At 32.2% G+C, this 144,179-nt stretch overlaps 3 protein-coding genes and 1 long non-coding RNA gene across 4 annotated transcripts; 3 read left to right on the forward strand and 1 right to left on the reverse strand.

Annotated features, from left to right (window-relative positions):
• Window positions 1–4,715: 4,715 nt before the first annotated feature.
• LOC139502612 (presequence protease, mitochondrial-like) lies at window positions 4,716–45,450 on the reverse strand. Its single transcript, XM_071292146.1, has 27 exons — window positions 45,131–45,450; window positions 42,262–42,358; window positions 41,804–41,910; window positions 40,937–41,088; window positions 40,052–40,166; window positions 39,392–39,488; window positions 38,508–38,668; window positions 37,471–37,597; window positions 36,800–36,888; window positions 36,085–36,213; window positions 35,588–35,701; window positions 34,475–34,571; window positions 33,460–33,594; window positions 32,931–33,069; window positions 31,970–32,086; window positions 29,416–29,545; window positions 28,152–28,272; window positions 26,957–27,033; window positions 24,818–24,983; window positions 24,149–24,255; window positions 21,318–21,426; window positions 20,865–20,977; window positions 19,385–19,438; window positions 16,622–16,690; window positions 13,361–13,475; window positions 12,214–12,347; window positions 4,716–5,055 (listed from the first exon to the last, which is right to left on the reverse strand). The coding sequence occupies exons 1-27, from the start codon at window positions 45,178–45,180 to the stop codon at window positions 4,959–4,961; spliced, it is 3,018 nt and encodes a 1,005-aa protein (XP_071148247.1). The 5' UTR covers window positions 45,181–45,450; the 3' UTR covers window positions 4,716–4,958.
• A 2,693-nt stretch (window positions 45,451–48,143) lies between these two features.
• Window positions 48,144–57,857, forward strand: LOC139504342 (ankyrin repeat and SOCS box protein 8-like). Its single transcript, XM_071294414.1, has 3 exons — window positions 48,144–48,270; window positions 53,115–53,353; window positions 55,161–57,857. The coding sequence occupies exons 2-3, from the start codon at window positions 53,126–53,128 to the stop codon at window positions 55,794–55,796; spliced, it is 864 nt and encodes a 287-aa protein (XP_071150515.1). The 5' UTR covers window positions 48,144–48,270; window positions 53,115–53,125; the 3' UTR covers window positions 55,797–57,857.
• Window positions 57,858–116,492: 58,635 nt separating this feature from the next.
• On the forward strand, window positions 116,493–121,680 carry LOC139502733 (uncharacterized). The gene is made up of 2 exons (XR_011658920.1): window positions 116,493–116,760; window positions 120,485–121,680. It is a non-coding gene; the product is annotated as an uncharacterized lncRNA (long non-coding RNA).
• An 11,209-nt stretch (window positions 121,681–132,889) lies between these two features.
• LOC139504150 (uncharacterized) lies at window positions 132,890–142,100 on the forward strand. Its single transcript, XM_071294210.1, has 4 exons — window positions 132,890–133,280; window positions 138,429–139,205; window positions 139,580–140,221; window positions 140,617–142,100. The coding sequence occupies exons 1-4, from the start codon at window positions 132,950–132,952 to the stop codon at window positions 141,174–141,176; spliced, it is 2,310 nt and encodes a 769-aa protein (XP_071150311.1). The 5' UTR covers window positions 132,890–132,949; the 3' UTR covers window positions 141,177–142,100.
• Window positions 142,101–144,179: the final 2,079 nt, after the last annotated feature.

Raw genomic sequence — 144,179 nt, forward strand, 5'->3', positions numbered from 1 at the left:
TCGTCGTCCGAATACTATTAGTTTTCGCTCTCTAACTTTAGTAAAAGTGAATAGAAATCTATGAAATTTTAACACAAGGTGTATGACCACAAAAGGAAGGTTAGGATTGATTTTTGGAGTTTTGGTCTTAACATTTTAGGAATTAGGGGCCAAAAAGGGCCCAAATAAGCATTTTCTTGGTTTTCGCACTATAACTTTAGTTTAAGTAAATAGAAATCTATGAAATTTTGACACATGGTTTATGACCACAAAAGGAAGGTTGGGATTGATTTTGGGAGTTTCGGAATTAGGGGCCAAAAAGGGGCCCAAATAAGCATTATTCTTGGTTTTCGCACCGTTACTTTAGTATAGGTAAATAGAAATCTATAAAATTTAAACACAAGGTTTATGACAATAAAAGGAAGGTTGGGTTTGATTTTGGGAGTTTTGGTCCTAACAGTTTAGGAATAAGGGGCCCAAAGGGTCCAAAATTGAACTTTGTTTGATTTCATCAAAAATTGAATAATTTGGGTTCTTTGATATGCCGAATTTAACTGTGTATGTAGATTCTTAATTTTTGGTCCCGTTTTCAAATTGGTCTACATTAAGGTCCAAAGAGTCCAAAATTAAACTTAGTTTGATTTTAACAAAAATTGAATCCTTGGGGTTCTTTGATATGCTGAATCTAAAAATGTACTTAGCTTTTTGAATATTGGCCCAGTTTTCAAGTTGGTCCAAAATTAAACTTTGTTTGATTTCATCAAAAATTGAATAATTGGGGTTCTTTACCATTCAGTGATAACAAGCACTTTATTTTACATTTTACTCATTTTTCTCATTTCAGATTTCATAAATAAAAAGAAAATTTCTTCAAACATTTTTTTGAGAGGATTAATATTCAACAGCATAGTGAATTGCTCAAAGGAAAGAAAAATATTTTAAGTCTCATTAGACCACATTCATTCTGTGTCAGAAACCTATGCTGTGTCAACTATATAATCACAATCCAAATTTAGAGCTGAATCCAGCTTGAATGTTGTGTCCATACTTGCCCCAACCGTTCAGGGTTCAACCTCTGCGGTCGTATAAAGCTGCGCCCTGCGGAGCATCTGGTTGAGTTTTGGTCTCCTTTTTTTTGCACTACATGCAAAAATTGCAATAGGTAAACTATACTTGGTGTAAAGAAATATTTTATGATGTGCATGTTAGTCTCACAGGTTTTATTTTTCATTGACCTCATTTTTACGGTTCATTCCTTAGTATTATGATTTTGTGTTTTGGTCTGATTTAAGTCCTCATCTAGGATATTTAATATATAATGGGATGACAGCTTTTGTTGATAACCTATTGCAGACCCTGTAGGAAATTTACCAAATTTTGTGTCTGTGGTTTGTTGGCTAGTACTGTTGCAGACCGAAAGCATTAAGATACTGCTGTCAACTTTGGCAACTGCTTCACATAATTCTGTTACAGGTGAAAAATCTATTTTTGATGGATTGTATAGAGTTGATCGGAGACCACAGGGTTGCCTATACGGAGATTTGGAATTGTATCCACAAACAACAACATCATCAACTGGGCTGCCTTTCAGTTTCTCAGCTCTTGGTATATGCCACGTCTGAGGCAAAGAAGTCTTCAAGATTTCAGATATAATTGATTTCAGATTTGAAACTTTCATCTGTGCCAATGTGTAAAGAAGACCAGTAACATGGCCACATGTACCTGATTTTCCTATTGCACAGGAACAATTGCTGGACTCTAAAGCAGGTCCTTCCACTAAGGATATCTACAAAACGAGAATATTAGACGCAAATCGTCAAATGATAAATGTTCATTTTTTTCTAAACATAAAAAAGAAGATGAGGTATGATTGCCAGTTAGACAACTGTGTGCAAAAAACCAAAATGACACAGACATTAACAACTATAGGCACTGTACGGCCTTCAACAATGAGCAAAACACATACCGCATATTCAGCTATAAAAGACCACGATATGACAATGTAAAACAATTCAAACAAGAAAACAGTTTTCTTTGTTCATCCATTATATGCATAACATACCAAAAATGTGTATGTAATATTAAAGATACAACATGAACATGTATACCGATACATAAAGACTTCATCACCATTTATTTATTGATAATGTTTCTATGTACAATTTGGTCAATCACCCCCAAAATCAATCTTATCCTCCCTTTTTTGGTACAATTTCTTAGAGATTCATAAACTGACACTCATGTTATGTCAGGAAAGCAAATGTCTTAATCAGACGACCATGACAACTCTGACAAAGTCATAAATATTTTATGACTGCAAATATTTTGTGGTCACACAAAAAGGAGAGAAATAAGATGTTTATAAAACAATCGATATGTCTTTCTTTTGACAGTCTGTTTTTTGTAATGTCACATTTGCAACCTTTGATTTTATATGCGACAAGAATACTTTTAAAAATATTCACTTTGAATACTAAATGACACTATCATTTTAACTTTTGAATAGAGCTCATTCAGATGTTAATATTGATCCGTCACAGAACCCTTTTGACAAAGTTCAACAAATGATGAACAACATGAAAATTTTAAACTACTTTTAAACTACTTCTTTTTTTTTCCATTAAATGTTGTTTGTATTTAGTTGACAAACATATATTCATGTTCAACTATTCAATTTCAGAAAAGATGAAATTTCCTAGTGACCTTGACAGGGGCGGATCCAGCCATATTTAAAAGGGGAGGAGGTTCCAACCCAGGATAAAGGGGGAGGGTCCAATTATATGTTCCCATTTAAAACATTGATCGTTCAAAAAAAGAGGGTTCCAACTTCCAACCCCTAGACCCCCTACTAGATCTGCCACTGCATTGACCTTTAATAGATGGTCTCAAAATACTGATTATTTTTTGCAGTTTTTGATAGGTTTTCAAAAAATTTTCTTTCATGTATCTTTTCTCGTCTTTTTCATTTAGACTATTAGGTAGCAATACTCAGTTAATAGGAAAAAAACTTATAATTGACACTAAAAAAATTTAACCACAAAAGTCCACAAAATTTGGCCCAAAGGAGAATTTCAATCAATTAGAGTGATACCTTTCCTGAAACCATAGACATCAATCTATCAATAGGTCCAAAAAAATCATATGTATTCTGCTCATTTTTTCATAATATTGAATTGAAAAGTTTGAAGGTCAAGTCTTTGTTGAAAAAACAATACAATAATTTCTGGCCTATGGGCCGAAGGGATGTGAAAATACAAACTGTTCAACAGAAAAATAGCCTATAAAACATGATAAAAACAATATTGATGTTCATATAAACCCACATGGAAGGCTATATTATTCTTCAACTATCTAAAAATCAATTTTATTGAACAAAAACTTTCATATTTAAAAAATTCACCATTGCCGAAATGCAAACTAAACTTAAAACTGAGTATTGCTACCATTCGGTTCTAAAGAATGCAGCTGGTGAATCCACAAGTTTTCTCTCCTTGCTGTGGTCTTCCACTTAGCAAAATGCAAGTTATGGACAAGAACATGCTTATATGACATTAATCAGGTTTCCCCTGTATCAATTATTTTTATTGCCATCTCTTTCCCCAAAACAAGATATTTTTCACCACTTTATTATTTTTTTAAGTAACATACATATATTTTTCGTTTAAAATTTTCCTTTTTTCTTCACGTGTGTCACTCACATGAATTTAAAAGTACCCTCTGAAATCAATTATCTATATCAAGGTCAAAGGATAAATTTTTAATCAGAGATTTTTCTTGCTTTTGAACATGTTTCGTCATAACAACAGTTTTCCTTTCTGGACTTAACAGAAGGAGAGGAGACATCAAAAGTTTGCTTCAAACAAGTGGGTCGAAAAGTGATTAATAAATCGGATCCTTTAAGTGACATGTGACGGACGCTATTTAACCATATCATTTTGTAAAAAAATACAATCAACACCTTTATTAATAAGTCCTTTGTTGCCTACAGCTATAAAATGCAAACAGCTGATTATTGATTTTCTGTCAAAATCTTTACGAGTTCAAGGTGAATTCCAAGGATTGTCTGATCAGGTTAAGTCTGAGAAACCCTAAAAAAGTAAATAAACAAGATGGATGAAAATAAATTGTTATATATATTTCTTTCGCCAAATTCTTTCGCAAATGACGAATTTTAATCACCACAATCATTATTTTTATGCAAAAAGATAAAATGGCAACCGCCAGCAGAAACCCTGATTTTAAGGTAGCTACCATTTGATTTTTATGGGGGGGCTAGGATGAAAAATTTTGTCCTGCATTTTTTTTTTAGTTGTAATCTCTGTCCTGCCTTTTTATTTTCCACTCTATTCGGTCCTGCCTTCTTTTTTTTTTAGTTTATCCTGACTTTTTTTACCTAAATTGTCATCCTGACTTTTTTTTTTGCAAGTGTCTCATCCTGCCTTTTTTTTTACTCAAAATTCCTGTCCTGCCTATTTTTTTCAAATTTCATCCTAGCCCCCCCATAAAAATCAAATGGTAGCTCCCTAATGTAAACTACTTTGCACTCAAACAAACACTTCTAGCCAACATGTCTGAGCTTTTTCTCCTAAATGTCATGTGCTTAGCAGCCCGTGGTTTGAAATTACAGCACTTGAGGCCAGAATGCAATCAAGAAACCAGAGGAAGTTTGTTTGTTTAGAAAAGATTTCATTTAGACAATGGAACAGTCTCAATAGAAAAAATAGGGAAGATTAAAATATGCATTGAATTAATGTTTATTAAAGATTCATAGAGCATTTTGAACAATCACAGATAGTTACAATAAATCTCAATAAATATCTTTTTCATTGTTATTGTCTGTACTGCATTATAATTGTCATATACTATTGTTAGCCTTGCTGCGCTGCTTTTGAAAGCATTTCAATACATTGTGTTCTAGAAAGCTCTACATTTTCACACAAATTTCAAGTAGACAGAGAGTGATTACAACTCAATGACAATCATCCTTTGATAACTTTCCATGTATCGTCTGTCTTTAATGTAGAGTTTTCTGGTCCGATAAATGACACAGCTGCTGGTCTGTCTCCTGTCAGGTACCTACAAATGTCATAGAATAAAATTTAGCAAGAATGTGTCCTAAGTACATGGATCCCCCACTCGCACTATCATTTTCTATGTTCAGTGGACCGTCTTATGGGGTCAACTCCCTGCTTTCCTGACCTTGAATTATTCATGAATATTCATGAACAATTCATGAATATTCATGAATAATATTCATGAATATTCATGAATATTCAAGGTAACAGTTCATGAATATTCATGAATATTCATGAATGTTAAATGGCACCTTGAATATACATGAATATTGTTTGAACTGAATAAGCTTGAATATACATGAATATTGTATGAGCTGAATAAGCTTGAATATACATGAATATTGTATGAACTGAATAACCACGATTAAACATGAATAATTATCTGTAGAATATTCATGAACATGAAATAGGATGTCTATGAATAATGCATGATTAGAATCACCATGAATGAAAAATATATATCTATCCCAATTTTGAATGCTAAATACATACTCTAGAATAACCTTGAATATTTAATGAATATTGAAAGGTTGAATATTCTAGAATAACCATGAATATTGAAAGGTTGAATATTCTAGAATAACTATGAATATTGAATGGTTGAATATTCTAGATTAACCATGAATATTGAAATAAGTGTCCTTGAGAGGTTTTTTGAAAACCAAAAGCAAATACAGACATTTAAGTTTAAAATATTTTTTAATCATGATAGCTGTGAAATATGAATTTTACAATCACTTTCATTAAAAGCTAGCAAAATTGTCCACTATTTAATCTAGAATTTAATCCAAACCTGTTTAGTTGGATAGCTTTTTGAACATTTTGTAATTATGCAATGATATTTTTTCTCATTTATCTGGGAATTGTTCAAAAATTGTTATTGTCAATAATTCTTATGTAGGCCTATCTAATGCTGGCTTGACGTCGTCCTTTGCATTGGCTTTTCTTCCTTTCATTAACTTTACCCAACCCGCTAGTTTTCTCCAAAAATGAACAGGAAAACATCTATGACACATGACTGAAAGTCACTTTTGTTGCTTATTATTTTCTTGACATCTGCCCCTGCGAAATGATTATGAATAGTTCATGAATGTTCATGGATGATTCATGAATGATTCATGAACATAATTCATGAATTGTTCATAAAAGATTCATGAACAGTTAATGAACTAGACATGAACTACAAATGGACAAGCACGTTCATGAACCAGTGAATAATGAACTATTCATGAACAGAAAGTGTTCATGAACTCTTTGGTTCATTAAAGTTCATGAACAAAAATAGTTCTTGAACTTTTATTATTCATGAATTGTTCATGATTTTATAGTTCATGAACACGCTTGTCCATTTGTAGTTATGTCCTGTTCATGTATAGTTCATGAATTTTTTTATGAATGATTCATGAATTTGTTCATGAATTTGTTCATGAACCATACCAGTCCATGAATCATTCATGAACACATGAACTACTGTGTTTATGAACTGTTCATTAGTAATTTAATTCATGAACATTGTCTGTCCACTTGTAGTTCATGAACTGTTCATCTAAAGTTCATGAAATAATTTAAAAGGATTTTTTTGAATTTTCATTTTTTGTGTTATTATCATAAGTAAACTTCTCTTCCTGTCTGTAATTAAAATTGCTGTATCAGGACTTCCAACTAGAAATGCTAAATAACATCTTGGTGCAGTTGTTCTGCTTGAAATTCTTCACAGTTGAACAGATCTTTTAATCAATAAATGCATCTGAGTTTCCCCCTGCAAAATCAAAAATCACTCCACAAAGAATCAGAAGTCCTTGATATTTGTTTTTATAAATAAGCACTCAAGATTAAACAGTTTATAACAGGTATAATACAATGTAATAATTTAATTTAATAAATGTTGTTTTTATTAAAATATCAATAGAGTAAGATTAATAACATGAATATCACTTCAGCCTTTTCATGACATTTCAAATAATGTACCTACCCCCCTTTTTCCCCTTTTAATTTACCCACACACAATCATAAGAGTGGCTGAAGCATGAATTATTTTTACCTTGAAATACAATATATTGTACAAATCTATCAGTTATTCCTGAATGGAAATCATTAAACTAACACTGTAAAATGTAAAGGCTACTTTCTGGTGTTTTATATTTATTTTAATTAATCAATAATTATTATAAAATGCTTCAACAAATAGTTATTCAGCAAAAAAATATAATCAAAATATATATAATTTACTTATCTGATAACAAATCTGCTTTGTTTTGACAGCTATATTACTTCACTCCTCATCAAACATCTTCATTTGTATTGTAAGCGTCAAAAACATCATTTTGCTGACGTCATTATGACGTTTTTCTATTCCCAGTCACTTGTAATCATTTGTCTACATTGTAATCTTTTGTCAAAGTCATTGAAGCGTTTTACAATAGGTAAACGTAATTCATTAATAATGATAATTATTGACACCAGTCTGCAATGTTTGGGAAAGAATGAATTGTCATTAATCTGTCCTTATTTTCCAAGTTCCTCTATGTGCCGTATGATGGTTAAGAAAGGCACATGTTTGAACTTTGAGAGACAATCAGAAATTACATCTTTAGAAGAAAGAAATTAAGTTTACCAAATTTGTCATGATTGTAAAAACGAAACATGAGAAACATCTCCAGCTCAAAGTATGTTACAAAACTTCAAAGTGAGTCCCAAATTTTGTATGACTCTAAAAATGTAACACTCTTCTGGCATAGTATGAAAAAAAGAAAAAGGTGCTGAGCTAATATCTGTTGTTAAATGATTTTTTTTTAATGATTATTTTATTTTCTTTAATTTACCACAAAAAAGAGAGATATTTTATTTTTTCATATTTTATTTTTTTTCTCCAACTTTTTCTCTTTTTCCCAGCCTTCCTCTCCTTTCTCCTACCCCCTTTCTCCTTTCTCCTACACCCTTTCTCCTTTCTCCTACACCCTTCCTCCCTGTCTCCCTTACCCCTGTCCTCCCCCTCATACATGTATTTACACTTTTGCTATTCAACTGAATTTTGTCTCAAAATGATCTCAAGATCTGTAAATGAATAAACTAGAGGTCATGCTAAAAGCACTTTAATTGTGATGTCATGATACAATGTAATGGATGTCAAATTTTATGAGAACTTGTATGACAGTCAAATTTATGAATTTTTTTATAAACTTTATGTATTCATTTATTCATTAAAGTTCATAAAATGTTCATGAACATGTGTTATGAACAATTTATGAACATTATGAACTGACTTACAGTTCATTAAAGTTCAGAAAATATTCATGAACTGCATTTTATGAACTATTCATGAACTAAATTCATGAACGAAACTTAATGAACTCATTATGAACAGTCATGCATTGTTCATGAACATTCATGAACAGTTCATGGTGGTTCATCAGTTCATGAATTTCATCTCGCAGGGGCAGTGTTTTGTATGAAGATGTTATGAATATCACCTACATGAGCTATCTATTAAAATTATCATATATTTTTTTCATTTAACTGTGGAATACATACATGTACATGTATGTTATTCCGCATCAACAATCAAGTAAAAATATACGTATACAAAAGTCCTAGAACAAATTTCATTATCAATTTTTATGCCGTTTACCACAAATAGTTCTGAGTCATTATCATGCAGCTTTATTCATGCTTATTCATGTTTGTCACACAATGGAAAAAATATTCTAAGTCCAAAATTTATTCCTCATTATTCATTCTTATTCATGAAATGTATGCAAAAAAATTCTAAGTCCAAACATTCATTCTTATTCATGTTTATTCATATTGACAAAAAGGGTTTTATTACCACAAAAAAACAATTTTGAATGAAGGAAACTTGATTATACTATGATATAGTAAGTGACTAGCATTTTAAGAACATTTATTTGTTGTCTCCAAACAGTTATTAAGAATTCATGTATATTCCACTTAATTCATGTTTCATATTCATGAATAATTTTGACACTGGAATAGTAACCATGAATGGAAGTGGAATGTTCATGAATATTCATGAATATTCTACTTTATTCATGAATATTCTACTTTATTCATGAATACATGAATATCATGAAAGCAGGGCTTTAACCTGAATAGGGACAGATTGATGAATGAATGAACAAACAGACAAATAGAAGAATGGATGCACAGACCGAAAAACATAATTTCTCTAATTTTGGTACTATTTTCACATTTCTTGATTGGTGTGAGAAAAATATTTCTCCTCACTAGTGAAATATCTGTTCTCGGCAAATGATTAGTTGAAATTTGATAATGACTTCAAAATGTTTTGTTTTCTTCTGAATTTTTATATTGTGACGTCATGAAAAAAGGCGACCATGCCTGATGACATAGCATATAACGAACACAAGTTTCTGAAAATCTTTGAAAAAAAAAGGATAAAAATCATCAGAGAAACAGAAAATAATAAAATTTAACTGTCTCAAGTGGAGAAATATCGTAACACACTGGTTGAAGTGTAGGAATCTATATGTAATACCCCTAAGTGGAGCATAATAAAATCTGGTAGTACAATATAAGCGTCAAGCTTACTTCCTGTTTGGAATCATATATAGAAAGCAACAAGATGCTCCACAGGGCGCAGCTTTATACGACCGCAGAGGTCGAACCCTGAACAAGTGGGGCAAGAATGGACACAACATTCAAGCTGGATACAGGTTTATGACACGGAATGAATGTGGTCTAATGAACTTAAAACTTTTTTTTTGCTTTTGAGCAATTCAATATGCTGTTGAATATTAATCTCCTAAAAAAAAATATTTTCTTTTTAATTTCTGAAATCTGAAAAATGAGAAAAATAACTTCAGAGAGATCCATACACTTAAACACAAGTTATTGTCTGTTAACTAGAAAAATGCTTCTTTTTTGCCCTTTATTCCTACATGTTTGGGTAAATTAACCCCAAATTCAATCCCAGCCTTCCCTTTGTTATAAGGAACCTTGTGGTACAATTTCAGAGAGATCCATACAGTTACACACAAGTTATTGTCCTGAAACTAGAAAAAACGCTTGTTTTTGGCCCCTTTTTGGCCCTTAATTCCTAGACTGTTTGCTCCATAAACCTTAAAATAAATTCCAACCCTCTACTTATGGTACTAAACATTGTGGTCTAATTTCAGAGCAAGTTAAATATGTATACACAACTTACTGTCCTGAAACTAGATAAATGCTTGTTTTGGGCCCCTTTGGGCCCCTTATTCCTAAACCTTTCAGACCATAACCCCTAAAATCAATCCGAACCTTCCTTTTGTGGTTATAAACATTGTGTTAAAATTTTATTGATTTCTATTGACTTATACTAAAGTTATTATCTGGAAACCATCTGTATTCGGACAATGCTGATGACAACGACAATGTGATACCAATATACGACCAAATTTTTTTTAATTTTTTGCTGTCCTATAAAAAAAATCAATTGGCCTGATCTTCATAATTTTTCCATTAATGTTTCATAATTCCAGAACAACAAATAAAAATATTTGAAAGATTGAAAAAAAGGTTGATTTTTTCATGAAAAACCTTGTGGTAGGTGCAACAAAAAACCTATTTTTTGAAACAATTTTAGGATCTTACTTTTACCAATCCAAGCAAGGGGCTTGCAGGGGGTAAAGTTTGAGTTTAATGTGATATAGAAATGTTCATGACTAATGAGTGTTTCTAATCAAAAGATATGTGTGAGAATTGAAACAAAATGTTTGTTGTCTCTGTTAAATATATTCTCAACTTGCATAGATTATGTTAGACTCTACCATAGTCCAAAGTTGACAACAAAATACCAACAAGAGTGCACACGCTGAGATGTCTCACCTTCTTTACTAATCATTGATATTTATTGTCATAAATATCAAGCTTTACTACAAGTATCACATAAACTTAACATGATCCAAGAAAATGAGGTCAAGGTCATATAAACAACAAGAAATACATGTACACCTTACAAACATTTAATACACTAAATATAGTTGTGTATTTAATTGCTTATACTTTCAAAGAAACAAACGAAACCAAGAAAACTAAACATTGACCAACAAACCATGAAAATGAGGTCAAGGTCAGATGAAATATGCCAGACAGACATGTACAGCTTACAATTCTTCCTTACAACAAATATAGTTGTCTTAAAGAAAAAAATACAAAAATACAAAAAGTTAACCCATGAAAATGAGGTCAAGGTAAAAAAAAACCTGACATGTACATCATAAAATATTTCCATACACCAAATATGGTTGACCTATTGCATATATATCATTAGAAAAAAAGACCAAAACTCAAAAATTTATCTTTGACCACTGATCCATAGAAATAAGGTCAAGGTCAGATGACACCTGCACACCTTACAATCATTCCAAACACCAAATATAGTAGACCTATTGCATACAGTATAAGAAAACCAGACTAAACACAAAAACTTAACTATAACCACTGAACCATAAAAATGAGGTCAAGGTCAGATGACACCTGCCAGTTTTACATGTACACCTTACAGTCCTTCCATAATACACCTATACAACAAATGGAAGTTTTTAACGACCTTGAATGGCGGTATAGTACACCTATAATATACTAGACCTATTGTTTATAGCATCTAAGATATGGACTTGACCACCAAAACCTAACCTTGTTCACTGATCCATGAAATGAGGTAGAGATCAGGTAAAAACTGTATGATGGGCATGAGGACCTTGCAAGGTACGCACATACCAAATATAGTTATCCTATTACTCATAATAAGAGAGAAATTAACATTACAAAAAACCTTTACTTTTTTTTTTCAAGTAGTCACTGAACAATGAAAATGAGGTCAAGGACACTGGACATGTGACAGACGAAAACTTCGTAACATGAAGCATCTATATACAAAGTATGAAACATCCAAGTCTTCCACCTTCTAAAATATAAAGCTTTTAAGAAGTTAGCTAAAACTGCAGCTGTAGTAGCCTGCTGCCACCGTTAGCATTTATAGGCCACAGCACATCCTTCAACAATGAGAAAAACACATACCATATAGTAAGCCATAAAAGGCCCTGACAAAAAAAATGTTGAAATTGTTTGAGATGCTTGTGTTTATAAGTCTGTCCAACTATGTTTCACATCAAAATATTCAATTCACATCCTAACTTACTTTTTGGTTACATTTATAACATCCTGTTTTGATACTTGGAATAATCTGTCTCTCATAGTCTGTCTCATCTCATCAGTAATTCCTGACAAAAACAATGTCATACCAGCTGACCCTGGAGTAATAGGCTTGTCAGTCTGCAATAAAAAAAGGTTTAATTTACACAATATGATTGATTACTTCTTAATGCTATAAAGTCAGTTTTATTTGAAATTGGAGTGATATTAATCTAAAGAATGAACATGTATAAAAACTTTTGCTTTATGACTACCTTGAATTCATCGAACTTTGGAGAGATTAGCAATAGCTTCACTTTCATACTAAGAAATCTAGTATATAAACATGACTAACTTTTATAATTGTGAGGTTAGAGCTAAAACTTTCTATCAATGTGCTGTTAAGGTGGTACCTAACACTACAGGGAGATAACTCTGTAAAGTCAGCTAAACGTTTTGATTACGTTGTGTTGTACAGGGAATATCAAGCTTCTCAATGATCAAAATTGGTGTTTATCAAACTGCTATATAACCAGTGTAATTTTTCTGACAAAACGGTTGGTTCAAAATTTTTGAAATTTTTATATTTTTGTTAAAGGGTCAAAGTAAATACATTGTCAAAATTTTATGAAAATTAAACGAGACAAATTAATTTTAGTGAAAGTGTTAGGTACCACCTTAAATAAAAGTTTAACAGCATGAATGCATACTTAGAGAGTATGTACTAGAATGGAGGAGACTAAAGGCCATTGTCCCGTAAACATTAAGTTCAGGGCAGAATTATTTCTATTATTCCAACCCCCATCCCTACCCACACAAGCCAATTAGAACCAAAGACTGAATACTTGGCTTAAAAGTCTGTACAGAAGCTTTAAGCAACAAATGGGTTGATTAAAAACTGTGGGTTTCTTTTGTATGTGAAAATATTTTAAAGATAAAAAAATTTGCGATGTTTTAATTTTTTTACAAAAAATGCAACAGGATTATAATCGCGATAGTTTAAACTCACATTTTAAAGTTTTATATATGAATTAAACAGGATTTTGTTCAATATATATATATATCGTAAAATTAAAATTGCATTTTTGTCAAAAATGACAAAAAAACAATAATAAATGCACACAATAATTTCTGAATTTAAAGTATATAAATACCTGTTGGAAAACTGATAATTTTGCTTCATCAACATCCTCTGGTACAAACTTGTCATCCACGACCCACTTAACTGCCTCATCAAAAACTTGTAATGTTTTACTGGAGTTGGGATCTCTATAAAATATATGATAAGCTGTGAAATGTCTATCAATGCCTTTTCTATTAATTTGCATTTATCATTTTTGTACATACAATCTTTTTGTCTCTATAAAATGTTTTGTCTTTTTTTAATGATCAAACCAATTTTGGCCTTTGAAACTAGACCGGAAACAAATATTCTGTAAGTTTTGCCTTGCAATACATAGTCCCCTATCGGTTAAAAATTCATTATACTGGAACAAAATGCTAACTAGATCTATAACTTGTCATGGTACAAAATTTGTACCAATTATCAAGTCAATATATATCTTCACGCATGACGAAAAAAAATATTGAAAATTGATAATTTTAGTAAATTTTCTAAGTCCATGGACAATAACTCTATTGTGTTTTATGAATTTATTTTAATCTTAATCATCAATTTCTTCGTCTGTTGGAACTTTTAAGTTTTTTTCTCAGTACCGTTTTGTTTTTATAAAGGGTTATAACACCATTACTAACCGTGTATGAAATAAGCCTCACCCCCTTCTTACCTAATATGGAATATAAAGGGACGTAACTCCACTACTAACCGTGAATGAGATAAGCCCCGCCTCCCTATTAACCTAATATCAAATATACACGGTTTGCACGCGGACGCTTTTAACCAATCATATTCCTGGAAATGTATAGGAGGTAAGATAAAACTATATATCAATCATCAAATCAATATCTTCAAGCATCACAAAATAAAAATGTGTGGAAAACTGATAATTTGAGTGAAGTAAAAGGACAATAATCCTCAGAATGGAAAAAAAAACAATTTTTGAAATGTAAATTGTCATGATAAAACAATTAATGCATCAAATATCAAATCAATATCTTCAAGCATGACGAAACCAGGTGCTCCGCAGGGCGCAGCTTTATACGACCGCAGAGGTCGAACCCTGAACAATTGGGGCAAGTATGGACAAAACATTCAAGCGTGATACAGCTCTGAATTTGGATTGTGATCAAATTTTTGACATTACATGGGTTTTTTTTACACAAAACAAATGTCAAAATTTTACAAATCAATTAAAGATTTCTTCTTCAAACTTTTTAAATCTAAAATTAAATAGTTGACACAGCATAGGTGAATGAATAGCAGAATGAATGTGGTCTAATGAACTTAAAAGTGTTTTTTTTTTTGCCTTTGAGCAATTCACTATGCTGTTGAATATTAATCCTCTCAAAAAAATGTTAGAAGAAATTTTCTTTTTATTTATGAAATCTGAAATGAGAAAAATTTAAACCCCCCCCCCCTTTTTTTCACATCCCCGTTTCCCTTTTTCCAAATCTGATATCAATTCAAATTTCTAATGGAGTTTGCAACAATAACTACTCTTTTAAATACATCATAAAATATTAAAATGTAAAATAAAGTCTGTGTTATCACTGAATGGTAAAGATTGGTTGGTAGTAAAAGTGAATATACATTGTTTATTGTATAAAACAATAAAAAAAACTTCATCAGCAACATTTTATATTGGCAAATTTCCAATGAAGTTATTTACATAAAGTTATTGGCAAATAAAAATAGAAAATGCCATCATAGTCATGTCTGGCAAATGTCCAACATACATTATCTAAAAACATTTTAGATAAGATAAGGGAAAAAAGCTTCATCAGCAACATTTTATATTGGCAAATTTCCAATGAAGTTATTTACATAAAGTTATTGGCAAATAAAAATAGAAAATGACATCATAATCATGTCTTGCAAATTTCCAACATATATTATCAACTATTATTCTATACAAAGAAAGATAACTCCAATTGAAAATTAATTGCTATTGCACAATATTGTGCAATTAGATATTTCTTGCTATTGTGCAATACTGTGCAATTGAAAATTTCTTGCTATTGCACAATACTTGATATGGAATCCTGATTTGGACCAACTTGAAAACTGGGCCCATAATCAAAAATCAAAGTACATATTTAGATAAAGCATATCAAATAAGCCCAAGAATTTAATTTTTGTTAAAATCAAACTTAGTTTAATTTTGGACCCTTTGGACCTTAATGTAGACCAATTTGAAAACTGGACCAAAAATTAAGAATCTACATACACAGTTAGATTTGGCATATCAAAGAACCCATTTATTCAATTTTTGATGAAATCAAACAAAGTTTAATTTTGGACCCCCATTTGGACCAACTTGAAAACTAGGCCAATAATTAAAAATCTAAGTACATTTTTAAATTCAGCATATCAAAGAACCCCAATGATTCAATTTTTGTTAAAATCAAACTAAGTTTAATTTTGGACCCTTTGGACCTTAATGTAGACCAATTTGAAAACGGGACCAAAAATTAAGAATCTACATACATAGTTAGATTCGGCATATCAAAGAACCCCAATTATTCAATTTTTAATGAAATCACACAAAGTTCAATGTTGGACCCTTTGGGCCCCTTATTCCTAAACTGTTAGGACCAAAACTCCCAAAATCAAACCCAACCTTCCTTTTATGGTCATAAACCTTGTGTTTAAATTTCATAGATTTCTATTTACTTATACTAAAGTTATGGTGCAAAACCAAAAATAATGCTTATTTGGGCCCTTTTTTGGCCCTTAATTCCTAAACTGTTGGAACCAAAACTCCAAAAATCAATCCCAACCTTCCTTTTGTGGTGATAAACCTTGTGTCAAAATTTCATAGATTTCTATTCACTTAAACTAAAGTTATAGTGCGAAAACCAAGAAAATGCTTATTTGGGCCCTTTTTGGCCCCTAATTCCTAAAATATTGGGACCAAAACTCCCCAAATCAATCCCAACCTTCCTTTTATGGTCATAAACCTTGTGTTAAAATTTCATTGCTTTCTATTCACTTTTACTAAAGTTAGACTGCGAAAACTAAAAGTATTCGGACGACGACGACGACGACGACGTGATAGCAATATACGACCAAAAAATTAAAATTTTTGCGGTCGTATAAAAAGAGTGAAAACCTTCCTACCTTTCCCCCCCCCCCCATCAATATAATGGAATAGTCCTTACCTGTATGAATAGAAACTAAACACACCCGAACCACAAATAGCACCACTACCATACGGTCCCCCTTTCTCTCTGGAATAGTCCCTTCCAATATATAGCTACCTTCCCCCCAATCAATTTAATGGAATAGTCCTTACCTGTATGAATAGAAACTAAACACTCCCGAACCACAAACAGCACCACTACCATAGGCTCCTCCTTTCTCTCTGGAATAGATAGATATTCCAATAATGTATTGTAAATTCAGAAATTTTTTAAGAATCTGTTATTATGATTGTTGAGCAACTTACATGAATGCAAGATTGATTGTTGAGATTTCTGGGAATTCTACATACCTCGTGGGTATCAATTTTCGTGGATTGATGGAAACTTGCATATTCGTGGATATGTAAATTCGTTGTTTTGACAAATTTTAAATTCATTCCTTTAGAAAATCAGTATTTTGTTGAACAGTTAAATTCGTGGTTCCCCTGTACCCATGAAATCCACAAAAATTGGTATCCAACGAATATTAATGAATCCACAGTACCAATTATTCTATCAAAAGTTTAAATGTAAGTTTATAATTTTTTTGGAAACCTATCATGTCACAATTTTTTTAATAATAAAGCATCCACAAATTTACAGTAACCTTTTAGTTTATGATTCTTGAAAACAATGTTAACATGATTGGGTATTCTGTATTCCAAAAAGCATTTCAGACTATACCAAGATTATCAAGTACTCAATCAGAGACCAAAGTCGACTACACTTGATTACACTTAAATGGTCTTGACCAATGCTGGAACAGTCTTGACTAAGTCTCAACCTTTCTTGACCAGTCTAGACCTTTAAATTTAGTCAAGACTGATCTGAATGAGTCCATATAATTCAATTATATATATTGATTTTACAAAATTCAAGGTAATTTGGTAGTTTGAGTCATTGCTGTCTAATTTAAGGATTTAATTAATAGGTAAATAAAAAGCTAGAATTTTTAGTTTTTTGATAAATTCAGTACAGTCATCTTTAATTATTTCTTTAACTTTAAAAAAAAAAAAAATTCTGGATTTGCATAACACTGTACAGCTATCTCAATTATACATTGAGCTTAGGGCTATTCCAGAAAAAAATGTATGGGGGGGTTGGAAGGCACATTATCTATAATACTAAAATTACGAGGTCCAATTTGTCAGCCGTCATCACGTAAAAACGACGAATCACAGAATTCAACTTTATATATAACTAATATAGTACAAAGGTGTAGATTAAAAATTACACCACTCCAGGCCCTTTTGTTTTCCACGTAATTAATATTGCCAATAATTAAGAAGTTCCGGGTCGAGTCCGCTACCGATACCAATAGTATATTCACCTGTTACCTATTACCTTATCTGTACGTTCCGCATCTGACAGGCGCACCACCAAACGTTGTATTCAGGATTAATATGCTATATACACGGGTCATAACCACAGGGTTGACACTACTAAATTGTCAAATTGTTACCTATTGTAGTATTTTAATCAGTAAGACTTTCTAAGATAACAATACGAATACTAAAAATCTGGACTAAAAATAAGGTGTATAGGTACAGTTTTCAATTTGTTAGTGGGCATGACGTAAAACAGCGAAGCAAAGAATTCAACTTTATTTATAACTTATATAGGACAATGCTGTTGATTAAAAAATACTCCATTCCAGGACCTTTTGTTTTCCAAATAATTAATATTACCAATAATTTATAAGTTCCAGTTCGACGGGTTCAAACAGAAAGACTTGAAAGCAGAGAAAAACTGTGTATCTTATAATCGGCATGACTTTATCAGATGACAATACTAATACTAAAATAAGGCTTGCGCATAGTTATATACTTTAATTCAGTCACGGACCCGTGATATCACGGGTGTGTTCTAGTATTAATAATACATGTGTGATGGGTATCAGAGCAACTTTTCACACTATAATGCACTATAATTCTCAAATACAATTGTCTGGGTAGCGGGTGCTGACAAAAACTGCCTTCCAACACCCCCATACATTTTTTTCTGGAATAGCCCTTAGAGAATGCCAGGTTGTTTGATAGTTTGATTTATTGCTGTCAAATTTCAGGACTTAATTAAAAGGTAAAACAAGGCTAGAATTTTCAATTTCAGACTCTTTTCAGACAGCCATCTTTAATAATTTTTAAAAAGTAAAGTTGAAACCAAATGCATTTACATTAAGTACAGTTAAGTACTGTCAATATAAAGTCGAGTAATATCAAGTAAAATTCATGCTCATATGAATTGAAAATATGTCCCTTTCAGACTCAAAGCAGTTTGTTGTGTAAGGTCCAGAATTTCAATCTAATTAGCAAAATAAAAGAGGAATGCAGATAACTAATGTAATTTTTTATTGAAATGAATAAATTTATTACAGTATAACATTTTAACTTATAAATATTGATATTTTTACAAGCATAGATTACTTTTGCTTGCTTCTTACTGTTTTCACATTGCATTTAAAGGGAGTTAACTCTGAAAAAGTGCATTTTCTGAAGAAATCTACATGAAATATTGCAATGATGACCCTATCTTTTCAATTGATATTATTAAATCATTCCCTAAGAGCTATCTTTTAGTATTTAATTTTCCTGTATAAACCATACAAAATGTGTTATTTTGTTACAACCTGTAGCTTGAGAAAATGCTTGGTGACCTGTCATTTTTATTATATTTTGAACATACATAATATATACTATATGTTGGCGAAGTATGAACAAATTCTATCATTTTTAATTTAAACTCCCACACCACATTAACTCTTAATAATTAAGTCAAATTTTATCTATTATTTTTGTCCCTTTATACTGTACTTTTCCCCCGATTATTTACTATTCTGAAAACGCCATCCAGTGCTTATATATAACTTTAAATTTAACCTGATTTCTCTGTGTAAATATTTAGCCGACATCATTCTTGACAAAACTCTCAATCTACAATAACAAACAACACATGTATATATATATAAACAAGTCTAAATTGAAAACAATGTGCAAAACAGATGATTGCCAAATAAATTGATAACAAGATGTAAAATTGAGAATGGAAATGGGGAATGTGTCAAAGCGACAACAACCCGACCATAGAGCAGACAACAGCCGAAGGCCACCAATGGGTCTTCAATGTAGCAAGAAACTCCTGCACCCCGGGATGCGTCCTTCAGCTGGCCCCTTAATAACATGTATCTTAATTATTAATATAATAACAAACAGAAAACAATAAACTTGCGGAGAAGATGGTATACCGCAAACATGAGGTGCAAAATTATTCTTTTCTGAATTGGAAAAATATATTTTTTTATGGATATTCATGATATTGATGTATTATGCAACCAATCCTTACGCAAAATGTGTAAAGTGTTGAAAACTTAAATTTATAGTGATTAGTTTAGACTTGTATACATACACCTCAAAAAAATTAATAGCTGAAAAAAATGTTAACTCTTCATTATATGATATTATATACTGTAAATTCAGAGATTATTGCAAGGTTTATATAAATGCGAATAATGCGACTGGACCAGTATCCAAATAAGAAGAACTGGCATTCTGATAGCTAAATGCATTTTTTTTCGAAATCGCAAAAATTAAACTCACATTTTTGTCCATTCTTGAAAAATCTAAATTAAAAATGCATGCAATTATTTCTGAATTTACATTATATAAAACATAGAAAAGATCATTAGAAAAATTTGAAGAAATTTTTTTTTAAAGGAGTAAGTTCTGTCAAGGCCATATTTGGCCCCAATTATAAAGTTCATAGTTACAAGACAATAAATGTTTTAAGTTGCCTCAAAGAGATGTGAGAAAGTTAAACAGAACTATTTTTGTCAAAGTTTAATTCTAACACGTTGATTTTTACGTCCCAAAACGGTCAAGTGAAGGAATTTTGGTGAAATTTGACAAAATCAGCTGGATTTCAACCAAATTAAAAACCAGGAAACATAGAGTGCAGGCATCGACAAACTTAATATTCAAATAAGACATGTGAAATGTCTTCACAAACATTTATTTTAAGAGATCTTTGTTGTCGACGTATGCGCTCTATGTTTCCTGTCCAATAATCTATGGAAATTTACGCATTTTCCTTGATTATTTCGTGAAAAATCAATATGAGTACCATTTGTGATGTCAAAATGAAACGCAGAAACGCAACATTTTTAACAAAATGGCATATTTTCTATCTAGTCACTGTATTAGCTATAATTTATTGTGATATAGGTCAATAAAACCAAATTTGAAATTTTACATTAAAAAAGGGGGGCCATTTTAGGACCTTACCGAGCATACTCCTTTCAAACTGTCACCTATATTTAAATCCATGTTCTAGTTTTTTTTCAAATTGTATGTATAAACTTACTTTGGAAAATCTTCATGTGTGTAGGGAACTGTTTCTACTGCCTTACTCATGTAATTTACAGAGAATGGAAGTTCAAACTGAGTCTTGACTAATTCTGGTTCAAAATAACCATGCTGAAGAAAAAAACATTACAAATAATCAAAACTTCAAGGTAGTATATAATGTCTATGTTTACATGATTGGAAAAATTGCTACAGAATAGATTTGGCAAGCTTCGTAAATGAAATGAGTTACATCCCTTTACCTCACGATAAACCATCAAGATCGTTTAAGACTCAAATTCATTGGTCGAAAAAGACACACCTACGAGGTCACTCACATATGACCTCAAAGCCAGTTTCACTAGATCTCCCACGGGACATATCAGAAAACGTCAGCGATGAGAGATCGGTTTTTAATTAGATTGTGTAAATGGTCATATATGTTTTCTATTTAAAATCTCCTGGAAGTTACCTGTGTATATTTTTCTGTAGATTTTAAATCTCCTGGTAATCCTTCAATGAATTTTTCCACTTTATTTTGATTAGTAGACATTTGTTCTGATGTACTGTTGATAGCAAACCTATAAAAAAAACAATATATCAATTTACAATAAGTTCTGATAGATAATGAATTTTTCCACTTCATTTTGATTAGTAGACATTTGTTCTGATGTACTGTTGATAGCAAACCTATAAATAAAACAATATATCATTTTACAATAAGTTCTGATAGATGACGAATTTCAGAATAACTGGCTAGAGCAGATATGTAAACAACTTGTATTGATTAACATACAAGGTGGTGTACTGATAAATACCTGTTTTTTTCTTATTTGTTAAAAATTTGCTAACTGTGGATTAAAACATATTCACAATTTAATTTAAAGGCACTTTAAGGCTTGTTTTATTTGCCACAATCTATACCTTTTTCCAAACTATCAAGGACTATAACTCATGAACAGAGAAGTAATTGAAATTAACCTCCATTTGTCAAATACATGTACAATGTATCGTTCTATAATTACCTATAAGTAGTTGATAGAGTTTATATTTTGAAGATAAAATATGACAAGAAACCTCAAATAATTAGCTTTGATAAAATGGGTCACTGGACTTGTTTTCTTGCTACATAATAAAACAGGTAAATCCAGTGCAGAGGGGGGATAGGACCTTTATTGGGACTCCAGGATCGGGTGTTTTTAAGCTCTGGATTTCGGGATTGATCCTTTCGAGATCCGGGAATCCTTTTTTTCCGATTTCGGGACGTCAGGATTTACTTTATTTAAATTCTGGACCTCTGGATTTCGTTTTTTTAAGTCCAGGATTTCGGGATCAGGACCCCTCCTATCCCCCCTCAGTGCACACCACATTCTATTATAAAAGTTACATAGCTGAGTTATTTCCCCTTATCAAGTAAAGTTTTTAATAATGAATCAAACAAAAATATTTGTTGGTTTTTTTTCAAATACAGCAGTAAATATGACAAAACACATTAACTACCTACGATGTGGATAAGTAGAATTTATATTTATACTATTCAATATCTCCTACTGAATCAGTTATCCAACAATATAAATAAATACCTGAGTTTTCATATTACAACAAGAATGTGTCCTCAGTACACGAATGCCCCACTCGCACTATCATTTTCTATGTTCAGTGGACCGTGAAATTGGGGTAAAATCTCTAATTTGGCAGTAGAATTAGAAAGATCATATCATAGGGAACATGTGTACCAAGTTTGAAGTCGATTGGACTTCAACTTCATCAAAAACTACCTCGACCAAAAACTTTAACCTGAAGCGGGACAGACGGACGGACGGACGGACGAACGAACGGAAGGACGGACGGACGACAGATGAACGGACGCACAGACCAGAAAACATAATGCCCCTCTACTATCGTAGGTGGGGCATAAAAATAGTAGTACATTTTTTTCTTTCTTTGGAACAAAACATGAAATTCTTAATAAATCCAAAAAAATTCTTAATTCATGAAAACCAGAGATCCAAAGTTTTGACGAATCAATCCTTAGCTTAAAATGCATACAGTAAATTCAGAATTTTTTGGCAAGGTTTTTATTATTGCAAAAATTGTTACAGGACATATATGGCAAAAAAAATGATAGCAATGTTTGTTTACAATATTTCCTTTCTGATATAGCATTTTGTACGTTATTTAAAAATTCTAATAATAAATGCACACACAAATATCTTAATTTACAGTAGCTTTTCAATTTTATTTTTAAAAAAATTTGTAAGGGTTCCGCGGAACCCAGTGTCTCGCCTACTCTTTCTGTTAATCGCAGGCTCAACAAAAATGAGGAAATAAATCAATGAAATATTCCTGTTGATACTATCTTTTGATTGTAAGAAGCTTCTGTCCAAGTTTTGTAAAAATCCAGGATAGTTTATAAATCTAATAAATGTTTAAAAACTTTAACTGCAGACTGAATGTAAAGTTAACTAGAAGAAAACAAAATTTCCTTCTAGATTCTAGCTTTTGATCATAAACAAGCTTCTGTCTGTCCAAGTTAATAACAAATCCAAAATAGTATAAGAAAGTTATTAAAATTTTAAAAAGTTTAACCACAGAGTGAATGTGTTGTTTCCTGGCAGCATATCTAAGTCCATTTAAAAGTAATATATGAAAATATAGATTTAGTCATTTACAAAATTTCCTTCCTGATACTAGCTTTTGATCATAAACAAGCTTCTGTCCAAGTTTGGTACAAATCCAAAATAGTATAAGAATGTTATTAAAATTTTAAAACGTTAAACCACAGAGTGAATGTGTTGTTTCCTGGCAGAAAATCTAAGTCCATTTAAAAGTTAAATTCGGAAAAATGGATTTATTTTTTTTACAAAATTTACTTCTGGATACTATCTTATGATCATAAACAAGCTTCTGTCCAAGTTTGGTACCAACCGAGGATAGTTTAAGAAAGTTATTAAAATAATAAAAACCTTAACAACAGAGTGAATGTAATATTTTCTGGTAGAAAAACTAAGTCCATTTATAAGTAAAATACGGAAAAAATGGAATTTTATTTTTACAAAATTTACTTCTGGATACTATCTTATGATCATAAACAAGCTTTTGTCCAAGTTTGGTACCAACCAAGGATATTTTAAGAAAGTTATTAAAATTTCAAAAACTTTAATCACAGAGTGAATATTTGTGGACGACACCCACGACGACGGAATGTAGGATCGCTTAGTCTCGCTTTTTCGACTAAAGTCTAAGGCTCGACAAAAACATAACATTTGTTAAATATTCTTGATATTAAATGCTAGTAAATACCTAATATTATTTTTGTTCAGTAAAAATTGACCAATTTTCTGAAGTTTTTCCACAATAGTAATAACAGCACTTTCATCAGTTTCTGCTAAGGTCTTCATAGTGGAAACCTACATTGAATATAAAACATAAATCAAAGGCCATACAGTGACTCTGTGTCATTTTGTCTCTTTTCTCATTCGCAATAATGCCACATCTTCTTATTCTCAGATGTAACATTATCATTCTTGCAGAAATGTTTTGTTGATAACTTTTCGTTTAAATATTAAATTCAGAAATTATTGCAAACATTTATAATGGCTGTTTTTTGAAGAATGGACACAAATTTGAGGTTTATTATTGCAATTTCAGGAAATCTTCATAAAGATATATGTATCAGATATCGGAACATGAGTTTTTTTTATCAAGAACACTTTGATCTGTATACCCTTCCAGAGCACCCAAGATCCCCCTAGTTTTTGGTGGGGTTCGTGTTGCTTATTCTTTAGTTTTATATGTTGTGTCATGTGTTCTATTGTTTGTCTGTTTTTCTTCTTTCATTTTTAGCCAAGGCCTTGTCAGTTTATTTTTGATTATGAGTTTGACTGTCCCTCTGGAATTTTTCGTCCCTCTTTGATTATCCTCTTTGATTGTTTTATTTTTGAAAAGCAATTGTAAGTATAAAATAAATACCTGAGCCATTCCTCCAAGTACTTCCTTTAGCTGGGCAGCTGCATTCATACGGGAACTGCAGTGTGTCATAGCATATGAATGGCCTTGCCCTGATATTGAAGAGGAAAGGTTAGCTGCTTCCATCATAACTAAGGTCATAAGACGACCTTCATCTTTTAAGTTTGATCTAATTTGGAAAAGAACATAAAACAAATACTCTGATTAATGTATATACTCCTTTAATTTTATGTATGCAAATTTATAACCAAGTTTTAAAGCTGCTAAAATCAAATATGTACTTTAAATTCACAATAAGATCATTGGAATGTTTACATGAACTACAGAAGTGGTTATAATTTATAATTGATATTCATACTGCCAACTGTCACTATTTGCGGGGGATTTCCCCCATGGAAGCTCCCAAATTGAAATTTTGTAAGAGCAATTTTGTCAACAATTTTAAACAAAACAATTAATTTTACAATGACATCAGGCTAATAAAAGTATGAAGAAGCCAAAAAACAACATTAAAATATATTTGATGGCCCCCTTGACGTTTTTCTAGGACTATGGCAGCCATCTTGCACGCAAAACCCCTATGGGCATTTTGAAAAGTTGGCAGGTATGAATTATATTGTTGTGTGCCTAGTCATCTCATTAATTATGCATCAGGTTTACTTTGTTTAATATAAGCCTGCATATCATTAAAAAAAAGCTTCTTAAACAATGACAAATATACACACTTGTTTTTACATATGTATGACATAACAATGAAGATAATATAAACACATGTTTGTGAACTGAATTGGGGCCATGGTGAAGGATACATCGGAAGAATCATGATTATTAAATTGTAAGGAGGTGATTTCTAATTTCTTCTCAAGTGGGAGATCAATTTCATAATCATATTCTGGACAATAACGATTTAAATATGTTGCGATTTTCATATAAATCTGCATTAATTTAGAAATGTAAACATTTTGCAAATGGTCTGGTAGACATTGTATATATTGCAGTTGGACAAACTCTGATTTTAATTACCAAAAGCTTACTATTTCCTTAATGTTAGAATGTGATTAAAACGTTCAACCAATTTTTACAGAGTTATCTCCCTGTAGTATTATGTACCACCTCAAACACATATCTATACTATTAAACGAGAAGACCTCATTTTGTGTGTCGCTTCTCTTCTTTCCACAATAAATTAATCAACACGCCTCTGTGTCCTATAGGGATAGTGCATAGCCGCATTTGTCATCCATTCATATGATTATTCAGATTGAGTTATTTTAGGAGAAAAACGAGAAAAAAGGCATCTGGATATTGTCCCGTCATTGGACGAAATTTTAAGTCAGATTAGACTTCCGGTTTGCTTTTTCTGTATACTTTGAACATACATATACTACGAATAAAGTGTATTTTCAGAATTTTATCTGTTATCATTTTCAAGTTACTATCCATGGCGGTCACAGAGTTTATTAAATAGAGAGGGTCTGTATAATATATCAATGATCACCATGGATTGATTGGTTAACTTAGAATTGACGCTTTAATTATATAGTAATGAATGTTCATAATATACAGATAAGCACTAAAATTATTCATGTGAACTTTTGATACCTTTTCTGAAATTCTCCAGTCATTAAATCTTTTACAAAATTTATTGATTACAAAAAAAAAAAGAAGATGTGGTATGATTGCCATGTTGAGACAAGAGACCAAAATGACACAGAAATTAACAACTATAGGTCACCGTACGGTCTTCAACAAAGAGCAAAGCCCATACCGCATACTCAGCTTCTAAAGGGGCCGAAATGACAATGTAAAACAATGCAAACGAGAAAACAAGCGGCCTTATTTATGTACAAAAAATGAACGAAAAACAAATATGTAACACATAAACAAACGACAACCCCTGAATTACAGGCTCCTTACTTAAATGTTCATAACATACTAAATGTATGTTCATATTGAAATTGATAGAAAACCAAAAATTGGGAACTTTGGAAATAAAGGTGGAGGGTAAACAAAAATTTCCTGTCCCCAATAACCTATGACTTATGATACTTTTGCTGAAATTCTTCCAACAACACTTAACATACTTTAAACTACGCTCTGAATGCCCGCGATTTCGCGGGTGTGTTCTAGTATAATTATTACCTGCAAAATATATTGTTCCATAGATCTAACATTTTATCAACATTTCTGTCCAAACAGTAAGATGAAAATTCTACACCCTGAAAAAGAAATATATGCATAAAACATTATTATTATTTATCTCCACAGAGGGACAACTTGCGTTCATTAGTTACATATCAAACATGCATATATACAAAATTATCGGACCACAGATAAATTATCACGTTGTGATTGGTTAAACGCCGTCACGTGGTGACCCCCTATGAGACTGTAGGGGGTTAGTAAGTTTCATGACGCATTACTGGTGACATCATCTATTGCTGTTGTTGTGTTTCATTGTTTATTTTTCAACAAAATGCAGCAGAAAAAGTCCAGCGTCCGATAAATTCGTTATACGGTTAACTACTGACCCCCTACGGATCCATAGAGGGTGAATAAAATTCATAGGGGATTGGGCCTCTGGCCTCACCCCCTATGGATTTTACTAACCCTCTATGGATCCGTAGGGGGTCAGTAGCGAACCATATAACTTATAATATCATATACTCATGGCACATTATTTTGAGAAGATAGGAATGGAAGTTTAATTATTGAATGTGGGTCATGGGTCTATTATCAGTATGAGTCTTTTACCATTATGCATGTTATGCAAAATTATCTAAAAAAATGATAATTAGTTGTAGTGATATTTTGAAAGTCCCTTCCTACGCTCCCACATACATTTTAATGGAATAGCCCTAAGCATAAATATTATATTTAATTTACAGTAATATTTTTTTAGTAGCTTTATATCTAAACTACCCATGCAACCTTGGCTTTTACAAATAAGGGGAAAAGTATAAAGGTTAAGGCTATTCCAAGATAAAAGTGTATGTAGAGGCTGAAAGGCACTGAAAATTAATGTCTAGATGAAAAGTGTTGAAATTTTTATTGACTAAACTTCTTAAATAAGAATAAATTAATGGTTCTAGACCATTGCTTCAAAATCAAACCCTTGCCAATATAAATCATATTGAAAAGCAGTCATCTCCCCTGAGTATACATCCTTTTTAATAAGTAAGCTAGCCATACTCCAGAATAACCACACTTTATGCATAACAGTGGAGGCAGTTTTTCTGACCACTTCATGAGTTATTTCCCAATAAAAAATATTGTAAAACTCTCTGACATACATCACATACAACATGCAAGTTCTGATAAGGGACATGCTTATTACCTGTTCATAACTGTAATTATCACTATGATGTTGATTGACATGGGTACCAGCTCCTAGACCACTTGTGGTTAGCTCTATCTGCTGAGATAGTTCTTTGTAATCCATGGAACCAGCTCCCATTCTGTTAAAAAAGATGTTATTTAATCAAATTAATTCAAAGATAATTACAAATGTCAAAACATCACGTATGAAATAAATACTTACAGAACGATTACAGAGATATTTCTTCCATTGAAAAAAATCAATTAACACATGGAGTGGGGTGCTCATTTTCGCCATAACTTTCCATGTTTTCTGCAGTTTATGTTCAGGTCTTTATGTTTTTGAAGTATACTGATATTTTTATAACATGAAGATAACATAAAAAAAAATATTCTTAGCTTTAAAATGTGTTTCTTTGAAAAAAAATCATCTGAAAAGTTAGATTAAAGGCTATTTGTAATTTCCTGATATTTTGTCAAAGGGGAACATATATTTGCTGTTTTACACATCTATTTAAAACCAAATAACTGCAGCTAAAAACAATATTTATTTAATCAATTTCATTTTAGATGAATAGCAGACATTTCAAAGGTGTCAAGAACTAAAATTTAGGGCAATCAGTCAAAGAATTACCATGAGTACTTCTTTGAAATAATTTTTTCATTCAGGAAATTGGCAGAAAATCTTTGTCTGTTTTTTGGTCCTTTGCAGTAAGTGCCGAAATTTTGTCTAAGTTTAAAAAATAATCATATTTGTTATAATAATATAATTTACTAGCATATTTCTTCCATTTCACCCATCCTATTAAGTTTTTACACCTCAAAATCATAAAATGGCGAAATTGTGTCACCAGCAAATATGAGCGCCCAAGCTTAAGTCTACAGCTAATAAAATTTTTTGAATTAACAAATAAAAATGCAAAAACTAGCTGTTTAGAGTAAGGTAGATTGGAAAGCATTTGTTTCTCAAAGATCCATTAATCCCCTTTTCCCCTTTATTATTATGTCAGGTGTATTCCAATCCCCCATACAATTAATTCTTGAAATAGCTCTGATTTCATTGATGATTTCATCAATGCCTAAACATGATTATACAAATTTGCTATGAACATTATGAATTCACATATCAGTTTAAACCAAATTTGTTTAGTTATAAATCTACAAATAATTTTGTTTCAACCTGTTGATACATGGGCAATTGATGTAAAATTGGTGAACAAATTGATAGTTTCTGCAACATAAGTACTCACTTTGTTATGAAGTCATAAAATAGTTGTACTTACTTTGTTATGACATCACAGAACAAGGGTACATATGGCTTAAGATCTGCTGGTACATCACTCATGTTTGACATCATATTTAAATAAGTGATGCCATTGGTGGGTTGGACACATAGCTGTACTGGTACTTTCCCTACAAAATATGTATGAATACAAAGCAATTTGAACCAGATGCTCCGCAGGGCGTAGCTTTATACGACCGCAGAGGTTGAACCCTGAACGGTTGGGGCAAGTATGGACACAACATTCAAGCTGGATTCAGCTCTAAATTTGGATTGTGATTAAATAGTTGACACAGCATAGGTTTCTGACACAGAATGAATGTGTTCTAATGAACTTAAAATTTTTGTTTTCTCTTAGAGCAATTCACTATGCTGTTGAATATTAATCCTCTCAAAAAAATGTTTGAAGAAATTTTCTTTTTTATTTATGAAATTTCAAATGAGAAAAATTGAACCCAATTTTTTTAATCACATCCCCTTTTCCCTTATTCCAAAACTAATCTCAATTAAAATTTCTAATGGAGTTTGCAACAATAACTACTCATTTAAATACATCATAAAAAATTAAGATGTAAAAAAACTGCTTGTTATCACTGAATGGTAAAGATTATTTTAATTTATCAGTTGGTAGTAAAAAGTGAATATACATTGTATATTGTATATAACAAAGATTTAAGTTGATTCTGGACAAAGAAAGATAACTCCAATTAAAAAAAAATCTTGCTATTGCACAATATTTTGCAATTAGATATTTCTTGCTTACTATTCTGAACAAAGAAAGATAACTCTAATTAAAAAAAAATTTGCTATTTCACAATATTGTGCAATTAGATATTTCTTGCCATTGCGCAATACTGTGCAATTGAAAATACTTGCTATTGCACAATACTTAATATAATAATTTTAGATCCTGATTTGGACCAACTTGAAAACTGGGCCCATAATAAAAAATCTAAGTACATTTTTGGATTCAGCATATCAAAGAACCCCAAGATTTCAATTTTTGTTAAAATCAGACTAAGTTTAATTTTGGACCCTTTGGACTTTAGTGTAGACCAATTTGAAAACAGGACCAAAAATGAAGAATCTACATACACAGTTAGATTTGGTATATCAAAGAACCCCATTTATTCAATTTTTGATGAAATCAAACAAAGTTTAATTTTGGACCCCGATTTGGACCAACTTGAAAACTGGGCCAATAATCAAGAATCTAAGTACATTTTTAGATTCAGCATATCAAAGAACCTAACTGATTCATTTTTTGTCAAAATCAAACTAAGTTTAATTTTGGACCCTTTGGACCTTAATGTAGACCAATTTGAAAACGGGACCAAAAGTTAAGAATCTACATACACAGTCATGACAGTTAGATTCGGCATATCAAAGAACCCCAATTATTCAATTTTGATGAAATCAAACAAAGTTTAATTTTGGACCCTTTGGGCCCCTTATTATGTTGGAACCAAAACTCCCAAAATCAATACCAACCTTCCTTTTATGGTCATAAACCTTGTGTTTAAATTTCATAGATTTCTATTTACTTATACTAACGTTATGGTGCGAAAACCAAGAAAAATGCTTATTTGGGTCCCTTTTTGGCCCCTAATTCCTAAACTGTTGGGACCTAAACTCCCAAAATCAATACCAACCTTCCTTTTGTAGTCATTAACATTGTGTTTAAATTTCATTGATTTCTATTTACTTAAACTAAAGTTATTGTGCGAAAACCAAGAATAATGCTTATTTGGGCCCTTTTTTGGCCCCTAATTCCTAAACTGTTGAAACCAAAACTCCCAAAATCAATCCCAACCGTTCTTTTGTGGTCATAAACCTTGTGTCAAAATTTCATAGATTTCTATTAACTTAAACTAAAGTTATAGTGCGAAAACCAAGAAAATGCTTATTTGGGCCCTTTTGGCCCCTAATTCCTAAAATGTTGGGACCAAAACTCCCAAAATCAATCCCAACCTTCCTTTTGTGTCATAAACCTTGTGTTAAAATTTCATAGATTTCCATTCACTTTTACTAAAGTTAGAGTGCGAAAACTAAAAGTATTCGGACGACGACGACGACGACGATGCCAACGTGATAGCAATATACGACGAAAATTTTTTCAAATTTTGCGGTCGTATAAAAAGATAACTCACTACAAATAGACATACCTGTATATTAAGTACATTATTTTCTAAAACATGTTTAAATATCCTTCTTTGTTACACCATCAATTGATATTTTTATTGGTTCATTTATTCCTCGCCCTTTTACATTTTCTACTACTTCTTTAAAATGAGTAGCATTTTCTTATTTACTTTTCAGATTCTAAAAGTACTGAATGTTGTTTGCTATAGTCTGTATCGCTATTTGTCAATCTGTCCAGCTTAACCCAAGAATCTGTCCTGTTTAAACTATTAAGGTGATGCAACATTCACTTTTCCATTGTGAAGTCAGATATTTTGTATAATGAGTCTTTTTATGACGTCAAAATTTTAAGGGAACCTTTGTGGTGTCCAGTAATGACGGACAAATAGCGACAAGGTGTATTGATTTCTTACCAGAGGTGACAGTAGCTGTTTTTTCCGGTATAATTTTTCTGTCAATTTCATTGATGTGTAGTGTTGGAAGACAACTCAGATCCTCTTTATCCATCTGTTGTTGTAGCAGTGTTTGACCTGAATTGTAGACAAAAACAAGAATATAAGTCCATAGGACATCATTTGAATTCCCTGCATGCACTCTCACATTTACATTTTTCGACAAAATTTCTGTCAAAACCATAACATGTATTAGGTAAAAGTATTAATCATATTATAACAGTTCATTCAAAATTTGTCATGTAACCATAAGTACATAGAAAGTATTATGTGGTGTTCATCCCTCCCAAACATTTTTCCTGGTATAGCTCTTAGAAAAAAAAAGTTAACCATTATTGGCAACTTAAGGTGGTACCCAACACCTGAACTAAAATTAATTTGGCTCGTTTAATTTTCATAAAATTTTGACAAAGTATTTACTTTGACCCTTTGACAAAAATATAAAAATTTCAAAAAATTTGAACCAACCATTTTATCAGAAAAAATACACTGGTTATATAGCAGTTTGACAAACACTCGTTTTGATCATTGAGAAGCTTTATATTCCCTCAACAACACAACGTAATTAAAACGTTTAGCTGATTTTACAGAGTTATCTCCCTGTAGTGTTAGGTACCACCTTAACATGGATATAAAATATTTTGTTGTTGCTTTCCCAAGCTCTCCCAACACAGTCTTAAAGAAATAAGAGAAACATGTTCTATCACTGCAGCTTATCTGATATAAAATTTCTATATTCTCCACAGATTTTAAAATTTACTTTTTAAGATTTGAAAAATGTTTTGTATTGATGCAGTGATAAAACCTATATAATGCCGTTGATTCAACTTTTTATATTATTCAGATATTTTGTGTAGTCTAAAAATAGTGACAATACATTTAAGGCACTTCTTATTGTAAAACAGTAGTAGTCTTGACCAACCTTTTTTGTAAATTTGTTCCTTATCTTCATCTGTTAATTTTTCTACCATTTTTTGTAATCGTGTTGTTTCTTCTTCCTTTCTCTTTTCTTCAAACTTTTCATCAGGGCTCATAGTTGACACCAAACAATGCTTATTATTCTGTCAAAATAAATCTCATGTTATATTTGATAAAAGCAAATAGGTTTAATACAAATTTCAGTCTCTAAAAAAATGAACAATGTTTGCAAAATTTTGCTCAAATTAGCTCTAGGGGCAGTCTTCAACTTGCTGTGAGGTGAGAGTTTGTTTTGCCTCCCGTTAAAGGCACTTGTCTTTCTTTTCTATTGATAAGCCATTTGGAAAGGAAAATTACCAAATCCTTTAACCTGTTATAGGATGCCTTTAACCTGTTAAAGGATGGACAGGCAGACAAATGCACATATTTAATACATAATCCCTCCCATAACTACTATCATAGGTGAGGCATACTAATAACATTCTACTTTGATTGACATACAAATAAACAATCAATTTCACATACTATCTTACCTTAAAATACTGTTTGACTTTATTCTGTAAAAACTGTGGATCCTCTTGCAATTTCTGTCTGAACTGTGCAACATATTTATTTATTTGTAAACTTTCTACAGGATCTGTGTCATGGTTCCAACTATGACTTATCCCCTAAAATACAAAGCAATATTAAATCAGGCACACAACTGCTGTCTGCCTTGTTTTTGTTTCTTTTCTATTTTGTATTCCACAAATCAATAAGATTTCTATCTTTAATTGAATATTTTTTTTCCAAGCTAATTTTATGGCTCACTTAATTTTACAGTTTTTGCTCATTTTAAAGGCTTTTAGATAAATGGATAACCGGTTGTTGTTCTTTAATTTTTTAAAGAATAATAGTCTTGTTGGCAATCATACAAGATTTTCCAATTTTTATACACATATATGTTACAAAAAGATTACAGGATAGCATGTATGTTAGATAGTGTGTATTGCAGTGCTGACTTTTTTTTTTTGGGGGGGGGGGGCTTGATTCCTCAATTTGGACCAGTTTGTTTTAATATAAATGATTTGTTTATCCGTAGCTATTATTATTTTTATGAATTATTAGGCTGAGACATCAAGAAATATTTCTTTTTCTAATTTTCTTTCTGGTCATGAGTATATTTTATCATGCTTAAATTTCATGAAAGAGTAAGTGAAATGTATGTATATGCCTGTATCTTAAACAACTGCAGTTGTGGACAATCTTATAAACGTTTTTTTGACACCAGCATTCTGATTGGTCTATGTGAACTAATAATTTTCAAGATGTGAACATTTATATAATCCTTTTTACTTGTAATAAATATGACTGTATTTTATGCTGATAACACAGCCATCCTACATGTGTGCACAAAAAGCAATTTAATTCATCTGCCCAAAATTGTACTGAGGTAACCGACTATACATTAAAATATTGCTTAATTTGAGCAAATCATTTTTTAAAAGACACCATATTTAACATAACTTCACTGCCTTTAAATCTTCAATTATACTGTTGTATACTTACCAAAGTTAATTTTATACCAAAGTTACTGCTTTGGTGTTTCTGTCCAAGTTCTATTTGATGCAACAAGGCATCAATTCTTTTCTGTTCAAATCCTTCACTAAATATAAAAAAATAAACATTAAATTGAACATCAATACTAAGAGCAGAGCTAACAAATTCATAACCCTTGTCCCCGTTTGTAAAGGTAAATGTTTGGCAAAGATAAAAAAACTTATTTCAGTACAAAAATCAAATCCAAAATGCTACGGGTATATATCCATTAGAAACTTCAAATTATATAAAAGTCACAGTCAAATTGTCTCTGGCTTTGAATAAGTTGTTGTTATAAAGTGTAGCAGGAAATGGAAAAGACAAACACAATTATTGATATTGTCAAGTCACTTCAGTAAGATTGGTAGTAAAAATACTACTTTTTTGAAACCTTGTGTATCCTTATGCCAATCCTTGGCATTTACACTCTACTTTGACAATGCATGTTGTGGTCAATGAATGAAACATTTGCATTTCATAGCTTTTCAATGCCTATTCTTTTTTAATGTTAGATAATTCAAATAACAAATTAAAAACAAATCTAATAGGAAATTAACTTGAAATCAATTAATTTGGTAGATCAAACTCAAGTAAAACCTAAAAGTGATAGGAAAACAAAGAGTTGTTTGTGGAATCTAGAGGCCAAATGTTAATTGTTTGATTATTTCTAGTTAATTGCTTGTTTGTTGGTTGCTTACAGCGGATTCCATTGAGTGTGTAGCGAAAGGTAATATCTTTGGTTAGCTTGCTTGTTAGCTGAACCGTGAAGTCTTTATTATGTAAGGTATACTACCCTCCTTTCAAAGTAGCATAGTCCAACAGACAGATCGATTGGTTTTCTGTCGGACTAGTCTATTCTAAAAGAAGGGTAGTTTATCTAACCTAACAATGACTTCACGGTTCAGCTTACAAGCAAGCTAACCAAAGATATTACCTTTGGCTACACACTCGATGGAATCTGCTGTAACATCCAGTAGCAAATTGTTCTAGTTCTAGATGAGTGGCTAAATGTCTATTTCAACTGAAAATTAGGAAAATTATTATCCAAATTGTTGGTTACCATCTATATTCGTAGTTCAGTACCTTACAACTTGATCAAATGTATCAGAAATAATCTGGGTGACTTTTTCCACATCATTAGAACTAATTCCTTGTAGACCAACTGAGAATCCTGAATCTTTGGTATCACTATGGTAACTGAAATCATAAAAGATGAAAAATGAGAAAAATATAATAGTTTGTTGGTTGTTTTGGATATTTCAGTATAATTTCCTAAATTGTAAAACAACGCATGACATCTTTAAAAATTTCATCCAAATATGGAGATTCTATTTATTTAAAGTTAATCATGACTTATCATAATAAGACACGCACCCTAAGAACCATTTGTTTACATATTTTTTAATTCATACAGATAGCATTGTTGCTTTTATATTTATGTTCAAACATTGTAAAATTTATATCTACATAATTTAAAAAAAAAAATTACAATATAATCTTTAAAAAGATGATCGTGTAATATTTTTCAGTTACTTCCCTTTCCATCCTTGAACAATTGAAACAGGCATACAGTTACTTACCCTGTCATAGGTGCAAAATCAGAACCAATGTTGGGTACCAGTAATGATTGATAAAATGGTGAAGTTTCTCCATCCATCAGTAAAGCTCCAATAATACTCAATGTAAAAGATTCAAATGTTTCAGAAATACTGAAAGAAATTAAAAAACTAATAAAAATGAAATTACAACCAATATTATCACATACATTTTGTGACATGTTGATGATAATTTAAAAGCACCAATTAATAATTGCAGCAGTCATGTTATTCATTCTAATAAAGAAACACCAGTCCATGGGAGTCATCAGTTACACAAATATTTAAATATTGATTTGTTTTAACAAACTTGAATCACAGTGGTTTTACTTTTGGTGCATACTTTTGAAAATATAAATAAAAATGCTTCTTTCCTGATATTGTTTGAGCTAAAGTAGGCATGTTAACCAGGTCATTAAAGAAAAAAGAAAATGTAAAAATGCTCTGTATACACATAGGGGAAATTTGCCTAATTGCGGACAGTTTCTGTATTCCCCAGAACCGAGAGTTCCATTACAACAATTGTGGACAGGTAGATAGTACAAGTGCATCTATAGCCTAGAGGTGTTGCAAATGGATGATTTGAAGAAGACAGCAGGGACCTGCTAGACAATGGAGTAAAAAGTTGTTTTGCAGCTACTTTGTTTGTAATTTTCTCTGTATCTTCTGGCACTAAATAGACGTTCTAAATAAAACTTACTCTGTTAATAAGTAACTGACTGACACTGTTGTCTGTTTTTCCGGGTCAGGTGCCATTGGGTCAGGCTGGCAAGTTATATGTTTTCTTCTCTGTTGAAAAAAAAATTCATGTATTTTTATGAAAGTTTGACAATGTAATTGATTTTTAAAAACCTGTGTCTTAACAACTTATTGTATCTAAATGTTATCTGTCAGGACTCTCAAAAAAGGTACATTTTCTTACTGTCAAAAATTATAACATCAACATTCACACTAATATCTCCCCAAATCTAAAAGATATAAATCAAAATATTGTGTGGATTAAAGACATACAAAAAATAAATGTATGAATGAATTGAGGCTTGTGACATACATCAATGAGACAGCAACCCAACGACTTAAGCTGGTACCTAACACTACAGGGAGATAACTCTGTAAAATCAGCTAAACGTTTTAATTACGTTGTGTTGCTATGGGAATATTAAGCTTTTCAATAATCAAAATCAGTGTTTGTCAAATTGCTATATAACAAGTGTATTATTTCAGACAAAATGGTTGGTTCAAATTTTTTGAATTTTTTTATATTTTTGTCAAAGGGTCAAAGTAAATACTTTGTCAAAATTTTATGAGATTTAAACGAGCCAAATTAATTTTAGTGAAAGTGCTGGGTACCACCTTAAAGTATCAACTTACCATTTCTGTCCATCTTGGTTCATTTGGTACTTTTGTGTCAATATCAATCTTACTAAATTTCTGTAGATAATTATCATTAATGTACTCTAGATGTCTTTCTAAGGGAAAATTACCATATGTATAAAATCTACAAAAATAAAATATTTGTGAATTACTTTGTGAAAACTAACAGAGCTTTGTGATGACACTACAGAGACAAGTGTTCAGGGTAATAAAGCCTCTTTAGACCCAAAAAAACCTAAAATTAAGAATAATTGAAATTTAGAAATAATGAGATTGATATTTTGTATTGACAATCATGTTACTTGGTTGGTATGTGGAGGTTCTTTTACAGCTATTACATAAGATATATGTCACACCTTCCCCAAATATGTTATTGAAGAATTCGCTTAATACAACTTTGAGTCATGTCAGAGGATGAAGATTATGAAGAAGATAACATTTTTTTTATAAAACCAACAAACAGACATGTATATTACTTTGTATTATATATATATATATATGTCTCTGCAACGACATCGTTAATTTGCAACAAAAATCATTCAAATTATTGCAGGAAATTTTGTCTTGTTAACAAATGTTTTGAGACAACTTTTAGTTTTTCATAAAATGTAACTTGAATATAAGACTAAACATGCTAAAAATGATAACACAATAAATATTTAAGATATATCAATTCATTAACAGTAAAAATGCAGGTTTTTACAAACAAATTCCTGCCACAGATTTCTTTGGTCTTAATATTTTTTTTTGAAGATATAAACAAGTATAAATTAGATATTTTTCAGACTGAAAAAATCTTCTTAAAAGGCCTCAGAATGCAGGATTTTGCATCTAAATTTCAAAAAATTTGGGGGGGGGGAGGGGCATGCCCCCAGACCCCCATAGCGTCACTCTTGGGCCAACAGCCCACTCACCAGGGTACCTGATACAGGACAGGGCTAGTAGAATATAATTTTTACCAGCCCTTTGGGCTAGTGCCTACAAAAGTTGGTGTCAAGTTGTCAACCCTTGTGTGTTATTCTGGACAGACATACCTAGAATTTGAAGGATGATAATGTGAAGCATGGAAGTTCTTTAAATGTTCCCATGTAAGATCTGTTATTTTGGATGGTTCACCACCAGAGACCACTCCGTAGGTATGACTAGGTAACAGCTCATTCTCTACAGCTTGGCAATAAATGTTATCTTTATTTGACTGTAACAAAATGCAATATACTGCTGAATTATTTTGCATGGTACATTTGTACTAGCTTTCAAGGGTTATGTGGATATAAATGTTAGTGTACAGCAAAGTACGAATTTCTATAACCTTGCATGCATAATTGGTTCAAAACATCAAAACTCAAAAATCTTCTTCACTCTAAATTTATACTGTTCTTAACTATGAGAGTCTTTTGTTGAATTGTTTCTAAGAGACTTAACTTAAGTGTAAATGTTCCAGACCATATGAGTATTTGGACCATATGCCTACTGTCTGGACCGTATGCGTATACTCATACGGTCTAGTAGGAGCTGGAACATATGGGCTCATTTTAGGCAAAGATTTATTAAAATCTTTCATTGATTTTTAGAAATTAATATCACCATGCACAATTAGATGAATAAAGAGTATAAGTGAACATTTAATCAATGGCAATTAAGTATTTATTTAATTGTCTATATGAATCCTACATGTATTTTGGCACTCTAAAACAACATTATGATTACTCTTCCTATAATTTCAATTTCAGTGTCAGAGCAAAGTTAAATTCCATGCAATTTGCTAAATATAGGAGATTAACAGATGAAATTAACATTTTTTTTAAATAGTTATAATATTAAGTTTTTATTTCATGACTAACTGTCAAACATTTGTAGGTTAAGTTTGTGTTTTTTCATTGTGTTTTCCTCTTCACAATAGCATTATAAAGATACTTACAAATACCCCTTTCATTTCATTATAAACAACCCCTTTGAACATCAGTGGTGAAGACTTGTCTTCAGGGTTTTCATTCTCCAATCTCCAACCTTCTTGACTGTAAAAATAATGTTAAATCCATCAAGGTTGTTGATTTCATTTTAATTCAATTCTCTTAAAGTTCAATTTCATTTAATTTGTCAATAAGTAATTTCTTTTTAAATTTTAAATTCAGTTTGAGTATATTGAATCTGCTATTGTCTGATTTTCAAAACTGCCTTTTGTTAAAAATTGTGAGTGCCCTTGCAGCGATTATAGTTTGCAATGATGCCACAGAAAGAAAACACCAATCAAACAAGACTTTTGAGCATTCATTGAAACAGAATTAATCTGGGTTACTCAGAGGCTTATAATAAATGCATGAAAACGATTGATACACAAGTACCCGTTATATTTCAGAGTTATGTCCCTTACCATGTCAGCTTTCTGGAGTGGATTTCAAAATAACAGTTTTTCCACGTAATATCATTAATTTTCTATCCATAATATATAAAATTTTCAAATATGAAATATAAAGATAGGTTAATGAAAATCAAGCATATGAAAAATTAGTGTTTTGGTGGAATTTTCTTAGAACCCTCTGCTAATATGAACATTTGAAGAAAAAGATGATTTACAAACCTGAAATCAAGCTCTCTCAGTTGTGGAAAGAATACAGCATCCAAATAAACTGACAACAGATTCTCAAAATCTTTTTGATTCTGTGAGGAGAATGGATACATTGTCCAATCACTAGCTATTAAAATAAAGTTTGCACCGAATATTAAATGAGTGAGAGAATTTCCAGAAAAACATTCAGGGTAGGGTGATAGAGATTAAAATGGACATTTCTGTGGTAGTTTCTAACTATGAAATGCAAAAAAAATCTTGAAGTTAGTAAGTGTATTTATATATATACCTTAACAGGTGATTAAAATATCTTTCTTAAGGTGGTACCTAACACTTTCACTAAAACTAATTTGGCTCGTTTAATTTTAATAAAATTTTGACAAAGTAATTTTGAACCAACCGTTTTGTCAGAAAAAATACACTGGTTAAATAGCAGTTTGACAAGCACCAATTTTGATCATAAAGAAGCTTAATATTCCCTTTACATCACAACCTAATTAAAACGTTTAGCTGACTTTACAGAGTTATCTCCCTGTAGTGTTAGGTACCACCTTAATATGGGAAGAACTTATTTAAAAAAAATGTTCTTCTATCAAATCAAAATCAAACATTTCAATCAAACAAATAGTTGTCTCATTGGCAATCATCACTTATATAATTGTTAAAAAATGTAAAATCAGCATAGATCATGTCTGACAGAATGATAGATATTAATTTCTTAATAATAATACATGGGTTATTTGGTTATAAACACATTTTTTTTCTTTAATTATATGCATAGTTGGAGAGGCCTAAGTGGCAAATATACATAACTAGAAAAATGAAAAAAAAAAAAAAACATAACTAGATGTAAAAATAACTGGTTATACATTATACTTATTTGCAACAACAGCATACCTGTCATAGCATTCATGAATGTAGATAAGGATCTGTTTAGCATTTTAAAGAATGGATCTCTGACAGGAAACCTCCTAGATCCACACAATGTGGTGTGTTCAAGTATGTGTGGCACACCTGTACTATCCATAGGTGTGGTTCTAAACATTACGCTAAAATTTAAAAATATAAACATGATATATGATTTAATCTAGCCTTTTCTAGCTAATGCTGCATTTTTTTTTTTAATTTACTTGATACATTAGTATAATCAACCGTTTGAATATTCAGGTTACTTTTCCAATTGCAAAATAAATCACTGGTTTACAGTATATGACTTCATTTGATATTTTTCTTATACATATGCATACCTGCAAACATTTCAAAATGCCCATGGGTTTGTAAGTGAAAGATGGCTCTCATAGTCCAATAAAACCTATAACATGTATAAACAGGGCCTTTAAATTTATTTAAATGGTGCTTTTTTTTTGTCTTTTCAAACTTGTACAAATCTAAAGCCATGTTAAATTGTTTTGTTTTGTATTGTGCACACATTATATTGGTCTTTCAACATGTTCAAAATTTCCAATTCCGAGCTTCATTGGGGAAATCCTTCGCAAATAGTGACAACTGGCAGGTATGTATGCAATGTGAATTTCATATATTTTTTTCTTTCACTATATCATGTATATAAAGTTATTGAACTAACAATGTAAAACATAAAACATATATCTACTAGGTCAATGATTAATCCAGTTTTGAGCATAAATATATCTTTAAATATGAACAGTCAAGTGTTTTCCCCTCACTTCTTCTTGAAACATGATATACATTTTCTTACTATTTTTATTTATTCTAGTCTAGATATGACATATTTTCTTAACATACCTAAAAGCATTATTACTATCATCCCTGGCCACATGTAAATGTTCTGCTCCGGTTTTGTCATGGTGGAGTACAACACTGGTTAGCATCAACTCCGGAACCTCAACAACCTACAAAGTATATTAAAATGTTATGAATGTTTGAGTCATTCTTTGTAAGCATCAAAGAAAATGAGAAATGCATACTGCTAGATATCTTTTATTTCCATATCATGGTGCACTGACAAAGAAAATAAAAATCATTTCAAAATTTGAAGTGTTGGTTGCCATGGAAACAAGTTACTCTGAATTTGCTTGAAACACATAAAAAATGCTCTATGAAAAATCCATTTTTTCAACACTTTTGTTTACTTTTATTACTTTTTCATTAATTATTTGTTTTATCATATAACTAAATACATTTTACCAAACTAACTTATAGACCATGCCATCATTTTTTTTAATATACATGTATCACCATACCTTTCTAACTGTATAACCATGTACTTTATCTCCATCTTTGTATTTCTTCACAGCATTTTGTACTGAGGAACACAGACGGCAGTGATGAATTCTTTGGCTGAAAACGAATGTGTATTCTTTGAATGATGATGATGATGTAGTTCTAAATTTGGTTATCAATATGTGTCCCAATAAAATTGAGAATGGAAATGGAAAATATGTCAAATAAACCAAAAATCAGATACCACTTTAAGCCTAGCTACAAATGTACCAATGCATACATATATATATTTGTGGGATTTTCTTGCTGCGATGAACACCCATATGGGTGTTCATAGCAGCAAGAAAATCCCACAAATATAATGCACATGTTTTATCTGCCCCCTGCATAGGTCATTTCTGGAATCATGTCTTTCACCGGAAAAGATCATCAATTTCGCACACTGTTATGACGTCATTTACCAGATATAACATGTATAAGGCGCGCCTGTATCCCTGCTCTATTGAAAGTTTCCAGCACTTTCATAAACGTCATTTTGTAGGGTAGTATAGAAATATTAAATGTTTTTTTTTTCCCCCAAACATAGCAATATCTTTGTTGCATATTTGCTGTAACAAATTACTAAGTTTACAGCTTTTTAACTTAGTATCCCTCATGTTAGCTTACCTCATAGTTAAGGGAAGCACTATTTCGCAAGATATCATTATTCATAATATTAGTATTCATAACATAAAACATTTCACAAAATATATTTGATAAATTATTGTGATTATACACATACATGACATACATTTTGTTTCTTTTTCTCTTTTTCATAGTATTTATTTTTTCCGGAATAAACCCCGTTATTGGTATGATCCGTGTTTCCATTAATATGGGCACAGTATTGTTTTTCGCATGTGAGTTATCGTGTATAGTTTTGATGTGTGTCGTCGAAATATAAATATTATCCACTGGATTTAACAATTATATATGGTGAGTTTACTATTCAAGTTTTCTTTAGTTATCTACTGATCTTTTTTCGTCGAAATGTATATGTGTGTAATGCACAAATAAAAAGTTTAACAAGTTGGAACACTCAATGACTCATCCGAAATGATACATTATTTTTCCACATTAATAAATAAATGTACGGTCAGAATGGATACATTTTTACCATAACAATTCTTTTTATCTTTTGTAAATACACTTTTTAAAATATAAAAAATGCAGTATAATATACCTATGTTGACTCATGCATTGCTGAACATGCTTACAAGCATTAAACATGCATGGTTGAACTTGATCATAAATATTACTATATTTGGCTTGTGTACAATAAACAATTGTGTACACAATGTTTTGTGCTTCGTACAAAGATTAGTCCTGATTCAATTGTATCTTTGCAATGAATCTATTTGTTTTAAGAATTATCTGACTAGTATTTTTGTTATTAATATGGGGACGAAGTCACCTATTACAGTAGAAAATTCAATAAAAAAAAATAATTAAAAAATCGGGAAAATTTCCCGAATTTTTCATTGTACTAATGAACTCAAAATCGTTCAATTTTTTTTTTGTCACGTTTTTGAATTTCCGGATCGACGCAGAAATCTACTTCCGTTTCCGGTTTTTGTTTACATGAGACTTTGAATAAAATGTATATTTATCAGTCTAAGAAAGGAACTTATACTAATTCATTTAAAAAAAAATGTTTGTTAGGCCTAAAAAAAAAAGATATGTGTTTCCGGTAACATCATTTTCAAAAATAGGGTCGGTAGGTCGGAATTCTTTTTTTTTTGACATCGTAAATGAAATCCGGAAAATTATCATGGTTTTTCCAAGTCCGGATCCGTAATTAGTTTCAAAAACCGGAAGTGTGCCATTTGCAATGTTTTTGAAGCACCTGCTGTGCAAATTTCTTGGATTTTAACCTATTTGGAATACCTTTTGACATTAATAAAATGTTTTACTGGCTTTCTATGCAAGTAGAAGCAAGAGAGAAAAAATATTATGTCATCTATCAGAAGCCTGTGTCAAAAACGGGGTCGGTTGATACAATTTTTTTTTTTTTTTTTTGAAGATCCAATAAAAAAGTTAGGGTCGGGGCTAAAAAATCGGTCGGGTTACCGGAAACATCGATTATTTTTCCCGGCCTTATAAAAAAACATTACCTGATGACAGCGTTTCTTTGTTTACATTGAATATGACGTCATAACTTAAATAACGTCACAACTAAAATCCCTAACAACAGAACCAAAATCGGAAACGTTACGGTATTTCCGTTTCTCTTTTTAACCTTGTTGATTTTTTTTTTAAATCATAAACTTCGTCCCCATTCACAGGTTATTCCTGCCTCATATTAATAAATGTTCCGAAAGTACATAATAGTGATTGCCATATAACTGAGGGAGGGTTACCATCCTGTTAGATATTAATTTCTCAAATATTTTGTGCAGTATAAAATAAACCTGTTCACCCGTTTGCTCAACATGTGCATCATGTGCATGATGTGTTGGAATTTTTATGCATACATTTTTGTCATTGGTGATGGAAGTCACATGACAGATTCATCTGAAAACCATATCCTGGAACTGGCCTATTATATTGCATTAATTCAAATGCACGAACTGACCCCCATTCCTATGAAGTTTAACCCCCCCCCCCCCCCTTTTATTTTAGCTGTTCAGTCTACACCTACAAAATTTCAGCTCCAGTGTATTAACTAATGTAAATCAGAGACCACTTTTTTCAAATGACAAGTGCAATCAAATTTGCTGATCGATAAAATATTTTAATGTTAAGAGAGGTTTAATACTGCTATAAGTATAATTTAATAATTTGTTGTTACTTTTCTGATGCAAGATCAATTTCAAGTGAAAAATTAAGCCTCACAACATACTCACGTACCTTTTCGCAAAAATCCTAGAAAATTTGCCGGGTTTGATTATCCTGTGCATGTTGTGTCAAAAGAGTCAACTGTTAAACTCGGAAGTGTGGAGGTAAAAAAATAAAGTCAAGTCGGTCGAATTTCAATGGGCGCATCCATGTTGTCATATAGAAGAGAATAAATTATATAAAAAATAACCTATTTGAAAAAAAAGACAGTAATTTAATGTTAGATTTTAAGTTTTTAAAGAAAACGTACAAGCACATTGTCAAACTGTTTACTTAAAGATAATTGTAAAATAAATTATTTTCTTCATATCTTATTTTCGGTCTCACTAATTAGCGACAAGAAGAATTTTAGCGACAAGAAGCGTAAAGAAGCGACAAGAAGAATAATATTATCGACAAGAAGCGACAAGAAACTATTTAGCGACAAGAAAACATTTTTTTTTATATTAAAATTACTTATTCAAAATAAATATTAAAAGAATATGCAAAAGAAAACAATTTTAACGACAGGAAATTTAATATTGATAGGGGAAAAAAATGAAACTTAGATCTAATTCAGTTGCTACATTTATTTACATGATATTTTATTAGGTATAACAGCAAGTATTACGTTTACCCTGTCGTATTATGGTATTACTTTTACTTGTGTTTTAGAACAATAATATATTTGTCTTATAATTTACTATCTTTGTACAATATATAATAAACTTTCAAAATGCATTATTTGTGCATCATTGTCCAGAAAATACATACATGTATGCGTGTAGCTACGTTTACGTCAAAACGCCCGGGCGTACACTTGAATTTTGAAAATAAAACAAATAATCGAAATAGAATAAGAAAAACTGGTCAAAAGCACATCAGCCTTATGCTTCTTTTTTCAATGGATTGTAATTTTGAATAAAAAGGGACTAAATTTACTCAAATAGATCATTTAATATATTTGTTCGAATCTTTTGTAAAAGTCTGAATCTACTATGAATTTTACGTACTTTTCTTATATTTAAAGCAATTCACTATCTGCTCAGATTCGATATGCTGTTTGTATTTTTGTCGAGCCTGTGATTTATGTCCTAAAAGCGAGACAAATTAAGCGGCGTCAATATTTAGGTTCCGAATGTGGATAAAGTCTTTTGAATGACTCTCCGTGAAATTTTACGAAAGTTGGACAGAAACTGTTTATAATCAAAAGAGTATTCAGAGCAATATAATAATGTAATTATATCTTTAATTTTCCCGCATTTTAAGGACAAAATGTATTTCTTTCTGCACTTAATAATCGCAGTTTGGGCTTACATCTCGTTATTTCTCTCGCTATTAACTACTTGTCGAACCTTCATCAAATTTTATGAAAATGCCGGAGAAGCTTTTTCTATGACTAATGTATAAAGCTAAAATTTTGAAAGCATTTGTTTTCGTTCATTTTTCTGATCTTTTCTGATAGACAGATAGCCGGACTCTTCTTTACGCAATTAATTGTTTTACATGCTCAATTTACAAACCTTCATAGATTGTCGTGAAATATTCCAGATCAAGAAAAAAATATCAAAAGAAACTTTTAGATTTTTTTTAAATCCCTTTAAAGGAATGATAAATTGATTCACCTTTTGTGGGAAGCAATCTTAGGTGTTCCAGATTTTTTTTATATTGCACCTCTTAGAAATATTCTTTCCGTGTTCATTCAAACGTGCTTTTGTCGATGATTGTAACTATGCTCACTCACGGCACCCTTTAAACTTATTTAAAAGTAATATTGGTTTGGATGTTTTCTCTAAAACCAATGACCATTATAGGCTAGCTTCCAGTTTAACGCGATGAATAAGTTAACATATTACAAAATTTAACCACAACAAATAAACCATTTAGATTCAAAAGTATGTTGTTTTCAAGGATTTTTTACTGACAGGAATCATTACGGTATCTCATTCTCGATAGCTTTCGGGGGTTTCGTCCCTTTCGAACCCACTACCAGCAGGTGCTTCAACATTGAGCGGTTGGTACCCCTCATATCCCTCGCCAAGGTTCGGGCGTACACGTGAAAATGACCCAGCTACGCCACTGACATATACACAAATTGTGAAATACAAAGAACTGAAATCAAACAAGTGGAAAACATAATTAAAATGTGAATATTTTTCATCATTTTATTTAGTGTGTTGCCTCATTTAACGATATTTATCATGTTTATGCATATTGATTGAAGATTAAAGGAAATTGATGACAATCTTGAGTTTTCAACAGGTGCATGGTCACTCATTTACAATGATTATAATTGTATATTCTGGCGCGTGTAATTGTATAGTCTGACGCGTGTACAAAGTTGAAGGTGTTTTTAAATTGGATGTTATTGTAGCAATAAAACAAGGGACACGCGCCTCGTTAATCTCATTTGATGTTCTACATGGTGTATAACCTTAGGGTGAAGCCACAGTCGGCTAACGTTGGTCCTATCAGGAACAATTAATTGTACAGTTAGAAAGGAAATAATATTTCATGTTTTTGTTTCAATAATCCTTCAAAGGGAAGGTGACAAATCTTTGTTTTTATTTTCATTTTATAGCCTGTACATTTCCTTTGCTCTTACAAATGTTTAATTACTTCATCTATCAATATTATAATAAAAACTAAACAATCCCTTCCTCGCAAATTTTTAATTTCTTCATCTATCAATATAATAATAAGAATTATCAATTTATTTCTGGCCGTATATTAAAAATGTCTAAATGCATATTTTTTTATATTTAATAAAAAAAAAAAATGTTTTCTTGTCGCTAAATAGCTTCTTGTCGCTAAAATTATTCTTCTAGTCGCTTCTTAACGCTTCTTGTCGCTAATTAGTGAGACCCCTTATTTTCGGTAAAGTGTATATTCAATGTTATACTTGAATACAATGCCATTACATAATCAGATAATATGAACATCAGAGTAAAGAAAAAAATTAATTATTTTATACTGATTGATTATTAACCAGGTTATATTCTGTAGGTTCCAGTTGGATGACAAAAAAAATTAAGTTGCATTCATTTTCTATAAATAGTAACTTTATCTTGATGAAAAATGTCAACAAACTTTGACAGATAGTTGACAGCTGTTAATTTGAAGAAAGAGGCTATCCGATCAGTGACAACACGTTTAAATAGTACATGCTAATGGTATATTTCATTTAAATCGTAAACACATAGAAAAATAACACAACAAGAACTTTGCAAACTAAACATTTTGAATGCAATAAAACAAAAAATGCTGACATGTAGTTTTATTTTTCCCTAGGCTATATATATATGGGTTACACTAATGACTGGACCGAATGACAGGACCGAATGACAGGACCAAATGAAAAATGCTAATAACTTTTTCATTTCTCAAAGGATTGAACTCAAATTTGAAATATAATAAGTTTTCATCATTTGATAAATAGATTTAAGAAAAAAAATTAAAAAAAATTGTAAGAAACTTTAGAAAACGTGACATGACCAACTCTGATAATGACAGGACCAACATCGAGAATGACAGGACCAAATAAAAATGCTAATTACTTTTTTATTTTTCAAAGGAATTATCTCAGATTTGAAATATAAAATGGTATGTCATATTTTGAAACTAAAATGTTATAAAAAATATAAATTTATTTTCAAAAACTTTCGAAAACGTGACATGACCATCGCTGACTGACAGGACCAATCTCGACAATGACCGGACCAGACGAAATTGCTAGTTTCTCTTTTATTTCTCAAAATATTTTTCTGAAATTTGAAATGTAATAAGATTTCATCATTTTATAAATAGATTTAAGAAAAAAATTAAAAAATTTGTAAGAAACTTTAGAAAACGTGACATGACCAACTCTGATAATGACATGACCAACATCGACAATGACAGGACAAAATAAAAATGCTAATTACTTTTTTTATTTTTCAAAAGAATTATCTCAGATTTGAAACATAAAATGATATGTCACATTTTGAAACATTTATGTTATAAAAAATATAGATTTATTTTCAAAAACTTTCAAAAACGTGACATGACCATCGCTGACTGACATGACCAACCTCGACAATGACCGGAACAAATGAAATTGCTAATTATTCTTTTTTTTTTCGCAGAATATTTCTCTGAAATTTTAAATTACCATTTTATACATAAATATAAGAAAAAGGTATAAAAAGCTTGCTGAAATGTGACCTGGTTAACAATAACAGGACAATCCTCGACAATTAATGACAGGACCAAATAAAAATGCTAATTATGCATAACATTTGTCAGAATATTCCTCTCAAATTTAAAATAATGACAATTTAGACCATTTTGCACATCATATTAGAAAAATATAGAAAAAAAAAACGTATTGAAAGCTTGCGGTTGTGTGACCTGACCAACATCGGCTACTGATAATCTGGCCAATGAAAAAAATCATAATTTCTTTCTTATTTTACTGAAATTGTTCAGTTCTGATCCATAATTAGTAAGATATATCTTATAAATACAGGAAAATATATTCTATGGTGGTTAAAAATCTTGACCTATAGCTACTTAACGTATGTTAATTGGCAGAGAGTCACAGGTCAAAAAGACACGAATGATCACTATATTTAAGAAAGAGATCATGAAATATTTATATGTTATTACATATAATCATTTTATATAATATATCAGTTCATTTAACTATAGATAAATTCAGATTTATTGAATTATCATCATAATATTTCTTGACATAATGAAGCCCAATTTAAGCCACTTTGGAAAGGTATCAAACCTTTTAAAGTAGTCCGTGAAAATGTTTAATTCAGTATATTTTATGAAAATATTTAAAATCTACCAATTAAGATATCATGCATGCAAGGGTCGGGCACACTTCAAGAAATGTTTATTTGTTTATTTATCATGTTTATTATTACTATCAAGATAGACCATGCATATACTCAAACATACATGGAAATGATTATTTACTGTTCTGAAAATATAAATAAAACAACGACATGAACTATTATGTGATTTTAATTACTGTCATCACAATCTTTATTGGATTTATCAACTTATTTATGGCTTATGTCACACCTTTTGTTTGTTACCTTATAATTATTTTCAGACGTGTCAGATTATGACCGGTAATTAATATACAAAATATTTTGAATGAATGAATGAATGATCTTTATTCTCATCAAACCAAATACATAGTTACAGAGAACATATAAGATATAGCATGTGTGAAATATCAATTACACCAAGATAAATAAACATATAGTTGTACTAACCAGGAGGATAGACTTTCGCAGAAATAGATTTAATAAAGCTACAAAGTTTCTCAGGCTGAGAAGTGCAATATTTCTAAAACTCGGTTTAATACAATATTCCAATAAAAAAAATCAAATAACGCGGACGGCGTTCGCAGACCTAACGTTTTCCCCCAATTAGCTTTATTCCCTTATTTTCTAAAAACTTTTAAATCATTCAATCTTAATGTGTGTTTTTTAATTATTATTATTAACTTAAACCAGGATTTCTATAGTAGGACTATATATGGTCATTTCACGTTTTCGCAATAATAAAAATCTAGATTTTTTTCTTTAATTGATATATTTTAAATCTGACATAATTTCTTTTCAAAATTAAAAAGTTAATAGCATTTTTATTTGGTCCTGTCTTTGTCGAGGTTTGTCCTGTCATTGTCAGCGTTGGTCAGGTCACATTATAGCAAGCTTTTTATATTTTTGCTATGTTATTCCTATCTTTATGTATAAAATGGTTAAATCTGATTATATTTCAAATTTCAGAAAAAAATATTTTTTAGAAATAAAAAGTAATAAGCAATTTCATCTGGTCCTGTCATTGTCGAGGTTGGTCCTGTCAGTCAGCGATGGTCCTTTCACGTTTAAAATTTCTATATTTTTTATAACATTTATTTTTCAAAATATGACATATATTATTTTATATTTCAAATCTGAGAGAATTCCTTTGAAAAATAAAAAAAAAAGTTATTTGCATTTTTATCTGGTCCTGTCATTGTCGATCTTGGTCATGTCATTACCAGAGGTGGTCATGTCACGTTTTCTAAAGTTTCTTACAATTTTTTTTATTTTTTTTCTTAAATCTATTTATTAAATGATGAAATCTTATTATATTTCAAATTTCAGAAAAATATTTTGAGAAATAAAAGAGAAATTAGCAATTTCGTCTGGTCCGGTCATTGTCGAGATTGGTCCTGTCAGTCAGCGATGGTCATGTCACGTTTTCGAAATTTTTTGAAAATAAATTTATATTTCAATAACATTTTAGTTTCAAAATATGACATACCATTTTATATTTTAAATCTGAGATAATTCCTTTGAAAAATAAAAAAGTTCTTAGCATTTTTATTTGGTCCTGTCATTCTCGATGTTGGTCCTGTCATTATCAGAGTTGGTCATGTCACGTTTTCTGAAGTTTCTTAGAATTTTTTTAATTTTTTTTTCTAAAATCTATTTATCAAATGATGAAATCTTATTATATTTCAAATTTGAGATCAATCCTTTGAAAAATAAAAAAGTTATTAGCATTTTTCATTTGGTCCTGTCATTCGGTCCTGTCATTCGGTCCAGTCATTAGTGTAACCCTATATATATTCATGTACGAACATATCAAAATGTTAAATGAAATTATTTTGGCTATTTGAGAGGCCCCTCATGGGGGGGTCCTAGTAATCACATAATCACCATTTTTTTGCCAATATAATCACATAATCATTAAATATTTGCTTATCTTTAGTAATCAAATAATCATAAACTAAAAATACAGTCCTAGGTAATCAAATAATCATGAAATATTTGGCTTAATAATCAAATAATCATTAAAAAAACGGCCAAGTAATCACATAATCAAAAACCCCATGAGGGCCCTCATTTGACTGCAAAAAATACCAGTTATAAAAAATATCAAAGATGCAAAAATTAGAAATAAAAATTTCCCCATAATAAATCTCTATCATTGTTACATGTGATTGTTTATTGGCATTATCTCTATTTTGGAACATGCAAAACTTCACCCGTGATTTTGTGATAATTGGATTTGAAATCATCCCTCTGTAAATTTTACAGATGTTGTCAGGATTTAGTCGACCGTTACAGAAATTATATCTGTTTTACAGATGGTATCAGATATGTTCTTGACTTCGTGTCAAAACTACAATCCTGTTCCCTTTCCACAAATGTGACCTACCGAATTAGATTTATCGGTTTTGTAAAAACATGAGCAACAGGATGGGTGCCACATGTGGAGCAGGATCTGCTTACCATTCTAGAGCACCTGAGATCACCCCCCAGTTTTTTGATGGGGTTGTGTTGCTTATATATAGTGTGCAGTTTTCAAAGTTGTGTTGTGTGTACTATTGTTTTTCTTTTTTAGCCATTGCGTTGTCAGTTTTTTTTTTATCTATGAGTTTGAATGTCCCTCTGGTATTTTTCTCCCTCTTTTTGACATACTAATGTTATACAAAAATCTCTTTTGCATTATCATTGATTATTGCATATGACTTTAACTTTTTAGGGACAATTTATGCTATACTTATATTTATTAATAGTGAGGTAAATTGTGTATACTAAAAATGTTCATGTACATGTGTAGTTTTACCGGAGGTTCACTCAAAAGAAAATTCTATGCTTCTGCAACAAGAAAACAAAGTTTACCCTGGTGCACTCGAAAGAAAATTATATGCTTCTGCAACATGAAAACAAAGTTTACTTTTGTGCACTCGAACGGAAATTATATGCTTCTGCAGCATGAAAACAAAGTTTACTTTTGTGCAATCGAACGAAAAATTATATGCCTCTGCAGCATGAAAACAAAGTTTACTCTTGTGCACTCAATAGAAAATTCTGTGCTTCTGTGACATGAAAACAAAGTTTACCCTGGTGCATTCAAAAGAAAATTCTGTGCTTCTGTGAAATAAAATGCATATGATTTTTTTAAGTCCCTCAGGAGTTTATATTTAAGAAATTATATGAGTTTTTGACTTATTTTTTAGCTGCTTTACCAATGTGGTATGCCATGGAGAATGAACAAAATATGTACGCTTTATCAGAGCGTCTGATTCGAGCTATCAGTAATTGGCATTTATGTGTTCCCTCTGTAGACGACATAGAAGATCTGATTGATGCAGGAGCTGATGTTAACAGGCTGCATGGTACATTGTTACCCCTACATTGTGCCTGTATGGTCAGCGACAATGAAACTCTCAAGTTATTGTTGGACAAAGGTGCTAGGGTTAGTATATTTTAAATTTGGCAAGACAAAAAAGAGAAATAAGACATGCAAGATGATCATCAATACAGCAACCCAACATAATTTTTTTAATAACAATAGATGTGAGGGTCTCTATCAGCTGCATGGTCTCTATAAGTGTATATAATAATAGTAAATGTAAGTCAGAACTTGCAAAATAATACAATTTAAATCACGATGATAAATCTTACGAATAAAAGGTGATAATGTCCCATATTGAGTGTACATTTGAATGTCTATCATCATCGATCAGAGACAGATAAATACAACAGAAAAAGATTCAATACTTGTACATGTAAAAGATAATTCATATGATGCACCTTGATAATTATTCAGTTATAACAGTCATACATGTACATGTATGTTACAGATCACACAAATACAACTACACATACATGTATGTTCAAAATATAATTGAAATAAATCCACATAGTTTTAGGACTTGCAGTCAGCAATGGTCAGGGGTAATACCTTATATAATATCAGTCAGGGGACTTACTTATACAAGTGATTTTCTAAATCACTGATTTAAGTAACATTATTTCCATAAAGGTTGGAAGTTAGAGTTGTCTTTCTTTAATAATCACCTATTTAAGTAGTACAAATTAATCACTAGAAGAAGTGATTTAATATTAGTGTAGCTTTAAATATAGAATACTAATGATCCAGGGACTACAATGTAATTATGTTTCTAAACTTATCAGAACCAACATCTGTGTTGTCTAGGATGACCAGGTCATTTCAGGTGATGACCTTGTACTGAATCTAGGATAATGACATAAAAGTCACTTGTTTAAGTATCAGACCTCAATTTCCTTCCCAAAAATCATTTCTTTAAGTATCATTCTTTTAATAACCCCCACTAATTTCAACACCCCCGAACAGTGAAATTTTTATCGCGAACAGTAGAATTTTATTACATAATCTGAAAGATGAAACCTTGAACTTCACAGGAAAAATACTCCCACTGCTGTGAAAAATCTTTTAAGAAAGTATCAGTTCATTATGTAAAGTCATTATTATAGTATTTTTTCAACTAAAATAGAATTTTCAGGTGAATGATAGCATCAAAGGCATAAACCTTGCTACTTAAAAGAAGCAAAAAGTTCATACTTTTTAATTTTACTAATTAAAAGATGTTATTTAAACCCATGTTTTTAAAATTTTGAAAAAACTAGAAAATCCCAATTTGTGACAAAACCTTGAATTTGCTACTCAAATAAGTGATTTAAAAATCACTTATTTCAGTAAGTCCCCTGACTGAATATGAAAAAGAAGATGTGGTATGATTGCCAATGAGACAACTCTCCACAAGAGAGTATATTGTAACTCATGTTTAGTTTGAAGATGTAAGTTAGTTGTAGAAGTTGACTCGTATGATTTTAATTTTCATTTTACATGTTTTAAGATTTGAGTAATCTCCCCTTTGTCTTATGTTGACTCGTATGATTTTAATTTTCATTTTACATGTTTTAAGATTTGAGTAATCTCCCCTTTGTCTTACCACAGTAAATAAAACACTTGTATCAGTAATACCTTTGCTTGATTTGTTACAACTAAAATTTTGAAATTTTATCAAATGCTGAAGACCACACAAATCAAGGGAAAATCCAACATATAAAAAATCCATTTTACTTAAACACTTAACAAATATATACAAGGAATTTATGACACTTTTGGTCTGTGGTGAAGAGTTGTCTCATTGGCAATAGTACCACATCTTCTTATTTTTGTATAATTTGGTATGGCTATACAACATAAGACTAATAGACCTTCATATATTTTATAGGTTAATGATGCTGATGGTTACGGGAGAACAGCTTTACATTATGCTGCTGAGCGTGATCCAGTTTGTACAGAGATGTTGTTAGAACATGGCGCTTATGTAAATGCTGGAGATGCTAATTCAAATACCGCTTTACATTGGGCAGCGTTCAAGAGCAATGAACCATGTGTAATATTGCTATTAAAAAATGGGGCCAATGTTGATGCCCATGATTTCAATGATGACACACCTCTAAGTTGGGCAGCTAGAAAAGGCAACGTTTCTATAATAAAACTACTTTTAGATTACAATGCTTGTGTCAATTGTAAAAATCTCCGTGGACTAACAGCATTGCATAGGATTGCGTCGGTATTAGCCAGTGGACTCAACACGGATGCGGATAGTGACTGCATGGAGTTACTCCTGAGAGCTGTGGGTCAGTTTGACTTTCGAAATGAGAATTCAGAACTTCCAGCTGATTTAGCTAGGGACAATAAATTATGCGAAACACTGTTGCCCCTCTCACAGAATGTTCGACCATTGGAAAATTTATGTCGTTTCACTATTAGGAAATTGTTAGGCCATAGATACTTGCCAAATGTTGTACCAAAGTTACCTCTTCCTAGATCTATTCAAGAGTTAGTCTTGTTAAAAAAATGAATATTTAATTAGATATTTTAATTGTACTTTGGAACAGTACTCATAAGATACTGTGGATTTATTTATTTTTGGTGGTACCAATTATTGTGGATAAATATTCATGATATAAGGAACAATTGCATTGTAATTCCATTGATATACAATTTTATGGTTTTGACCAAAAAAGATATACAAGGTGACAATAAAATTGAGAATGGAAATGGGGAATGTGTCAAAGAGACAACAACCCAACCATAGGACAGACAACACCAGAAGGTCACCAATAGGACCATATAATTCATGTAAATTTGTATTCTGTCAAACTTTTTACAGAAATTCAAGATTCACCTAAGTTACCAAAGAAATTCTCAAAAATTGGTCTCTCATGAAAATGAATCCACATGTAGTGGCTAGTCTGGTAAATCCTTCTTAATAGGGATCTTTCATGATATTGATGAATACTGCTGAATAGGGCTGATTCACTCTTTAATATCAGGGCCTGTGTATTTCAATAGACAATATTTGAGAGTTCATGTATTTAAGAATGGCCAATTATCTTTAAGCATCAAAGTTCAAAGATGCCCTTTATTATACATGTACCATTAGCATGATTAGGATCAAATGAGCCAAAAAAGTTATAATTGATCACATCCACATTTTAAGCTATTCTCGGTATCAAACTGGGTAAAAAAAATTATAATTGTTAGGGTGGGGTTTTTTTAACCAAAAAAGTCACATTAATTGTCATATTGGGTATGTGTTTCACTCTCATGTCAGTGATTCATCTAACAAACTTAACAACAGCAAGAATGCAATCACAAAATCACTCTATATGTATTTCACAGAAGTTCAGTTCACAGAACACTAGCAAGAGTGTTTTATTTCTGGCCTCTATTTAGTTTGTTTGAAACAAGATTTAAGCATGCTGTTTCCTAAAAGTGGTTGTGGCATATCACAAATTTGTTAAGTTTATGATATAACCTCTGTTTAAGGGGATTCACTTACATGTAATAACTTAGTCAATGATATTTGATGTGCATATTAGTTTAGTACATCTTATTTCCATGTACATAAATCATGTATAAATATCATTTGGTCCTGTCCCTTCAATTTTGGCTATTGACTTTGATACTGTACTTAGTTTAGATGTTAAAGTTTGCGATTATAGGTTATAGTTTAAGTGGAAGCACTATACATGTACATATAATGGTAAGTCAGTTACATTTGGTATGAAGTTGTATCAGCATTAACACATCTAATATTCATGAAGATCATTAGACTTTTCCACCTCAATCATGGTCTATTTGTTGACTTTGAAAATTTTGAATAGTTTTAATGTTTCAAGTTTGTGATATGGGGATTATGTTAGTTTTAAAGTAGCAGAGGGGGGCAGGTGGCCAGTGCCCCGTATTTATGTTGAAAAAATTTGGTTGCTTATATAGGGAATCACTGAAGCATGAGAGGAGTAGACCCCAATCTTAAGCAGTCAGTGCCCCTAGGCCTCCTATTATGAAAATGTCTACATCTGCACCTGAGAAGAACCACTTATAATAATTGAATAAAATTTGGTCACATGTATGCATTTGTATTAGCAATAGCCTACAGCATTTCTAGGGAAATTATAATATATGTTCCTGTCCCTTAGTCATGGTTTATTTACTAATTATTACTTTTGTAATTAACTTTTGAAAAAATTTACATGTCAAAATTTGTGATAATGTCACTGTAAGTGAAACCACTTTATTATAATAAAAAAAAAAAAAATTATTATGCAGTAAATTGTATTAGCATTGGTATATATAATTTCCAAGGAGATATTGAGACCCTACATCATTTTGTAAATTTTTTGCATATGTTATATTTTGAAGAAAATGTTTTGCCATTTTAATTGTAACATTTGCATTTTACTATTAAAAAAACACTCAAGGCAAGACATATCTCTGTGTCAAATTATTAAACAAATCACCTTGTCTCTACTGTATAAAACAAATTATGTAGATGTATTTTATATCATTACTGTATTAGATTTGTTGTTTGTTTTCACTTGAGATTTTGTTAAGAATAAAATGTTATATGAAGAAATCTTGTTCAAGCTGTTTTTATACGACTGCAAAAATTGAAAATTTTTGGTTGTATATTGGTATGATGTTGACGTTGGCGTCCTCGTTGTCTGTCATCAGTGTCCGAAGACTTTTGGTTTTCGCACTATAACTTTAGTATAAGTGAATTGAAATCTATGAAATTTAAACACAAGGTTTATGACCATAAAAGGAAGGTTGGGATTGATTTTGGAGATTTGGTCCCAACAGTTTGAGAATTAGGGGCCAAAAAGGGCTCAAATAAGCATTTTCTTGGTTTTCGCACTATAACTTTAGTTTAATTAAAAAGAAATCTATGAAATTTTGACGCAAGGTTTATGACTACTAAAGGAAGGTTGGGATTGATTTTGGGAGTTTTGGTCCCAACAGTTTAGGAATAAGAGGCCAAAAAAGGGCCCAAATAAGCATTATTCTTGGTTTGCACAATAACTTTAGTATAAGTAAATAGAAATCAATGAAATTTAAAAACAAGGTTTATGAACACAAAAGAAAGGTTGGGTTGATTTTTGGGAGTTTTGGTCCCAACAGTTTAGGAATAGGGGGCCCAAAGGGTCATAATTAAACTTTGTTTGAATTCATAAAAAAATGAATAATTGGGGTTCTTTGATATGCTGAATCTAACTGTGTATGTAGATTCTTTATTTTTGGTCCCATTTTCCAATTGGTCTACATTAAGGTCCAAAGGGTCCAAAATTAAACTTTGTTTGATTTCAACAAAAATTGAATTCTTGGGTTTTTTTGATATGTTGAATCTAAACATGTACTTAGATTTTTTATTATGGGCCCAGTTTTCAAGTTGGTCAAAATCATGGTCAAAAATAAACTTTGTTTGATTTCATCAAAAATTGAATAATTGGGGTTCTTTGATATGCCGAATCTAACTGTGTATGTAGATTCTTAATTTTTGGTCCCATTTTCAAATTGGTCTACATTAAGGTCCAAATTGGGGTCCAAAATCAAACTTTGTTTGATTGCAATTAAAATTGAATTCTTGGGTTTTTTTGATATGTTGAATCTAAACATGTTCTTAGATTTTTTATTATGGGCCCAGTTTTCAAGTTGGTCAAAATCATGGTCCAAAATTAAACTTTGTTTGAATTCAACAAAAATTGAATCCTTGGGGTTCTTTGATATGCTGAATCTAAACATGTACTTATAATTTTTATTATGGGCCCAGTTTTCAAGTTGGTCCAAATCGTGGTCCAAAATTAAACTTTGTTTTTTTGATATCAACTAAATCCTTGGGGTTCTTTGATATGCTGAATCTAAACCTGTATTTAGATTTTTAATTATAGGCCCAGTTTTCAAGTTGGTCCAAATTGTGGTCCAAAATTAAATTTTGTTTGATTTCAACAACAAGAGTGCACACGCTGAAATGTCTCGCCTTCTATACTAATCATTGATATTATGTTGATAGTCTTAAGTATAAAGCTAAGCTTTATTACAACTGTCACATAAACTTTACATTAACCAAGATAACTAAACAAAGACCAATGAACCTTGAAAAAGAGGTCCAGGTCAGATGAACCATGCCAGGCAGACAGGTACAGCTAACAATGCTTCGATACAACATATATAGTTGACACATTACTTAAAGTTTAAGAAAAATAGACCAAAACACAAAAACTTAACACTGTGCAATGAACCGTGAAAATGAGGTCACAGTTAAATAAAACCTGCTCGACTGACATAAAGATCATAAAATATTTCCATACACCAAATATAGTTGACCTATGGCATATAGCATTAGATAAAAAGACCAAAACTCAAAAACTTAACTTTGACCACTGAACCATGAAAATGAGGTCAAGGTCACATGACATCTGCCCGCTAGACATGTACACTTAACAATCATTCCATACAACAAATATAGTAGACCTATTGCATATGGTATGAGAAAAACAGACCAAAACACAAAAATTTAACTATAACCACTGAACCATGAAAATGAGGTCAAGGTCAGATGACACCTGCCAGTTGGACATGTACACCTTACAGTCCTTCCATACACCGAATATACTAGCCCTATTGCTTATAGTATCTGAGATATGGACTTGACCACCAAAACTTAACCTTGTTCACCGATCCATGAAATGAGTTCGAGGTCAAGTGAAAACTGTCTGACGGGCATGAGGACCTTGCAAGGTACGCACACATCAAATATAGTTATCCTATTACTTATAATAAGAGAGAATTCAACATTACAAAAAATTTGAACTTTTTTTTCAAGTGGTCACTGAACCATGAAAATGAGGTCAAGGACATTGGACATGTGACTGACGGAAACTTCGTAACATGAAGCATCTATATACAAAGTATGAAGCATCCAGGTCTTCCACCTTCTAAAATATAAAGCTTTTAAGAAGTGAGCTAACGCCGCCGCCGTTGCCGCCGCCGCCGCCGGATCACTATCCCTATGTCGAGCTTTCTGCAACAAAAGTTGCAGGCTCGACAAAAATTGTATGTATGGGGTTCTTTGATATATGCTTAATCTAACCATGTATTTTGATTTTTGATGTAACTGCCTGGTTATCAGATTGGTCCACATTGATGTCTAAAGGGTCCAAAATCGAACTTTATTTGATTTCATCAAAAATTGAGTTCTTGAGGTTCTTTGATATGCTGAATCTAACCATGTATTTAGATTTTGGATATTGGACCATAATAGGTAATGTCCAATTTAAAATTTAAAGTTTTTAAGTTTAAGTTCTTAGACCACATTCATTATGTGTCAGAAACCTGTGTTGGGTCAACTATTTAATCACAATCCAAATCAGAGCTGTATCAAGCTTGAATGTTGTGTCCATACTTGCCCCACTGTTCAGGGTTCGAACTCTTCGGTCGTATAAAGCTGCGCCCTGCAGGGCATCTGGTTAATGTTTAGTCCATTTAAGTGCCAAAAACAATGAGCAAAACCTATACTGCATAGTTATATTAGCTATTAAAGGCCATGAAATGACAAAATGTAAAAAAATTCAAACGAGAAAACTATCGGCCAAATTTATGTACAAAAAATGAACGAAAAACAAATATGCAACACATCAACAAATGACAACCACTAAATTACAGGCTCATGATATGGGACAGGCACATACATGCAGAATGGGGGGGGGGGGGGGGGTGTAATCATGTTAGAGTGATCCCAACCCTCCCTTAACCTTGAACAGTGTTGTAACAGTTATGGCAAGCCGTTCTCGTCAAAACTATGTTTAAACAATTTTTCGAAAAATTTACACACTGAGAATTACAACAAAGCACACTGAGATTTAAAAACTTCAAAACGCACACTGAGAATTGAAAATTACACACTGAGAATTGAAAATTACACACTGAGAATTAAAAATTTACACACTGAGATTTCATAAAGACGCACTGAGATTACAAAAATGAAAAACGCACACTGAGAATTGAAAATTACACACTGAGAATTGAAAATTACACACTGAGATTTCAAAAAGACACACTGAGAATAAATAAACTGAAAACACACACTGAGAATTTGAAATTACACACTGAGAATTTAAAAATACACACTGAGAATTTAAAATTACACACTGAGAATTTAAAATTACACACTGAGATTTGTGCGCACTTTTTATGCGCACATATCTAATTAGCATACTTAATCTGAATCTATTACAAGCTTAAAACAACAAGGGGACATAACTCGTTAGTCCTTCGATTTGGTTCCAAATTATTAATAAAAAAAACTTTAGAAATACAAGAACAAGAAAAATATTCACTTACTCTTATTACAAAATATAACCAAATGGTGAAAAACTTTATTAAAATTATAAGAAAACATTGGAACAATCTGCAAAAGAATGCAGCAAAATGCTTACTCTCTCCTCTCGTCCAAGGAAAGTGTCTATTATAGCATATAAACGTAACAAAAATATAAAAGATTAACTAGCGAAATCAGGAAAACAGTTGGAAGACTTTTGAAAAGGGACCCATGTTTAATTACTGGTAGTAATGACCTGAATTATAGGCAACAAACTAACTTATGAATATAAGCGATGTTAAGTCTTGAAATTTATTACGAATGTAGGTTAAAGGAATCGCATTTCATTATAATGACAAGAGTTCTTGAGATCAAGATATTAATCTGTTGAATTATTCATCTCATGAATATTCATTAGTAATTTGCATATTAATCTCAGTGTGTATTTTTGAAATCTCAGTGTGTAATTATCAATTCTCAGTGTGTGTTTTTCAATTTATTTCATCTCAGTGTGTCTTTTTAAAATCTCAGTGTGTAATTTTGAATTCTCAGTGTGTGTTTTTTATTTTTTTAAATCTCAGTGTGTAATTTCGATTTCTCAGTGTGTTATTTTAGGTTTTTAAATCTCAGTGTGTATTTTTTTCGAAAAAATTGTTTAAACATAGTTTTGACGAGAACGGCTTGCCATAAACAGTACAACAGAAGAACAAACTATAAAAATCAGTTGAAAATAGCTTAACTCATCAGATGGATGATATTTACAAAAAGAAGATAATTTACAAAACATTACACACAAAACAGATTTAGCAACACAATGCTCACTTACAGAGATCCAGCCATTTATTAAAGGGGGGTTGCAATACATTCAAGTCATATAAAAAGGGGGAAGGGTACCAATCATATGTTGCCATACAATAGCATTAGTTGTCAAACAAAAGATAAACTTTAAGCTACTTCTTTACAAGCAGAACCAAATACAATGAAAGTCCCAACTATGAACTGGCTTCCGAAGCTACACAAAACACCTTACAAATATAGATTTATTTCATTGTTCTATTCTACTTACTAGTACAATTAGTACAATCAAAAACCTGATAATAAACTGTTCAAATAAGGCCTTTGAAAATAGTGGAATTAATTACTTTTGGAGTGTCAAAAACTCGTTTGAAGTACTTAATTAATTTCATGCATGTATTGGTGATTTTGAATCTGTTCAAAGTTTTGATTTTTCTACCCTATAAACCACTTTGCCTCATATTCTTATTAAGAAAATTAAATCGGCATTTAATAAGTCAGAAGGCAAAAACATATGTTCAAACTCTTTTAGGTAATTTTTTAGTAGCAACAAACAAAAGGACTATGTGAATTGAACATGCTTTGATACTATATCTGTCTTTGAATTTTTATTAGACACCATTTTTGTTCGCTTTGGAGATTCCGTATATAGTCCAGTTATTGGAATTCCAATGGGGACTAACTGTGCACCACTTATTGCGGACCTGTTTTTGTATTGTTAAGAGTTACAATTTATGATTAAAATCAGCAAAGACCCATGAAAACAACATCTGATACAAACATTAAACAATACTTTAAGATATTTGGATGATATATAATTGGCTCTCAATAATGATGACTTCAGTATGTATACTAAAGAAATTTATCCTGTTGAACTTACTTTGAATAAAGCTAATACTAGCAATGACCACTGCCCTTTCCTCGATCTTGATATCTATAACATTTACGGGAAGCTTAATACAAAAATTTATGATAAAAGAGATGATTTTTCATTTCCTATCGTTAATTATCCATTTTTAGATGGTGACGTTCCCTTGTCACCATCTAATGGTGTTTATATATCTCAACTTGTACGATTCGCTCGTGTATGTAACAGCGTATTAGATTTTAGCGAGAGAAATTTATGTATTACTGAAAAATTATTACACCAGGGATTTCGATATCACAAACTAGTCAATAGTTATCAAAGTTACCAGGATTATAATTTAGTACGCCAGACGCGCGTTTCGTCTACACAAGACTCATCAGTGACGCTCATATCAAAAAATTTATAAAGCCAAACAAGTACAAAGTTGAAGAGCATTGAGGATCCTAAATTCCAAAAAGTTGTGCCAAATACGGCAAAGGTAATCTATGCCCGGGATAAGAAAATCCTTAGTTTTTCGAAAAATTAAGTTTTGTAAACAGGAAATTTATGGAAAACAAATGACCACATTATTGATATTCATGTCAACACCGAAGTGTTGACTGCTGGGCTGGTGATACCGTCGGGGACGAAACGTCCACCAGCAGTGGCATCGACCCAGTGGCGTAAATAGTTATCAAAGTTACCAGGATTATAATTTAGTACGCCAGACGCGCGTTTCGTCTACATAAGACTCATCAGTGACGCTCATATCAAAATATTTTTAAAGCCAACAAGTACAAAGTTGAAGAGCATTGAGGATCTAAAATTCCAAAAAGTTGTGCCAAAACATTTACTAAATTTTATCATCGATACAAGGACATCATTCGTTAATATAACTCAACATGCAGACATCTTATACGTTCAGGTATTTCACATCCAATCATTTATGGTAATATTCTTTACAAAGCACAAAAATGTCAGTATTCACCTCAAAAGCTAACTAAACATTTAAACAGACTTATTCAGAAGGGATATAGTTACGATACTGTTGTCAGGTCATTAAAGATTGCATATGCTGGCTTTAATATTGATTCACTTATAGGGTCTTTGCATCGAAATTAAACACATTTATTCTAAAACCAGTTGTTGGCATGACGGGGTTATGCTCTTCTCATATTTTATGATAGTATAATAGTGCTTGATATTCATATGATGAAGTCATAATCGTTCAATCAGTTTAATTGAGGTCTGGAGCTGGCATGTCAGTAACTGCTAGTAGTCTTTTGTTATTATGTATTATTGTCATTTTGTTTATTTTTTCTTTTGTTTCCTGTTCTGACATCGGACTCGGACTTCTCTTAAACTGAATTTTACTATGCGTATTGTTTTGCGTTTGTTTTTGTACATTGGCTAGAGGTATAGGGGGAGGGTTGAGATCTCAAAAACATGTTTAACCCCGCCGCATTTTTGTGCCTCTCCCAAGTCAGTAGCTTTTGTTAGTCTTGTGTGATTTTTAATTTTCAAAAACTAAGTGTTATAAACTTATTTTAAGCTGGGACTTTTATACTAACTATTAATAGTCCCAGTTTTAAGTGAAAACTTTATAGACTCAACATTATAAACCAGACTCTATCAAAACCCTTGTAAAAAGAAAAGAAACAACATGTACAGCTAGCAAATTGAAAATATTTCCTTTTATTTTTGTTTTGGCGTAGTTTCTCTGTACACAAAATTGAATACCTATAAGGAATAAAACGCGGCTCGAGATTACACGGGACTCCCCACTGAGGCATAACCCAGGTTCGCCTCGGTCGGTGGCATAACAAATAAGATAGGTCGAGTACACTTGAAACTCTACAATCGACTTCAGAGTTAATAGATTATCACGTGAACGCACCAGAGTTGATATTCGGAACAACTCTAAGTAACTCTAGGGTAAGGCCCTGACCAAGCATAAACAATAAAATATTCTCATTGGTTTGACGTCATTCAAGATATTCTCGAGTTTAACCCTGGCTCGGTGAGGGTTTGAACCAGGGTACGCGGGGTTAACTCGAGTGGTTCAAGTAAAATCGTATTGTTGAAACCCGAGTAAGTAAAGTTAACTCGAGAGTTTCAAGTGAACCGGAAAAGGCCGAGTTAACTTGAAACTCTTCAATCGACTTCAGAGTTGATAGATTATCACGTGACTGCCCTAGAGTGGATATTCGGAACAACTCCAAGCAACTCTAGGGTAAGGCCCTGACCAAGCATGAAAAATAAAATATTCTCATTGGTTTGACGTCATTCAAGATATTCTCGAGTTTAGAATAACCCTGGCTCGGTGAGGGTTGGAACAAGGGTACGAGGGGTTAACTCGAGTGGTTCAAGTAAAATCGTTTTGTTGAAACCCGAGTAAGTAAAAGTAACTCGAGAGTTTCAAATGAACTCGGCCAAAGACACAGGCAACACGGCGGTCCATTTCCTGTCATGTCTCTGGTATCGCTTAACGAATTTCTTTGTTGCATCTTGATTGAAGAGATAGAAAGAAGGATAAAATACAAGACAAGTATAAACTACTATTACTAGTAAAGGTAAGCCTTATAGATTCCATTTTAGTGTAGTTTCGACATAGTTTCAGTTAAAATAAATCTTTAAATTTGCACACGTGCACGAATTTCATCCGGATAAATTTGCAAAACAAAAATTCTGTTTTGTAATTTTCAGAGGGCTTGCCAACCAATTCAGGCAGAAAAAATTATTTGATATTTGCATGATACTGAATCAATCTATCAAATGAACGCTGCTTTATGTTTCTGAGGGGAAAAAATGCATGGGTTTTGATATAACTTTCCAAAATTCATTATGAAATTTCATTATTCTCTCACCAGACAATGTACTACGAATTTGAAAATGTAAAGAATGTTTTTTTAGGAAAAGACATAGATTTTAAGGAAATGATCAAAATTGTTGTTTGTCAAACTGCTATATAACCAGTATAATTTTTCTGACAAAACGGTTGGTTCAAAATTTTTGAAATTTTTATATACTGGATAAAGGTTCAAAGTAAATACTTTGTCAAAATTTTATGAAAATTAAACGAGCCAAATTAAGTTTAGTGAAAGTGTTGGGTACCACCTTAAGAAAGATATTTTAATCACCTATTAAGGTGGTACCCAACACTTTCACTTAAATTAATTTGGCTCATCTAATTTTCATAAAATTTTGACAAACTATTTACTTTGACCCTTTTACAAAAATATAAAAAAATCAAAAAATTTGAACCAAGCGTTTTATCAGAAAAATTACACTGGTTATAGCAGTTTGACAAACACTAATTTTGGTCATTGTGAAGCTTTGTATTGCCTTCACAAGGCAACGTAATTAAAACGTTTAGCTGATATTGCAGAGTTATCTCCAGTAGTGTTAGTAGTGTAGTATTAGGTACCACCTTAAATCAAGGAAAACGGGCAAAAATATTTTATATTTCATATATTTTTTGGCAGGAAAATGTATTTAATGTGACAAACAGAAGACAAAAAAAAGGATATGTGTACATGTGTCTTTTTATTTATTCTACTTCATTTTTTTTAATAGATACATGTACACTGTTCTAAAAATTGATATTAGAAATAAATTATATGCACTCCAGAATGGAACGACGACCCTGAACAGATTGTTACCCCAACAAGAAATAACACTACCTTACTACTACAAGACAACAGTTCCTTTTACCATCACATCATAAGATAGTATCCAGAAGTAAATTTTGTAAAAAAAAATCCTGTTTTTCCTTATTTTAATTATAAATGGATTTAGTTTTTCTGCAAGGAAATATTACATTAACTCTGTAGTTAAATTTTGTTGTTAAGATTTTAAAATTTTTAATAACTTTCTTAAACTATCCTGGATTTCTACCAAACTTGGACAAAAGCTAATGTTTATGATCATAAAATAGTATCCAGAAACAAATTTTGTAAAAATAAATCCTGTTTTTCCTTATTTTACTTTAAAATGGACTCAGTTTTTCTGCCAGGAAACATTACATTCACTCGATCTGTTGTCAAAATTTTTAAAATTTTAATAACTTTCTTAAATTATCCTGGATTTCTACCAAACTTGGACAGAAGCTTGTTCGTGATCATAAGATAGTATCCAGAAATAAATTTTGTAAAAAAATATCCATTTTTTCCGCATTTTACTTATTATTGGATTTTTCTGCCAGGAAAAATAACATTCACTCTGTGGTTAAATTTTTTTTTAATTTTAATAACTTTCATAAACTATCCTGGATTTGTACCAAACTTGGACAGAAGCTTGTTAATAATCAAAAGCTAGTATCTAAAAGGAATTTCTGTGAAATTTTGTTCCTGTTTTTCTTTATTTTACTTAAAAATGGACTTAGTTTTTTGTCGAGCCTGCGACTTTTGTCGCAGACAGCTCGGCATAGGGATAATGATCCGGTGGAGGCTACGGCGGCGGCGTTAACTAACTTCTTAAAAGCTTTATATTTTAGAAGGTGGAAGACCTTGATGCTTCATACTTTGTATATGGATGCTTCATGTTACGAAGTTTCCGTCAGTTACATGTCCAATGTCCTTGACCTCATTTTCATGGTTCAGTGACTACTTGAAAAAAAGTTAAGATTTTTTGTAATGTTAAATTCTCTCTTATCATAAGTAATAGGATAACTATATTTTGTATGTGCTTACCTTGCAAGGTCCTCATGCCTGTCAGACAGTTTTTACTTGACCTCGATCTCATTTCATGGATCAGTGAACAAGGTTAAGTTTTGGTGGTCAAGTCCATATCACAGATACTACAAGCAATAGGTCTAGTATATGCGGGGTATAGAAGAACTGTAAGGTGTACATGTCTAACTGGTATGTGTCATTTGACCTTGACCTCATTTTCATGGTTCAGTGGTTATAGTTAAGTTTTTGTGTTTTGGTCTGTTTTTCTTATACTGTATGCAAAAGGTCTACTATATTTGGTGTATGGAATGGTTGTAAGGTGTATATGTCTAGCTGACAGGTGTCATCTGACCTTGACCTCGTTTTCATGGTTCAGTGGTTATAGTCAAGTTTTTGTGTTTTGGTCTGCGTTTTTTTTATACTGTATGCAATAGGTCTACTATATTTGGTGTATGGAATGATTGTAAGGTGTACATGTCTAGCTGGCAGGTGTCATCTGACCTTGACCTCATTTTCATGGTTCAGTGGTCAAAATTAAGTTTTTGAGTTTTGTTCTTTTTCTAATACTATATGCAATAGATCAACTATATTTGGTATATGGAAATATATTATGATCTATATCAGTTGCGCAGGTTTTATTTGACCTTGACCTAATTTTCACGGTTCATTGCTCAGTGTTAAGATTTTGTGTATTGGTCTGAATTTCTTAAACTATAAGAAATAGGTCAACTATATTTGTTGTATGGAAGAATTGTTAGCTGTACATGCCTGCCTGGCATGGTTCATCTGACCTTGACCTCAGTTTCATGGTTCATTGGTCAATGTTTAGTTTTCTTGGTTAATGTTAAGTTTATGTGACAGTTGTAATAAAGCTTTATATTTAGGACTATCAACATAATATCAATGATAAGTAAAGAAGGCGAGACATTTCAGCGTGTGCACTCTTGTCTTCCAGTTGACATTACATACAGTCTGTAGTTAAAAGTTAAAAAAAAATATTAGATTTATTAACTATCCTGGATTATTACTAAACTTGGACAGAAGCTTCTTACAATCAAATCGAGAGGAATATTGTTATCAATTTTTTTCCTCATTTTTGTTGAGCCTGTGTTTAACCATGTTAACAGCAAAAGAAGGCAAGACACAGCTGGGCTCTGCTGAACCCTTGCTATTTTAATTTTTACATATAGTGCCCCATATTACTCATTATTTTACCATAGTGCTTTATTTATTGCCTTATGCAATGAATTTATAAAATTGATTCATATATTACATAAATTATGTTTGCAATAAAAGAGAACTTGTATTGGTGTATTTATATCATGAAAATCATTCAGAAACTAATGAATTATAAAGACACTTTTACATCTATTCACAATACTTATATATATATATAAAAAGAAAAACAAGGCGAGAGGTTACAAGAGTCATTAGCCAGGAGGACAAACAAAAGTATTAATATTTTTTTTATAAATGAACAAAGTTTCTTCATGACTTGTTTTCGTGTACTCGACATTAGTTCAGAGAATTTAGCTGTTGTTGTATTAAATAGGAGGATACATACTCTATAAAAGCTAAACAAAACCCCATGTCATGATGAGCTAGACGTGAAAATCAAATTTGTTAAAACAGTGGTCTATTGCATGGTGATTTGTTTTCTGAAAAGGGTAAAAACGCGAATTGACAGTAAACATAAATAAGAAGATGTGGTATGATTTCAATGAGACAACTCTCTATAATGGACCGAAATGAAACAGAAATTAACAACTATAGGTCATCGTATGGGCAAAACCCAATACGCATAGTCAGCTATAAAAGGCCCCAAAATGACAATGTAAAACATTTCAAACGACAAAACTAACTGCCTAATTTTTGTACAAAAACTGAACGAAAAACAAATATGTAACTCACAAACAAATGACAACCCAGGATTACAGGCTCCTGATTTGAGACAGGCACATACATACAGAATTTGGCGGGGTTAAACATGTAAGCAGAATCCCAACCCTCCCCTAACCTGGGACAGTGGAGTAACAGTAAATTCAATGTTCTTTGTCGACGAAATAAAAATATGTAATAAATTCCGTATTGATGATGATGGAAGTGTTTAACGACTTTGACTGGATTTACATATAGATCTATTTTGAGATTGATGCTGTTATCTTAAATACGATTTCATTTTTGTTGTGTGTGTTTTTTTAATTTCAAATACGAATTTTTGAAATTCAAAATCATTTTTATCTTAGATTACGTTATTATTAAGCGTTGGTGCTAATACTGCTATCATACATCAAGTAAATATTTGTAATATTAATTTAAAACTATTTCTAGTGAAATATGTATTGCACTAATTAAAAAATTAAGGCGTTGACAGATGTGCACGTTTTTCAATTATCAAAAACCACCGAAATTAGCATCAGCGTATAAATGTTAGATTATACATTGACCCCTACCAGTGTTTATTGTAACACATGTAATCGAAGCTCTCTTATCTAGAATTACATAATATATATAATTAATATTAAACTATTATAATCTGACATCAATCCAATCAATCCATTCATCAGTCACGTCTCAGTCATTACAGCTGAACGGACGTGCTGGGCCAGCTCTCCTTTACCAGCTATCATCGATGAGGGTTTACAGTTAGATGATCAACGACTTACTACTTTCAAAGACATAAACCAATCCAAGCCGTACAGTAGACGTAGTGTAGTAGGCGTACCCGCATTAACATGCACTCCAAAACCCGTTGTATCATGGGTGAGTGTTATGCCGATTTACGTCCGAGGGCTGTATCCTAGGTGTTGCGTTATTGACCTTCAATTCACTGCCTCGCGGCTTTGATCCTGATAACGCTTCCTGTCATCTATAATACTACGTCCGAGACTCATATACCGGTACTCCTTCATCGAGGTTAGCGGGCTGCCAAGCTGACCACACTGGCCCTGAAAGCAGCCGTTGTGAAGAAATAACAACAAAAATAGTCAACAAAAGAAAATCAACTCACCAAAACCAAGATGGCGGCCTACATATGGCGTCCTCCACTACCTGTTCATGATCCACGGCATAAAATATGATAAAGCTCACCAAACGTCTTCCGGCAAGGTCGTTAAACACTTCCATATATATCTAATGTATGATTTCGTTTCATCTTTGAATGCATTCATGAAATATCAAAATGAAAAACAACAAAAATAACATTTTTGAAAACATGCCCAGCGTCCTTGTATCCCATTTAGAATTATTGTGGACTGTGATCGCTATATATATGAAGATAGTTCAACTTAAATCTTCCTTTTCCCTACAAGCAACTTGATCACGTATTTTAACCCTTTTCTATATACTTTTTAGATACATTTGTAAAATTGTAGTATAATTTGTCAACAACAAAATACCTGTTCCAATGTGATCTTAAAAAGACAACACAGTTAGCATTTGATGAGCATTTCATATTACACTACGCAAATTAAAACAGACTGTCAATTGAAAAGGTTTAACTCATCAGATGAATACAAATATAAATACATTGAACAAAAACACAGATTAGACGTAGACTGGTACTTGTACATACCAACAACAAACAGACACTAAATACAGATCTAATTAAGAGTACTTCCAGTTACTGGCAGCTAGTTCAAAGTCATTAACAACTTATAAAAAAATCACGAGTCTAAAACTAAATTATTAATCAACACACTTCCAAAATCCAATGTTGTTAGTGTAAAGACATCATAAACAGTCAGAGAAAAACATGACAAAGATACAGGTATCTATTTAACATTATATTTAGTTTGATTTAAATTTACAGATAACAAAATCAATATTAATACCAATGAAAACAATATTCAAAGATTTTAACCTGTTTGTTTGTCGTCTTTACGGAGTAGTTTGGTGTTGTGTTGTATGACACAATGAAGGATCAATGTTTCACCTTTTAATTTATTTATATGTTATCATTTGTTTTGTTTTTTTTAGTTACAGAAAAATGCCAAAGAAGAAAAAAATCTCATTGTCAACCAACAGGAAATATCATTATAGGAAACACAAGACGAATACTAAACCATTACAGCCAGACAAGCATGTTAACAGTTCAGCACAGGAAGAAACGGGTACCTTTTCAGTACATAGACATAACGATATACATTCAGTAACTCCATTATTCCTGCTTCTAATTTGAACAACTGGTAACTACCTTCGCAGTACAGTTTGTGTGGTTTTTTTCGGTGTGTTAATGCCATGCAAACAACGTTAAAAATAGACAGTTGAAAATTCTAACTTGACTTTAATAACGCGTTTAGCTTAAACTAAAAAAAACAAACAATACATGCAAGCCTCGCTCTTCGTTCTGTCTTTAAACTTCGTACAGATATTTTTTTTACTACACGTATAAAAATAAGATGTGGTATGATTGCCAATGAGACAACTCTCCATTACAGGCTCTTGACTTGGGCCAAGCACTTATAGGATGTGGCGTAGTTAAACTAGTTTGAATTATTACATATGAACATATGGCGATGTGATATGACTGCCAATGAGACAGCTATCTACCAGCGCCAAATGTCGGGATGTAAACAACTACAAATCATCGTATAACATCAACAATGAGCAAATCCACACACAAAAAGTTTCCTCCATTACAAAATTATAAACAATACAAAAGTTAAAACAGAAAACGAAAAACAAAAAAAACAAAAGAAGACACGAACTGAAACCATTGCATTTGCTTCGAACTTGACACAGACAAAGGTTATATATATTTTAATTTTCTATTACTGTTCAAAATTTCCTGCATGAACTTTTATAGGAAGTCAGTTTTTATCAATACTGCCATGTTTCCTAACATACTTATCTTTAATTCCCCATCGATAATTTTAGAAACTGATGTTCCAACTCTCGCTGGCTAAGTTGGTCTTTGACAGATTTGGACTATTGTTTTAGACCCTTTTGGTCATAAAGCCCCACACCTATATTAATTCAGGTTTTTATACATCCATGTTTTGGGGATTTTTGTTTGAATGTTCCTAATGAAGATATAAATCTTGAAACATGTTACATATATCATATATGAATTGACATCTGAATGGCTTAGTGTATAGTGCTATGATGTTTGATTCTTGTTTTAGTGGGAATTACATTCATTTCCTTTTCCAAACTTTATTCATATATCATGTAAATCCCTGTTTATGCCAAAAATACAGGGACCCCTTTTCGTCCAAAACATCTTATTCATGATGAACCAAATTTCGAGCCAAATAATAAGAAAAGTATAAAAATAAGAGAACTTCGAAAGGAGATCTACAAAAAGTGACAAAATCAATCAACGAAACGAGTGAAAAACAATTGCCATTTTCCTGAAATTCTAGTTCATGACACAAAACTTATTCATTACGCAATCCTTTTGTTACCACATGTAACATGTAGAACTTTCTAATCTCATTTTTTTCTCATCCTAAATATGATTGAAATATTTCTCACTGGACGTTAAATCAAAATATTATCCCTTTTATTGTTTTTTTTTCCTTTATAAAGAGTGTAATTACAACTGTAAATCTATACGCTCATATATATTTAAAAAAAAAGAAAATTCGCACTCGCTATACAATTAATCATTTCTTACTCTGTAACATTTTCATATCTAATACATGTATTATGTGAATGACACCATGTTTACATTCATATCCAGCACTTTATTCTATTACTGTTGATACACTTTCTTTAAGACGTTTCTTGCTAGCTGAAATTGTCTGTTTGTATTGCGGTTTTTAGAATCAATACCTCAATGACATTACTTTCTCTCCCGTGAAATTCAAATAGAAATGTCTGCGGACAAATTCTATAAACTTTACATATATATGGTATACATATAATTGTCTATTATTCGAGGTCTGTATATATATATATGAGTTGACCTCTGAATGGTTTATTGTATAGTGTTATGATGTTTGATTCCTGTATTAGTGGGAATTACATTCATTTCTTTTTCCAAAATTTATTCATATATCAACTACACCGAGTTGTTGTTTTTGTAACAAGCAAAACGACAATAATGTACGCAGCTTCTTTCTGTGGTAAAATTTGTAAGGGTTCCACGGAACCTAGTGTCTCACCTACTTTTGCTGTTAATCGTAGGCTCAACAAAAATGTGGGGAAAAATAATATAAATATTCCTTTCGATCTTTTGATTGTAAGAAGCTTCTGTCAACGTTTGGTAAAAACTCAGGATAGTTTATGAATATAATAAATGTTTTAAATCTTAAACTGCAGATTGTATATGTAACTGGAAGAAAAAAGTCCATTTTTAAGTAAACTACGGATAGACAGGTACAAAATTTTAACAAAATTTTCTTCTATAGATACTATCTTATGATCATAAACAAGCTTCCGTCCAAGTTTGGTAGAAATCCAGGGAAGTGTAAGAAAGTTATTAAAATCTTTAACCACAGAGTGTCTGTAATGTTTCCTGGCAGAAAAAACTAAGTCCATTTATAAGTAAAAAACGGGAAAATAGGATTTTTTTTTCAAAAATTTCCCTCTGGATACTATCTAATGATCATAAACAAGCTTCAGACCAAGATTGGTAGATATCCAGGATAGTTTAAGAAAGTTATTAAAATTTCAAAAACTTTAACCACAGAGTATATATCTGTGGACGCCGACAACGGAATGTAGGATCGCTCTGTCTCGTTTTTTTTTACAAAAGTCCAAGGCTCGACAAAAATCTATAAATGTTATGTTCTTCTTCAAGGTTTAATCTTAATTTGGGTCTCCCGTTGGTTTTAATTCTATCCTAGTAAATCATGCTGCAATCCAGTGGGTAGATTCTTGAATCGTTTATAATGGCCGGTATATCGGTGTTTGCTGATCGTTCAGTGGAAAATATTACATAAATTCAGGACGAAAAAAAGAAGTTTTTTTTCAAAGATGTTTGGGTCGATCGATCTGAATGAAATCCCAAATTTAAAAAGGATCTGGAAACTAAGGGTATGTTCGATAGAGAACATAAAACTTAGAGTACACAAGTTTATAGAAACCAAGTGATAGTATCAATGTTTCTGCTTGTGTGTAGGTGTGCACATGTGTTTTATTAGCGGGAGGGATATATATAGATATTTTTATTCATCTCTTGAAATCTGCTACATGCGCAGACTGAACGAAATCTGACCTCATCACACAGAAAAGAACAAGTGATGAAATTATATAGATTCTGTAGAATAGACATAAAACGCTTTTCCAAGATTTTTATTATATGGCTAACGCGTGGACATCCATCTTTTATTCTTTTCCAATTAATTATTTCCCATGTTTATATCATTTTTATATTATATTCTATTTCGTGTTGGATGTTGTGATTGTTTTACACGACAAGTATCCATATTTCATATCATTTTATAGTTGATTTAACGGTTTATAGGTCTGCAGGAGTCTGCAGGGTTCGATACGCATTTATATAATTATGCAACAGCATTAGAATCTCAGGAGACGACTTTTTGTATGTGTTTTTCTGTGTTTTTATAGATATGCAAGATGTGCGAAACAATAAAACAATATGATTAATTATTATAGTGAAACATTTGTTTGTGCTAAATCCTTTTATGAAAAAGAAAGATGCAACGGAGACACGAAATCAATCATTCAATTATGGCTTAATCATCATAAAATTACAACTGTCTTTGGCACTTGGAATCCCGTGTGATATTGCATTCACAAAATAAGCAAGACATAAAAGTTATAGATACGTTGCTGTGACAATTAGGTAGACCATATCGAATGTGTATTATTGTCTTATATTCAACTTGAAAATTTGTTAACTTGTAATAAAGTTCTTACTCAAATTCACGTTACCTTAGTTGTATATCAATAACACTATCAATGAATGAGCAATACTTACATTAGATGTATGTTTCATTATAACTAGAACACACTCGCGAAATCGCGGGCAATCAGAGCGTAGTTAAAAGTATGTAAAGTGTTGTTGGAAGAATTTTGTAAAATATTGAATGACTGGAGAATTTCAGGAAAAGTATCAAAAATCACAGGTACTTTATTTCCTAAATTCCCAATTTTTGGTTGTCTATTAATTTCAATATTAAGTATGATATGAACATTCAATTAATGAGCCTGTAATCTAGTGGTTGTCGTTTGTTTATGTATTACATATTTGTTTTTCGTTCACTTTTTTGTACATAAATAAGGCTGGTAGTTTTCTCCTTTGAATATGTTTTACATTGTCATTTCGGGGCCTTTTATAGCCAACAATGCGATATGGGCTTTGCTAGTTGTTGAAGGCCGTACGGTGACCTATAGTTGTAAATTTCTGTGTCATTTTGGTCTTTTGTGGAGAGTTGTCTCAACATGGCAATCATACCACATCTTCTTTTTTTTTGTTATCAATTATTTTTTTGTAAAAGATTTAATTACTTGAGAATTTCAGAAAAGGTATCAAAAGTTCACATGAATGATTTTAGCACTTATCTGTATAGTGATCCTGTATATTATGAACATTCATTACTATATAAATAAAATTTACTACTGAATCGATCGGTGGTCATTAATTGATATATCATACAGACCCTCTCTATTTAATAAACTCTGTGACCACCGTTGATAGTAAACTTGAAAATGATACCAGATAGAATTCTGAAAATACACTTTATTCGAAGTATATTTTATGTTCAAAGTATACAAAAACGCAAACCGGAAGTCTAATCTGACTTAAAATTTCGTCCAATGACGGAAACAATATCCGGCTGCCTTTTTTTCTCGTTTTTCTCCTAAAATAACTCAATCTGAATAATCATATGAATGGATATGCACTGAACCTACAGGACACAGAGGCATGTTGATAAATTTATTGGGGAAAGAAGAGAAGCGACACACAAAATGAGGTCTTCTCGTTCAATAGTATAGACTGAACCTATAGGACACAGAGGCATGTTGATAAATTTATTGGGGAAAGAAGAGAAGCGACACACAAAAGGAGGTCTTCTCGTTTAATAGTATAGATACGTAATTCTTATTGGCTACACTGCAATCTCGCATTATTCCTTAATCCATTTCATCACACAATACAATTTATCATTCATGATGACACGAGGTCCACCAATAAAGTGCACAGGTAAATTAAATAAGAACTTGATAAAAATCGTGTTTTCATGATCCTAGCTAAAAAATGTAATTATAAGTATTGAATGCTTCTTTTAGTAACTGCATAGGGTTGTAAAAGCGTTGACCGTGCGCACATTTTTAGAATGAAGCGTTTCATACAAAATGTACTTCGGTCAACGCTTTTACACCCCAATGAAGTTACAAAAAGAAGCATTTAATTAAGCGCTTCATTCTAAAAATGTGCGCGCGGTCAACGCTTTTACAACCCTATGAAGTTACAAAAAAAGCGTTCAATACTTATAATTACATTTTTTAGCTAGGATCATGAAAACACGAATTTTATCATTTTTATATTTAATTCACCTGTGCACTTTATCGTGGGACCTCGTGATATCATGAATGAAAAGTTTTATGGAGTAATGAAATTGCGTAAGGAATAACACGTGATATGCAGTTAGCCAATCATAATAACGTATTATACTTAAACATACATCTAATGTAATTATTACTTAAATAAAAAGCCGTCAAAGATACCAAGCTGGGGGATTTTCTTACGTAAGACGCGCGATGAAATTAAGGGAACAACCATTAAATTCAAAAAGGGAGTGAGGGTGACCGGTGTGAGGTTGACCGGATTGAGGGTGGCCGGAGTGAGGGTGACCACCGTGATCGTTTTTTCTTCTTTAACACTTTAAGGTATGGAGAAAATCCGGATTCAGAATTATTTTTTGGTTATCTGATTGACCACAATGTTTTTTCATCAAATTGGGGAAATATCTTTTATTTAGGAAAAATCCTTACCCTTCCCCTTTTTTTAAGTTAACTGATCGCTTCATAGGTTCTTTTTTTTCAATTAGACGAATTTACTTCCATTAAATTGCTAAGAAAAAATGTTTATTATGCTTTTATAACCGACAAATGGAAAACGGCATGCAACGTTACAACAATCTATAATTTACGGATTTACACTGCTGTATATGAAGCGTTGCCGCCGTTAATTTCCGAATTGACAGTGGCAAATGTTACTAGCACTGCGTATCGGAAACAGTCAAACGGGTATTTGCGAACTTGAAACAAAAGCCGCAACAAAAATATGCGTGTCTCCCGGATGGTGCAGACAGTAAATGAACCGTTTTTTATACAAAAATCTTCCTGCTACTCAGACGACTTGTGAAACTAGTGAAACGGCATCTGACTGCGACAGGCTAGGCATTCAATGTCGGATACTGAAATATTCATACAAAAGGGGGGGAGGAGGGAAACTATCAATGAATTAGCAATACTTACATCAGTTTTAAACGTAATCTTTCCAAATATTTTGACGAAGTTCAAGATTGGAAAAGTCTTTTCTTTGAACTCCACTCTATTATCGGAATATATACATAGACATAAATGAAGATTGCATGGTTTAAAAGATCATAGTCCTGCTCAAGATTGTTGGTTGAGAAAGATGTTTTAGTGTCATGTAATACTCTTTTTTTTCATGTATGAATATCTTCCGCATGATATCCATCTTTTAACATGTTTAAGACATTAAAGAAAAAAGATCAATATTTTAAATTTTAATCTCTGAAAATTACTGCCCCCTGTATCCGCTATTGGAATATGAACATTTGATAAGTTGATCAGTGAAATATCAAAGAGGATATAACATAAAGGCATACAAGTATGATCGATGAAATGAGTAACAATTATATTAAAGTAACAAACTTGACGTTTTTTTCTATTAATTTATTATCACAAATACTTGTGGTAATCAGATAATCTTATATGTTGACGTGAAGTAATCAAACAATCACACAAAAGGCGCTGGCAATTCCATGGCAACCGCCGAGTGATGTAGATGACGAAAAGCAAGATGTTAATCATCTTGTGACAAAAGCAGACAATGATTTCACAGGGAAACAAACTTCATTTTTAGATTTAATCAACAACTAAAACTAGAAGGTTTCATCATGTTATCCTGGACAACATTCATAATTTTTAATACATCAATCTCATTTTAGAATAGATGATAACATTCAAGGTTTCGATACGTCAAACTCATTTTAGAATGTAATATGATAACTACGTCAAACTCTCAAGATCTCGATACGTCAAACTCATTTTAGAATGTAATATGATAACTACGTCAAACTCTCAAGATCTCGATACGTCAAACTCATTTTAGAATGTAATATGATAACTATGTAAAACTCTCAAGATCTCGATACGTCAAACTCATTTTAGAATAAATGACAACATTCAAGATTATTATACGTCAAACTAATTTTAAAATAGATGACAACAATCAAGGTTTCGATACGTTAAACTCATTTTAGTGTAGATGAAAAGATTCAAGATTTCGATACGTCAAACTTATTTTAGAAAATATGACAACAGTTCAGGTTTTGATACGGCAATCTCCTTTTAGAATATATATATACCAACATTCAAGGTTTCAATACGTCAAACTCATTTTAGAATATATACCAACATTCAAGGTTTCGATACGTCAAACTAATTTTAGAATATATACTAACATTCAAGGTTTCGATACGTCAAACTAATTTTAGAATATATACTAACATTCAAGGTTTCAATACATCGAACTCATTTTAGAATAGATGACAACTTTCAAGGTTTCGATACGTCAAACTTATTTAAGAATAAATGCCAACATTCAATGTTTCAATACGTCAGACTCATTTTAGAATGTAAGATACATCCAAGGTTTCGATGTGTCAGACTTATTTTAAATTAGATGACAACATTCAAGGTTTCAAATTGATGCGTCAAACTCATTTTAAAATTCCAAACATTTATACATTTTGTAAAGATTCAATTAATCTTTCTCGACTTAAAAATTGAAATTTAAGAAATAATTAAAACGTGATTTAATAATAAAACATATAATAATATAATTTTTGAAGCAAAATTGATTAAACAGTCTTAATGCTAGCTAGTAGTTTAAATTGGAATTTGAAAATTTTGAAAATTTCTTTGAAGATACTTGATCTAAAAATCATATAGGGAAGTTATTAAGATTATGAGAGGCAATTCTTCTTTTAAAACATTTTCTAAATTACATTCAAATTTAGTAACAAAAAGTAGTCTGCAGTATTCAATAACCAAAAGAAAATGAATAGGTTGATTTTCTAAAGTATTCTGTTGCCTTGGTAACCAATCAAATCAGAATGTTGGCACTTTTAAGGTAATGATTATACGTACAAGATGATAAAACGTGATAAAACAGAATAATTAGTCCCTAACATGTCGTTTGAAGAACTACTCTCCTTCAGGTAAGAGTGACTTTTATTATTTACATCGATAAATGATTAAATTATATCTGCTGTAATTAGACAAATTGGTATTTGTGATATAGACATATAAAAGGGGGATGTAAACATCTATTAAAAGACAGTGTTTTGCGAGAATTAAAAAACAGAGGGGCAGATGAAAGCTTAAGGCACTTAAGTGCAAATTCATGTCTGAAAAAGAAGAACTTAATCATGTTTAAAGATAAGAAATTAAAAAAAAAATGCATTTTTTTTGCTGGATTTATAGTTTAAATGTTTTTCCAGGAGTTTAAAAGTTTCTTTTCTTTTTAAAGTTAAAAGTCCCTATCTGTTCAACCAAATTTTATAATTTTCACAGCTTTTCTAATATTTTACCTTAATTTTAACTTCATAGAAACCAGGTATTTCCTGAATTGTACATGTATGCCAATTTTCAACATACCTTTAAAATTATATAAGATAGAAGAGGTGTCCCGAATAGAGGTACCACTAAAAATAACCCCTGGTTTTCTGGAAATCTTAAATTAGTATACTATGGAGTGCATTAATCCTCAATTTTGAATGCAAACTCATAGACAAGTAAATTTTGACTCAAAAGGGTCTGAATATATTTCTCTTTCACCAAAAGTTTCATTTCTGCCAATTTGTTGGTTAGTTTTAGTAAACAATGACATCAAATGCACTATTTTTTTTCCGAATAGGCCTACTTTCACGTTTTACGTTCTAAATTAGAGGGAATAATTGGTGGTCTGACACCTAAAACCAAGGGAAACACATCTAACTATAAGAGGAAACCAACGCAACAACAGAAACACTAATGTGCAACAAAAACAAACGACAATGCAACATACATAGAAACGAACTACAAGATAAAAACTGCCATATTCCTGACTTGGTACAGGACATTTCAAGAAAAAATTGTGTGTTGAACCTGGTTTTATGGCTAGAAAAATCTCGCTCTTAATGGCAATGTTAAATATACCGCTCAAATGACCATATTACATGACAAATAGATGCAAGAACACTCAGAGAAATACATAAATAAATAATATAATAGTAGGTTTCGACATGTTAACCACAGAATAGCTATGAATACCTATAAATCAATTTACAATTGTACACAAAAACACCATAATAAAATTTCAAACTATACAATAACTTTATGTATACAAACGTTTATCGTTAGAAATGGACCGACTACAGTGTATCTGCGAACACGATAGCTGTTGCGATGAATCTTGACTCTTTGGTCGGGATGTTGACTCTTTAACACATACCATTTTCCATTTTATATTAATATGTAGTTACTGTTATTCTCTATCGCAATAATTATGAAAAAAGAAAATGATGTATTGTTATCAAAGGTACCAGGATTATAATTTAGTACGCCAGACGCGCGTTTCGTCTACATAAGACTCTTAAGTGACTCTCATATCAAAATATTTATAAAGCTAAACAAAGTACAAAGTTGAAGAGCATTGAGGATCCAAAATTCAAAAAAGTTGTGCCAAATACGGCTAAGGTAATCTATGCCTGGGATAAGAAAATCCTTAGTTTTACGAAAAAATCAAAGTTTTGTAAACAGGAAATTTATAAAAATGACCACATCATTGATATTAATGTCAACACAAAAATGTTGACTACTGGGGTAGTGATACCTTTGGGGACGAAACGCCCACCAGCAGTGGCATCGACCCAGTGGTGTAAATACTTATCAAAGGTACCAGGATTATAATTTAGTACATGTACGTCAGACGTGCGTTTCGTCTACATAAGACTCATCAGTGACGCTCATATCAAAATATTTATAAAGCCAAACAAAGTACAAAGTTGAAGAGCATTGAAGATCCAAAGTTCCAAATAAAGTGTGCCAAATACCGCTAAGGTAATCTATATGAATGCCAATGAGACAACTCTTAACACTCTGACACAACGCATACATTTTCAGTGAGGACTATCGAGCGTTCAATATTATGCTATTTACTAAGATCTTCACCGCGTCCATTTGTCTGTCATAAAATATTAATACAGTATGACAACTCTCGGTATGGCAGTATGAATTGCTGTTAAATCTATCTTGTCTTTTTCTGGTTTATTAGCAATAACTCGAACGTTTTGCTGATTAATGATAACACTTCTATGTATTAGATGTAAGCTTCTCAAATTTTAGTCAGCCCCGTATGAGACAATAATGATTTGCATAAAGGTAATAAATGAATAGCTTTTATCCTGTTCACAGAAGAACAATTACTAGTAGTTAATAAAACGCGAATAGTGTCATTATCTCAAGTTTTAGTGATGCAGTAACACTTTCAGAAGATGATTTATATTTACGGATTTGAAATGAAATCTTAATTACGACTATTTTTCTGTCATTATTCAAATTGAAACCTTACCACTGCTTTTATAGCAATGTGAATCGCTGTATTATCTTGTGTTCTTGTTTATTTGCCAAAACTTGATTGTTTTGCTGTTTTGTGTACATATTTAGTATAGCCGGTTTTTAACTATATTCAAGTGTTAACATTGACCGTACAAGCCCAACTATGACATATTATCCATCAATTTATAATAAGGTTAGGAGAAAACATCAATGACTTTTAATAGAGGAAACCATATAGTGCTAGTGATGACTAACACGTAATCGTTAACTTCTCTGAAAACATTGTCATATAAAAAAGAAGATGTGGTATGCCTGCCAATGAGACAACTCTCCACAAGTGTCCAAAATGACACAGAAATTAACAATTATAGGTCATCGTACGGCCTTCAACAATGAGCAAAGCCCATACCGCATAGTCAGCTATAAAAGGCCCCGAAATGACAATGTAAAAGAATTCAAACAAGAAAATTAACGGCCTTATTTATTTTTAAAAAAATGAACGAAAAACAAATATGTAACACATAAACAAACGACAACCACTGAATTACAGGATCATGACTTGGGACAACCACATACATACATAATGTGGCGGGGTTAAACATGTTAGCGGGATCCCAACCCTCCCATAACCTGGGACATGACGGTTTTCATCGTTGCGTGATCTTATAATGTAATTGCAGTTCGAAATTTTCAGCATTAAAGGTTATAATATCACTTATAAATATCAAAATAGGACTTCGTGCAGTTGAGTAATAATCTTTCCGGAATAGCTTCATGTTGTATAGATAATTAACTATTAGTATATATAAAAATAAGAAGATGTAGTTAGCTTAACAAATGAGACAACTACCCACAAGAGACCAAGATGATAATAGATGTTGACAACTATATGTCACAGTCTAGTCCTCAACAAGAACAAAACCCGTATAAACTGCATAGTGGTTATAAAAGTCCACAAAATGGCAAATGTTAAACAAATAAACTAAAAAGGACATGTATATGTACAAGACAATAAACGAAAACTGACATATATAATATACAGCAAAGAACGACAACCCCTGCATTACCTGCTCCTGACTCTACACAGGCACATAAAGAATATGCAAACTCCATACAGCGTTATCGTTCGGGTCATACTTCCCTTTCTCTGTAAAGAAGCGTAGCCAGATGTTACCACTGTTTCTGAGTTTGAAGAAGCGTAGCCAGATCTCACCACTGTTTCGGAGTTTGAAAGAATATGGTGGGGCTAAACATAACCCAAAAAATAATGGCCTTAGGGTAATTCAATTGCCCTCTTTTTATTTGCACCCTCTTGTTATCGCACTTTTATGTGAAAAAAAACGCCCTCAATATGAACAATCGTCTAGTTATTTTTGATGTAAATACTTTGTATATGTGGAAGACTATATGATATGATAAAGCAATGTTAAGGAATTTCGCTACTCAGTTCCAAATAACAAGTTTATAACACTACTATACATTGATAGGGATTTTATAAAGGAACCAAAAGGGCGAAACAAAAAAATATAGGTCAATGTGTTTTCGAGATATCAGCCATTGAAATGTTTTGGCGGGAACATGTTCTCTTGATTTTTCATTGCTTTATCATTAACAAGTTTAAGTTCTTATAAACTATTAAAAATCAACAAAAATTTTATAAGACTTTTACAGATGGCTTACAATTATGCATGTAAAAGATTAAAAAAAAATGGAGGTTTTTGGTAAAAATATCATTAACTTTTAATAGAGGAAACCGTATAGTGCTAGTGATAACTAACACGTAACAGGTTACTTCTCTTAAAGCATTGTCACGATCTGATCTTGTCATATATAGACATGAGTAGATTTAATTGATGATCTCTAAAATTACCACGTTGTCCATTAATTTATGAATCACTTCTATGTACTCTTCACGTACTTTACTATTATGAGGACTTGAATGGGGTTTACTGATATAGGGAGAAAACAGAGGACAAATGGTGCAGAAGAAAAGGAAAAAATCAGAAAATACAGAAAGGCCAACAAATAAGAATAGAATATAGTAGACAAATAGATAAGAAATAGAGAAAACTTTTATACATACGAAAGGATGAAGAAAGTAGGGACGCCCCTTCCAGTTTCTCTCTCATTGTCGGACAGTGCAAGAAACCAGTTTAAAACGTTCAATCAATGGTACCGTCCTAGTGATCCACATGGTAGTTTAACTGCAAGCTCTTGATGAAAAACTATACTGTCCGAACATTGGCCATCTTGACCTTATATTGTGATAAAGGAACATGTATCACAATTTTGAGAAGCTGGTATTGTAAATGGGATATAGCTTTAATATGTCCTTATTTTTAATTCCTTCCATGTTAATTCTATTTAAATCACTGAAGATCTTGTTCATTTAAATAATGCATAAAAAAAGATATTTTTTTGTGTGGAAAATTACTGCTTTACCTGCATTTAAATCATCTTCAAAGTAATTCAACTAAGCATTATGAGTAAGCCTAATTGAAAATTTAATCAAAATAAGGTTTAATGCTAAAATCCTGTTGCATTCTCGATAATATACACGATGCCTCACGAACTGAAAGATATCATTACAAAGCTTTAAGTTAACTATACATAATTTACTCTGATGAATTTTCAGCGGCAACTACAAGTATCACATGCACACTGAAACCAGTTATTCTTAACTTAGTTTAACTTATTTATTTATAAAAGTAACAAAACGGATTTAGCACCGACTACAAGAACACGAAACACGTCAAATCGGCGCAAAAAATGATTCTTAAACTTACATTGATGCGCGTTTTTTTTTCTATTTTCAATTTAAACGGACTTTGAGATGCACGGCTAAAAATTTATTTCTGTCAACAAAATGAGATCTATATCGCGTCCATTTTCTGTCATCGATACTTATACATTAAGAGCGCTTTCGGTATGGCAATATAAATCGCTGTGAAATCTATCTTGTCTTTTCCTAGATTATTTGCTAGGACTAAAACGTTCTGGCGATAACTGATAAGTCTTTTATGTATTAGCTTCCAAAATTTTAAGGGTGTCGGCCCAATATGAGACGATAACAGTTGCTTTACATAGTAGTAATACATAGATATTTTATCGTTTCTTTTGGTCTAAGAAGAGCAATTACCGTTAACTGTATTATTTGCAAAAGTAACAAATGGGATAGGACACAGCTATAACAACATTAAAAATTATACAAACTGGCGCAAAGGGTTGTTAAACCTACATTGAGGTGCGGGTTTTTGTCAATGTTAAATGTGTAACTGACTTTGCTATTGTTGTTGAGATGAACAGCTAAAAATATATTTCTGTGGAATCTGTCGCAAATTATTCCAATCAAGCTATATAGAAATAAAAGCTAAGATTTATCATATAATTGAAGATGACATTAAGCGTTATATCACAACTTGATAACGAAAATCTCCATATTTTACACATTTCTTATAAGTTGCTTAATATTGACTATCCATTAAAATTTTAGTGGTTGACAGAAAACAACCAAGAACCACGTGATATGACAAAATATTGCAATACCATTTCAGTAGAATCTTAGGTTAACAGATTAGAGAATTATGGTCATAAAAATAAATTAGAATAGAAAATAATGGGACAAAAAAATTAAAGGATAAAGAAAACTAATGTGATAAAATATAGATAATGGGAATAATGAACATAAAAAATAAAGAACAATCACAAAAATATATAGCACATGTCATAGAAATATAATATAAAAAGATATGAGTCCACAAATTGATCCTTATTGTTGTTTTTCTTTCCTTGTTGTGTATTATTTTGTTTTGTTTTGTTTTGAATTGTTTTGTTTGTTTGTTTTGTTTTGTTTTGTTTTGTTTTGAATTGTTTTGTTTGTTTGTTTTGTTTTGTGTTTTGTTTGTTTTTTTTGGTGTTTGTTTGTTTGGAAAGGGGGGGGGGTTATCATTCCTGATTTTCGATTTTTTGTTGTTGAGGATAAGGTATTGACATGCAACTATAAAACATTAGTATTTTCAGCAGCTTTTACGGTGATTTCATCGTTGCGTGTTTCTATACTGTAATAGCGCTTCGAAAGTTCCATGCATTAAAGGCTATAATACCACTTATAAATATCAAAATAAGTCTTCGTGCAGTGGAGTAATCAATTTCCCTGAATAGCTTTATGTATGTTGTATAGATAATTAACTATATATAAGACTAAGACTATGTGGTTTTGCCTTAGTTTACAATGAGACAACTACCCACCAGAGACCAAAAATGACATAGATGTTAAGAACTATATGACACCCAACGTCTGTCCATAAACAAGAACAGCACCCGTATAGTGATAAAAAAAGACCACACAATGGCAAATGTATTACAATTCAAATGAGAAAATAAACAGCTTTATTTATGAACAAAACAATAAACGAAAAATGAATATGATATACAGCACCCTCTTGTAAACGCACTTTTGTGTGAAAAAAAAACAACCTCAATATGAACGTTCGTCTAATTATATTTGATGTAAATACTTTGTGAAAGATAAAGCAATGTTAACACTAGTTGTTGGGTGCGTGGCTGTCATGTTCCGTAATACATTGACTTCCATCTATTAAATTTACAATGATGGTAGGTCAGTAATTTATTATGACGACAAAAGAAAAAAACGATTTCCTTTTCTGTTTACCAATATTTCAGTATCGTCTGCAAACGGAATGTCAATATCCGAGTTTATACGATATAATAGAGATTGTGCTTTCTATCATGATTATCTTGGTAGTCAGACGATGCTTACAATGAATATCAAAACAGGATCCCAAAATGTATATCGTTTAAGTGATCGTTTTGAAAGTTATACGGACGCCATTATGATTTGATAAACAGCTATATAGCTCGCATCCAGATGCGAGATTTTCTTGCTATGTTGAAGACCCATTGGTGGTCATTCTCAATTTCTAGCTATGTATACCTGTTTCACAGATGACCACAGACACGGTTCAGTTGCCATAATCTGTATAGCCAATCAATGTGGTTAAAAAATTCCATAGTCGTTAATCAGTGTGATTCAGTGTGAGCTGTGTTCTGAACCATTAATCTCATGAACAATTATTATTGAATTACCGAATGATTTTAAAGCGCTCCAGAAAGAACTTTAGGACACCGTGTCAATGAGTCATCATTCATATTCTACACTAATTCCCGAGTTTGCTATTGACTCATCAGGGATTATTATCACACAACATTATGACCAGACGTCTGTTCACTAGATAACCCCGATTCAAAGTACCTAGGTGGTACACATTATATAGGTATTGGCGCAAGACAAAATGTCTTCCAAAATGTAGAATCCTCAATCAGTTGAAACCCACTGATTATGCAATTGTTTAGGAAAGTTAACACTCGTCAAATAGCCCGATAGGAAATCACCAGTGACTGCACTAGAGACAGGCATGAGTATGCGTAGAGATATCAAATTTGCAACTCCCGATGATTTACTATGGTTAAGGTGATTGGAATGACTATTGGTCACATTTTGTGGCATGATCCTCTATATATGGTCGGAGGAGAGAAAGAGTTATACTTAGCGACTAATCAGGCTCCAGGTGTTCTTTGGAATTTTTCAGATGACAAGGAAAGTTATTTTAACCAGTTTGTTCGATCTCTAGAAGAAAAGTTTGCTCCCCAAATCAGTCAGAGCTGTGCAGAGTACATGCAAAATTGAAAGAAAGGAAGTAGAGGGCTTCGGAGTTGCTTCCTAAGTTAGGACAAACGATACGCCGGCTGATTGATACGGCTTACCTCTGACACAGGAGAATTTTGGGGAATGTTGGCGAAACCGCTCTTCTGGGATGGATTGATTAATACAGAAATGCGTATAAAATTCAAACAATCACGACCCATGACCTAAATTCCGCTATGTGTTAAGTTGTATAGTTTTACAAGGCAGAAAAGCAACTTAAAGTAGTGAAACAGTTGTTGACAATAATGAATAGGTGGTGAGATAGTTTAAGTCTCATGATAGGTTTTCAGATGAAGTTCAGGGCATGTGAGCAGCTCTCAATGACCAATTGGCAAGTATGCATAAAGGTTTAGATGAATTTAATAATAAAGCCAACATGGCTGAGCCAGTTGATAAATCCAAGTTTCTCTGCATTAATTGTGGTTAGCACGGTCACATAGCTAGAAACTGTAATGCTCCTAGAAATAGGAGACAGAACTACCCAGGACAAACAGGACCTTCAGTTAGCCGTTTGCAAAACCGTAGTGGTAAATGGAAACGTAAGTGTTTGTACGTAAGTGTTTGTACCTTGGCTCAAATACACTTAACAATGAAGCAGTGTTCCATGTAGAATTTTTGATAAATGGAATCGTTGCAAAGTTTCCTGTTGATTCGGGAGCTACATTAAGTTTGGTGTTAGATGATCTTTTAGAGAAAAATAAGTTATGTGATAGGCGAAGTGTATGACATGTCACTCAAGAAAGTGAAGTGGCAAATGGAGAGTCTTTAAAACGAATGGTCAGGGCACTGTTTTCTGTTAGGTTGGGAAACTTTTACAAGGCCGTTGCAGGTATTATTACAAGGTTGTCAGTGGAATGTATTCTTGGAATAGATTTTCTGCAAACAAACGGTTGCAAAGTTGATTTAGGCAATAGAGTGTAAATAATGGAAAATCAATAAAAACCTTAATTGTGACTACAAAGTAAAGATGAGACAATGTCAGTTAGGATGTTGAATATATTAAGTTATAGTGTCCAAGTACTACATTTCGGTACTGTGGCCAGGAATTTCAGCGGTGCTCTTAATATTAATGAATTAGCAAAGTTATTAGATAGGTAGAGTCTGGAGCAGGAACAAAAGGACAAGGTCTTACAGTTGTTGTTTGAATGAATTTAAGCACCTTTTTGCAGCTTCGGATTCTGATATTAGACAAACAAAAACTGCCAGCATGGCACACCCTAAAATGTTTTTGGGATGAAGTAGATCAACATATTAAAGATATGTTGGAAAAAAAATTATTGGGCCTTCAGAAAGACCATGGTCCTCTGTGATAGTTTTGGTTAGAAAGAGGAATGGGACCACTAGATTTTGTGTAGACTATAGACACTTAAAAGCATGTACTATCAAAGATACTTATCCTTTACCCCGAATTATTGATTCGTTGGAATAGTGGACAGAAACTTTTACTTTGGATTTATATTCTGATATTGGCAAGTAAAAGAAGAGCAATCATATTGCTCCCCCCACCAACGACCCTTGTCACACAGATTGGTCTCTATCAGTTTTGCTTTATGTCATTTGATGTTGCAAACGCACCTACAACCTTTGAACGGCTAATGAAGAATGTTATGGTAGGTTTTCAATGGGACACTTGTTTCATATATCTGGACGATATCATCGTTATGGCTAAGACGTATGATAAAAGGATACATAATTTACACAAGGATTTTGTGAAGTTACAAGGCGCAGGACGGAAACTCCAACCTCAAAAGTTATACTTGTTTGATAAGAAGGTTACCTTTCTCTGACATGTTCTTCCAACAACCCCGATAACATTAGGTATATAAAAAACTTGACAGGTCACCAGAAAAGGACATATGATGATATTTTATGAAAATGATATTTGGCACAACTTTTTGGAATTTTGATTCCTTAATGCTCTTCAACTTTGTACTTGTTTGGCTTTATAAATATTTTGATATGAGTGTCACTGATGAGTCTTATGTAGACGAAACGCGCGTCTGGCGTACTAAATTATAATTCTGGTACCTTTGATAACTATAGCATGTATAGCTCAGATCCTTCTTAGGTTTGTGTTGCTATTATTGCTGGTACATAATGAATGTTATATATAAGGCTAAGAGCCTTCACCAAATGACAGAATAGGGTCGCAAGATAATAGTCAGGAGGATTTTGAAAAGGTGTAAGTAAAACTTCCAATAAACCGTCCCTTGTGTATTACGCATTTAGTATACATACAGTAAGTTTCTTTTAAATGCTCGTAATGCTTTTATAAGTTTAATTCAAGTTCGAGATACAAGTTACCATCTGTAATGGTAACCGCCCGGAACACAACAAATCCAGTGTGACCTTGGTAAGGATCCATGGATACATATAGTATCATCTGACATGTAGGACCAACCTGCAAGTTACAGATTGAGATATCAACAAATTAAATGATACTTATCTCCATAACATGATGGTACCACTAAAATAGTGGGAAATACTTACCCCTTCGGAACACCTTGGGTAACTCTAGGATTTTGATAGGGAAAATACATTATACTAGTAAATACATTCTTTCTTGTTATAATTTGAAGTATTACCAACAAATTTGTGTTATTAGCAGCTATCTTACACATACATTGACGAATTAACCTAGCTGATCGATCTCTAACATTTGAAGCAAATTCATTATCAAAATATTAATCCAACTTAGTCAGTTTTATAAGTTTTTAAGATAATTCTACATAACCATGATTACAGCATGCATTGATTGACGGAAATATATTGGAAACTGAAATATTTTATGTAATCTGGATTTGACAAATGACACTCACAGATTACATACCAGCATGAGAGAAGTCAATGTTACATAATTTCAATAAGCATGTTACTCGTGTCGCGTAACATAGTGCTTCCACTTAAATATTGTAAACTGTTTACGCCTTCGGAACTCCTTGGGTAACTCCAGGATTTAAATAGAGAAAATACATCATCAATAAATTCTGTTTTTTTTTTATTTCTGTTTGTAATTTGGAGTATTATCAACTACCAGAACGTGTTTTTCTTAATTTCTTAATTTAAAATCGATATCGTCCCTAAACAAATCATGTTTGCGTTATTAGCAGCTAACTTAAACATGCATTGACAAATTGTCAATTACTTAGCTGATCTATCTTTAACATTTGAAGCGAATTCATTATCATAATGTAAATCCAACTTAGTCATTTTTATAAGTTTTTAAGATATTACTACATTACCATGATTACCTCATGCATGGATTGACGGAAAGTTATTGGAAACTGAAATATTTTATGTAATCTGGATTTGACAAATGACACACGATTACATAACAGCATGAGAGAAGCAACTTTATATAATTTCTAGCATTTTACTTGTGTCGCGTAACATAATGCTACCACTAAAATAATGGAAACTGCTTACCCCTTTGGAACACCTTGGGTAACTCTAGGGTTTTAATAGGGAAAATCCATCATAAATAAATGCTGTTATATTTTTGATTTCTTGTCGTAATTTGGAGTAATATCAAATACCAAAACGTGTTCTTCATAACTTACAATCGATACCGTCCCTGAACAGATTTGTGTTATAAGCAGCTAACTTAAACATGCATTGACGCATTTGAAGCGAATTCATTATCAGAATATTAATCCAACTTTGTCAATTTTTTGAAGTTTAAAGATAATTCTACATTACCATGATTACATCATGCATTTATTGACGGGAATATATTGGAAACTGTAATATTCCACGTAATCTGGATTTGACAAACATGACAAATGACACTCAAAGATAACATAACAGCATGACTGAAGTCAATGTTACATAATTTCCAGATGGATTTACATCACAGAAATATTTGAAGCTGTAATTGCATCGATATTTATAACATATTTAAAACCAATTTATTTGAAAATTTTGATATGAAACTGACAGCAGCTGTATGATAGATTTCGGTATATCAGAACATTATTTTTATTTCACATACCATTTGCATGGAGATACAGTGAATCATGTGTTAACCAAACCTCGTCGGGAATTAATATTTTGATCGGTTTTGGCAAACGTTCGGTTAAATCAGGTTCACAACACATACAATTTGTTTTTAGACAGGTTTTCGGAACATGCAATTTGGTTTAGACAAATTACACTATTGCAACTTTTTCATTTGAATGAAAAAGGAGTAGGCGGTATCAATAATTTGTATTTGTGTCTCCGGTTGACAAGGTTGTGATATTGAAAAAAGCCACATGATGTTCTCTTTTTATTTGACAACTTCTGAAGTTGTAAGACTAATCATATTTTCGAGTTCTTCCAAAAGAATGTTGATTTGAATGGGTATATGCATAAAGTGTGATCTTTTCGTATCTAATGGCTTGATATGATGTGTGAAAAGGCAGATACTGCCATTGACATGGGAGATTGCAACATATAATTGCAAATGAATCGGAACATAAATGTTGTATATATTATGATACAAAAACATGAATCTTAAGACTTGAAGGAGTAGGACCACGAAGGGTTAAATACGGCCCTGTCTGAGAAATTTACGAAACTACTGCAGAATGATCACTTACTAGTGTAGTTCATAAAATGATAACCATTAGACTTGTAACTGTATTTGTATAATTTTCCAGGGCGTCAAAAAGATCAAGGTACAATGGTTCTTTAGCCATTTGCGCGTAACGTTAAAATTGTTTTTCTAACGTTAACGTACTAGTTTTTTTTAAATTATTTCACCACAAGAATTTTTTAACAAAATATTCCTTGAATCTCGTTCATATATATTGGTTTTTTTTTAAACTTTATTAACAGAAACTTACTAATATCTAAAATGTTAAAAGATGCACATAAGCGCTTCATTTAAATTTTGTAAAAGTGGTCCGTATACTCGTTTTCTGTATTGATATTCACAAAATATAAATCGCAGTGACCATGTAAACAAACATCATTCTATAGCATAGATTACATTAAAAGTCATAAATGATTTTAAAACATAAGCAATGCATGTCTTTACTGGTCAGTACTGACAGTATAGTAATTTAGATTGAAAGTTGTAAAATATCTTGGCGAGCAATGTACATCGTCTTATTTGTATATGGAAAGGAAACCTGTGATTCACTTACACACAGAAAGGGGTATTATCTAATAAAAAAGTAAAGGTAGAAACACAGTTAAGAAAACAATGTGAATAGACAGTATATAGCATAACATGTACTTCATAATCATAGAACATTTTATAATTATTGTATAAAAGTCATCAGACACCAGAACCACACGTTGAGAATGGAAATTCGGAATTTGTTAATGAGAAAACAACCTGACCATACACTGTGTTGCAAACCCTCGCTGTGTCGGCAGTTTACGAAGCAAAAACAAAGACTTGTTTTTCCACTTTCTTCTTTTTTAGTTTGTTATAAATAAATTAAAAAATATAATCATAGAATTTATTTCTACGTATCACGTTTATAGCAATATTGTACAAGTTCTTGGTGCAGTTTATTCGTAAGAGAATGTATCGTACCTCTGAAATAGCGGCATTGGATCAGGGTTTACTTGTAAGCAAAAGTTAGATTTTCGATTTGGCCACAGGCCTCGACCACGCTAAATATTGTTGCAAACAATGTCATTGAGTCAAAATGTCAAACAATTAAAATAAGAGTAAAATTACTTTGGTCGATGCCAGTGGCCATTGCGAATTTCAACCGGGAAGTGTGAAAGCCTTCAAGAATTTTGACATTTTGAGCGCTCCGTATCGATTCCGGGTATTACGTCACAAAAATGACGTCACAAAAATATCATTTTATACTATAAAAAGAAAATTAACAACATACATAGATCTGTTTTAGATATACAGGATCCACCTTATTTCACTTTTATTTTTTGTCACCTCACAGGGCCAATATTTGCACTTCGTGGCCATACTCCTTTTATGACTTCATATTGTATTCCATATTATATGATAGTTGTTATTTGTTCATAGTTCTTTTCATATTTTATATGTCACATATATCAGTATCCTTCAATTACCTGTAACACACTATAAAAACAAAATAATCTCTGTCAAAATAATTCCCAATTGTCTCACATTTAAATTTCCCACAAACATATTCCCGATTGTTCAAAACATTTCTTTTTTACCTGTAATTTAAGAAAGTGAGAACATCGGGAAGACACCTTTATAGATGATTATGCGAGACGTGCTTTGCTCTTTGCTCTTTGTTGAAGGCCGAAATGTGGCCTATTGTTGTTAATTTCTGTGTTATTTGGATATAGGAAGTTGTGGTTTGAGTGCAAATGCGACAACTCTCCATCCAAATAACAATATATAAAAGTAAACCATTATAAATCAAGCAACACGGAGCCTAGGCTCACACCGAACAGCAAGCTTTAAAGGGCCACAAAAAATACTAATGTAAAAGCATTCAAACGGGAAAACCAACGGTCTAATTTATATAAAAACGAGAAACACGTATGAACAAATCAACAGACGACAAATATTTGTTCTCTTATGAAGAATAGTCTCATTGGCAATTATACCTCATCTTCTGTTTTGCAGTTGTTTTGAAGTCAAATCATAATAAGCTTCTGAAGTCACATTTTGGAAGTTGAAATTTATTTTGTTTGATTACTGATTGTCTAAAGTCCAGTGGCAAATATTTCATGCATATTTTGGACGAAAAAACACTTTCGTGCAATTCAAAGTGCCACTACAATTATATTCCTTATTCTTTGCGTATTGATTTTTTTTCTTGAAACTACCTGATTCAAGTACTGTGATCAACATTGGAATCTTATGCCGATATTCAAGAGGAGCAATAATACAGCACTTCTCAGATGAACGTTTTGATGGTTATAAAGAGTGATCAGTGCAATTGATTTTACTCAACTAAAAAAATATTTTAACACACAATCAGCATTTGACCTCGCCTTACCTCATTAAAAAGTTTTTGATTTGTCTGCAAAGTCTGATTGAACACATAAAACATCCATTCCGACACATTGATAGAAGAAAATTTACAAGTCAGTTAAATAAATCATCTTAACTTTTGCAAAACGAATTGAATAAACGTCTGTTTACTTATGTATAAATAACTATGGGGGTTTATGTTTGGCCATTTAGCCGATGCCTTGGCTTTGGATTAAGGCATGATTTGAGATTTTATTGAAATACCGAACACCCTTTAGGAATTAACTTCTAGACAAAACTTTTAATAAATAGGATTTAAGCTTATTGCATAATTTGTTTTATGTCGCTAACATTTACAAAGACGTTGACACTGGTCTACTAGTATAACTGAATTCGCCGTTTCAGAATCTAATGCATCCTGGGTAATATTTTCAAAAGCGTACACCAAAGCGTTTTGATTGGTTTAAAACGTTATAAACCATGTAAATTCAACCAATGACGTAACGTTATTTTCACTTTGAGGTACGAACAATGAAATTACCCATGATGCTTTAGATTCTGAAACGGCCAATACAGAGTAGCTATTTGTCTGGTTATCAACTGCTTTCTTAGAATGGACAAGTTTAGTTAAGTTCTCCTCTCCCATTATATGTATTGCAACTGGTTTCAGGGAAAACAACAAAAACTATGATAAAAATGATAATGCTAATAATGATAATTACATAATAATTGTAATATTAAATTAATAAAGTACTTAAAATATTTTACTTGAGTGTCGTGTCATCGTATTTACAGCTCTTACAATTTATTGTATTTTATAAGATTCATGTTCAATAGATTCAATATTTTAATATAGTCTCACAACATACAAACATCAAATGATTTCACAGAAATAAAAATAAAACATTAAAACATTTGCATTGTATGCACCGATCGTAAAAAGATTTATGAGATACTTTGAAGACACAATATATACATATATAAACATATTTGTACCCATTTACATTTAAAATTTACAGTGTCGATATATACTAAATGAAAGTAACACATTTGTTTCTTTAAGATTTAGTGAAATAAAATACTGTTTCTTTTCAATTCATAGTATTTTTTAAGATGTAGATGGCATGGAAATAGCAGTTAAGAATAGTAGTATCATGTTACTGATTTCGTACATAATTTTTAAGAGGACATTATTTTCATCAAAGTAATGTTTTTATTTGCGTTGCTTTGTCTACATATTTTCAGCTGTGGTTAAGAAGAAAACAAAATCCTACACGGATCCTGACACGGATATTGACAGTTGTGTTTTAGGGCTTAATTGATAGAGATATTGAAACCTCATACATCTAGCTATATTTGGATCATTGAGTTGTCCCCAATACAAACAAATCAATCTTCTTAGGAGATGGCGACAAATTGAGATGAATGTATAAATAAAGGACTGTATATTTATGCGGATCTCGGAATTTTCACAGTTCGTGTAAAGTATGACCTTTCACCATTATTTTGTTTAACCAAAATGAATACATTATTATAAATATTTTCTAAAATAAAGAATAAACGTGGATATACGCAGCTTTATTTGGTAATATTAAATATTTTACAAATATCAAAATGATGAAGAGATGATGATACTACTATTGAGATTAAAAGATTACAAATTTGCAATTTTTGAGCTTTTTTCTTTGAGTTAAAATTATTGAGTCTTCATTCTACAATCAAAATGATTATGAAATCTAATGTTAACAAAGCCTGAAAAATCTCAGGTTGTTATCGGCTGTGTGGACTTTTTATAAAATCATAATTTCATTCGCAGTTTATATTCGACCTATCAATTTCTGTCAATTTGAAATACAAATCACTGTGTGACCAATTACTTACAAGGAACTAAAAACGCTTTGAACTTCTTTTGTTTAAAAGAACATTTGAGATCCACTAGTTTTGTCGAATTGATACGCACCTTTACAACTTTTAAAGTGGGGGTTTCATTGGCTGATGTATAAATATCAGGACAGAAAGTAAAACGAAGCGTTGTCAGGTCCTTGTATGGAAGGCTTAGAAACATGATCTTCATTTTAATCAGATTGAATTTCATTATATCCAAATTGAATTTAGAACATGAGGTTCTTTGTTTAATCTATTTGATATGATTTTGTTTAAATTACCGTTTATAGATAATTAGAAAAGACGATGTTTCCTTAAAATATGTGATTTTCTTAGAATAACCGTTTATAGATAAATAACGCAAAAGATGTTTCTTTGAAATATATGATTTTCTTTAAATTACCGTTTATAGATAATGAGTGCAAAAGATGTTTCCCTTAATCATGTTTATAGATCAGTGCTCCAGCTAGAAATCATAAGGGGCAGGGTGCAAGTGGAGGGCAGGGCACTTTTTTATGGTAGGAAAAGGCACTGCTCATTGTGCAAGTGTCGTTGTTCTCCTCTTATATTTAATGCGTTTCCCTCAGTTTTAGATTGTTACCCCGATTTTGTTTTTTGTCCATGGATTTATGAGTTTTGAACAGCGGTATATTACTGTTGCCTTTATTCATTTCTTTTGTCTACGTTCCTGCGTGTATCACGAGTGCACATATTTTTTACTGTATATGTTGTTAAGAAAGATGCATATGTTGTTGTTTTGATTATTTATTCTATTAAATTTGCATTAGAAAAGACATTCATACTATATCATGTTCATAATACATGGCAATACACGTTCATACTATTAACAGAAAGAGGCAAAATAAACTTACTATTCTCCCCACCCCCTCTCCTTCCAAAACAAAACCCAACATAAACTAAACATCTCATAGTTTAGCATACATATATATGCATGTATGTGACAGAGTAGTTGTATTTCAAAATTTTTATCTAGAACTTGGCCCCTTAAAACCTTTTTTCATTGTTCCTGTTGTTTGTGTTCAGATTGTTTGTGTTTAGGAATTATTTAGTATAGCTTCAACAAGTTGATTTGTGATGATAGTTTCAATGCACACTACCATTTATAGCTTTAAACATCATCCAAGGAAATGTTGACAAATTTCTTACAGCAGATTCAAACGAGTATGAAGCAATATGTAGATTCTTTGTTAGCTCATTCATGAAATCATTAAAAGTTAAGGTACACAAGCCTTTGGGTGGAGTCAATAGTTAAAAAGAGAACCAATCAGAACTAGTGACAAAATCTAAACGTTGAAAAACAAGTACAAGTCAGTTTAAAAATAAGTTTTCAATCTAAATTTATTCAAAAATTATTGATATTTATAAGCTAATCCACAATCATGTTGAAGATGTGCTTGATTTGCCAATATTATTTCAATCATTTATAAATCCAGTTATGTGTATGTACTTTACTATGGTACAATCACGGCGTAAATATAAGTTTTATGATCTCTTCTGTAACCTTTGAATTACGCATTTTTCAAACTGGAATAGTATAAAAACAGCAAAGATAATTAATAATAGAGATGGTCCATTTTGTACATATACAAAAGGGAAACTTCGAGAAAGCATTATTATTCATATTTTCATTGCATTTAAAAGATAATTAGTGCAAAATATTTTCCTTGAAATTTAATTTAGGATTTTTCTAAATTTACAGTTTACAAATAATAAGGGCCAAAATATATGATTTCCTTAAAATAGATACAGGAAGATGCTGTGTGAGTGCCAATGAGACAACTCTCCATCCAAATAACAAAATAGCCTTTGTATAGATAATGAGTACAAAAGATGGTTTCCTGAAATGAATGAACAGTTCTTTATAGAATTGACTTCTAGCAATGCTGAACAAGCCGGAAGTTCACTGTGGTACAGACGTCTGGAATCAGATTTTTCACATTAATAGAACTTTAAAAATCAATAAATTACAAGACCCAGACAATGCAGTTATTTATAAATAGATTCTGAAATGTTCTGCTCCGAGCTGTCAAAATGACACAGTCTTTTGAAATGGCTTTCCCCTGCAATTATATGTTTAAATGGTTAGGATGTTAACACTGCATTTTCGACGGTCAAATCGCCAACTTATACGGCAGTAACTTTTCTGTTGTCATGTAAGCGTTATATTTAACATTGCAATATAAGTTGAGTAGTTTAGCTGGCTATAAAACAAGGTTCAACCCTCCATTTGTATTTCTTAAAATGTCCTGTACCAATTCAGGAATACGACAGACTAGTTACTATCATATAGGCCGTTCTATATATTGGTGTTTTTGTGGCAGTTAAGTTTCTGTTGTTCCGTTTTGTTTCCTCTTGTAGTTGGTGTGTTTCTCTCAGTTTTGGTTTGTGACCATGATTAGCTTCAGTTAAATCGATTTATGAATATTGAACAGCGGTATACTTCTATTTTTTTTTATTCAACTTGAGTTCTATGATTCCTTGAAAGGAAAATAAAAAAAATATCGAACTCCAAGGAAAATTTAAAACGGAAAAACCTTTTTAAATGGCAAAATCAAAAGGTAATAAGTATAAGGTAGCAGTTGCCTGATATTTAGAAATAGGTCAAACAAATACACATATTTAAAAATGTGCCAAAACAAAAAAAATGGATATTTAACAACAAAAACGATGTTCACATTGAAGTTTTATTATTTGGTTATGTTGACTGCTAATCTAGAAAATAGTTAATCTAAATCATTTTTGAAAGTTATGACAGTTTTTTTCATTTTGTATATTTATGTATTTGAGCTTTTCACTTAGCCATTTTTGGTGGATGGACGATGCTGATGGTGATGGGTTATTATTTTTTTTTATATTCTTGGAATAAGATGGAGAGAGCTACATTTGATAAACTCCTATATTTCAACCCCCAATCCCACTAGACCACGATCGCACTACGCTCACCGCGATCTAAAATAAATTTAGATGGTGGTGAGGTCGCAGTATGAGCAATCTAAATAACAACCTATAATAAGCTTTTCCGTTAAGCTCAAATGACGATATTTTAGTGAACGATAGCAGAGATGTCACAGATGTGTCAATATACATAGAAAGATGTGATACGAGTGCCAATGAGACAATTCTCCTGGCTCACACCGAACAGCAAGCTATAAAGGGCCCAAAAAAGTATTGTGTAAAACCATTCAAACGGGAAAACCAACGGTCAAAATATATAAACGAGAAGCATGGTTGAGCCGTTAGAGAAAGAACTACATACAGTCAAACAAAACCTGGAGATATATAATATATTTCATGTGAAAATGACAATGAGAAGGATGGTCGTACTAGTATTAAGAACGTAATCAGGTCGTAAGAAGAGCGTGATGAGGACGGCAAGGGCGTGTTAGAATCGTACTATGGTCTTGAACAACGTGTTATAGTCGTAGTGGAAGTGTAATTGGGTCGCGGTGAGAACGTGATGGTCGTAGTGAGGTCGTCATAACGTCGCTGTGAGATCGTGGTGCAGTCTCTCCGAATAGAATCACCATTTCGCTACGATCGTACAGCGACCTTTGCGATCTTACAACGACCTTAGTGCGCTCTCACTACGTTTCTAAAACGACCCCATTTCGCCAGGACCGCACCACAATTGTTTTGAACATGTTCAAAGTTGGCCACGCTCATCGCGATCGTCAAGACCTCACCACGACTGTGATACGACCTTACTGCGATCCACACGATTGTACTACGATCATCAACATTTGCATTTTTTCCACAGATCGTAGTGCGATCGTGGCCTAGAGGAACTGTGGTATCAATGTTAAAAATATAGTGTAAGTTCAACAGTATCTATTACTTAACATAATATCAATGATCCACAATATTCATGTAATAACCCTATAATCCTATGATTTTTCACAAATAAGAGTTCTGGGTAATATCAATAAATCGCAATGTATAAAATGTGAAATGTCAGATCAAAGGGAAAAATCACTTCTAAATGTCAGAAGGAAATTATATTTGATTTGATTTTTCCTTGAATAAGGGAGAAGCCTAATTTGCCCTACAAACTTATAACTTAAGAAGAAATCATTCCGTTGTAAAAGATGCTTAATTTTCAATTTGCTTTAAATGAACAATGAAATTACCATTTGAATCTTTGTAACTAATGTATTAAAAGACGACTATATTACTTTTGTATTCACTAAAGTACAGATATGCAGACATGCAATAAATCTATTTTCTTTGCACGATTAAGACATTCAAGGCACGATGATACGTATTTATGTACTAAGCAAATAGAGTAAGTCTCTAAATATAAAATGTAAACAACTTTAAGTAATATGAATAGACTTGAACGCTATTGTGGTTTCTGCAGCACTTTAGCCAAGATTTTGCGTCGCTTTTCCATCTAAATGTCAGAATTTTTATAAATTTCCTGTTTATAAAACTTTGAATTTTACGTAAAACTAAGGATTGTCCTATCCCAGGCATAAATTACTTTAGCCTTTGATAACTATTCCTATTGACTTTTATTTCGCATTGGCTTAGATATTTTCCGTTATCACGTCATCGTCTACAGTATGTTGACGGGCAGTGATAATGTCACTTTTTGTTAGATATTCTATGCCCATTTACATAAAATAATAATGTAAGTGGAAATATATTCTGCATCTTCAACTGAGAGAGAGTTGGATTATTTGACTTTCATCTATAAAACATTCAGACGAAATACATATTTGTCACGGTCAATTCCATATAGATCAGATACAATTGTGTGTTTCTTATTCTGTTTATGATAATATTTGATGCTCAATATCATACAGTTTTAATATACCAGACAAGTTTACTGTTACATTCCGTTTGATTTGAATCTGCCCTTTTTTTTAAATTACATTACATTTCCTGTTTTCATATCCAATATAGCCTGCATGATTTATTTATCATCATCCTTTATAACATTCCATCTTATGCGGTCGAAGAGCATAACTCACATACCGAAACACCGGCTGTACATGGTGGATGGTTCACCCATGAGCTGATAAATTAGTGCGCAAACATACCATGGAAGTATCGACCGTATAGTGGGGTGATACTACATATAGCATTGTTCTTATTTTTTTCAATTATACTTCAGCCTCTAAGTCTGATCATGGAAGTATTATATACAATACTTCCATTGTCCGATTAAAATAAATATCCTGAGTCAATAATTTGCTTACAATGAAAGAAAAGGAAAACAGGATCGGTATATGAAAAAATTGTCTGCCTTTAAATATAATAAATTCAAGTTAAGTTACAGCAGGATGAACGCAAGGAAAATAAAAAAAAAATGAACAAGCAAGCATTACAAATAATCTTGCCAACTAAACATGCTAAACACATAAGTGAAATCTGGAGATTGGGTACTTTCTGTAGGTCTGAATGGGCGGTTTAAAGAATAGAGAATAATACACAGACAAATTTCACTCTCATCAATTTCACGTGAATTTAAATTCATGTGAATCTTCACCTCAAACGAGCTTATACGTGAAACTCACGTGAGATCATTTTTGTGAGTTTCACGTGAATCTATGTAAAACTCATGTGAATTTCACATGAAAATCACATATTTTTTTCATGTGATATTCACATGAACTTTTAAAATAGTGTAATTCAAATAACATCAACATATACAAATTTAATTAAAAACTGAAAAATATCATTTTTTTTTATTGTAAATTTCACGTGAAATTCATGTGAAAAATTTCACATTAAATTCATGTGAATCTCAATTCACGTGAAATTCACATGAAATTTTTTTACGTGAGTTGTATGTATAAGCTCAATTGAGGTGAATCTCACGTGACATTTTCATGTGAATTTCATGTGAGATTCATGTGAAATTCATGTGTGCAATTTTTGCCTGTATAGGTAGGTCATTACTGTAAAAAAATGAATCAAAAATAAAAAAATAGAGAAAAATAGTGTAAAAAAAATTAAGAGCCGAGAATGGGTGCTAAAATATAAGGAATACAAAAATTGTGGCAAATATCTTAAAAAAACAGAGAAAAATTACCAGCAACATCAAAGAATACTGAAATAAAGGACTCCCATCCATACCCTACGAAAAGGCAAGCATTATACGATAACACGATATCAATGTTCCAAATATGAATTTTCCTTTTCTATGTACCAATATTACAGTATCGTCTATCCGAGTTTAAACGATATTATAGAGCTTGAGGATACACACTCGCTGCTTATAATGAAGCAATTAAACCAATGATCCAATCAGATAAATTATATAAATGTTGAAGTCATCGCTTCGAAAGTTTTACAGACGCCATCATGATATGGTCGACAGCTATGGTATCCCTGTTTTACAGATTTAGAGGATCAATGACACGTTCCATTTGGCGTAGCCTTAATTTCTCTTTTACTCAATTGAGATAGTGATTTGCGAGTTTTCCTTGCGACGAGTAACATGAGGATACCACCAAAACATTAGAAACACTGCTTATCCCTTCAGAACAACTTGGGTAACTCCAGGATTTAGATAAGGGAAAATACATTATAAATGAATTCTGCGTATTTTATGTTCTTTTTTGTAATTTGGAGTATTATCAAAAAACCAGAACGTGTTCTTCTTAACTTAAAATCAATACTGAACAAACCATGTTTGCGTTATTAGCTTATAGCTTAAACATGCATTGACGAATTAACCTAGCTGAACTATCTTTACATTTGAAGCGAATTCATTATCAAAATATTAATCCAACTTTGCCATTTTCTTAAGTTTTTAAGATATTTCTACATTACCATGATTACATCATGCATTGATTGACGGTAATATGTTGGAAACTGAAATATTCTCTGTAATCCAGATTTGACAAATGACACTCAAAGATTACATAAAAGCATGACTGAAGTCAATGTTACATAATTTCTAGAAGGATTTACATCACAGTAATCTTTGATGCTGTAATTACATCGATATTTATAACATATATTGTAAAACCAGTTTATTTGACTGACAGCAGCTTCATGATAGCTTTTTGTATTTCAGACCATTGTTTTGATTTCTTATACCATCTACATGTAAATACAGTAAAACCTGTCAAAACCGAACCTCTTCGTGACATAAGAATTTTTTTTTCGATTTTGACAGACATTCTGATTAATCATGTTCACAACACATACAATTTAATATGATTGGACTTGTGAACTTTGTATGTCTTAGACAGTTTGTGCAAGATTCGGTTTACACAGGATTCACTGTGGCAACAGTTTTATTTGAATGAAAAAAGAACGGAAAACATTGGTGTCTCCGGTTGATAAGGTTGTGATATTGAAGAAATGACACGTTTTTATATGGCAACTTCTTAAATTGAAATAATAATGCTATTTTCTAGCTCTGTCAAAAGAATGTTAATTTGAATGGATTAATGAATAGGGTGATTAAGTGTGATTTCTTAATATCGAATCAAGCTAATGGGTTGATATTTTTTTGTGAAAAGGAAATATACTGCCACTTGCACGGGAGATTGACATATATTATTGTAATTGGATTGCAACATGAATGATGTATAGATTATAATTAACTATATATAAAAATAAAAAGATATGGAATAATTACCATTAGACAGCTCTCCACCATGGACCAAATGACATATAAGTGAGCAACTATATGTCGCCGTACGGCTTATACAACAATAAGTTAAAACTCCTACTTCACAGTCAGCTAATAAAAGCCCTTAGAAGACAAATTAAAAAAATGAATTAACGACAAAATATATGACATACAGCAAAAAACTACAGTTTTTTTGTATACTATACACACATTCAGCCGTCAGTTTTCTCCCTTCAATTATTTTATATTTGTCATTCGAAGCGTTTTATAGCTAAATACTTGATATGGGTTTAGCTCATTGTTTAAGACCGTACGATGATCTACAGTTGTTAATTTCTATGTCATTTGGTCTTTTGTGAAGAGATGTGTCATTTGCAATCACAACACATTTTCTGTTTAAAAGTTAAAGCTTTATAAGAATCTGAAGTCAAATTTGGGAATTTGAAGCCTTTTTGTTTGATTAATGGTTGCTTAACCTCCAGTGGCAAACATTTTTATTTGAGACGAAAAAAGACGAAAAAAGCACTTTCTTGCAATCCAAAGTGGCACTACATTACATACCTTACTTTGTGTATTGATTTTTTCTGGAAATAAATGAAACTACCTGATTTTAGTACTGTGTCCATCATTGGAAGATATTATGTCGATATTCAAGAGGATCGTTAAAACTTCTTTATCTTAAATAAAAAAAATAATGGTTAAAGAGTGATCAGTGCGATTGATTTTACCTAATTAATAAAAATGAACTAAAACAATCAGCATCTAACACTGGCATTACTTCATTTATAAGTCGTTTATAGTTTGGAAAGCCGGGTTTACGCCTGAAACAACTTTATCGACACATTGAGAAAAGAAAAATTACCAGTCAGTTAAATCATCGTAATTTGTGCAAAAACAAATTGGATAAATGTCTGTTTACATATATAAATATAGGGTGATGTGGTATGAGGTCCAATATATATGTATAATAATGCTGTTTATGTTTTGGCCATTTATCTGATATAGTGACAAGGGATTAAGCTATGGTATTGAGATTTTATATTAATGCCGAACACTATTAGGAATTAGCTTCTAGACAAAACTGAATAAAAAGGATTCAAGCTTATTGCAAATCTTTATTCTTTTGTCGCTTACATTTGTAAAGTTGACAGAACCACTGGTCTGTTAGTATTGTAAAGTACGGAGTGGCTATTTGTCAGGCTAGCAATTGTTTTCTCAGTATAAAGAAATGTGTTTGGTCAAGGTTTTCTTTTCCATTATTTGCGTTGCAACTGGTTTAAACCAAAAATAACCCCAAAATAATAATAATCAAAATTATGCTGATAATAATAATTACATTATAATTGCTATATTTATTTTATAAAGTATTAAACTTTAAATTGAGTGCTATGCTATCGTATTAAAACAACTTACAATTCATAGTATTTTTTAAGATGTAGATGGCATGGACAATAGTTGTTGAAAATAGCAGTGTCATGTTACTGATTTCCAAAATAATTTCTGAGAGGAGATTATTTTCAACAATATAATGTTTTATTTGCGTTGCCTTTTCAACATATTTTCAGTGATGGTTTTAGAAAGAGAACAAAATTCTACACGGATCCTTACATAGATCTCGACAATTGTGTTTTCGGGCTTATTTGTTATATTTGGATCCTTGAGTTGTCTCCTATACAAACAAATCAATCTTCGTAGGCGTTGGCGACAAATTGAGATGAATGAGTAGCAAAATAGCTCAGAATTTAGACGGATTTTGGAAAGTTCACTTGAAGTATGACCTTGTGCAATGGGTTTTTTTTCAACAACAAAGATTAAATAGTCTAATATATAATTACAATTTTTTTTAGATAAAGAACAAACGTGTATATATTTGGTAACATTAATTAGCTTTTATTTGGTACTAAGTAATATAATTTAGTTTATAAAATCGAATGATGAAGATTTGATGATATGATATTTCAAAAGAAAAATACTTTTACGAAATAACAACATTAGATAACAAGTGAATTTTGTTTACAAATTTTCGATTTTTGAGCTTTTTTACTTTATGTTTACAGTTTATCCTCTCCAGTCTTTGTTCAAACGTATATTAAATCATATGTAAACAATCCCTGAATAATAACAGTTTTTTTCTCGGCTGTATGAACTATTTTCAAACTCAAAATGTCATTCACAGTTTGCCGACTTTTTTTTTTATTTCAGTCAATCTGAAATAAATGTACAGATCACTGTATGAATAATCTGTACTTACAAGGAACTGATAACGCTCTGTTCTTCTTTCTGTTATAAAGAACTTTCAAAATCCTCTAGCTTTGTAGAATTAATACGCGCCTGCAAATGTATAACTATTAAGGGGATACTTTCATTGGTTGGTGGTTAAATACAATAACAGAAAGTAAAACGAAGTTTTGTCAAATACTTTAAATCAAATCTTAGAAACATGATCTGAATTTAATCAGATTGAATTTCATTACAACCAAATTAAATTTAGAACATGAGGTACTTTTTTTTTTTATCTATGTGATATGATTTGTTTAAATTGCCGTTGATAGATAATTAGAAAAGACGATGTTTCCTTAAGATATATGATTTTCTTATATAATTATTGTTTATAGATGATTAGTGCAAAAGAAGATTCCTTAACCATATATGATTTTATAAGAATTACCATATATAGAACTTCATAGCAAACTGATGTTACCTCAACATATATGATTTTCTGATTATTATTGTTTGTAGATAATTAGTGAAAAAGATGTTTCCTTAAAAATACAATTTATGATTTTCCTAAAATTACAGGTTACAGATAATTAGTACAAAAATATATGATTTTCTTATAATTACCTTTTTATAGATAATTAGTGCAAAAGATGGTTTCTTGAAATCAATGAACAGTTTTACATGGAATTGACCTTTAGCATGCATTCTGAGACAAGGAAGTTTATTGTGGTGCAGATGTCTGGAATCAGATATTTCACATGAACAGAAATCCGTTAATTGCAAGACTCAGACAATGCAGTTATTTATAAATGTATTCCTACAGATATAGGAAGTAATTTCATTGCTTTAAAAGCTATTTAGATTATAAGACTATTAGCTGATTATAAAGAAGGTTGGGAAAATATACCTTAGCTCTTTTTTAATACCTTTGGGTCAAACTGGTTAGTGTTTCAAACAAACAGTGGGGAAGCCAGAGGAAAGCTTTGAAAACATTCCAGATTTTATAAAAACAAATATCGTTAAATGTTGAAAATTTACTGGTGGAGGTCTAACGAAAAACCTGAAACATTTACAGATAAAAGAAAAATATATTATTGAACAATGAATGTATTAAATTTGAGTAAAAAGCAATAGTTTAAAAAAACTGGATTGAAAGCGATCTTATTTATGTAAATGATATCATAAATGAAAAAGGCTGCATTTATCAAGACTAAATACTAAATCAAACTGGATACTGTGGATTCATTTATTTTCGTGGGTATCAATTTTCATGGATTGAGGAAAACTTGCATATTCGTAGATATTTAAATTCGTGCTTTTTGCAAAGTCTGCATTTATTCTTTTACAGAATTGTATTTCGTCCAACATTCAAAAATAAAAATTAAAAAATTACTGAATTCCGAGTAAAATTCAAAACGGAGAGTCCATAAGCAAATTGCAAAGTTAAATGATAAAACACATCAAACAAATGGACCACAACTGTCATATTCCTGACTTGGTACAGGCATTTTCAAATGTAGAAAATAGTATATTGAACCTGATTTTAAAGCGCTAAACCTCCCACTTGTACGACAGTCACAGGAATTCCCATTAGATTGACAAAGATGCGTGAACAAAATGTCATTAATATGGCAACAAAAACAACACGGACCCCACCAAAAACTAGTGGTCATCTCAGATGCTCCGGAAGGAGAGCAGATTCTTCTCCAAACGTGGCATTCGTGTTGCTCATGTTACAAAGCAGGTAAACAGTCTAATTCGGTAGGTTCCATTCGTGAAAAATTAAAAAGTCACAACCGTGGTTCCCCTGTTCTCACGAAATCCACGAAAATTGGTATCCAACGAAAATTACAATGAATCCACAGTAGCTGAAATTAATTTGGTAATGAAAACCAATACGAAAAGACTGGGCAGCAATCTTAAAATCGAAAAATTCTGTAAGAAGTACTGTTAATATAAAAAGAAAACAATTTATATAGAAAGATTTACCTATGCAATTAGAATCACTATCAAATAACATTTCATATAAGTCTCTGATAAATAAAAAAAATGAACCACCTATTGGACCCCAAAAATGGAATGTTTTGACTGTAACTATTTCTGAAGAATTGTTGGTTTTTCTATTTACAAAACCTATTCCATATCAGATCAAAAAACAAAAAATGTCAATGTTTTCTCAATGTTTTCCTAATGAGTTCAATAGAAGAGTATGTTTCACAATAAAAAGTAATGTTTTAGCAACCATGACATGCATAAGAAAACATATGAATAATCATTATGAGTGATCTTATGTATAATATATATTTGATGTACTATGCTTTTCAAAACTAATAATTTCCTTGAGTGATTAGTGGAATGTAACAGGGAACATTAGGAGGAGATTGAAGGGTATTGTAACAAGCCATTAATTGAAATAAATATTAAATGATGTTGTTAAAAAACAAACAAATAATAACTATTGTAAAGATTTTCAATAACGACCAGATACCAGTCAAGAAACTCTTCAACTTGAGTAAGTGTGATTCCTTCAAGAGTAAAATAACAAAAATACAGAACTTCAAGGAAAATTCAACATAGAAAGTTTATTGTCAAATGGCTAAATTTGTTTTTGTCATTTCAGTTTTTATATGTAACAAATCAAACTGTGCCAGGATGCGAATCAGTTTCAACTCATTTTCGAATTTTAGATCATTCCATGTAGCACTTTTATGCAAAATATTGAAACGTTTTGTTTTATATGGTGAAAATTCAAAATGAGCGAATCCGGTCACGAATACTTACTTTATTTCTCATAAAACTACAATTACATAGTTATAGAGAACACCGTTGTAGTATTTTCCCAAAGTTGATTGGTGTATATGGATATTTATTTTCGTCAAAAATTTGTTGATTTGCTTTCGCATATTATCATGACTATATATTGAGGGATGTTTGCATGGGTGGGTAGTGTCGATAAAGATGGGGAATATACTTTGTTGTTGGTTTTTTCCTCCTTTTGAAGGAATATAAAAATGTTGAGTTTTGAACAGCGGTATACTACTGTTGCCTTTATTTATTGCATGAATATTATAAATCGTGAAATAAAGTTGCCCTCGGAAGCTCATGTAATATTAAGGTAAAAAATATAATCTAAGTTCAACAGTATTTAATACTGAACATTATATCAATGATCCCCAATATTCATGTTATAACACTATAATCCTGTGGTTTTCAATAATAAGACTTCTGGGTAATATCAATAAATCGCAATGTCTAAAATGCGAAATGTCAGATCAAAGGGAAAAATAAATTCTAAATGTCAGAAAGTTATGTTTGACTTGTTTTTCTTTGAATAAGGGAGAAACATAGTTTGCCCTACATACAAATTTATGACTTAAGAAATAGAGAAAATATTTCGTTGTAAAAGACTCGTAATCCTTTTTAACTTTAAATGAAAAATGAAATTACTATTTCAATCTTTGTGACTAATGTATTTAAAGCCGACTACATTACATTTGTAATCATTAAAGTACAGATATGCAGACATGCAAAATATCTATTCTCTTTGCATGTTTAAGACATTCAAAGCACGATTACAAGTATTTATGAGGGCCCTCATAGGGTTTTTGATTATGTGATTACTTGGCCGTTTTTTTAATGATTATTTGATTATTAAGCCAAATATTTCATGATTATTTGATTACCTAGGACTGTATTTTTAGTTTATGATTATTTGATTACTAAAGATAAGCAAATATTTAATGATTATGTGATTATATTAGCAAAAAAATGGTGATTATGTGATTACTAGGACCCCCCCCCCCCATGAGGGGCCTCATTTATGGACTAAGCAAATAGAGTTAGTCTCTACATATAACCATAAACAGTAAATTAATTTAGGTAATATATATAGGTTTTAACACTGTCAGGGTTTCTGCACCACTTTATCTAATATTTTCGTCGCTTTTCCTATTGACTTCCAATTCGAACTGGCTTGGATATTTTCCGTTATCACGTCATCTTCTACGAGAATGTCTATGATAAACTGTACCTAGTAGACAGTCAGACAGTGATAATGTGTTATTTGCTGTTATATATTCGTATGTCCATGCACACAACATAAGAAGGCATCCTACATCTTCAACTGGTAGCATAACGGATTATTCGGCTCTGATCTATATAACATTTAATGAAATGTATATATGCCACAGTCAAATACCCATCACTAATATACGTTAAACTGTCAAAAGCATAAACTTTGATATACCGGAAACGTTATTGAATTCGTTTTATTGAACAGACGTTCCAACCAAAACGCTGTTTTATTATAATAATTTGTACGTAATATCTACTCTTTCCACTGTAATCGACTTGATTCAAGTTTCAGTTTTGATCATTTTTGTCCTAATTGTACTCAATTTATTCGTTTGTTTTCATGCAAACAAATGAACAACAATTATTAAAGCGACATTGCTTTTTCATGAATTAATTCTTCATATGCATTTTCGTTATGTTTTATGTTATAATGAGAATATCGCATCAAATTTACTATTCCCATATCCAATATATCCTGCATTCTTTATTTATCTTCATCCTTTTAACAAATATATCTTCTAAGCTCGAAGACCATATATCATGTAACGAAACACCGGCTATACATGGTGAATAGTTTACTCATAGATTGATATATAATATAGAAGTACCGACCACATGGTGGGATAAGACTACAAATAACTGTATTTCCTATTTTAGAATTAAACTTCTGCCTTTCAATCCGATTAAAATAAATATCTTGCGTCAACCATTTGCTACAAGGAAAATAAAACGTTGACACATGATAGGTATTTGAGTAAGATTGTCTGCCCTAATTAAATAAGGCAAGGCAAAAATGTCAAAGACGAATCGAGCTTTATAGATAATCTTACAAACGTAGCTAGTAATTGTAATCTGGAGATTGAGTACATATTATAGTCTGTATTGATTTTACAGAATAATGGACCAATACAGTGCAGAAAAATGGACCAATAAATAAAAGTTTTGAAGGTAAAGGAATTTTTTTTTTTAAAAGCTAAAATATTTAAAATATGAAATAAAGGCAAACTATTGTCCTGGTACCTTTGATAACTATTTACACCACTGGTTCGATGCAACTGCTGGTGGACGTTTCGTCCCCGAGGGTATCACCAGCCCAGTAGTCAGCATTTCGGTGTTGACATGAATATCAATAATGTGGTCATTTTTATAAATTTCCTGTTTACAAAACTTTGAAATTTTCGAAAAACCAAGGAGGTTATATTAGAAGGAGAGTGAACACTCTGCTTGATACAAAATTAGCATCCCCAGGATAGCAGAGAAAAATGATAAAAATATAAAGAAACCGACATGTTTATCACCCACTTGACATGGCCCTCTGATGTACCGGGCTGTTACCGCGAGTAGTTCGGGCTATTAGATAAATCGCATATGTCACGTGATTGTTATCAGTGAGTGAGTCATTAAAGTTCAGGTGTACTTTTAGTTACAGTGCAGTGCATAGATGTTTATGATTTGGAAAAAGATTTGACGCGCAATTTCAAAATCAACCGTCTGTCTATGGTGAAAAAAGATAAAGAAATGACAAAGTTATGAGGATTTAAAGGAAAGTTAGTGAGCGATTTTTATTCAACACTACATTGCTTTAAACAAAGTTTTTTGCTTCACCTGTCAATTTCTGCTGATGAGAATTGGCAGGTAATAATCATAAGTAAATAAACGAATATGCAAAGTACTTTAGTTACGGTGACCGGTAACGACCGGAAGGAATATTTGCAATTGAAACATAGAGAAATTTATCGGGAACATCGTAAAAGTGACTTTCTGTTATGATTGTTGATATTAACATTGACGGCAATGAGACGGAAATTCGTTTTATTTCTATTGGTAATAAGTTTACTTTTAACACAAAACTTTAATTTTTAATTACTTAATAAAAAATATCACAACAAATCTGATTAACATTTCAATAATTGTATATCCGGTCAGTTTATGACACCTCGGGTGTTTCCGTTATTACTCGGATATGTTATTAGGACAAAATCTCCCTCTGTGACAGAGTCGATCTCAACTAATTAACACCCACTAACAGAAAAGTCGGTAACATTTTATGTGTAATTATCGTCTTTCGTCCTCTCTCCTTCTAATACAACCCTATCCATATACCCTCCTTTTTCGGTGGCAGTCCAAATTTCTCCGACCATAATTCCTGAATGGCCTCTATTGTATCAACCTACCTATTGTATTTATTGTGAACTTGTTCTCGTCCTGAATATGCATGAAATATTTGCCACTGGACGTTAAGCAACCAACAATCAATCAATCTAATACAACCTCCTTGGAAAAACTAGGGGTTTTCTTATCCCGGGCATAGATTACTTTAGTCGTATTTGGCACAACTTTTTTGGAATTTTAAATCCTCGATGCTCTTCAACTTTCTATTTGTTTGGCTTTATAAATGTTTTGATATGAGCGTCACTGATGAGTCTTATGTAGATATTCAATTTGAAAGATTTGTTATTTGTACACCACATTCCCTTATAGACAAAACATTGAGAATATAATGCAAGATTTAACCACAGACGTTCATTAACATGTGGTGTTAGTTTTGTCTAATATAGACACGAGACTTAGGCGTGCACAATATGTTTAATTTGTGATTATGTTAGTTTTGGTGGATCCACTATACTGTATGTCTATAATATTTGGTATGCAGTTGATAAACATTTGTACATTTAATTTCCATTTAGATTTTTGAGATTATTAACCCTGTTTCCTCAGTCATGGTCTATTAATTTTTGCTTAGTCGAACTGTTTTTGATTGAGTCAGTTTGATGTGGTATCACCAATTTTACAAGTCATTGGTATATGGTATATAATTGAATTAGGATTACTACCTCTTTTTTTCTACGGAGGTTATGTGTGCCCGCTTCCTCAGTTGTGGTTTATAGACATAATTTACAAGTTCAAGTGATGTCATCCAAATATCAACATTTGAATATACTATATAAAGTACTTACAGCCTCTACGTATATCTGTGTCAACTGTTTATTAAGTAAAGCTTTACATAATAGTTATTGCAAAAATGGGCATTACTGCTCAAAGGACGGTGGTATTGACTAAGAAATTGGTAATGACTGAGCCGTAGTCGAGGTCATTATCGCTGTTGCACGATATTGATCAATTCTTCAATGATTATTATGTTTAATTCATTAAGGAACCCCACCGGTTTTTAAAAATTCTCATAAATTCAAATTGTTCAAAGCAAACACGAGTTTTGTAAGCCATCTATAATTAAGCTAAGAAAGCTAAGAAAGATTGAAGACCAGTCATAGTGATAACTATAAATCACCACCTACGGTTCAGTCATTATCGCGGTCTCAGTCAATACCACTGTCCTGTGGGCAGTACATATACCACGATGAAGACCAGTCATAGTGATAACTATAAGTCACTGACACTACCTACGGTTCAGTCATTATCGCGGTCTCAGTCAATACCACTGTTCTGTGGGCAGTCCATATACCACGATAAAGACAAGTCATAGTGATAACTATAAGTCACTGCCACTACCTACGGTTCAGTCATTATCGCGGTCTCAGTCAATACCACTGTTCTGTGGGCAGTCCATATATCACGATAAAGACCAGTCATAGTGATAACTATAAGTCACTGCCACTACCTACGGTTCAGTCATTATCGCTGTATCAGTCAATACCACTATTCTGTGGGCAGTCCATATAGCACGATAAAGACAAGTTTTTCAATAACTTTTATGTAAATATAGCTTTATACAACTTAATAATTAACGAATTGCGATTGCGTTTTATTAAAGGGACATCTCTCTAAACACAGAAACAACGCCCACTAGTCATTAACATGTAAAAGTCCATTAACGACCAGTTTTTTATGCGTTTTTTCTGTTAAAGACCGATATTATCTTTTTACTAAAGAATATAGAATATCATATGGTTCCTTATTATCCAATTAGAGAAAATAATTCTTTACCGATATGAAATAAATCACTACAATTCTCGACTAGCATACTAATAAAATGTATAGCCGGTAAAAGATAAGCGTGCAATTGAAATCAGTTCATTAAATTCTGTAAGTGAATAATGTTGGGTTATTGGTATTGATACAATACAATACAATACAATGCTTTTATTTCAAAAACACTCCGTCACATTGACATGTAAAACAAGAGGTAAATTACAAAAAAATACAAAATACAATCACATACAATTAAAGAAATAAATAAAACAACTTAGAAGAAATGTAATATATAGAATATTACTTTACTTTACATTATAGTATATTAATATTATAATATTTTAGTTAATTTTGAAATGAATAAAGACACATTTTTAAGTACGTTAATATTAGTCAATGACAGTAGTCCTTTCATTTTTGCTTCACACGGATATTTCACATAGTACTCTGGAATATGCTGATTTCTGATATTTTTTACAATTATAGAGTTGCATTCAAATAAATAATAGTATTCATTGCCAATTGCAGTTAAACACAAATTACATGTCCTCTCTTCTTTTGGAATGTTATACCATCTTCCCAGCTCTACTGGAATTTTTACATTACATTTTTTTGATAAATACACTATTGTAATGCTGGTATTTAAGATATTATTCATGTAAGTCATTATAGATTTGCCAATAAAGGCATCTAAATACTTTTTCCAATCATCTACATTTTTGTTTAAAGCATTAGATATTTTTACAACACCCCATACAATTGTTGAAAAAAAGATACATTTTGAAGCATCTGAATATTTTTTTGAAGAATCTGGATACTCGATGGATCATCTGAATACGTTTTGGGATATTAAGGTACAAGTTGATATTATCTAGATATCTGATGGAGGACTGGATACTTGTTGAAGCATCTGGATACTTGTTGGTATTATTTAGATATTTAATGGAGCATCTCGATACTTGTTAATATCAGTAAGATACTGTTTTAAAACCTTAATACACTCTGTTGACAACCATTTAGATACTTGCATGCTGAATACAATCATTTATATATTCACTCTTGTTGAAACCATGTGAATGTACTAGTTGAAGCATGTTGGAACTTGTTGATAACAGCTAGATTTACAAGCTAAAAACATCTTGATACTTCACATAAGCATTTGAACAGATTTAAATCTTTTAGGAATTTTGGTCATCAATGCTTTTCAACTTCGTACTTTTTAATTTTATTTTTCTTAATTTTTTTTTAAATTCGAGCGCCACTCATGAGTCTTTGGTAGACGAAACTCGTGTCTGCCGTAAACACAAAAGTTAATCCTGGTATCTATGATGAGTTTATTTGAATAGGAAAATCTTCTTAATAAAGCGATCGGTATTTTGACACGACTGATCACTCATACCGACAACATTTATCAATATAAGTCTGCTATTGTCACCCTGTATGTCCGATTCTTATAACAGTTGTAAATGTTTGCTTTGAAAGATCCAACCTTATTAATGGCAACCTAAATGTCCGATTCTGATGACAGATGTAAAAGATGGCCATGACAGATCTAACCTTATTAATTGATAATAACTCACGGGTGATTACTCAAAGGGGACTTAATTGTGATTAGTTTATTTTCTTAAAGACGAGATGATTGCTTTTCTTTCATCGATTTCACAAGACTGCATGCTAATCATTTTACATCACGGAAATATTATGAGAACAAACAATGAATGTAAGTTGACTGTCGTAACTAATTATTATCTATTTATTTATTTATATATTTGTTATTATTTGTTAAATTCTCATATCTATTTATAAATACTTAATGATTATATTTTTAACTTGTCTATTTAGGATACCTTTTCGAATTGGTTCATGTCTATTCTATTTAAAACGGTATACATGAGCATCACATATTGAATGAAGTTAGTTTGAAAAAATCAGGTGTTATTGGTAAATTTTGACACAAATGTAAGATTATGCTTGTCTTTTTTAATATACTCGCCATACAGTCTATGGTGCCTTTTAAAACAATCATTAAAAGTTGTATCGGAACGCATTGATAAATAAAAATGTTTCTTTGTAATATTAGCTTTTCTTTATTTTTTTAGTATCATCCTCATTCCCCATTTTATATTCAAACCATTATCATAGTCTCGATCCGTATCATTCGTTGCAGTTCATGACTATGCCTATAGCACTGCAACGACACACATAAACAAATCCAGGGCGTCATCATCACAGACATACACACAAGTTCAAGCCCTCTACATTATAAACATGCCTGTAAGAAAACAGGACCCGTTAAATAAAGGCACCAGTAGTATACCGGTGTTCAAAGGTCATGATTCGATTGAAAGGGAAAAAAAGGTTTACAAACTGTTTTGACATAAATCAGTGTTGTTTTTCTTGTGAACTAATTGTCATGTCATGGTTTTTTTTATAGTCGTCTTTGCGAATTGCAATTTGCTCAAGTACAATAATGGTCATTCACCATGTAGCATATCTTAATGAACTTCACAGAACACGGAAAAAGATGAGATATTTTCGAGAAAAAGAACAAATTTTATTAAAAAGGGAATATACCAAATGTCAGTTAGCCAAATGAACCTGAATGGCACCTAGCCTAGTTTTTCTGACCAATTTTTTTTTTAAATATGAATATTATTTTCGACTTGTTATGTTTGTAAATTTGAAAAGTACATCAAACGTGATAAATGTTGGGATCAAAGCTTTGCACCGCTGAAGAATTTACCATTACATCCTAATTGTTGTTCAGACTATTGTCGATCGATCATGACATGTTCTGTTCTTGGGGATCATTTATATGCTGTCAAATATAATAGACAGATCACTTCTCTGTACTTTATTCATTATTTTCCTGATTTCTCCGGAAATGAAGTCACAGAGGCAAACACTCATTTATTCTAATTAGTAAAACATTGTTCTGACGTATATTGAGCCTTGCTTGGGACTTGTGATGTCACACGGTCACAATAAGTCCCGACTAAAAAAAGGCGCGTCAGAGTTATCTCGGACTAATCAATAGATTATAAACATTGAGAGCTACATTCTAAGGCATATATTCTTTCACAAGTCTTATGTCCTACGATAGACTTTTTATCTAATCCTTATTAAATATAAAGTACTAGTATATAAACAAATGTACAATTAAAGTTATTTTAAGAAATATAATTAAAGATAAGAAAAAAATCTTAATTGAAGATTGAAAAAATACTGCGATAAGAAGAGGTGATTCAATATACTAATTGAAACAGATATAACGTGAATAAGTTCAAACGATGTTTATTATTGAAAAAGAATATAACAATAAATTATAATTTTTACACATATATAGCAGTACAAATTGGACTCAGAAACAAGATAAGAAAAAACGTTTATAACTCCGTCTCAAGAAAAACTATTTTTTATGTTTTCTCCATAGGAAAAACCTGAGAACTTTTTGTATTTTAGCTATGATATTCAACATTATTCAATATGCTGTATTTGTATAATAAACAAATTATATATCAAATTCTGCTCTTAAAATATTTCCTAGAATTTGTAAACCAATAAAGAGATAAAAACTCTATGATCATTCATCTTTAACATGTTTAAGGAAATCCGATAGAAAATTGATCACGAAAGATCTGTCATCTACAGGGGGAGTAAAATCACGAACATTTGTATGTCCCACCTAGGGGCATTATGCTTTTTGGTCTGTGTGTGCGTTGTATTCAGGTGAAAGTGATTGGTCAATGTATCTTGTGATGAAGTTGAAATTCAATCAACTTGAAACTTAGTACACATGTTCCTTATAATATAATTTGTTTGTATCCCAATTGTATGGTCCACTGAACATAGAAAATGATAATGTGATTGGGGCATCCATGTACTATGAACACATCTTTTCGTTTTTGTTTTTTTTTTAAATAGATAAATATACAAGTCGAACAAGTCATTTGTTAACCATCCGATGATTTGAATGAAAACTTTCATAAATTGGAGCAGTAAACAAAGGTTACATAATAAGTTGAGGTCATTGCATCTTTGTACAGACTCGTGTATTTTTCCTGTGAGAAATTCGATCAATGAAAAGTTGAACAATTTTGACTTGTTTAATTATCTTTCCAACAAAAGCTATCCCCGCATAAATTTTATCAATAATGCAGTGTCGGTTGCATAATAGCCTACGTAGTTTCTTGGTGTTTCTGGTTTGTATAAGGAGATATTGGCAATATGAATGAGGGTCGTGTTAGAGTTACTCAATTCCTTATTCGTCAGGGTTTTATACTATTTTCCTTTATACTTTTTCTTTATCTGTTTTGACCACTATTCTCTATACGTGATATTTGATCACCCCTTATTCTCTATACGTGATATTTGATCACCCCTTATTCTCTATACGTGATATTTGATCACCCCTTATTCTCTATACGTGATATTTGATCACCCTTTATTCTCTCTTCTTTATTTTGATATTTTTTTTCTTGTTGTACTCTACTGTGAATTTTGTTTGCCCATTATACTCTACTTGGTAATCCTTATCAAGACCATCATAAATGAACATAAATTGAACAGGAAACATTCTGACATAAAGTTCATATCTCCTGCCAAATGGCCTACATAATGTAACTTCCGATGTTATGAATGTTAAAGATTGGTTCTAAATTGATACTTCAGACATTACATTTAGAAAGAAAAACAATAGGCTGAAATGATAACAGACACGAAATCAATATCTTAGGATCAAAAGATGATTAATATAGAACAACTTAGAATATTCTTTAAAAGCATCACCGTAAGAAGAGTCGACATTACATCAGTTAAGTCGCTTTTTTAAATTATGAAAACCTTAAGATGGTTGTTCGACTACGGTCAGTCGAAATAGGGATGTTGAACCCCAATACATAATAATTTAAATGCTTGATCTCAACAATCTAAATCAACGTAGCTTCATTTATTACGGCGGAATGGAAAGATAATGGAAAGGGAGTGGTGGCTAGGAGTATTGAGTAAAACAAACAGGAAGATAAATTTGACCAAAAAAAGCATCATGACAATTTATGTGATAAAAGTCAAGATAAAAAAATACAAAATAGGCAGGACAGAATAGAATATGAAATAAAAAGGTATGAGAAAGATTAAAACAAAAAAAGGCAGGATAACATTTTGCATCCTGAAAGGTAGATTCGTTAATGAATTGTGTTTATTACGAGTCACCTCCCCTTAATAAACAAAGATTTAAAAAAAAAAAAAATCAAGTAAAAATGTTCCTTTTATATACTTTGTCAAACCTACTGGCCTGTTGTTTAAAGTAAACTTTAAAACACCCCTCAGGTTTGACGTACCCATTGTTGTATTACTATATAATAGTGTTGTTTTCATCGTGTAACCTTGCATGCTTTATTAACATGAATAGATGTTGTTTACAAAATTATTGTTACTACTTTCAGGATGTTATTTACACTGAATTAAAATAGGAAGATAAAGCTGCCATGATTGTCAACACACAAACTGATGACGTCGTTGAACAATACGACAACAAATGATGACGATGAAAACAAATACCACTTTTTATGGTTACCGCATGTTTTGATAGCAGTAGGATTTGTTACTTTTCTGGTCTTGAACTTCTTGTTATATCATCGGAAAAATAGGGAAAGGTATCAAAGGAAAGCCGAAGCTCTAGAAACAAAACAGAGAATGCAAGAAAGGAGACGAGTTTTGAACATCGTAAGACTTCGTTATTTACCGTCAACGGAAATTCAATCATCAACAGACATTATGTATCTTCCGACTTTAGATTTGGATACACAACAGGTAATACCAATTCCAGGTATGGTTCCCTATGCTCACAGTGAATCATCTGAATTAAGTGAACATCGAGAAGACCAGGATCTGATCGAAAACATAACAATTTGGAGCTGAAAACTATTCAACAGGACTTAACGATCAAAACCATTAACATAGACAAATCATTTATTTCTAGCTTGCATCACTTAATTATATAAGAATAATGATGTGGTAGCAATAAGACTCTAATATTGTCCAATCATTGGCTGACGTAAGCAGGTCTTGTGACTGTTCAAGATGGTCAAAATTGTTTTATCTAATCTTCAAATATAACATTTACCTAAAAGTTACTTGGAGATTTCAGATAAATGTTTAACGTTATCCTGAAACATGAGGAGGGTACCAACTGGATTCCTAGCAATTTCACGTCACGCTACTAGTGTAGCGTTGTTTATTTCTTTATTGCTTATATCATATACCATAATAATGAACCAACTCAGAAATTTTATTGTAGTTGTTATGTCATTTGCATAATGTAATAATTGTAGTTAATTTGGACCGGTTTTGAATTTGTGATTGGTTCATTGTTAATTTATGTGCATTTTTACTGTTTTGTCGTACTATCAGTCATTTCTCATTCAAAACAACAAAATGCCAACCGGCTTCAATCACCAAATCTACGCAATGCAAAAATATGAAGTCATTAAAAGCATTTGAGAAACGATCCGAACTGTGATATGAGTTGGTATGAGTTTAATGAGTTTCTTGTTTCCATTGTTGAAATGTCACTGTAGTTGTCAAACATATTGTTTGTTAATCCAATACAAAGATTGTTCTAATAAAATCTTGGTTTGAATACTGTCTTTAGATTTAATGGTCATATAAGCGGATGCAGAATATACATATATATAGGAATTTGTAGTATGGATGCCAATGAGACAACTCTCCATCCAAATAACAATTTATCAAAGTAAACCATTAAAAGTCAAGGTATATCCATATGTATGCAAACACAATTATCTCGAATTAAACCCTCTAAACTTGTAGTGAATGGTAAATTTGTACATATTTCTAACCATGTGACTCTACATATTGGTGCCCTTGAAATCAAACCTTTTCAAATAGATAAAAATTGCGGAAAAAAAACTAATACAAAAGTCATTCTTTAATTATTACGCCTGTTGTGTTTTTTGAAAAAAAAAACTTAAAAGAAAATATTGTACAAAAAAAAAAAAAAAACAAAGCTTAAAAGTCTAACAGGAGTTTCTACCCTTATTGCAGTCGGAAAACTTCTAGTCGTTATAATTGTATATCATGGATTTTTAACGATAAATAAAATTGATTACACAACTTTGGTACTTTTTTGTCGAAAGTTAGGTGATATAATACCATGTTTCCAAGTCTGACAAACTTAGTGTATGCTAGCTTCCTGAGACAAACGAAGGGTCTTGTTGAAAACTGGTTCTACAAAACACTTACCGACACATGATGATATCAATTGCAGTTATCGTCCTTTAATATGGATGTTTGCAATTTTCTCAATAATTTATTAAATAAAAGATGTTTCGACAATTATCTTTTAAAAGTACAAAGAAGGATGAAAAATCATCATGCCAATGATATCAAAACATCATAAACATCCTTCTGTAAGATAAAACTGCAAGAAGTCAATTGTAAAAATACCAAAGCATACAACATTTTGGTTGAGATTTAAAGTTTCATGTCAAAAATCAATTAGACTTGCTCCTCACCTAATGAAGTTTAACTGAAGGTGAGGTCGCCGCCCTTTTTGGATACTGGTAGACAATGGTGTTCTCCTGGATATACTGTGATTTTTCACAGCGGAGTGGAACATAAGCATTGCTTCTGCCAGTCATCATAAAGTGGACTCAGTCCTGTTGGGTTGTACATTGCCTAGGATATCTAAAGATAGGTAATATATAATGGTAAGTAAGCACGAGAGAGTGAATGAATGAGCTAGAGAGAGTGAATGAGCGAGAAAGAGAGAGAGTGAGAGAGTGAGAGAGAGAGAGTGAGAGAGAGAGAGTGAGTAAGCGAGAGAGTGAGTAAGCGAGAGAGAGACAGAAAGCGAGAGAGAGACAGAAAGTGGGTAAGCTAGAGAGAGTGAGCGAGTTAGCTAAAGAGAGTGAGCGAGTGAGTGAGATATAGTGAGCAAGTGAGTGGGCTAGAGAGAGTCAGCGAGAAAGTGCAAGAGCGAGAGCGAGTGAGCTAAACATGCTAGACAGAGTAAGTTAGTGCGCTAGAGACAGTGAGTGAGTGAGCTAGAGAGAGATTGAGATGATGAGATAGTGAGCGAGTAAGCTAGAAAGAGAGATATATCGGGTGAGTTAGAAAGAGTGAGCGAGTGAGCTAGAGAGAGAGTGAAAGAGAGGGCGACTGAGCTAGAGAGAGAAAGTGGGTGAGCTAGAGAGAATGAGCAAGTGAGCTAAAGAGAGTGAGCGACTGACTGTGCTAGAGTGAGTGAGATATAGTGAGCGAGTGAGTGGGCTAGAGAGAGTCAGCGACAAAGTGTAAGAGCGAGAGCGAGTGAGCTAGATATGCTAGAGAGAGTGAGTGAGTGAGCTAGAGAGAGATTGAGATGATGAGATAGTGAGCGAGTAAGCTAGAGAGAGATATATCGGGTGAGTTTGAAAGAGTGAGCGAGTGAGCTAGAGAGAGATTGAAAGAGAGGGCGACTGAGCTAGAGAAAGTGGGTGAGCTAGAGAGAGTGAGCGAGTGAGCTAAAGAGAGTGAGCGACTGACTGTCCTAGAAAGAGTGAGCGAGTGAGTGAGTGAGCTAGAGAGAGAGTGAAAGAGACGGCGACTGAGCTAAAGAGAGAAAGTGGGTGAGCTAGAGAGAGTGAGCTAAAGAGAGTGAGCGTCTGACTGTGCTAGAGTGAGTGAGTGAGAGATATAGTGAGCGAGTGAGTTGGCTAGAGAGAGTCAGCGACAAAGTGTAAGAGCGAGAGCGAGTGAGCTAGACATGTTAGAGAGAGTGAGTGAGTGAGCTAGAGAGAGATTGAGATGATGAGATAGTGAGCGAGTAAGCTAGAGAGAGAGATATATCGGGTGAGTCAGAAAGAGTGAACGAGTGAGCGAGTGAGCTAGAGAGAGAGTGAAAGAGAGGGCGACTGAGCTAGAGAGAACAAGTGGGTGAGCTAGAGAGAGTGAGCGAGTGAGCTAAAGAGAGTGAGCTATATATGGAGCGAGTGAGTGGGCTAGAGAAAGTCAGCGAGAAAGTGTAGGAGCGAGATCGAGTTAGCTAGACATGCTAGAGAGAGTGAGTTAGTGAGCTAGAGAGAGTGAGTGAGTGAGCTAGAGAGAGATTGAGATGGTGAGATAGTGAGCGAGTACGCTAGAGAGAGAGAGATATCGGGTGAGTTAGAAAGAGTGAGCGAGTGAGCTAGAGAGAGAGTGAAAGAGAGGGCGATTGAGCTAGAGAGAGAAAGTGGGTGAGCTAGAGAGAATGAGCAAGTGAGCTAAAGAGAGTGAGCGACTGACTGTGCTAGAGTGAGTGAGTGGGCTAGAGAGAGTCAGCGAGAGAGTTAAGGAGCTAGAGCTTGAGTGCTCAAGAGATAGAGTGAGTGAGAGAGAGGGATAATGAGCGATGTCAAAAATCATGTTACATTATTTATTTTATGTAACAAATATGCTAGTGCCAAATTACAGCCTTCAAATTGCTTCAATAAGGTAGTTTACCCTTTTTTGGACATTCAGCTTGCACACAGTTACGATTTGACCTGACATTTTAATTTTTGCATTAGTTTACACTTAAAGCAATGAAACATGTATATTATGACTAGTTTATAGTATAAATATTGCTTTTGGTTCAATCTTCTAGTGAGTGTTCATGTTTGATTGGGTTTCTTAGTGAAATATTTAATTCAAGGAAATTTGGTGTATACTTATATAGGAATCCAAAATCTCCATGGAAATGCATTTAATAACCGTTTTAGCAAGTTGTCTAGCTTGGAGATATATAAATTTCTCTTGTTGATCCATGTTTATACATAAAAATATGGTTTTTATCACATCACTCTCCTTTTTTAACATGTAGAAAAAAGGGAGGACGAAATTATTATCAATTATATTTTATGTTTGGACCACTGTATTTGTATTAAAGTCCGCAGTTTGGTGATATGTTACCATGTTTCCAAGTATGACAAACTTAGTGTGTGCTAGCTTCCTGAGACAAACCAAGGATCTTGTTGAAAACTGGTTCTACAAAACACTTACCGACACATGATAGCAATCTAAATAAAATATCACTTGCAGTTATCGTCCTTTAATATGGATGTTTGCAATTTTCTCAATAATTTATTAAATAAAACATGTTTCGACAATTATCTTTGAAAGTACATAGAAGGATGAAAAATCATCATGCCAATGATATCAAAATATCATAAACATCCTTCTGTAAGATAAAACTGCAAGAAGTCAATTGTAAAAATACCAAAGCATACAACATTTTGGTTGAGATTTAAAGTTTCATGTCAAAAATCAAATAGACTTGCTCCTCACCTAATGAAGTTTAACTGTAGGTGAGGTCGCCGCCCTTTTTTTGATACTGGTAGACAATGGTGTTCTCCTGGATATACTGTGATTTTTCACAGCGGAGTAGAACATAAGCATTGCTTCTGCCAGTCATCATAAAAGTGGACTCAGTCCTGTTGGGTTGTAAATTGCCTAGGAGGATATCTAAGGATAGGTAATATATAATGGTAAGTAAGCACGAGAGAGTGAGTGAATGAGCTAGAGAGAGTGAATGAGCGAGAGATAGAGTGAATGAGCGAGAGAGAAAGTGAATAAGCGAGAGAGAAAGTGTAAGAGCGAGTGAGCTAGACATGTTAGAGAGAGTGAGTTAGTGAGCTAGAGAGAGTGAGTGAGTGAACTAGAGAGAGATTGAGATGATGAGATAGTGAGCGAGTAAGCTAGAGAGAGATATATATCGGGTGAGTTAGAAAGAGTGAGCGAGTGAGCTAGAGAAAGAGTGAAAGAGAAGGCGACTGAGATAGAGAGAGAAAGTGGGTGAGCGAGTGAGCTAAAGAGAGTTAGCGACTGACTGTGCGTGAGTGAGTGAGACATATAGTGAGCGAGTGAGTGGGCTAGAGCTTGAGCGCTCAAAAGATAGAGTGAGTGAGAGAGAGGGATAATGAGCGATGTCAAAAATCATGTTACATTATTTATCTTATGTAACAAATAAGCTAGTGACAAATTACAGGCTTCAAATTGCTTCAATAAGGTAGTTTACCCTTTTTTGGACATTCAGCATGCACACAGTTACGATTTGAACTGACATTTTAATTTTTGCATTAGTTTACACTTAAGCAATGAACCATGTATATTATGACTAGTTTATAGTATAAATATTGCTTCTGGTTAAATCTTCTAGTGAGTGTTCATGTTTTATTGGGTTTCTTAGTGAATTATTTGGTGTATACTTATATAGGAATTCCAAAATCTCCATGGAAATGCATTTAATAACCGTTTTAGCAAGTTGTCTAGCTTGGAGATATATAAATTTCTCTTGTTGATCCATGTTCATACATAAAAATATGGTTTTTATCAAATCACTCTCCTTTTTTAACATGTAGAATAAAGGGAGGACAAAATTATCAATTATATTTTATGTTTGGACCACTGTATTTGTATTCAAGTCCGCGTCTCTGATAAAAAATAAGACGTTTAGGTCAGAACACTGTTATTTGAGAAGTTATTAACAAATCAAAACTGGTAAAAATTGAAAAAGTGTCATATCTGTCACTATTAGTGTCCATATGTAGTTTTCTTTGTTTAACGCGTATGTTATTACCAGTCCAATTTGAGCTTGAATTCAGTGATACAGTGTTTTGATAACAGCTTTATGTGTTTTTCAATGTTAGAAAGATATCATAGTAGGAAATACAGGCAAGCAGAAGTCAATATAACAAGTTTAGTGCTGTCATAGGTCTAGAACCACTAATTCAGGCCCGGTCGGAAAGTAGTACATATTTCAAACAAAATAGTTGCTATGCATAGCTGCATCTTTGCCAAATACGGGTATATTTGGTTATTTATGGTATCAAATGAAAGATTTGGGACTTGGGATCACTGTAGAACCCTTGTTGAAAGATTAATTCAAATTATAAAGAAGTATATGAAATTTTGATAGAAGGGCACATTTGACCTGTTGTTTAGATGAGAAGTTCCGGGAGCTACTTTAGTCATAGCCATATTACGTCACATTACCAGCGTAGTGCGATTTTATGGTTATAACCAGGGTTTCCGCTGGCGGTCGCCATTTTCGCAATTTGCGAAAAAATAATAATTGTGGCGATAAAAATTCGTCATTTGCGAAAGAATTTGGCGAAAGAAATATATATAACGATTTCATTTCCTCCATCTTGTTTATTTACTTTTTTCCAAGTTTCTCGGACTTTAACCAATCAGGCAATACTCGGAATCCACTTTGACCTCATTAAGATTTGGACAGAAAATCAATAATCAGCTGATTGCATTTTATAGCCATCGACAACAAAGGAGTAATTAATAAAGGTGTTGATTGAATTGTTCGACAAAATGATATGGTTAAATGGCTTTTTGAAAATTTAGTCTACTTAATACTATTATTAACAGTATAATCATTCTCATTAAATCTTAAGAGTTTCAGTTCATAAATATTCTGTGAATTAACTGTAAATAGTTGTAAAAACATCATCTTTCTAATTGTTCTCATAATACACAGTGAATAAATTAATGTCAAGTTATCTTTAAAGATATAAAGGCGAATTCCTAAAGATCAAAGACCAAAATCTTGTCTTTTTTCATTTTGTAAATTATCTAAAAAGTGAATTATCTAAAAAGTGAATATGTGACCTAATCTGTATATATTATATTAAATATTGATCAGTAAACCAAAAATAAAAAATATATGAAAAATAACTGCTAAAAGTAAAAATCATAATCTTTCCTTTAATTGTATGTTAAAAGACTTAAACTGTAAACTTCCTATGTAAAAGTCAAAATAAAACCTGTAAACCTCCTTTATAAAAACACATAAAGACTTAAAAAATGTATATAGTGTATATAATGTTGTTGTGTTACGATTGTTATTTTATTCTTCAATTATTTTTTTGGTGGTGGAACTGTTCGACATACAATTTCGTATGGTTACCCTATAAAGGGTGTAAAGATCCAGAGAAGAAGAAGCTTCTGCTAAATGTCACATAAAGAATGTATTTAAGACTTTGCGACGCACGTCTTTGAAGCAAACTTTTGATGTCTCCTCTCCCTTTAAAGATAGTTTAGAAAAGAAAGCTGTTGTTGTGACGAAAAATGTTCAAAAGCATGAAAAATCTCCGATTTAAAACTTTAATTATCCTTTGACTTTAATATAGGTAATTGATAAGGGAGACTACCTTTAAGTCGGTTGAGGGACACACGTGTTTGAAGCAGTTTTACGTCTCAGCTTTTTCATTAACGATGGTAAAGAAAAGAAAACTGTCGCTATGAAGAAATTTATCTAAAAGGTTGGGAACAGCCCCTCGAATGAGAGTAGCCCTTCAATGTAATGACTACATATGAAATGAGGGATCAATTTCATGTAATATAAGCTTTTGTTTAGTTGTAAAAACCTCTTCTTCTTCAATGTAGACTCCAAAATAAGTTTGGGAGAATAATCATAAACACAATGGGGCAAAATCATCTTATTTAAGGGGAAAAGGGGGGCGGGGTAGAAAAAAGGTACTTTTAAACGAAAAATAATTATGTCACCTGGCGAAAAAAATAATAAAGTGGCGAAAAACATATTGTTTTGGCGAAAGAGGTGGCGAAAAAAATAATTGACCCAGGAGAAACCCTGGTTATAACATATAATTTAACATAATGTACTACTTCAGAAATGTTAGTGCCAGGTGGTTGTTATGTTATTGAATGAATATTTTGGAGCAATGATCTATAATTACGACCGGTTTTGAGTTTCTAATTGGTTCATTGTTAATTTCTGTACATCTTTACTGTTTTGTCGTACTATCAATCCATAAATAATCAAGTTATTTTTCAATCTTCAAATATACGCAATGCAAGAATATGAAGTCAATTAAAGCATTTGAGAAACGGTCCTAGCTGTTATATGGTTTTATATGAGTGTAACGAGTTTATTGTCTCCATTGTTCAAAAGTCACTGAAGTTGTCAAAAATATTGTTTGTTAAACCATTACACAAATTGTTTTAATTAAATCTTGGTTTGAATACTATCGTTATGTTGATTTGGCTATATAAGTGGATGCAGGAATATACGACCTTATCAAAGGAAACAAATTTTGCGTTTTGGATAAATTCTATGCGTAACCACGTGACTCTACGTCATTCGGTGGCCTTGAAATCAAATCTTTTGAAACAGGTAAAAATTACAGAAAAGCAAAACTAATACACAAGTCAGTCTTTAATTATTACGTTTTGTTGCGTTTTAGGTCAAAACTATAAAGATATATTGTAGAGAAAAAAAAACACAAAATAAGCTTAAAAGTAGTACAGGAGTTTCTACTCTTTATTGCTAACTTCTACCTAGTTTTGTGTTTTTAGAAACAGTTGATTGACGACAAGTGTTTTGCAGTTAAAGGTATCTGTTATAAAACAGTTTATAAGTTCAACTTTCTGGAAATGTGATGTGTGATGAAAAATTTGACATAATGTATAAAATAAAATCATCCTATATAAAGCTATGAGTACATAGTGAAATACGACAAAAATGCATATTAGTTGCAACTCTTATTTTATCAAATTTCCCGACTGTACATTTTAAAGTTCACATTACGTTTGATAAACATCTGTCCATCTCTTTGTTAAAATTATGAACCAATTAAAAAAAATTCAATAATAAGTGTTATTGATTTCGTGGAGGAAGTCTTTTTTTCTTTCGTTTTCATCTTCCGTAAACTGCAGTGTACTATCATAGAGTTGGTGTGTGAGCAGAGGTTATGATTGAAGGTTAAGCTGTTTCTCGATTTAAAGTTGTGTAAACTTTATCTCATTGCAGCAGAGGTATCTTCATTACAGGTAATGTTAACTTTATTTCATTGTAGTAAATGTATCTCCATTACAGGTAATGTAAACTTTTTTGCATTGTAGTAAATGTATCTCCATGACAGGTAATTTAAACGTTATTTCATTACATTAATAGCATCTACATTAAAGGTAATGTAAACTTAATCGCATTGCAGTAAAAGATATCAGAACTCAAAGATATATTCCAGTTACAACTGTACAGAATGTTTCAAAAGTTCAAGGTCAAGACGTTTGTAAACTGATTTCCATTGATAAAATTTGGTTACTTTAGTCCAGGGTAAGGTGTTGATCATGAGTAAACTCACAATAATGTTGATTCAAAAATAATTGTTGGATAAAAAATTTCGTGAATTTTGTGGGTACAGGGGAACCAATAATTTAAATATAACGAATTAAAAATTTCCTAAAGACGTGAATGCAGAATTTTCCGAATCACGAAATTAAATATCCACGAACATGCAATTTTACTCAATCTACGAAAATTGATACCCACGAAAATAAATGATTCCAAAGTAGTTACCAGGATTGAAATTGTGCATTTGTGCCAGATGACATTACAATGCATTAAAAGTTAGTGTATCTCCACAGTTGTATGCTTTTTGAATGGTAGTTGTTAACAAGTGTTGGCTCGGTTAAACGTAATATCCACTTAGTCCTTATAACATTTTGTATGAAAGGCAAATCGAGAAGTTGCTAGTTTAGTATTGTATTACCTTTTTTATGTTACAAAGGCAAATCAAATTGAATGTACGTCAACTCTGTAATATGCTGTGGCATGACTTCTTGTTATGAATATATGCAGATACATTATAAGTTCAAAGAATACATAATTCCATATTTCATGTGAAATATTTTCACTAAAAAGGGTTGTATTACAGAATTTGATTTATATTTCTAACGAACATTATAAGGAATGAGATGCGATAAATTCCACCCTTTATTACAAAAACAATTACAAACTAGAGGCTTTAAAGAGCCTGTGTCGCTCACCTTGGTCTTTATGTATATTAAACGAAGGACACAGATGGATTCATGACAAAATTGTGTTTTGGTAATGGGGCTGTGTTTGAAGTTTTTACTTTATTGAACGTTCTTGCTACTAACAATTATCTCTATCTATAATGAACTTGGCCCATTAGTAACAGAGGATAATATTTTGTAAAAATTTACAAAAATTTACAAAATTTATGAAAACTGTTAAAAATTTACTATAAACATGATAATAGGCAATTACTCTTTAAGGGGTCAACTGACCATTTTGATAATGTTGACTTATTTGTAGATCTTACTTTGCTGAACATTATTGCTGTAAATAGTTTATCTCTATCTATAAAAATATTCAAGATAATAACCAAAAACGGTAAAATTTCCTTTAAAATTACCAATTAAAGGGCAGCAATCAAACAAGCAGTTGTCTGATTCGTCTGAAAATTTAGGGCAGGTAGATCATGACTTGATTAACAATTTATTCAAGTCAGATTTTTTCTAAATGCTTTGGTATCAGAGTTATTAATAAGTCAAAATCTACATTTTACCCCTATGTTCTATTTTTAGCCATGGCGGCCATCTTGGTTAGTTGACCGGGTCACCCCACACATTATTTAAACTAGATACTCATAATGATTGTGGCCAAGTTTGTCTACATTTCGCCCAGTAGTTTCAGAGGAGAAGATTTGTGTAAAAGATAACAAAAAATTAATAAAAATTAATAAAAAAATGACTATAAAGGGCAATAACTCCTTAAGGGGTCAACTGACTATTTTGGTCATGTTGAATTATTTGTAGATCTTACTTTGCTGCACATTATTGTTGTTTACAGTTTATCTCTATCTTTAATAATATTCAAGAAAATAACCAAAAACAGCAAAATTTCCTTAAAATTACCAATTCAGGGGCAGCAACCCAACAACCGGTTGTCCGATTCATCTGAAAATTTCAGGGCAGATAGATCTTAACTTGGTTAACAATTTTATCCATGTCAGATTTGCTCTAAATGCTTTGGTTTTAGAGTTATACGCCAAAATCTACATTTTACCCCTATGTTCTATTTTTAGCCATGACGGCCATCTTGGTTGGTTGGCCGGGTCACGCCACACATTTTTTAAACTAGATACCACAATGATGATTGTGGCCAAGTTTGATTTGATTTGGCAAAGTAGTTTCAGATGAGAAGATTTTTGTAAAAGTTAACGACGACGGACGGACGACGACGGACGACGGACACCAAGTGATGAGAAAAGCTCAGTTGGCCCTTCGGGCCAGGTGAGCTAAAAATGAATACACTTTATTACTATTTGTAAGCCATTACTGGACATTTTGACGTCATAATACAAAATATCTGATGCCGCAATGGAAATAAAATGATTGTTTGACGTCAATATTTCAAGCAGTGTAGGTTCTTGGGTCAAACGGTGCAGATTTCAAAATAGTGATAAAGTGTATACAATAGTTTTATCTTTATCAGCACAATATTACTGACTACTTGGTTGGAGACGAAAAGTCCCTTGAAGTTAGCAGTGACATCAACCTATTTGTTGTAAAAATTACCAACGATACGCGACTGCTTTGTCGTTTGAATTGTTTCACATGTTTACAGATTTGTATTGGAGGGTTAATTTTCATACATCTATACTTTTTGGGTTGTGTTCATTGTCGATGACCTTTAATTGTTTTATCCATGTTGTTTGGATTTTGTTGGATGGTAGTCTGATTTGCAATAAAATTCATCAGTTATTATAAACGAAAAAGAACATCCCCTGTATAACCATAATAAAGTACTTAAATGATAAGATTTTACGTATACACGTACAATAGTATCTCAAATTAAGACACGTGACAACGTATTAGGAACAAAAAAATAAACAAAAAGCTAGGAAACGTTCATACATACTATAAACGCAATTATAGTAACATGTAATTAAAATGTATAACCTAATTTGATATCTCAACAGTCTATATATTACCTGATTATCGGAATATCATTTTGAAAATGGAACATATATCGAAAACTTTGAATTAAATGAATACAAATATTAAATCCATAATTGAATCTATGACATCATGTCTTTTTTGTAGACATCATGAACGGACACTCCGGAAACCAAGACGATTCTGAGGACGTAAATCAATTTGGCATAAGGAAAACTACGTACTGGGAAATATACGGTGTGAAACGTTTTCCGTATAGGGGAAAGCGTAAGTTTACACCATTGCTTTATCCATCTTTCCATGGAGGAATGGTGATATCAAATGACGTTTTTGGACTAACAATCAGTCAGTTTGAACGACAATATAAAGCTTGTTTGGAAAGAAGAAAAACCAAGGAACAGTGGATACTGAACCTTAGATATCCTGATAAATCTTCAAATGAATATCTAGAATACTTAGAGAACTGTACAGACTGCAATATAGGTAATTACTATCTCATGTCAATTTTTAAAACTGTAGGTGATGACAGTTGTATACTGGTTTCGATGTCATCAAAATGTATATAGAAACGGTCTACCAAGACTTTAATCGTATTTAAAGACAATCAGACAACACTATGTCTAAAAATAGAAACAACAAAGAACAGCAGAATAAAAAAAGGAACGACTAATGAAGAACACAATTAAAAAACAAAAACAAAGAACAAAATTATACCAAAGAGATGAATGACATATATAGAAAGTAGTTCACACAATAATTAATACAAAAAATAATGACTGAGGATCAGAAACCCTGCCAAAATTGGGTTCTAACTCAATTGCTCCAGAATATTACAATTCCGGATTATCTATAGACCATCAAACTGATGACACGACAAATTAGTCGCATTCACTTATTTGCAATCGAATATTCGTGGACAGGATGAACTAAATTTATAAAACAAATAATATATGTAAAGTGAAAGTCGAACAAGGAAGTTTTATGTCAATTTCAGTACAATCATGCTAACTATAAAGGTGGATCATCGGTATATATATCTTCAATGTGAAATTTGTTTTTTTTTGGCAAAATGGGGGTTTTTCAGTGCTTTTTTTTTTAGAAATATAATAAAAAAGTATGGTTCACTGTGCTATTTTTAAAGCTAAAGGTCGTGCAAAATTGCCAAAATTTATATACATTGTTATTGATCAAACACATTTGTATGAAATAAAAGAAATCTATATACAAATTTTGCTATATAATAGCGATATTCCAGTTCTTGCATTTCCTATCATGATTTTCTTGATAGAGTGTTGCTGCTCACAAGGAAGCTATTGAACCAAGAGTTCCCAATGGTGAAGTTCAAATCATCCCTTCGTAAATTTTACGGACGCCATCACGAGTTGGTTGACCGTTATAGAATAACTGTTTCAGATAAAGAAAGGCAACAGTAGTATACCGCTGTTCAAAACTCATAAATCCATGGACAAAAAACAAAATCGGGGTAACAAACCAAAACCGAGCGAAACGCATTAAATATAAGAGGAGAACAACGACACAACATCGAAACGCAACACACACAGAAACAGACCAATCATCAGACAAAACACCACGAGAATAACAAATGTAACATGAAAACCAAATACATGAATTTGGGATAGACAAGTACCGTGCCACGTCTTATCTCAATATCTCAAAAATAAGAGAAAACACAAACGACTCAACGTTAAAATGCAACACAAAGAGAAACGAACAATATATAACAATGACCATCTTCCAGAAATGATATCGGATAATTATGTTCCTTACGTCGTAACTACAATCCCCTTCCCTTTCATGAATGTGACCTTACGAATTAGACTATTTACCGGATTTGTTATCATATAAGCAACACGACGGGTGCCACATGTGGAACAGGATCTGCCGACCCTTCCGGAGCACCTGAGATCACCCCTAGTTTTTGTTGGGGTTCGTGTTGTTTATTCTGTAGTTTTCTATGTTGTGTCATGTGTACTATTGTTTGTCTGTTTGTCTTTTTCATTTTTAGCCATGACGTTGTCAGTTTATTTTCGATTTATGAGTTTGATTGTCCCTTTGGTATCTTTCGTCCCACGTTTATAACCACTGGGTCGTTGTCTCTGCTGGTGGACATTTTGTCCCTTAGGACATCATCCGCCCAGTAGCAAAACTACAATTGCATGAATTTACGAAGATCAAACAGGAAACTGGCCCGGACGCCGCCCAGTATACAAACAGTCCGAAACAGACGTCACCATGAACACGGTGTCGTCTGATACGGCAGGTGTCCCCTCATCACCAGACATGACAAATATCTCAAACATGACTCATTCAGATCATCGTCCAAGTGACAATAGCAATATTACACATATAAGCCATGTTCAGTTCTCCTTAAAGAACATTTTGGTTTTTGATAACACAGTACAACACTGTCGCATTTCGAAATGTGAGACCAAAGGCTGCAAAACTTGTGAAATTTTAATTACAGATGCTAAATTCACTTGCAATTTGACCAAGAAGTCATATTTTACAAGAAATTACGGTGATATGAATTGTAAATCGATAAATGTCGTCTACGGATTAGAGTGCAACCTTTGAGGATTGTTATACGTCGGTGAAACGAAATGAAGGCTAAACAAACGTATGTGCGGTCATAGATCAGACATTAACCTCAATGCTAACGACATTTTATACCAGCATTTCAATCAGCCCGATCATTCCATCGTTTTTATGGCAGTTCGCATTATCGAAAAGATATACCATAGCTCTAACAATCCTAATCTTTCAACGACTCTCCGTAGACAAAAAGAGGACTACTGGATTAGACAATTGGGAACTGCGACACCTAACTTATGGTTGCAATGACAAAATTGATGGTATAGGTATGCTATCTAGTCCCACGTGTAAAACGGTGAATGTGATGAATATGCTCAACTCGACGCAGTCATCGTAATCGTCATTATACATCACCTTCTCTGCATGATGTCTCTATTAATGACTTGCTGCCATTTATACAAAAGCCGTTAGGTATTCATCACATTCGCACGAAACTTTACTCATTACCCCTTTCAAAACTTCATTCTTTGTTCAATTTATGTTTGGAATCCACTGTTACAAACCCTCATTTAAACCAATACAAACTTGAAGCTATAATTTCGGATATTGCAAGTCACAGACTTTTCAAGCCAGTCCGCATTGGAAAACATGAAAAAGAGAAAAGATCTTTCCTTAATATTTCCTTTGACAACAAAGGTCTCGATGGCGACAACTTAGGCAATATCCTTCATCATAAATCAGTTCAATCGAAAATACCTCCTTATTTCAAAGACCAGTCTGTACCAACCATTTCTTATACCTATACCAAACCTATTGCAACTATAATTTTCAATTACAAACACGTTTTGCAGGATCTCGATATTGACGACTTCAAGTCTAAACCTCCTGATTGCACTTATGCTAGTTCCCAATTCACATATAATCCGGCTGGCCACGTTATTACCGGTGACCTCAACATTGTTAATAACACTTCTCTACGAAATGTGTTATCGAAAGGTCCGAAATATCGTGAGCCTAAATCCATCAATTGGAAATACAACTTTACAATTTTGATGGATTCAGTCGAGGATTATGCCAGGCAATGGGCTAAGCGCGAGAAGGAAGACGTAGACACTCTTTCCGAATGGATTAAGGTAGTGAGGTCGTTGATACAAATCAGATTAAGAAACTGAATGGGTCTATCAATGCCAATGCTACTTCAATCTTCGGAGACCCAAATGTTGCAGGACACTTATCCTACCTCCATTGCAAATATGTTGTTGTCCCCGCAGATAAAGCCCCAAGCAACATCGTTTTTGTGTGTAAAACTCATTACATTAACAGCTTGATAAACGAATTAGGTATTGACAATTCACTGGGAAACTCAACATATACCCTCACGACACTTACCAAAGAGGAAATCCTAGATAATCATAGGTCTGTTCTATGTTCCTTTGGAATTTCAACCAAAGATGACGAACTGGATCTTCCATCACTGTATTGGATACCTAAACTACATAAGTGTCCTTACAAACAACGATATGTTGCTGGGTCTTCCAAGTGCTCCACGAAACCTCTTTCTAAATTATTAACATCTATTTTATCAGCAATCAAAGACGGGCTTCAAAGTTATTGTGAAACTGCCTATTCTAGAGGTGGCGTGAATCAGATGTTGATACTTAAAAATTCCAAAGATCTTTTAGAGTACATACAATCTAACTCTTTGACTTTTCTACTCTTTAAACAAGTATTCCACATTCCAAACTAAAAGACAAATTGAAAGAGTTGGTATTGCTTTGCTTAAAAAAAAATAGCCAACGTACATACAAGTATCTTGTCTTAGGGAGGGATAAAGCCTACTTTGAAAAGGATCACTCTGATTCAAACAAAAAATTCTCTAAAACTGATATTATCAAGATGCTTGATTTCTTGATTGACAACATATTTGTTACGTTCGGAAGACGTGTTTTTCAACAGACTGTCGGCATTCCAATGGGAACAAATTGTGCACCTCTACTTGCCGACTTGTTTCTTTAATATTATGAGGCTGACTTCATGCAAAAACTTCTTAGTAAGAAAGGTAAGAAGTTAGCGATATCTTTTAACTCTACTTTCCGCTATATAGATGATGTTCTTTCACTAAATAATTAAAAAATTGGTGACTATGTGGAACGCATCTATCCCATCGAACTAGAGATAACGGATACTGCAGATACAGTTAAGTCGGCCTCATATCTTAACTTACATCTAGAAATTGACAATGAGGGTCGGTTGAAAACAAAACTTTACGACAAAAGAGATGATTTCAGCTTTCCAATTGTGAACTTTCCATTTCTAAGTAGCAACAGTCCAGCAGCACCTGCATACGGGGTATATATCTCCCAATTGATACGATATTCCCGTGCTTGTATTTCCTATCATGATTTTCTTGATAGAGGGTTGCTGCTCACAAGGAAGCTTTTAAACCAAGAGTTCCAAATGGTGAAGTTGAAATCATCCCTTCGTAAATTGTACGGACGCCATCACGAATTGGTTGACCGTTATGGAATAACCGTTTTAGAAATGATATCGGATATGTTCCTTACGTCGTAACTACAATCCCCTTCCCTTTCATGAATGTGACCTACCGAATTAGACAATTTACCGGATTTGTTATCATATAAGCAACACGACGGGTGCCACATGTGGAGAAGGATCTGCCTTCCCTTCCGGAGCACCTGATATCATCACTAGTTTTTGGTGGGGTTCGTGTTGTTTATTCTTTAGTTTTCTATGTTGTGTCATGTGTACTATTGTTTGTCTGTTTGTCTTTTTCATTTTTAGCCATGGCGTTGTCAGTTTATTTTCGATTTATGAGTTTGACTGTCCCTTTGGTATCTTTTGTATCTCATTTACATCCCCCAAAATTTCCAAGTTGAAAAATGACTCTTAAACAATAAAAATTTGGAATTTGTTTAAATATTTTGGAAAATTCAATGAATCACCAATGTTTCTTTATACAAATAAGCAGTTTAACACATGAACTGCAAGTATAAATATCAGGGAGATATATGTTATTCTCAATGTATTATAAATATGTAATTATAAGTATTTTTCTAGGTCAATTGCTTTGTTTCGAAACAAATCCAAGGGAGAAATGCTTATACGAACACCTAATACAAACAGTCGGTACTGAAATAGATATACGAAAGCGACAGCGACTATTTATCATACAAGATAGGATCTACAATTCAGCATGTGCCTTTAATCTTACACAAATATCAAGTGGGAGTCTGGCAGAAGGTCTAAATTTACCAGGCAGTGACATGGATACTATGTACGTACACAATGACATAGAAGTACCACAGAATGTCAAGAACATCAAAAACCCAAAACATCGTATTTGTGTTATGGAAATAGATATTTATCATCCTGGATTTGCCAGAATCAGACAGGTAGCAGCACAAAATGAGGTATCCCTCCGTGAACAGTGTGACCGTTGTCCACTAGGTACATGTACCGGTACACAATTTTATCTTCCTGTAAAATCCTTTCTAGATTCATTAAAAGAAACGTTTTCCTACATAAATCCATGTGAACATGGCCCATGTATATCAGACCAAGACCAGACCATAGACATTGCAGAATGTGTACGGAGTACATATCTGCCTCACAACGCAATTCCATGGGCATCTCGTCATCGATGTCAATGGCCGACGAATTTTGTTATTGACATGATCATGAAAAACGGATGCTTGTTAGTACCTATAGGACCTAAGACATTATCAAATAATGAATTCTTATGGAGAATATCTTTCTCTGTGGCAGAAAAAATTCTAGTACATTCGTTTAATTTTACTCAGTTCTTATGTTACGGTCTACTTAAGGATGTCTGCTGCTCTAATTTAAAATAACAAGGATTTCATCTGATTGCTTAAAATGAAAACAACTTTGATATTTAAAAAAAATGAAGTAATAAAATCGATAGTCTCGTGTGTAGTTTTCAAAATACGAGACATTTAGAAAATGGCGGGAAAAGGGTTTTCTTCAGACTTTACTATTTGTTAACATTGGAATTGTTTTTTACCCTTTAAACCAAGAAAAAATAACAAGGATTTCATGACAAAAATTCAAATGGTCATCAATGATCTATTGAACAGATTTATGAAGACAAAAGTGGGGTCTCGTGTAAAAAATATTTTAATACATTTGTATGGATAAAACCTGAGAAAATCGAAAATATGACAAGAATTCAAAAACATGACCAGCAGACATCCTTAAATTAACATTAAAGTGTATCGTAAATACAAATAGTGAAGTCAAAGAGCTATTGTGTTCATACTTCCTGAAGACGGCTTTATTTTGGGTCTCAGAGGAGTCGGATATTGACACATTTCAACTACCGAAATTGTATAATTGCTTTTCTCTCTGTCTTGATAAATTAATGTCATGGGTAAACACATGCTACTGTCCGAACTATTTTATACCTGAACACAACATGTTCCTTGGAAAGATCAATCAAAGAAACAAAAACAAACTACTAAGTGTGCTTGAGAGTATTAAATTTAGAGGGATTGATGGGTTGATTACTAGTTTATTTCCATCTGATAATTCCCGTTTAGCAAGTGCAAATAGTGAATCTCCATCAATTATGTTAGACTTCCTATCATACAGGATTATTACGACATCGCAAAACGTTTTAAGTTGGAAAACAAGGATGGAATATACTAAATCTCTATTAAAGTCGGAATCGTCTACTTTTATTAATAATGTATGTACATATCATTATGCCGAAGCCAGTAAATATGTTGCACAACTACTACCATCGCCAAGCGCAATAGGCAATACGTACAACATACGCAAATGCTATCATAGACTTTTACAAAACGGCACCAAGACTGATGCTGTATCAGGTTCAATCTAATTAAAAACCTATCTCTCATCGCTCCCGTTTTCTGAATTGTCGCGTGGGAGATCTAACGAAACCCGCTTTGAGGTCACATGTGGGTGAACTAGAAGTTATGAATTTATAATGATATGTAAATGAGTTGACGACCTATCAATAAGCCAATCAAAAAAGTTTATGAATTCTTTTTGACTGACGATTTCTTCGTAAATAAAATGAGTTACATCCCTTTACCTCATGATAAACTTCTAAGATCGTGGAAGACTCATTTTCATTGGTCGAAAAAGACACACCTACGAGGTCACTCACATGTGACCTCAAAGCGGGTTTCGTTAGATCTCCTACGCGACATATCAGAAAACGGGAGCGATGAGAGATTGGTTTTTAATTAGATTGTATCAGGTTGGTTGTTATACGCATCATTTTATTATGTAACTGGACAGTTTAATGTTTCACTAAGACTAACGGATTATGTTCTATCAAGATGTTCACCTGATATGATGGAGGAAGGTGATGACAAGTGTGAAGTACACAGAAACTGTTACAGACAAAATATACATTCTACAATGAATCTGAATGACAGAATGAAAATGGCTACTATAGCTAATGTCGGATACATAATTAACTCATCATTAATTCCAAAAGAACTACAGCTGGAGGTTGAAACGGAAGAATTGGTCATACCGCCTGTTGTAATGTCCCACTGTCTTAATGTTCTGTGCTATCATCATCTTGGTGATATTTGCAACAGACAAAAGTCTTTACGTGATTTACATCTAACAGTGAAACATAGATATTCAATTTCTCCAAGATGTACATCTGCTTCGATAACAGTACTTGGAGTATGCTTTGAGATATGCGATGCTAAAGAATTAGCCTATCAATGCTATGAGGAAGCCTTACAAAGCGGTTGTCATATTTTTAGTTCAGCGGTAAAAAGATCAAAACTTGGAAGCAATTAATGTGAAATCTGATCCATTTGGACAGTCACTGAAAATGACTATATCAGTAATCCCACCTACGTATTTGGTTTGATACTATACTACGATTACACCTTATTTTTGTGATATTGAAAAACAAATCACAAAAATTATATCATTTATATCTATCAGAAAGTAAGATACAATAGATGTCAGTAAATCAATTATCTGATTACTTGACATATTTCGAGTATGTTATGATATATCAATACATCAGGACATATTTTATCAGTATTACTAACGAGCTTTACAATGTGATTCGTTTAAGTCCAACCAAAAAAATATAGAAACTATCCACACCACTCGGAGTTCAGTATTTTTGTGATTTTACTTTTTTTTTATAAATACTTTAAATGCAGTTGTTTTGGCTGATTGATATTTATCTACTCGGATTTCTACACTCTACGAGTTTTTGTCAGAACTACACTGTTCTATCCCAACACTCCAATTGGATATAATTATAGGTTAATAACAAGAGCTGTATCCAACATTCAATAGTTGTTAAACCCTCAATAATGGTCAACAAACTTGTGATGGTGACAATAATGTTACCTAAGTGAGGAAGTGATATATATTGAACTAGTACACATTTTGTTCTAGGGGCAGCTGAAGTGTGCCTCCAGATGAGGGATTTTCTCGCTGTATTGAAGATTCAAAGGTGGCCTTTGGTTTGTTTTTTTATTCCTTGGTCGGATTGTTGTCTCTTTGGCATATTCTCTAGTTCCATTCTCTATTTTACTAATTGTTAAAATAAATTAACGAAGCTTCATTTCGATATTACAGTTTTTGGTTTTGGATACTTGATTTAAATGGACAGCTTGAGATAAGTTTTCTCATGAACATTACGTGAATAGGGTAAAGCCATTTAAAAATTTTTAATTTTGAAATAAAAATTTCAACACAACAGGAACACAAGACTTTATTTGTCCAACTAAGTGCATTGTTTTAACATGTTACACACTATCTCTGGTACACTTTAAAAAAAGAAAAACAGTAGCAACAAAACATGGTAAATACAAAATATGGAATTCCTTAAGAAACGGAAAAAATCAAACTGTCAACTTAATTTAATAACGGAATGCATGGAAAACAATTGTTGTTATATGATCCTAATTTGAAACATACAGTTGTCTGAAGAAAATATCTACAAAATATACACAGTTGTTGATGGATGCATGTTTGTCTTTTGATTAACGAAAATAGCATCACTGGCAAAGTGAGTGAACTCCGTAATACATCTACAGAAACATTGGCATGTTAACAGGATTTTTAATGTCCGAAATTCTACGAGGAATATGCGATCTACTAAGAAATCAATCGCGTAGGATGGAAAATTTTCTCGACGAAGCTTGTTGGCTTTTTTGGGCACTCCAAATTTCTGCCATTTAAAAGCATGATTATCACTATATAGATAAGAGACCTGCGTTAAAGATAATCGTTGATTCAATAGATATTTTCCAGTCGTTTCATTTTTACTTTTTTAATGAATATCTAACACATGTCTAAGGAAGTATTCGTTCAAGAAAGTATATCATTATGCACGTTTTCGTGAAGAGTGATTTTAGTAACTCATGATTAAGGAGGGGAAGAAGATTCCAAATGTTAAATCAACCTAATAAGTCGTTTACAAACTGGCAACGCCACGACAAAAACAAGAAAGACGACCAAAAGCTACAAAATTATTCAAAATACAATATAGACCCCAAAACACTGAGTAACACGGAGCCCACCAACAACAGGGGGATCAAAGGAACGCCTTATTGGTAAGAAGATTCAGCTTTACATATTTGATTTGTCATGTTGCTCATGTTTGTATACACTCTATGATACGTCTTATTCAGTTACTAGTACACTACAGCCCAGGTGGGTGTTGCTTTGTCCACAGTGGAAGTGGGCACCGGGTGGGCAAATTTTATAGCATGTCCACTCTGTTTACTAATAGGAGTGGGCATGTAATTTCTTTTGTTAAATCAATCCACTGTGGGCAGTTGGAAAAAGCAAAATCCATATATTAGGCTGTTGTGTATCTAACATTTAGTGTGAAGAGAACAAGTTTGTGGTTACAACAATTTAAACTTAACCGTCTTCGTTCATATACATGTGAAAAGGATCAACAAATTCGAAGTGATGTCCGTAAAGTTTTCGAAAGGATAACTTCAACCCCAAAACTTGGAACCGTTGTCTTAATTGCTTTCTTTTACATGTTGCAAGTAGCGATTTTTTATTAATGAAATCAAATAACAAATATTGTATCATTTTGTGATATGAAAATCCATGTATAGACGCTACTAGAATCTTGCGGCATAGAAATGAAAGTTCACAATAGGGAAGCTCAAATAATCTCTTTTGTCGTAAATGTTTGTTCTTAATTGACCTCTTATTGTCAATTTCTAGATTTAAGTCAAGATATAAGGCAAGCTGTTTCTGTAATTTCCTTTTTTAAAGGTTCAGTGGGATAATTGCTTTCAACATAGGCACCAAACTATGTAATATTTATTGAGAGGAAAATTAGCTGAACGTTAAGTTAAAGAATAATTCTTTTTATCCTTCCTCGGAAACTCCTGTATGAAAACCGCCTCATATGCATAAAAGAACAAACGGCAAGATATGTAGAAGAGGAGCCCATTTGGTCTCATAGTTATGCCGGTTTTCCTCTAAACGTAACAACTATGCTGACAATCAAGAAAAAAAGCATATCTTTAGCATTTTTTTCCTTATATTAAAAGTATTGTGTTTACAAAGAATGTGGTATACCACACCACAACAAAATATTAGTATATCTACTGTTCATTGTTATGGAGCAAAAACAGATTAAATCTGATGATTTGTTCATAAGGTTTTAAAGTATACTTTGATTAAGAGGTAGATAAGCCAAGTGTTATCATACTATTGCAATATATGAAAATTTGTATGTAATCTAACAGAAATTTTAAATCTTCAAATTTTCTTATATAACTCGCATCGCCCTTAGAGTATGAAGTTACA

Source organism: Mytilus edulis, chromosome 14 (assembly GCF_963676685.1).
Source record: "Mytilus edulis chromosome 14, xbMytEdul2.2, whole genome shotgun sequence".
NCBI classification, from domain to species: Eukaryota; Metazoa; Mollusca; class Bivalvia; order Mytilida; family Mytilidae; genus Mytilus; species Mytilus edulis.

Excerpts from the sequence above, each read along its gene's own strand:
- LOC139504150 (XM_071294210.1), top strand. The coding sequence starts at position 132,950 with ATGAACGGACACTCCGGAAACCAAGACGATTCTGAGGACGTAAATCAA. Across the intron at positions 133,281-138,428 it reads CTGTACAGACTGCAATATAG|GTCAATTGCTTTGTTTCGAA; the intron begins GTAATTACTATC and ends GTATTTTTCTAG. Across the intron at positions 139,206-139,579 it reads TCTACTTAAGGATGTCTGCT|ACATCCTTAAATTAACATTA; the intron begins GCTCTAATTTAA and ends CATGACCAGCAG.
- LOC139502612 (XM_071292146.1), bottom strand. The coding sequence starts at position 45,180 with ATGCACAGGATAATCAAACCCGGCAAATTTTCTAGGATTTTTGCGAAA. Across the intron at positions 34,572-35,587 it reads ACATTTGATCAAGTTGTAAG|TGAAGGATTTGAACAGAAAA; the intron begins GTACTGAACTAC and ends TTTTATATTTAG. Across the intron at positions 16,691-19,384 it reads TATTTACACAGAGAAATCAG|AGAGAAAGGAGGAGCCTATG; the intron begins GTTAAATTTAAA and ends TATCTATTCCAG.
- LOC139504342 (XM_071294414.1), top strand. The coding sequence starts at position 53,126 with ATGTGGTATGCCATGGAGAATGAACAAAATATGTACGCTTTATCAGAG. Across the intron at positions 53,354-55,160 it reads TGTTGGACAAAGGTGCTAGG|GTTAATGATGCTGATGGTTA; the intron begins GTTAGTATATTT and ends TATATTTTATAG.